Source organism: Solanum verrucosum, unplaced genomic scaffold, assembly GCF_900185275.1.
Source record: "Solanum verrucosum unplaced genomic scaffold, falcon-dt-bn FXZP01000115.1, whole genome shotgun sequence".
Lineage (NCBI taxonomy): Eukaryota > Viridiplantae > Streptophyta > Magnoliopsida > Solanales > Solanaceae > Solanum > Solanum verrucosum.
This window is the reverse complement of record NW_026020680.1, coordinates 1477552-1621730: the sequence shown is the minus strand read 5'-3', so window position 1 is coordinate 1621730 and position 144179 is coordinate 1477552. Positions and strand designations below refer to the sequence as shown.

Below are 144179 nucleotides of genomic sequence, written 5' to 3'. Positions count from 1 at the left end.
TCCATCAAAATCAAAATATGAAAATATAAAATTGAAGATGAACTAAAGCGAAACTTTAACAATAGTGAAGAGATGGGTTAATGGTGAAAGAAATGAAGATGGACAGAAGGAAAGGAGAAGGGTGTAATTTCTAGAAAATATAAACTACATAGGGAATAACTAAAGAGCAAATTGTTGGAAACATAAAAAGTTTTACTTTACATGGATTGCGTGAAAAAGGAAAAAAATAAAATATGATATGATAAGCACAGTAATCGCGGAAGAGGAGAGAAGAGAATCACAGTAATGCGTGTATTAGAAACTTTAATGGGAGAGATAAAAACTGACAAAATTTAATATCATAATTATCATCTCCAAAAATTAGGCACATATGTAATCCCAAAAGTAGGAGAAAATAAAATTAATTATTCTGTTACGTCTGTAATTTCAAAAACTACGTTTGTAACTAAATAGAAGTATATGGATATATTGTTAATTAAAGTCTTAAGTAATATATTATATAGTTGTTTCTAATAGCTATATTTTCTTGCAGCATAGTTCGAAATATTATTCATTGTAGAAGGTATGAATTCTGCAAGGAATCATTATTCATAATTATTAGACTTTTCGGTATTGCTTTTTCTCTATTATTTTGTAATTAGGTAAAAACTTTTCTTAAAGAGAATAATTCACTTTTTATATGGTAGTTGATTTTACGGATATTTTATACTTATTCAAAAAAATAATATTATTGTCTTGCATCTTATTTCTATACTTGAAATGATGTTTATTGTTTTGGTTACTTCTTATCGGCACATGAATTTGAATAGACAGAATGATCTGAGAGACTCTTATACTTGGCTCAAATTGTAACCTGGATCCTCGTACTTCATCAAGTTTCATCCAAGCACTTGAACTTGTTAACTCATACTATTTTAAACCCCGTTGACTAATCCTATATGGCAACTTGTTGGTTGAGTTGGAAAAACACGTTAATTTCACGCATATAATGCACGTAAACATACAATTTTTATCCAAAATAATTAACATAAATAAAAAAATAAATAAGAAAACAAAAAAAAAATTCTCCATTAGACACCTCTTTCTTCTTGCCCACCCCCACCTTCCTTTCTTAACCCCACTCACCCCTTCTTCTTCTCCCACATTTTTACCACCTTCAAAAAGCAATAACTCCACAAAATTCAGTTCATACAAAATCCTAACTTTCAATACAATCAATTTCTTTGACACATTATTAACATCAAATCGAAAAAACCCAAAAGTCAAGGAACTAGAAAAACACTAAAAATTCTCGCCCCTTTCTTTATTACTGGGGAATATTATGAACACCATAAAATTCTCTTAATATGCTTCACAATTCATCAAATCAGTGAAATCTTATGTTGTTTTTATGCTTTTCTTAGTTATATAATTTTTTTATCTCTTTGTTCACTTTATCAATTTGCTTATATCTACGAATTGAGTGGAGAAAAAAAAAGGAATAGCATAGAAAGAGATCTGAAGAAGAGGTGAGAAGGGAGAGGGAATCTGAAGAGGAAGGAAGAAAAGAGGGGGTGGAGAAGCGAAAAGGGAGTGGGAGGGACTAGGGAGAAATCTGATGAAGAAGAAAGAGAGGGAGGAACATGGATTGGACCTTGGAGGGTGTGAAGAAGAGAAGAGAAGAGATAAATGATATTTGATTTAATTAATTTTTTAATATTTTATATCTTATGTGTCATTAAAAAATGACGTGGAACTCCGTACATAGATGTGTGCCATTAAAAAATGACGTGGAATTTCATGTGTAGATGTTTGTATTACACACACATTTATCAAACTAGAAAATGGTTAAAATATCAAATTTTATTGAGTTTAAGTGTTCATTTGGCAAAATCGTGAGTAGAAGGGTCTAGGTGACAATCCAAGCCAAGTATAAGGGTTTCCTAGGTCATTCTGCCATTTGAATATAGTAAGTTTTGTTATAAATGCATTAATGTGGATGTCATTAGAAACTCTCTTTGAAGTTCATGTACGAAATAAATGAACACTATTTAATTCATGTAACTTTGAAGAGACATTTTTGTACTATAAATAGGCGATGATTATTTTATATAAGATACAATCGAAAAGTACAGAAGAAAGAAATAAGAAAGCATTCTCTCCCATATATCTTGTTCATATATTTATTGTCTTATATTATTTTATATTGCTAAAATTTCACAACACGTTATTAGCACGAGTCTTTAACCAATTAAGACCTACTTAATTCGAAATTATCTTTTTTTCCTAAAAGTTAATCAATTTTCTTTCTGAGTCAGGTATACATTTATATGTTTATAACATCTCAAATAGGACTTACATAAGTCTTTGATTTGTAATTTAATTACTGTATACATAACTTACTTTAGCTATTATTATGGTACTTTACTAGGCATAATAATCAATATGTTTCAGGTTTATATTATTATGCAATTTATATGCTACTAACTTATAACTCTAAATTAATTACTAAGTAATATGATAGCATGCTAGTTAAAATAACTCGTATGTATTTTCATACATTATGATACGTATATTGGTGTGTCATAAAAAAGAATATTATTGTATTAAATATGACTTGAAGATCTTACAAAAAAATTAGCGTTAATATCTATTGAAACTAATAATAAATATTGTAGAACAATTAAAATTACATATTAAATCTACTGTTTCAATACTTCATGAGTTTACATGCTTTTGAGACATTCAATGTGCATCATATAACATATAATATATTTTATAATCATATTATACTTTATTATTTGAACATTAATTTACCATTTATTATATAAAAAAAATCAACATCATAATATTAACTCAATTATTTTGTGATAGTTATCATCATGTCGAATTTGTCAAAACTTGAATTTGTGGCACTCAATATTTCTGGAAAGAACTATTTTTCATGGGTACTTGATGTTGAAATTCACTTTACCGCTAAGGGTCTTGGTGATAGTATAATAGAAGGGAATAAGGCATCAAGTCAGGATAAAGCGAAGGCTATGATTTTCCTTCGTCATCATCTTGATGAAAGCCTGAAGGTTGAATACTTGACGGTAAAAGATCCACTTGAATTGTGGATAGGTTTGAAAGGGAGGTATGACCACCTCAAGGCAGCTGTATTGCAAGGGCTTGTTATGAGTGGATGCACTTACAGTTTCAAGATTATAAAATCGTAATTGAGTATAACTCTGTTGTATTTTGAATCACTTCTCAATAGAAATTATGTGGACAAACTATAAAAGATGAGGACATGTTGGAAAATACACTAACTACTTTCCATGCTTTAATATGATATTACAACAGCTATACCATGAAAAGGGTTTTAAAAAATATTCTGAATTGATCTCATGCCTTCTGGTGGCTGAGCTGCATAATGACCTTTTAATGAGAAATCATGAATTCCGTCCCACTGGAAGTTCTCCATTATCGGAAGCACATGAGGTAGAAGCACATGGCCAGTCTGAAATAAGACAAAATTTGGGGCCATAAAAATGTGTGTGGGAGTGGCAAAGGTAAAAGACGAGATAATAATCGTCGAGGTGGTGGTCATAACAAAAGAGAGAACAATATGTGTTCTCAAAATAATCCTTCAAAAGGCAAGGGTGATCACTGTCATTGTTGTGGCCATAAAGGTCACTGGAAAAATGAATGTCGGGCACCTGAGCATTTTGTTAGGCTGTATCAAAATTACTTCAAAAGAAAAGGAAATAAAGGCGGTGCCTTCTCTTCTAATGCCCAGGTGAAGTCACATTTTGTAAGGACCTGATTCTGTCGTTAGGAAAAAGCCAATAGAGAAAGAATTGCGGTCAAAAATCTTTTTCGTAGTAACTTGAAATTTCTCATCCTAGTTTAGATTTGGACGAAATCAGAGTCATTAAGGTGTAGGGAAATCTGGTAACAACCGGGTGACTTATTTATGATTTTGGTTACATGAGTAGTTAGATAAGTCGTTAAGGAATCCGTACGACTTTACGGAATTTAATTCGGGTGAGTAGAACTCTCGAAATCGATCTTAGTGTGAATGGTATTTTCTGAGCGTCGTTGGTTAAAGGTGTATGGTGAAATGGGGGTCTTGCAATTATTAAAATAGCTCACTGATTCCGTGCAAGCCGCTGGGGCGGGATTTCTGCCGCCAGGGCGAGGACGTTGTAGAGGGGTGAGGGCCGCTGTGGCGGGCTAGCCGCGACTTAAGGTCGTAAATAAACTCCAAAATGACTTTATTTTACACTTTCGACTTTGAGAGCTAAGAAACGACCCTAGACGAGTTCTTAACCATTTGTCACCATTCTTGAGGCTAAAGGTAAGGTTTTCACTCCCCGAATTTGTATTTCGATCTGTAGAACGTAGTTTCTTGGGTAATTATCATTGGGGAAATGTTTTGATCTGAAGTTAAAAACGCCCTAATTTGGGTATTTTTCACGCCCCGAGCCTACACCCTGGGCGGGACCGGCACCCGGAGACCATTACTGGCCCCAAGCGAAACCTTGGCCAGGCTTTCTTAACTCAGCGGAAACCTAACTCAACAGAATAACTCAATGCAAATGCAAGGTTACAAAATAACTTAACTTATAAAATTCTGGCCACAAAGGCAACTCAAATATCAAAATAGGATATTTACATATATACATAGATGAGAGACTCAAAACTAACTAACTGACTGTCTATGAAGCCTCTAAAATACTGAGATGGATGTTGGGACATACCCCGCAACACCCTAATAAAACAAAACTAATAACACAAAATAATTGAGTCCTCCAGAATGCAAGGAGGCTCACCACTGACTCTGGAGTGCTCAGCTTGATCAACGACGTGCTGGATGCTGAACCTGGGTACTTGTGTCTGCATCATAATAACATGCAGGCCAACTCGCATCAGTACATGGAATGTACGAGTATGTGAGCTAGAAAGATAAGCAACAAAGGCTAGAAAGAATTCTGGAAGAAACTGAATATCTTACCTGGCTCAACTCAACTCAACCTGACTGACTTCTTTCAATATAAGGCAATTTAAAAACAAGTGCGATATAAAGAAAGATTGTTTAAAAACCTGCTATAAACTCTGTGTGTATACATAGATACAATAAGCCTGAGATGTATATAGAAATACAAATGAACTGATGTATACAAAAATACAATAATTTCTGTGTATGAAAATACAATAACTGTTGTGGGAGTTTCTCTAACCAACAACCATCATGTAAGAGCTATAGTGATGATACAACGATCGACCTCACGCTGCCAAAGCATCCTATACCCGGCCAAAGGTATAAGACCTGAACTGCCTAATGGATCCACTAGTCTATCTGGAAAAGGATTCATCTAAAAAGTATGATCATTTTCTACCCATGGTGGCTAATATGGTTCTATGGGGGCTAGGGGTTCTTTGAACGCTCCCTCAATTCGGTGCTCGATACTACTCCCAAAAAAAAGTACTGGCTCTTATGTTTTTAAAACATATATCTTCCTGCTGATTTGAGATAATTACTCAAAAACTAGCCCGAAGGCTCTTTGGAAATCTCAGTTTCCAACCTTGTTTAAATATAAAAACATTTCTTTAAAACTTATTTGGGAATACATAGTTCCCTAAAAACTTTGAGAAATGAACTCAACTTTATGTTCTTGACTTAACTTGAAACTCTATACTCATTGCTTGACTTGCAACTTGAGCCTTAGAATGAAGTTAAAACGTTCAATAGAGACTCTTGAACAACTTTAAAAACTTGCATTGACTCACTTCTTTAACTTCTAGACTTTACTTTTAATTTCACTTGACTTGGAAACTAACTCTCCTTGAATTGGAATTTGGATTCAAGGTATATGATCACACGTTTATGGATGATTCCTTGATGTTTTGAAGTACTTTGGAGTGTTGGAAACAACTAGGAAACATAGGTACAACACCAAGGAACATGCACGAGAAAGGATGAAAAGAATGGGGGAACTTGGCGTCCTTGGCGCTCTGCAAGGCGCGGAGCGCCATCCCTTGAAGCTCAGAAGACCACTGAGGCGCTCTGTAGGGCGCGGCGCCCCAAAGGGTGAAGTTCAGAACACTTCTTGGGGCGCTCTGCAAGGCGCGACGCGCCACCCCTTTTCCCCGACAACTTCGACTTTTCTCCTTCCTTTCTCCAACTCTAAACCTTCTAAACTCCAAGGTTTCCAACCCCAAACATTTAGAATCATAAATACCTCAACATACAATAGATTTTAACCCAAAACATAACCGGAAACATGCCCAAATCAACAAGGGACTTCAACAACACAATCAAAAACATCAACAACACAACCAAACAACTTCAACAACATATCCAATATTTTGTCAATAATAAAAATGAGTTTGGTGTGTGGGGGAAAGGATCAACCCAACACTAAGACTCACATACCTATTGGGGATCACCCCCCACGATATCCACGACGGAAACTTGCTTGATCTCCTCTTTCTCCTATTCTTCTCTTCTTCACTCTCAAGCCCTAGATCTCACTCTTTAAAATGGGACCAAATGATCCAAAAATCAGCCTAACACAACAATATAACCCCAAAAGAAATAGCTAAGGAAAAGACCAAAATGCCCTTAAAATTTCCGGACGGATTCCCTGCCAACTGCCCAACTTTCAAAGGGAATAACTCGCTCATACAAACTCGGAATCAAGCAAACTCGGTGGCGTTGGAAAGATCATTCCACAAGCTTCATAATCATAACTGGAACTACTCCTAACTCATCCTGAGCTAGGAGTTATGACTGCTCAAAGTTGGCCAAAACTCACTGATTTCGCACCCTTAATCAAATTTCCAGATTTTGAATTTTTATTCCAAAAATGACTATTTCCGATTTTTAAGCCTCTTCATAGTTATTTCAACTTACCGGATGTTACAATATCTCCCCCTTGGGAACATTCGTCCTCTAATGAGGTTACTCTTACAAGGCTAAGGGTGCAACATCAACTCAAACACCCAATAAGCAACTATGCAAACGCAACAACAACAACAACATGCTCATGATGATTAAATGAGCACTAAGAAGGAAATTAATACCTTAATTTGCATTTCCTCCGGATTCAAAGAGATGTGGATATCTCTTCTTCATATCCTCTTCGGCTTCCCAAGTAGCTTCTTCAACAAATTGGTTCCTTCATAGGACCTTGACTGAGGCTACATTTTTCGTTCTCAACTTACGAACTTGACGATCTAAAATCTGAACAGGAACCTCCTCATAAGATAAGTTATCCTTGATCCTAATACTTTCAGTTGGTAGGATAAATGAAGGATCGCCTATGCACTTCTTCAACATAGAGATATGAAAAACCGGATGAACCGCTTCTAGTTCATGTGGTAACTCCAACTCATAAGCAACATTGCTAATTCTCTTGGCTATGCGGTAAGGTCCAATATACCGGGTACTAAGTTTCCCCTTCTTACCAAACCTCATAACCCCTTTCATGGGTGAAACTTTCAAATATACCCAATCGTCTACTTTGAACTCTAACGCCCTTCTCCTAACATTAGTGTAGGATTTCTGACGACTCTGTGCCGTTTTCAACCTCTCTTGAATTACTTTCACCTTCTCCATAGCCTGGTGAACTAAGTCTGGTCCTATCAACCCTGCTTCACCAACTTCGAACCATCCAATAGGAGATCTACATCTTCTCCCATAAAGAATTTGTAAGGAGCCATCTGGATGCTAGAGTGATAACTGTTGTTGTAGGCAAACTCAATGAGAGGTAGGTGATCATCCCAATTATCTTTGAAATCGATTACACAAACCCTCAACATATATTCTAAAGTCTGAATAGTACGCTCTGTTTGCCCATCAGTCTGAGGATGAAAGTTATACTTAAGTTCACCTTCGAACCCAAGCCTTTCTGAAAAGATTTCCAGAACTGTGCAGTAAACTGTGCACCTCTATCTGATATAATGGAGATTGGGACTCCATGAAGTCTCACTATCTCTTGACTATATAACTTGGCATAATCTTCTGCTGAAAGGGTAGTCTTTTCCGGTAGAAAATGAGCTGACTTTGTCATTCGATCGACAATTACCCAAACAGAATCATGTTGTCTGCGAGACCTTGGCAACCCTGTGATGAAATCTATATTGATCATCTCCCACTTCCATTCGAGAAGTTCTATTCTCTGAGCCAAACCAACGGGCCTTTGGTGTTCAACTTTCACTTGTTGGCAATTTGGACACTTAGCAACAAACTCTGCAATGCCCTTCTTCATGCCATTCCACCAATACACTTCTCTCAAGTCACGATACATCTTCGTGGAACCCGGATGAATGGAATATCTAGAGCTACGAGCTTCCTCCATAATCCTTTCTTGGAGTCCATCTACCATAGGTACGCACAATCTACCTTGATACCTCAAAACACCATCTCCCCCTTGTTCAAAAGCTAATACTCTTTGCTTTTGAACATTTGCCTTCAACTCAAGTAAAATGGGATCTTGATCTTGTTTCTCTTTCACTTCTGACACTAGTGATGACTCGGCCCCATTCACCACCGCTATTCCTCCTTCTGCGGAATCTATAAGTCTAACTCCCAGGCATGCCAGTCTGTGAACATCTTTTGCTAACTCTCTCCTTCCTTCTTCAATATGGGCGGTGCTACCCATAGACAACCTGCTCAAAGAATCAGCAACAACATTAGCCTTACTTGGGTGGTAAAGAATACTCAAGTCATAGTCCTTGAGTAATTCTAACCACCTCCTCTGTCTGAGATTAAGCTCTTTCTGAGTAAGCACATATTGAAGGCTCTTATGATCAGTAAATATGTCGACATGCACACCATACAAGTAGTGACGCCATATTTTCAAAGCAAATACTACAACAGCCAACTCTAAGTCATGGGTTGGGTAGTTCTTCTCATGAACCTTTAACTGTCTGGAGGCATAAGCTATAACATTGCCATTCTGCATTAAGACACAACCCAAACCAACTATAGATGCATCGCAATACACCACAAAACCTTGAGTACCATCTGGTCAGGTCAAAACTGGAGCAGTAATCAACCTCTTTTTCAATTCCTGAAGCTCTTCTCACAAGCTTCCGACCATTGAAATTTCACTGCCTTCTGAGTCAACTTAGTCAAAGGAGATGCAATAGATGAGAAACCCTCTACAAACTTTCTATAATAGCCAGCTAATCCCAAGAAACTCCTAATTTTGGTTGGAGATGTGGGTCTAGGCCAATTCTGCACTGCCTCTATTTTTCGAGTATCAACTTTAATTCCATCACCGGACACAATGTGGCCTAGGAATGCAACAGACTTAAGCCAAAACTCACACTTAGAGAACTTGGCATACAACTCCTTATCTTTTAGAGTCTGAAGAACTATTCTGAGATGGCGAGCATGATCTTTTTCATTCCTTGAATAGATTAGTATGTAATCAATAAAGACAATAACAAACATATCTAAATAAGGTTTGAAGACTCTATTCATCAAGTCCATGAAAGTTTTCGGTGCATTGGTCAAACCAAAAGACATGACCAAAAACTCGTAATGACCATATCTGGTCCTGAAAGCTGTCTTTGGAATATCACATTCCCTTACTCTTAACTGATGATAGCCTGATCTGAGGTCAATCTTTGAAAAACAAGTGGCACCTTGAAGCTGATCGAAAAGATCATCAATCCTCGGAAGAGAGTACTTATTCTTGATAGTAACCTTATTCAACTGACGGTAGTCTATACACATCATAAAGGAACCATCTTTCTTTCTCACAAACAAGACCGGAGCACCCCAAGGTGAGACACTCGATCGAATGAAACTCTTATCTAGTAGATCTTTCAACTGCTTTTTCAACTCTGCTGGTGCCATTCTGTAAGGCGGAATAGAGATAGAACGAGTATTTGGAATGAGATCTATACCGAACTCTATTTCTCTCTCAGTGGGAATTTCGGGTAGATCATCAGGAAAAACTTCTGGAAACTCTCTTACTATAGGAACTGACTGAAAATGAGGTATCTCAATACTAGAGTTATGAACTCGGACTAAGTGATAGATACAACCCTTTGAAACTAACTTTCTCGCCTTAAGGTACGAAATGAAACGACCCTTAGGCACTGCTAAACTACTACTCCACTCTATGACTGGTTCACTCGGAAACTGAAACTTGAGAGCTCGAGTTATACAATCTATCGATGCATAATAAGCATGAAGTCAATCCATACCTAGAATGACATCAAAATCTACCATGTCTAACTCAACCAAATCAACCATGGTGCTCTTGTGATTGATAGAAACAGGACAATCACAATAAACTCTTTCTGCTAAAATAGACTCCCCAACAGGTGTAGAAACACAAAAGGGTTCACAAAGTCTTTCAGGAAGAACATCAAACTTATTTGCAACATAAGGAGTTACAAAAGATAAACTTTCTCCTGGATCTAGCAAAGCATACACATCAAAAGCAAAGATTTTAACCATACCAGTAACTACATTTGGAGAGTTCTCTTGCTCATGGCGATTGGTAATTGCATAGAGGCGGTTTCTTCCTCCGTCGGTACTAGAAATAGCTCCTCTAGGTGTCGTCCTGTCTGGTGGAACAACTGAAGAAGACTGTGCTCTATTGCCCCCATTATCCTGTCTATTCTTTGGACACTCTCGCATGAAATGTCCATTCTGATCACACTTGAAACAACCAATGGAGCCCTCTCGACACATACCTGAGTGGTTCCTACCACACTTGGCGCAGGCAGGGGGCTTAATACTCTCTTGCGCCACACTACCCGAAGATTGTGCTGGTCTAGCCTTGAAGTCCTTCGAATTCTGGCCATTAAATTCACCTTTGTATCTGGGTGCAGGTGCTCTAGCAGATGATGGAGCAGGTCCCTTTTGCTAGGGGTGTGCAAAAACTGAACCGACCGATAAACCGAACCGAAAAAAGTGTTATTGGTTTATTGTTACCGGGTTATTGGGTTAACGGTTATTTAATGGTTTTACAAAAAAAAATTATTGGGTTATCGGTTTGTTATTGGTTTTTTAATATTGGTTATTGGGTTAACCGATAACCCATTAAGAATATAATAATAATTTTTAGTTATATATATATAATATTAAACAAAAAATATTAATATAATTAGTAGTATATTAGACTAAAAATATAAAATTCCTACGCAATAAATAATAATTGACATTACTTAATACTTAACACTAGCAGAATCCCCTCTCTACTATTTAACCTTTAGGTTTTACATTTTAGGACTACTTATTTACTTTAGGTAGGTCAAAACTCAAAACCTAAAGAACGGCGACGACAAGGATTTGTGAGTTGCGACGACGACAACAACGACAAGTATTAGGTGACGACTAAGGTTGTGAAACTGAATTGTGAATATTTGCTCTGTCTTGAAACCATTTCATGATTTGTTGCCTTCATTATTGTCTAATTCATAGTTTTCTTAAGAAACTCTTTTTTTGTTTTCCAGTGATGATCTTTTTAATTTCTCTTTAGTTAAATTGGTTTACCTTGAAACTATTTCATGATTTGCTGCCTTAATTATTGTCTGATTCATTTTGTAACAAAGACATATACATGACTGAAAATATTATAACTGATGAGGTGGTTGTCCTGGTCGATGAAAGTATTAATTCAAATGCTACACGTCAAACAAAATCTGTTCAGTTAAAGGTAAAGAAAGAAAGAAAGAAAAGATCTCGGGCATGGGATCATTTCGGATCTTTTGTTGATGAAGAAGGGAATAAGAAATCCATGTGTAAGCATTGTGGTGCAGATTATTTTGCTGATTCAGGTAAAAATGGTACTACGTCAATGCTTACTCATATGTTAACATGTCCAAAGATGCCTCGAATTGTTGATAAAAATCAAACCTAAATAGGCTTTAAAACAGTTCAAGGGGGTGATACGGATGATGTGGTTGTTGTTTCCTGGAAATTTGAGCAAGCGCAATGTAGGAGAGCTTTATGTCGCATGGTGATTGTGGATGAACTCCCTTTCAAATTTGTCGAGAAGGAAGGTTTTAGAAACTTTATGAAAGTAACGCAACCTCATTTTAAGATTCCTTGTTGTACCACTGTGACGCGTGACTGTTTTAAACTTTTTGATGCGGAGTAACAGAAGTTGAGGAGATCTTTTGGAGAAGCACAACAAAGAGTTAGTCTTACTACTGATACTTGGACCTCTTTGCAGCGAATTAATTATATGTGTATCACTACACATTGGATCGATAAAGAATGGATGATGCATAAGAGGATAATTAGCTTCTGTCAAGTTTCTAGCCATAGGGGTGAAGATATGGCTAATGAGATAAGTAAGTGTTTACGTGATTGGGGGTTGGATAAAAATTTTACCATCACAGTTGATAATGCTAGTTCGAATGATGTGACTGTGAAAGAGTTGTCGAAGATATTCACCAAACGGGGTACCAATTTTATGAATGTAGAACACCTTCATGTGAGGTGTATGGCACATATTCTAAATCTTGTTGTTCAAGATGGTTTGAAAGTGTCGGCTGCTTCTATTGGACGGGTTAGAAAAGCAGTTAAATACATTAGGTTGTCTCCTACAAGGTGTAAGAGGTTCCATGAATGTGCTAAAGATGTTGATATCAATTGTAAGAAATCTTTATGTTTGGATGTTTGTACGAGGTGGAACTCCACATACTTGATGTTGAACAGGGCTATTGAGTTTGAAAATGTGTTTTCCAGTTATGTTGATCGTGATATTGGTTTGTTGCATTACCTTCAATTTGTTGAGGATGAAGATGAAACTGCTGCCGGTGCACTTTCGAGTGATGACTGGAACAATGTAAAGAAAGTTGTTGATTTCCTTCAAATCTTCTATGATCTTACTAGAGAAGTATCTGGATCACAGTACGTTACATCAAATTTACACTTTCTTAAGATTTGTGAAGTTTCTTGTTATTTGAAAAAAATGATAGTGAGTGAAGATGACATTGATGATCTTTTGGGTAAAATTGCTAAAAATATGAGAGAAAAATTTGATAAGTATTGGGGTACTCCTAACAAAATGAATAAGATGATTTTTATTTCTTGTGTTTTGGATCCTCGACACAAGTTTGTTTCGGTTGGCTTTGCACTTCAAATGATGTTTAGAAAAGAAAAAGGACTAGTTCTAGAGCATGAAGTTAGAGGCTACATGGATTTAATGTTTGGTGAATATGTAAAGTCTCTTTCAAAAGATAAAGATAGTCATCACTCTTCATCTTTATCTAGCTCTTCATTTGAAAAGTTCAGTTCACTGCCTTCAAGTTCAGATAGTACTGTCCAATCAATTGGATCTTTGGGGTCATTCATGGTTGATCGAATGAAACATAAAGCTGGAAATGCTACAATTGTTAAAACAGAATTGCAAAAATATCTTGGTGAAGAAAATGAAGTTGAAACCAAGAACTTTAACATCCTGTCTTGGTGGAAAATAAACTCACCTAGATTTCCAATTCTTGCCGAGATGGCTCGAAATGTGTTAGCTATTCCTATTTCAAGTGTGGCATCCGAGTGTGCATTTAGCACTGGTGGACGTATTTTGGATTCATTTAGGAGTTCATTAACTCCTAAATTGGTGCAAACTCTAGTGTGCCTTCAAGATTGGATTCAAAGTGAATCACGACATGTTAGTGTTGAGGAAGATATAGATGTCCTTGAACAACTTGAACAAGGTAAGCATATTTTTATTGTATTCGTTTCTTATTGGTATTATAATCAGTCGTTAATATTTTTCTAAATGATTAACATTAATTCTTTATAGATTTGGCTAATACTAGCATTCTTGATAATTAACATGGAGTTGAAGCTCTTCTTTGTTGCATTTGGATGTGGACATTTGGTAAGTTATTCTTAATTCTAGATACAAGTTATTTTAACTTGTGTATTTTCTTAAAATAAGTTATGACGATCTGGACATTTAGTACTTTTATTTGATGTTGATTTCAACTGTAGAGATGGTATTAATTTTAGTTTGTGTTTTGGTTGCCCATTATGTTAGTATTAAATGTTGAAATACTTCACAACTCTTTTCCACTTTTTCTTCCAGGCTTGAGATTATCTTGGTTAGGAAATTAATGAAGATTTTGTTGATTATCTGATGGATTTGGTAGCTGTTAAAGATAGTTCAAGATAAACTGCCGATTTACAACTGGGCTTGGTTCTAATTAGTTTTAGTTTATAATTGACTAATATTAGCTTTTGCACGATTGTAAATATTAAAAATTGACCAAAGACTTTGTTGTGATGACCCCCGTTTAGTATGATTATTTTGATGTATGCGTATCGTCAAATTATTGGATAAGTCATACATTTATTTTGAAAGCATTTTCTTATTGGTTAAACCGAAAATCGAACCGTTAAAGACCTAAAACCGATAAACCAAAAATCGATAACAAATATCTTATTGGTTTGGTTATCGGTTTAGCATATTTAAAAACTGAAAATCGATAAACCGAATCGATAATGCTTAAAACCGAACCGAACCGACCGATACACACCCCAACCTTTTGCCTTTGCTGGAAGGACGGACGATTCACATTACCTTTCTACTGCCCGGACTCATTACCGGTCTTGGCTCTCTTACTTCTGAACTCTTTTCTGTCCCTTAGCTTCTCTTCCTCAACCTGTTGTACATAGACCATTAACCTGGATATGTCCATGTCCCCGATAAGCATTGCAGCCCTACCTTCCTTACTTAACAACCGAGATAGCCCAGCAACAAACAAACTCATTATATTCCTCATGTCCGCAACCATCTCCGGAGTATAGCGGGATAGTTGTGTGAACTTCAAACTGTACTCATGAACACTCAAGGACTCCTGCTTAAGTGTGAGGAACTCACGTACTTTGGCCTCTCTCAATTCTCGAGGAAAGAAATGCCCCAATAAAGCTTCCTCAAAACAGACCCAACTCACAGGTGGTGTATTCTCAGCTCTGCCCCCTTTCCACTAGTCGAACCACGTTTTAGCAACATCCTTTAATTGATACGCAGCTAGTTCAACCCGCTCAATATCTGCCACATGCATCACATCAAAAATCTTCTTCAACTCCTCAATGAAGTTCTCTGGATCCTCAGTAGTGCTTGAACCCATGAAACTCGGAGGATTCATCCCCAAGAACTCACGAATCCTTGAAGTGTCAGCTCCCTCATGTCGAGCTCCCATTTGCTGACCAATCTGATTGATTACAACTTGACTCGGATTTCTAATTGCCTCTCTGAACTCATCATTAGAAACTTCCCCTTGATCTTGCACTCCCGGGGCATAAGGTAACTCTTGCTCATCCACATAACGTCTAGGAAGACGCCCTCTGCAAACTCTTCATGGAGGCATGATTATCTGAAACACGCGCAAGCATGAATTAAAAGAAACTCTTTAGAGATAAACTCTAACGCACGAGATGAGTGTGAAAGAAGTGAGAAATCTTCCTAAATGTTGTAGCCTCCCAATTATAGATATGGCACGCTTCACACCGATAACTAGGACTCTGCAGACACGACTTCATAGACTCCCTAGGACTCTTGAACTCTGGATCTGATACCAAGTTTGTCACGCCCCGAGCCTACACCCTGGGCGGGACCGGCACCCGGAGACCATTACTGGCCCCAAGCGAACCCTTGGCCCGGCTTTCCAAACTCAGCGGAAACCTAACTCAACAGAATAACTCAATGCAAATGCAGGGTTACAAAACAACTTAACTTATAAAATTCTAGCCACAAAGGCAACTCGAATTTCAAAATAGGATATTTACATATATACATAGATGAGAGACTCAAAACTAACTAACTGACTATCTATGAAGCCTCTAAAATACTGAGATGGATGTTGGGACAGAACCCACAACACCCTAATAAAACAAAACTAATAACACAAAATAATTGAGTCCTCCGGAATGCAAGGAGGCTCACCACTGACTCTGGAGTGCTCAGCTGGATCAACGACATGCTGGATGCTGATCTTGGGTACTTGTGTCTGCATCATAATAAGATGCAGGCCAACTAGCATCAGTACATGGAATGTACGAGTATGCGAGCTGGAAATATAAGCAACAAAGGCTAGAAAGAATTCTGGAAGAAACTGAATATCTTACTTGGCTCAACTCAACTCAACCTGACTGACTTCTTTCAATATAAGGCAATTTAAAAACAAGTGCGATATAAAGAAAGACTGTTTAAAAACCTGCTATAAACTCTGTGTGTATACAAAGATACAATAAGCCTGAGATGTATATAGAAATACAAATGAACTGATGTATACAAAAATACAATAATTTCTGTGTATGAAAATACAATAACTGCTGTGGGAGTTTCTCTAACCGACAACCATCACATAAGAGCTATAGTGATGATACAACGATCGACCTCATGCTGCCAGAGCATTCTATACTCGGCCAAAGGTATAAGGCTTGAACTGCCTAATGTATCCACTAGTCTATCTGGAAAAGGTTTCATCTAAAAAGTATGATCATTTTCTACCCATGGTGGCTAACATGGTTCTATGGGGGCTAGGGGTTCTTTGAACTCTCCCCCAATTCGGTGCTAGATACTACTCCCAAAAAAAAGTACTGGCTCTTATGTTTTTAAAACATATATCTTTCTGCTTATTTGAGATAATTACTCAAAAACTAGCCCGAAGGCTCTTTGGAAATCTCAGTTTCCAACCTTGTTTAAATATAAAAACATTTCTTTAAAACTTATTTGGGAATACATAGTTCCCTAAAAACTTTGAGAAATGAACTCAACTTTATGTTCTTGACTTAACTTGAAACTCTATACTCATTGCTTGACTTGCAACTTGAGCCTTAGAATGAAGTTAAAACGTTCAATAGAGACTCTTGAACAACTTTAAAAACTTGCATTGACTCACTTCTTTAACTTCTAGACTTTACTTTTAATTTCACTTGACTTGGAAACTAACTCTCCTTGAATTGGAATTTGGATTCAAGGTATATGATCACACGTTTATGGATGATTCCTTGATGTTTTGAAGTACTTTGGAGTGTTGGAAACAACTAGGAAACATAGGTACAACACCAAGGAACATGCACGAGAAAGGATGAAAAGAATGGGGGAACTTGGCGTCCTTGGCGCTCTGCAAGGCGCGGAGCGCCATCCCTTGAAGCTCAGAAGACCACTGAGGCGCTCTGTAGGGCGCGGCGCCCCAAAGGGTGAAGTTCAGAACACTTCTTGGGGCGCTCTGCAAGGCGCGACGCGCCACCCCTTTTCCCCGACAACTTCGACTTTTCTCCTTCCTTTCTCCAACTCTAAACCTTCTAAACTCCAAGGTTTCCAACCCCAAAAATTTAGAATCATAAATACCTCAACATACAGTAGATTTTAACCCAAAACTCAACCGGAAACATGCCCAAATCAACAAGGGACTTCAACAACACAATCAAAAACATCAACAACACAACCAAACAACTTCAACAACATATCCAATATTTTCTCAATAATAAAAATGAGTTTGGTGTATGGGGGAAAGGATCAACCCAACACTAAGACTCACATACCTAGTGGGGATCACCCCCAACGATATCCACGACGGAAACTTGCTTGATCTCCTCTTTCTCATCTTCTTCTCTTCTTCACTCTCAAGCCTTAGCTCTCACTCTTTAAAATGGGACCAAATGATCCAAAAATCAGCCTAACACAACAATATAACCCCAAAAGAAATAGCTAGGGAAAAGACCAAAATGCCCTTAAAATTTCCGGACGGATTCCCTGCCAACTGCCCAACTTTCAAAGGGAATAACTCGCTCATACAAACTCGGAATCAAGCAAACTCGGTGGTATTGGAAAGATCATTCCACAAGCTTCACAATCATAACTAGAAATACTCCTAACTCATCCTGAGCTAGGAGTTATGACTGCTCAAAGTTGGTCATACCTCATTGATTTCCCACACTTAACCAAATTTCCAGATTTTGAATTTTTATTCCAAAAATGACTATTTCTGATATTTAAGCCTCTTCATAGTTATTTCAACTTACCTGATGTTACAGTATTGGGATCTTAGGTTGGTCTAGGGTTAATAATGTTGATTATAATCCGGGTAATTACGCCTCGTTTATTGATCCTTGCATTAATTGTATATTTTTAGACCACGAACTAGCGGGAAGAATCCGAAAAGGGAAGATTCAAGTGTCTTAGGGGATTCGAGCTTGGATTCGAGGTAGGTGATGATTGTGATTTCATATTTGTGTGATATATGTTTGTAATTGCTCATTATAATGCATGTAAAGCTGTCAAAAAGGGACGGCCCTGCCTCACTCGGCCCAAGCCTCGCGGGCCAAAGAATTTGAAGGGCTAGGGCGGGCTGACCCTTCATTTGGTAGGGCCTGAAAATGCTCAACCCAACCCAACCCTAGAAGGGCCGAGGGGTGGAGCGGGCTAGCCCTTATTTTTTTTTTTTTCTTCAAATTTGTAATTCTATAACATCAAGAAAATGAGATGATTTTCACATCAAATATGACAAACAATGGTGTTTTTTCAATAACACTAGCAAAAATTTAGTGTAATTACACATGTATCTCGCATACCAGTTATGCAAGTGAGATAAGAGAGTGACAAGCAAGATGGGAAAGATGCGAGGGAATTAAAGAGATTTGTATATGTATCCTAGATACATGCGAATCTACTTTGATAGAGTGTATCTAGAATAAATTAACCTAATTTTGAGTCCATATATTCTGAGATACATGTATCTGGATATGAAGATTCATAATATTACAACATAGAATGTATTCAAATTATTAGATTAAGTACTAGTGAGATTATAGTAAATTACTCTTGAATAAAAAGTTTTGGCCCATGGGCAGACCCTGGCACAGCCCTGATTAAGCCTCAAGGGCCAAAAGCTTATATGGGCCGGGTTTATAAGCCCTAATTTTAAATGGGCTTGAAAAATCCAATCCCAACCCTACCCCAATAACGGGTAGGATTGGGTCGGCCCCATAGGCTAATTCCAATTGGTATCTGGCCTTAGGGGTCGTATAAGGCATGTATTATCAGTAATGGTCGTCTATGGAATGAACTAATTAAAGAATTTGGACTTATCTGCAAGTTGTAAATGCTTGAGTGTCGTGAAACTTGTTGCGAAAAGAAAGTCATCACGAGATTACATGCAAGGGTCTAGATAAATTACGATGTGATTTGTAAGAGAGAAATCTGGACGTGCGTTGAGACTAACTGATAACCGTGTGAGAGTCTGGGGATATGTGTGTGGTAGTGTTGAAACGATGTAAAAGGATTCTAAAGTGCGTACTTCATTAGGTTGACTGGGGGGTAGACAATGATTGTCCTAGCTAAATGGATTTTTCTTAAATGCCTAGTTATAACTGGGAAATCTAGGAAAAATGTAGAAAAGAGAGGAACCCCAGAAATTGTTGGTAGAGGTTATGTTTTCATCACGGTCACTGGGGCTGGATTTTCCTCGCCACGGCGAGACCGCCAGTGCGGGATTTCTCTTACTAGAGCGAGACAGGGCGAGACAGAATCTCAGCCCTGTCTCCTCTGTTTTTCCCAGATCTCTTATGAAACCCGAATCAAATCTGAACTAACCCCTGCAATCCAATCAGTGTTCAGCAAATTGAGGTTAGAAGCTATACTGCGAGTTCATGGATTGATTGTATATCAAGAACGGTAAGGATACGACTGCTACAATAACAACGAGGCTTATTTGGTTACATTAAGTTATCAAATGTGTTAAAATTGTGGAGAACCTGAGCATATGAGGAGGAAATCAGCAAGACCATGGAGGCTGGGGAAATGGTAATGCAGGTAGAGGAGTAGTGCATCCAGTCAAGGAGATTGCCCGTCAAGATGACATGGCTCAGTTTCATGTTTTTCTGGGCAAGACCTAGTTTGAGGGTGTGATGCAGTGGTCACAAGTGCTACTCTTGTATGTGCCCAGATGGTTATTGTTTTGTTTGATCCGGATTCTACTTATACGTAGGTGTTAGTTCAATTGCCTGAGATTCGATGTGGTTTGTGATATACTTGATGCCCCCATCCATGTTTCTACCCCAGTTAAAGAGTTAGTCATAGTCACCCATGTGTATTGTGTTGTCCTGTTGTGGTTATGGATTTTCAGATTAGGGTTGATTTGGTTATGTTGGATATGACTGACTTGATATAATCTTAGGCATGACTTAATTGTCCCCATATTATAACGTGCTTAATTGTAATATTAAGTCGGTAACTCTAGAGATCCCCGGTAGGGAAAGATTAGAATGGGAATGGGTGTACAAGCTTAAGCTAGCTAAGATCATATCCTCCATTCGAACTAGGAAACTGATAGGGCAGAGTTGTTTAGCTTATTTGGCTCATGTTTAGGATGTTGAGGTTGAGTCTCCATCTATTGAGTCTGTTCTTGTGGTGTCTGAGTTAAAGAAAGTGTTTCCTATGGATTTGCCTGGTATGCCTCCGAATAGAGATATAGATTTCTGCATTGACTTGGAAACTGACACTCGCCCTATTTCCATCCCTCAGTATCGTATAGCTCCAGCAGAATTGAGAGAGCTTAAGACTCAAATCCAAGAGCTTCTTGATAAGGTTCATCCATCATAGTGCTTCCCCGTGGGGTGCTCCTATCTTGTTGTTAAGAAGCGAGAGGGCAGTATGAGGACTAGTGATTTTATATTGAACCATAAAGGAGTGGATTAATACTGGAATGGCAAGCTTATGGATAAAGAAAGTCTCATTGAGTATACTTGGGTGGAGGAAATTGAAGATGTTAGTAAGAAGGTGCGTATAAAAATTGGGTTAGTCCTTTGAATTTAATGAGTATACCTAAGTTTGAGGTGTCGTGTTGATGGAAATGTTGACTTCATAGTTATAGCCAGGGCTAACAGAGCATAATAGTAATAAGAGTTCGTGGTGGATTGTGACGGGATGCAAATATATAATGAGATTATTGGTTAACCGAAATTTGTACTGTAATTACGACTTACGAGTATCTAAGGTTGTGGTTTTCTAATACTTGGTGAGTAACGTGGGTGTATGGAAAATTATAAGAGATGGTAGGCAACCACTCAAATAGAATGTTAAATGGCTAGAGTTATAATGAATGAAAATATAGTAGAATGTAGTATAGCCTTTAGAGAGAGGCGAGAGTTAGAATATTTTTATTGGATTCTTAAGGCTAAAGAGGTATCTTCAGAGGGGTAGATAATTGGGTTCAGAGACGCGTGATTTCATTGTTTTGATGTGGCTATGGTAATAGTGTCACGGGTCCATCAGATGGGTTAAAAACTATTGAAAAGGACTTGAGAAAGAATTGTGCAGACATTAGCTTGAGCGTGATGATAAGTGCTTATTTTTGTTTTTGAGTTTAGTAATGAGTATGATTGAATTTTTATCGAAGGATAATTTAAGATCGATGGAGATACGATCAATGATAAGCGAAGAACAATGAATTCATAAGAATCTTCAAGGTACAAGCTAATGTTGATAGATAATGGGATTGTGTTATACGATTGAATTTACAATTCATACTTTTCATTGTAAGTCTACATTCGTGGTAATATATTTTGTCAAGGGATGAATTAGCAAGGTGAAGAATGGTCAATTGTATCAGGTATTGAACCTTTGAAAAGACTTACACCTGGATTGAGTCGTAAAGTTTATTACTATTGATTGTTAAGTACCTAAGAAAGGTTTCATTTAAAAAGTGTTGGTTTGTAATAAGGTAAAAGGTTGAAGTGTTTATGATGGTAGGTAGTATTTTGATGGTATGTAGTATTGTGAGTATGATTCACTAGTTATGCTCTCGTGCGTTTTCACTTTTTTGGGTGGATCCCTAGTGGTGGATCAGGGGTACCAAATCTTGCGATGTTCTCTTGGTTGAGTGAGAAGATTAGGAAGATTTGGTTATTTCGAATAACATAATTGGTGTTGTATTGGAGTTTTTAAGGTATGTCAGTGGTTTTACATGTACCACCTTGCTTATGAAAGTTTATAGAAGAGCTACCATGCGTATTTATGATTGTCCGACAATCTAATATTTCATCTTGTCGTTGAGGTCATGTATTTATTGTGTGTGGATGAATGCGGGGATCATAAGGTCCAATTCTACTGTTCTTAAGGGTAATCTACAATCATAATTGCTAAATCTAGCATTTGATAGTATGGTTAGAGGGTTGTTTGCTTGGACATATCCCTCGATGAGTATCTGATGTCTAAAGATCAATTTTTGTAACTTAAGATCATGGAAATTTATGTTGTGAGAAGGAGATGTTGATAAGAACTATGATTGGTTGAGTATTATGAGTGTGTTGGTTGGTTCAGGTTCACTTCTAATTGTAGCGAGTATTGATTTAGAATGTTATCATGCTTATGTGAGAAAGGATTAGTCTTGATGATTGTGTCAAGATCCTTGATAACAAGTGGCAGAGGTGTGTACGACAACTTTGGTGGTTGTTGGGAATCGTTTTGTTGTTAGTTAACTTTACATACAACAATATTTATCATTCGAGTGTTGAGATGACTTCATTGAGGCATTGTAAGAGAGGATGTGTAGGTATTGAATTGGTTGGTTTAAGGTTGGAGATGTGAAACCCTTGGGGGGTAATGAGATTCAGTAAGAAGGGCATGCGAGACAAGTATCCCTAGTAATTCGATAATTCAGATACTACTCTACCCTTACTTTAGCCAGTCTTTCCTAGTTGATCACTCGGGGACGAGTGATGGGTAAATTGGTATCTATTGTAACGACCTGATTCCGTCGTTAGGGAAAAGCTAATTGAAAAAGAATTGGGGTCAGAAAACTTTTACGTAGTAACTTGAAATTTCCCAACCTAGTCTAGATTTAGACGAAATCGGAGTCATTAAGGTGTAGGGAAATCTGGTAACAACCGAGTGACTTATTTATGATTTTTATTACGTGAGTAGTTAGATAAGGAACCCGTACGACTTTACGGAATCGAATTCGAGTGAGTAGAACTCCCGAAATTGATCTTAGCATGAACGATATTTTTTTAGCGTTGTTGGTTACAGATGTGTGGTGAAATGGGGGTCTTGGAATTATTAAAATAGCTCATTGATTCTGTGCAAGCAGTTGGGGATGGATTTTTGCCGCCAGGGCGCGGCCGCTATAGCGGGGTGAGGGTTGATGTGGAGGGCCAGATGCGACTTAAGGTCGTAAATAAACTACAAAATGACTTATTCTGCACCTTTCGACTTTGAGAGCTAAGGAACGACCCCAGACGAGTTCTTGACCGTTTTTCACCATTCTTGAGGCTAAAGGTAAGGTTTTCACTCCCCGAATTCGTATTTCGATCCATAGAACGTAGTTTCTTAGGTAATTATCATTGGGGAAAGGTTTTGATATGAAGATAATGGTGGAAAAAGTTTTAATTTGGGTATTGGGATCTTGGGTTGGCCTAGGGTTGATAATGTTGATTATAATCCGGGTAATTAGGCCTCGTTTATTGATCCTTGCGTTAATTGTATGTTTTTTACCACGAATAAGTGGGAAGAATCCGAAAAGGGAAGATTCAAGTGCCTTAGGGGATTCAATCTTGGATTCGAGGTAGGTGATGGTTGTGATTTCATGTTGGTATGATATATGTTTGTAATTGCTCATTATAATGCATGTATGTATGCGAATGTTGAATTATTGATCATCCTAATCGTAAATAAGGATGATTGAATAATTGTATGCCATGAATCACCTCTTGTTGTATGATTGTGAGAATATACATTGTGATTTGTTGATTGGATCGGTTGTCACGTTCCGGCATAAACATTGGATCGGTTGCCACGTTCCAACATAAATATGAGATCGGTTGCCACGTTTCGGCATAAATATGGGATTGGTTGCCATGTTCCGGCATAAACATTGGATCGGGTACCACGTTCTGATATGCTAACAGTTTGGGTGTGGATTCCATGAGAGGACAATTGAATTGGGTTCCGTGAGAGGACCATTGAATTGTGTTGTTTATCTACTTGTGATGATTACGTTCATATCTAGTGATGATTACGTTCATATCTAATAATGATTGATATTGGAAGACTGTATGTTGCTCTAAATTGATAACTAATGTGTATTATTGAGAATGTGGGATGCTATACATCGATCCTGAAAAGATGACTAATATTGTATATGTTCGATATATGTCTATTTTATAATGTTGTGGTTACTTGCATGTGTTTCACTTGTTGGGATAGCCGTGTGATCCTACCAGTACATTGTGGTTGTGTACTGATACCGCACTTGCTTGTTCTTTGTTAAGTACAGGGCATCTTCAGGTGGCTATTGATAGACCTTAGCTAAGTGACTATTGATTGTGACAGGATTCAAGGGTGAGCCAATTCTTTCTAGCTGCCATGGATCTCGCTCGTTTAAGTTCATTCTTTTCGAACTCAGACTATTTGTTTAAGGTGTTTGTTTAGTTTCGAAGTTGTACCCCTTGTTCTTAGACTTGTCGTTAGTAGAGTTTTGGTACAATGATCAGGTTCTAGGGATTGTTCTTTCGTATTAGTTTGGTTAGTTGTTTGTTAAAACCTTGGAGTTTATAGGGACTCCATTTTTATAGCCATTTAAATCTGCTTTCATATTTTTAAATGTCTTAGTTTTCATAAAGTTTTCATCAGGGGGAGTAAATGTGTCGTCTCCAAGATATCAAATAAAGTTTTCATCAGGGGGAGTAAAATACGCGTTATACTCTTTTTCCCTTAACCAAGGTTTTGTCCCATTAGGTTTTTCTGGAAAGGTTTTTAATGAGGCAGCACTCAAGGATTTTTTCCACTAGATTTTTCCTAGTAAGGTTTAACGAGACACATTATCTATAGACATCCAAGGGGGAGTACTATAAATGCATTAATGCGGATGTCTTCTGTAACTCTCTTTGAAGTTCATGTACGAAATAAATGAACTTCAAGTAACTTTGAAGAGACATTTTGTACTATAAATAGGCGATGATTATTTTATAAAAGATATAGTCGAAAAGTACATAAGAAAGAAATAAGAAAGCATTCTCTCCCATATATCTTGTTCATATATTTATTGTCTTATATTATTTTATATTGCTAATATTTCACAACATTTTTTTATTTTTTAATTATTATCCTCATTTTTATAAGTTTAAGAATGTTATTATGTTGTTATTAAAGGTGTAGAGTTTGTTTTGCATGCTATACTTATTGTGCCAAAAAGCACATGGATAATTATAGATAATAAGCATCCATTTTATTTTGAATAAGTCCATGATAAATTTACTATCACGATACATATATATAACTTTACTCATGCTAAATAAATAACATTTAAAAACCCATACTATGTTACTATATCTTAGTTGAGACTTTTATTTGTTGTTATACTGAATGGACTCCATAGAAAGAGTCACAACCAAATTGTAACTTCAAAAATTAATTTAACATCTAATAATCGTTCTACCTATTCATTTCAAGTTCAACTACGATATTGCTTTGACATATATGAACACCTATTATCTTTTGAGTTCTATTCTTTTCAATTTAATTTTGCATATCACACACATATTTTAATAATATTTACATTTTAAATGTATGTATTGATTGTCAGAGATATACATGCAATGCACGTGTCTAGAACTAGTCTTCTGTCACGCCCCGAGCCTACACCCTGGGCGGAACTTGCACTCGAGAACCATTGATATTTTGTAAGTTTCCGTTTTAAGAATTTTCATTTGGATAGTTGGTTAATTTGATATTGAACAAGTAAAGAGTATGAACAACTTGGAGCACTATGTAGAAATCAATAATTAAGGTATGACTATTTTGTAACCAATCTTTATAATCTGATCAACAAGGTTTATTTTTTTACTTGTCCTAAAGTATGAACACCCTTGACGAAAATCCTGGCTCCGTCACTGGCGGGAAGGGTAGAGGGTGGCGTAAAAATGATTTTTTTAAAAAAAATTGAAATATTTTACAAAAACAATTTTCTTTTTTTAAAAAAAATTGATTGGGAAGGCCTGGGTGGGGGGTGGCGTGGGGGGAGGGGGTAGAGGTGGGGTGGCGTAAAACATGAAAAGTTTTTTTATTTTATTTTTAAAAAAAAAATTGACGGGGTGGCCTGGGTGGAGGTGGGGGGGGGGGAGTGGTGTGAAAATAAAAAATAAAATTGAAACATTTTTCAAAAACAATTTTTTTTCCGGGGAAGGGGGGAGGGTAGGGATTAGGGGTGGTAGGGGTTGGGTGAGGTAAAAGAAATCTTAAAATATGAAACATTTTTCAAATATAATTTTAAAATTTTCATTTTTTTTGTTTGACCGGGGTAGTTTTGTGGTAGGATAAAAATATATTTGAAATTTAAAAAATAAGAAAATTTATAAATAAAACAAAAATTGAATGAGGAGGGTCGGGTGCAGGTTATGGGTAGGGTAAGAAAAAAAAATTAAGGATGAAGTTAGAAAATATTTTCCTTAGTTTTGGAAGATGAGTCATTTTTCTTAAATTTGATGAAAATAAGTTGATTTGAAAAAGATTTTCAAAACATTTAAGCCAACCAAACATGAAAAAATTGGAAAACAGTTTCCCTCTATACCAAACACACTCTTAAATAATTGACACTTTATTTGATTTCTGTACCAAATAGGATTTATGTTCAAAGTTACAATTCTTGAAGATATAATCTTCTTGCTTGAATAACTAATTTTCAATCTTTTATTCGTTTAGTTTCAGATTTTTTCATTTTCACGTCAATTTAATTCTTCAAAATAAAATACATTATTAAGCATAATTTATAAAATTAATGCTCAAAAAGTACAAATAAAAATACTAAATATGAAAAAAATAATAACTAAAAATATATATTTTTGGCCTCACATCGATAACCAACAAATTGAATTGAGATTTCAAGCTTTGAACAACAATTTACAAAAGAATTGGACACTTGCAATAATTCAAATATTTTTACTTTTTCAGACACGAAAAAAAAATAAAACTCCTGAACTAAAAAAAAGTTGAAAGTGTGATGGAAACTAAATATATTGTAACAAATTTAGCACCATAATAATCCATATATTTTTTTCTCTTTTACCACACACTTTAGAACTTTTTCACATTAGTGTTCCATATTTTATATCATTATTACTTTCTTAATGGTGCATTAAATTAAATTGTGACAAGTAAAAGTGAAGAGAAAGAGTAATTGAAATCTCAAACAAATACTATTAAAGAGTATTGAATGTCACTGTAATAAACTATTTTTCTTTTCTTTTTTTCTTTCTTTTTATATTAGCTCACTAATGTGTTTTTTCGCTGCAAATCGATTGCATATATACAGCTGCTTGCATTCCATCAAATTTGTCTCCCATTGGCTTCTTCTACCAATGGAAAACTGAGCTCAAGTCCCATATAACAGTAACTTTTTTCTGATAATTATATATCGAAAAAAGATATAAAGTCACCACTGAAATAGTTCAGAGTTTTCAAAAAGACACCTTAACTTTACAATTGTTCTATTACCCCACTAAACAATATTGAATTGTTATTATTATATCATTTTTTTATCAGCCCCAAATTTTAAGAAGCAAGGTTGTTCACATACCAATCATTACATGACACGTGTTAATTTAATTAATTTTTTTATTATTCTTAGTTTTTTCTTTATCTTTTATTTCTCTATTTCTCTCACTCTCTTACTTTTTGACTTATTTTAATTTGATTTCATCTTCCACCCCCTCCCCCCTTTCAAGTTGATTCATCCCTCCATTTTCTTTCTTTTTCTTCACCTTTCACCCTCACCCCATCCTTGACATCAAGTTGAACCTCTCTCCTATTTTTTTCTTTTCTTTTTCTTCTTCATCTCCAATCAAATTCTTTATTTCAATGATTTTTTTATATACATACTATTTTCTAGACTTTATTAAATTATTGATAACAAAATTAATTATTTTTCTAAGAAAATTTAACTTTTTGAAGGTATCATCAATTACTCGTTTTCATATAACTTCAAAATTAGAAATGATAATTTTAAAAGAATCAATGAATTCCCCAAAAATTGAAAGAACTTGATTGAAATCGGATAAAAAAAAATTATATGATACCTCCTAGTCATCTTGAAATCTAATGGGTTTATCAAATTGTTCGAAATGTAAGAAAATATTTAGATAAAATTTTAAAATTAAAGAGAGTAAAATTAATAGTAGTAAAAAAGGGAAGGTGAAGTTGTGGTAAAAATGGTGACATTGTGAGGGTGAGAAGCTTCAATGGAGATAACAATAAATTTTTGAAGAAGAAAGAAAGAGAAAAAATAATAAGGAAAAAAAGTTAAAATAATAATAAAAAATATTTTATAATAAAATTATATTAGTTATTTTAGATTGCTCACTCTCTCAACACACACTCTCTATGTCAGGTGGACAAAAAATGATGTTATAATATCCGTTCAAGATTGTTTAGTGGGGTAATAGGACGCCCGCATAGTTAAGATGTCTTTTTGAAAATTCGGGACAAGTTCAGGTGTCACTTTATGTCTTTTCTCTTATATATAATATGAGTAATAAATACTCTCTCTATTTCAAAAAGTATGACCTACTTTTCTTTTTAGTCTGTTTAAAAAAGAATGACCTCTTTTCTTTTTTGGTAACATTTTAATTTCAACTTTCCACGTGGCATGTTTAAGGCCACAAGATTAAAGGGCAATTTTGTACATTTGACATAACTTTAATTTAGTAATACAAGATTCAAAAGTCTTTTTTTTTTAAACGGAGGAAATAATATATTAGGCATCTAACAATATAATTTTTTAGTCTTTTTGTGAGAGCTCATTTTGTTTGGTTATCCAGAAACTATCGAGAACCATTTTTTATCATAATATTTTAGATATTCATGCAATCTACTCTTTCTCTTCGTATACAATAGTTCTTCAATAATATCATATAATGTTTAGGTCTTGTTTCAAATATATTTTGTGTATTGAATAGTTTTTAATAGGATTTTGGCCAACATTTGAGCTGGTGTTAGTCGGAGCAGGTTGAAGCTGAACAAGTCTTCATTGGTGTCGAATTCATGGCGTTTGTGAGAGGTTAAAACTTAAACATTCAAGTGTATATCACACGACCATTCTTCGATTTCTCTGACCACCGACAAGGCCATCGAAGCTCTGGACGATGTTGAAGAGATAAAAAGTTCTTTCTTTCCAGAGGATTCTGTCTGTCTTTGTTCTTAATTTGTTAACTATTTTGTTATTTCTACATATCAGAGGCTTGATTCGAGGTAGGTAATAGTTGGTATGTTTCTCGGGTTTTGTATGCATGTATGTGCCTGTGGGATAAGGAGCCTCAAATTTACCAAGAAAGTGTTGCAAAAAGTTACTTGCATACTATTTAAGTGAAAATTTTGACTTTTTATTACGAATACTTTTAGTCTATATAACTTAAACTCATCAAAACTATGAACGTCCAAGAATGAATTAGCTTAACTATGGTAATTAACGAGTTATCCTTATGGTTGTAACATGATTTATGCCTTTTTTTCTACTTTACGTGCTCGTTTTGGCAAGGGTATTAGGCTAAGTTGATTGAATGGTTAACTACATTGCAGGATAGCAGTTTCGTGATATCCAGTACGACTACATCAATGACAGAAACATGTTGGATACTGAAGGTTGAGAAATCTCTTATGACCATTTATCTTATTGAACGATTTTCGCCTTCTAAGTCCTTGGAGGTATCTTACTGGACTCTATTTCAGAGTCCATACTTAATTTGGATGTTTTGACCTTCAAATGTGACCATGTTCATGTGCTGTTAGATCTTCTAATTCATGGTCTGCACCGGGATATCGATATTCATCTTGAGATTAAATCCAATGAGAATAAACTACTGGAATTTCAAGAGTACTAATATCATGAACTTCATCTTAAAATGGATCATTTCTTTCACCATATGACATCAACTCTATCAAACATGATGAATAATATTCATGAATCAAACAATAATGTCCTTAAACACCTATTAGGGGTATTGGACTTTAAACGAAAAAATGTTGCGATTAATAATTCAGGCCCCGGCCTTTTGCTCATCTAGCTTTGTTAGATGAAGCAGAAGAAGGTGGGGAGGGAAAAGCTATTTAAGCTGATGTACATTTACTTGTAGCCCGAAGGCCGAATTCATTCATGAAAACAGACTAGGTGTACTCTCTTACTATTGATGACTCCGTCGTTGCTTCAGTTTGTAAATAATTGACTCCCTAGAGTAACAGTGGAAGTACCTTCTCCCATAACAGTTGTGTGGATCATCTCCCTCTCAAGAATCTTTTCAAGATCCAACACGACCGTTTCCATGGTTGGTCTATATCTACCAGGGAAACTCATGCATCTCAACGCTATCTTGACGAAATCCCTCATAACCTCTGCAGTGAAGCTTCCTAGCAGCCTATGATCCACTAACTGCTCTGAACTCAGCTGTTTTTCAACCTTTTTGCCAAGTTTACATAAACATATTCAGTAATAAACATGATGAATGATGCAAATGAAGATATTGAATTGGTTCTTTTAACTTACCCAATCAAGTACACTTTGGTTTGATCCAAATTCATCTATATGTGAAGCATCCCTACCAGTTACAAGCTCTAACAGGAATACTCCGAAACTGTAAACATCACTTGTCTCACAGTGAATTCCGATTTGGCTTATCCTAAACACGGAACAGAAAACGAATCAAAAAGTAATTCAAAGTCAAGTTTCTACAACTTCAAATGAGGTAAAGTGCTATTTACTCTGGATCTTTAAAAGCATTGAAAGAACTCAAGCCAGAAGGACCTGCATCATCAATTTTCTCGAGTAGCTTTAGAATCCCCGCGTCTGCAACTTTGGCAATGAAGTCCTCATCAACCAAAACATTAGCTGTTTTAAAGTTCCCATGGATTATTGAAGGGTGTTGGCTATGTAAATGACTTAAACCTGTTACATTTAAGATCAAATTTAGTGTCATTCTTCGATAAATCAGGACACTTTAACTCGAACGAATCTTTATGATATACCTTTAGCTGCTCCAATAGCAATAGATAACCTTTGCTTGAATTCTAGCTTTGTTGCAGATTCCTTTCCTGTGTCTGACAAAAGAACCAATATTCAGCTTTGGCATATAATCGCGGGTAATGTCTACTCAATAGAGCCCTACCATACAAGTGATTGTGCATGCTTCCATTAGGCAAATACTCGAAAACCAGCATGGAGTATCCACTGTCTTGACAGTAGCCTAAAAGACTGACCAAATTGCGGTGCTGAATCCTTGATAAACGAGCAACCTATTATTCGAAATGCAAAGTTAGAAAATAGCTAGCTAGCTAGCTTTAGAATCATATGTGTAGTGATCAGTACTAGAGACATAAAATTGAATTAGATGGTTTCCACTTCTAAAACAGGAATATGAATTGTATCGATTCCTTAAGAAGGGAATGAATGAAGTGAAAACATGAGTAGGACTAATCCACTCCTTGTTGTCTTGCCCTTTTCTTGTAATTCAATTAAACAATCAACCCACCCCCTTTAAATAGCTAAACATACCTCTTCAGTAAATTCCTGTTTTGGAGTCCCTAAACGCCTTTTTATAGCAACAACAGTTCCATCACAAAGCAATCCTTTGAAAACCAGACCAAAACTCCCACAGCCAATGAGACTGTTCTCATCAAAATGCTTTGTAGATTTCTCCAATTCTTCCATTCTGAACAGCCTTGGTGGACCAAAAGATCCTCCCCTTTTCAGCTCCACTGAAACACTTAGAGTTAGCATCGCGTAAATTTCCATACTTAGATAGTGATGATTGCTACATTACCTACTGCAGCTGGATCTGAAGAAGCTGAGTCTGAATTCCTATTTGAATACTTCCTTCCGCGAAAACTCCGAAAACATACAAAGAAAATCACTCCCAAGAACACTACTACAACCCCTCCAATTCCTCCTGCTATAGCTGCAAATGAACTTGCCATTCAAGAAAATCATTCAATTTGAACATTGACAGTTTGTGGTTCAAATTACTGTTGAAAAAGTCTCATGTCCTTCTTCTTCATGAATGAATAAAGGTAGCAACTTACTCCATCAGTACTAAAGTTCAGATCAAGAAATGGTGGTCCTCTTGATTTATTATGTACTACTTCAAAAAAATATAATTACTGAGAAATGTTGATTTTCAAGAATGGTAAGGAAGCAATGCAGCCAATTTCCTTCCATAAGACAACTCATTGGGCTAAAGTTTCATAGTACCCCACTTTCTTGTCCATGCATTCACACAAACATATGTCATTCAAGAAAGTAGCTCTACCATAGTTGAAGAGCCCCTCTTTTACCTGCTCAGTAAAACTAAAGAAAAAGGAATTAATATGAGTAGCTTTCTTCAGATCCTGTCTCTCTTTACACCAATTCAGTTAAGATTACATACCTTGTCAGTTGTACAAGTACTTTTTGATTCCTCTGTGTAGAAAGATAGTTGGCATTAAAGGTGTATGTCTTAACAATTTCCACACACAAAGAATAATATTATCTTAATAAGATAAAATCTTGATATAAGGGGATGTTACAAACCTCAAATTTTCACATGAAATTACTAATAAAATGTGTTTTTGTAAAGTCTTGGGGTACCTTTCATAATGGAGAGAGGTTGTCATCCAATCTCAGTAGCTTTTTAACTCCGACAACAACGATATATTCAATGTAATGAGTAGTTGTAACTATAACAAATAACATATTCGGTGTAATGAGTAATTGTAACTACAACAAAAATATATATCCAGTGTAATGAGTAGTTATAACTACAATAACAAACAATATATTCAATGTAATTTCACAAGTAGTATTTAGGAAGGCTAGGATATACTATGTACACAGACAGTGGGGTAGCCACATATAGCTTAGGGTAGCTAGTCGGACACTTGACCACCCTTCGTCGAAAAATTATATGAAGTACTCCCTCTGTCCATTTTTTTAATTGTCATGTTACGCTTTTCGAAAGTCAATTTTTACTAATTTTCAAAGTTAAATTAGATTACATTAATTCGATATTTTAAACAAAAAATTTAGTTATTCAAAAATTATACGAAAAGTACTATAAATTGCATTCATATCAATATGATAAGGAAAAAATACATCGTAAAATGTTAGACAAAGTACTTATCATTTAACTCTAAAAAAGAAAACCACGACAATTAAAAGTGGACGGAGTGAGTATATAGGTCAAAAATTATTTTTCATATATATATATATTAAATCATTAACACTTTTAACAAAAATTTTGTCTTTACCACTATACAGAAACCTTATCCCTCCTGCCTTTATAGGCAGAGATTGTTTTCGAAAGACTTAGGATCAAAAGAGGAGATGTAAATGATACTCCCTCCGTCCCTATTTACTTGTCCATATTTCCTTTTTTGGTTGTCCCTATTTAGTTGTCCATTTTGACAAATCAAGAAAGGACAACAAATTTTTTCCTATTATACCCTTATTTACACTTCTTGAAAATTGTAAAAGTGTATGTTGTTTCCCTCCAATTTATTTCACTTTAATTCAAATAAGTGGTTGTAATTTTGAAGTGAAAAGTTGTCATAAGGGTAAAATTGTAACTTCACTGTGCTAATCATTGTTGCCTTAATCTGTGTGCCATTTCTAAAGTGGACAACTAAAAAGGGACGGAGGGAGTAGTAAAAAAGTTTTTGTCTTTACTAGGTTAGGAACAGTGAAAAAGAAAGAGTAGTAACTTTTACTGGAGAGACATAATAATTGAAAGGAATCAAAAGAAAAGGTGAGAAAACCCATATATCAAATTTAAATGTTTTCCTTGTATCCACACTATTGAGCCTTTTTGGTTTCTTTTTCTTTGTATGACCTGGAAAGAAGAAGAGTCTCTCTTATTATTATTTTTGTTGGTAGAGTGAGACATCACCTCATTACAGATCATGACAGCTGAGCAAATAAGACATTCCCTACACCAAAATCCATACACACAAATGTTGCTGGACTTACTTGTTACACCCTGGGCCGTCTTAACCCCTATGCCACTAAAGCAATCGTTTGGAATCCTATTTTTTGGAGGGCTCCATTTTAAAAAATTAAAATTACTTATGAATGCTATTTTAAAAATAAATAAATTATATGTACTATGTGTGTTATGATTTCTACTAAGGAAATTGCATATGAAATGAATATAGAACTCGAATTTCGTAAGAAACAATTTGATGAAAATATTGATAACGAAATCACATAGTCCCTTGAATCTAGAGTTGATTACTTTATATTTTTGATAACGAAATCACAAAATATTGAATCTATTTTTTTTTCAGTTCAAAATAGATTTGAACCAATTGAATCATATGAAAATGTTTTTTTGTTTCTTGTTTAGTGGTAAATTGATATCACTAGATGTTGAGAATTTTAAAAATATTGTCTTAACCTTGAACTTTAACACATAATAGTTATTCTATTATTGATAGTTTAGATTTATTTTTTGAATTGAAGGTGTTAAGAGAAATAATACACGTAGAAGATAATGATCTAACGAAAATATACAATCAAATAAAAGACTTGATTCTTTTTCAAATACACATATTGCTTATAGAATAATGTTAACAGTTTCTCTAATTGTTGCCTCAGCCGAAAGAAGTTTTTCAAAACTAAAATTGATTAAATCTTATTTAAGATCAACGATGTCTCAAGAGAGATTGAATGGATTAGCTATATTATCAATTGAAAAGGAATTATTAAAACAAATCGATTATAAAACAATAACTAATGATTTCGCATCTAAAAAGGCTAGAAAAATAGATTTTAAATAAAAGTATATATGATGAAAAAATAAAAAGGAAAAACTACAGAATATGGCAAACATCAATATATATTTAAAATAAATAGCTATAGTTTATTTATTTTTTTATGTTATATGGATATAACTACACAATAAATAGCAAAGTTAATTATATACAAATAATAGAAAAGTTATTAAATATTAAATAGGAAAATTATTAATACAAGGATAATTAATTATGTCTAGGCACATTTTATGTGATCAGTTTTTCATTTTTATCCTCATTAATATATACTTTCTCTTTCATCAATATTACAATATCACATATTCTCAAATTTTCCTACCATATTCCTTCCAATTTATGATCTTTTTGATGATTCTAGGAGCAATTTTTGTGATTTGAAAAGTATCTTTGAATTGATTTTTCTTTCTCTTTTTATGAAGATTATATTTGTATTCATCTATATTTTCATCTATTTTTTTAGGGGTTCGATTGAAGAATTATTTTGTTTTCTCCATTGCAATGGTTATAGTTATAAAAAAAAGTAGTAAAGGAAGAACATGAGCAAAAAGAGATTGAGGTTTGTGTGATTGTGATTTAAATTCATCAGGTATTTTTTACGTAATTGATTTTTTCTCTCTTTTTTATGAAGATTATATTTGTATCCATCTACATTTTCATCTATTTTTATAGGGGTTCGATTGAAGAATTGTTTTGTTTTGTCCATTACAATGGTTATAGTTATACAAAAAAAAATAGTAAAGGAAGAACATGAGCAAAAAGAGATTGAGGTTTGCGTGATTATCAAATTTGTATATAGTAGAATACTTATATATATAGATACTTGTATTGTAATATTAACACAAGTTGAAATGGTGATTTGTGCATACAAGTATATCTGGATACATAAGTAATCTATCCAATTTAAAAGATTGATTAGGCAATACAAGTATAATTGAATACATTAATACTATATTTTTATAAACAAATACATGAGTTAACACCAAACCTCAAGTATTACAGAAAAAACTTGACCAAAGAGAGATTGACGTTTGTTATATTTATCAATTTGTATACAAGCGAATACTTACACACTTTTAGATACCTACACATTCTATTATTTTCCATTTTTCTTGTTTCTTTGTTGTCCAATGTATCTATCTTTTGTTTAACAACAATGTATTCATATATATACTATATTGTATTCATTTTTTGAATAACAACAATGTGTATTCATTTTTCAAATTGTCGTGTTCATATGTTAATTGTCATACTTTACCTTGTTTGATATATTTACATTACGTTTTTATAAATACTTGTATTCTTGATATATTAATACTTTAAGTCTTATAAATAGATATACCAATTTGAATTCAATGTATTCATATGCTACACAATTAATACATGCTCCTTATTTAGTTCATTGTAATTAAAATTGTATTAGTGTATAAATAGAAAAGTAAAAACATATAAAGAAATACAGCTAGAAAAAGATATAAATTGTAGTTATTTTTTATAAATAACATACTTATAGCTATTGAACTTTAATAACCCTATAAATATAGTCATTTTTGTAAGTTGCTCAAAATAAAATATTAGGGCCCCTCCCTTAAATTTAGCTACAGGCCCCCAATCTTGTTAAGTCGGCCCTGGTTAAACCTCAATATTTAGAGGTCAATTTGGTCGGTGATTATAGTTATGCAGGTATTAATAATGAAGAGATTAGTTATGTAAATATTAGTAATGAAAATATTGGTTATGCATTAAGTATTAGTTATTTCATCTTCTATCATGTATAAAATAATATACATAGATCATGATTCTTTCATAACTTATATATATATTAGTTGTGTAGAAAAGAAAAAACATAAATCAAACACAATGTTATGTTTTAAGTGGAAAAAATGAAAAAAATAATAGAGCATTGTATAACTTATGCTAGATTCTATATAGAGATTAATTTTTTTCCAATTTTCGCAACCAAACAATATATAATTAAAGTTTATGCAAATTTTAATAAATGGATAATTTTAGTGTTTCATGTAACTATTAGGGGTCACTTGAATGTTTGTTAGAGTCATATAGGTATTTGGTAATGTAAGGATTATAGTCATGCATGTATTAGTAATGAAAGTATAAGTTATGCAACGTTTAATTATTCCATCTTTTATCCTATATAAAATAATTAATCATAAATTTCTTCAGTATTAGTTATGTGGAATTATAGATAGATAACCAATTAAGCACCATATATAGTACACTAAAATTTATATAGAGCAATTAAATTATGGAGAAATTACGTGGTTAAGCAAACATATATTAGTTAATTAGCTAACATAACTACGATTTGCATTAATTACAAGTCAGAACTTACTTCTAGCTATAATTACATTTCTCTCTCGCCTCTCTCTGAAATCTCGTTCGCTTCTCTGCTCTTTTTCAGTCATCTATCCTTCGCCTCTCTCTCGATTCTCTTCTGTCAGTTTCTCTCTCACTTTATACAAACACAAATTATACAAATACAAATGTATAATTTGTGTTTGTGTTTGTATAAAGCGAGGAGAGATTGGATATACAAATACAATGCATATATATCTCTTCGCCTTAAACACATATAATTATACACATACAAATATATCCCTGCCCAATTATCTTCTGCACGTCTCTCTCTCTCTTTATACAAACACAAATTTTACAAATACAAATGGATAATTTATGTTTGTATAAAGCGAGAGAGACTGGATATACAAATGTTTGAACTCGATTCAATTGTATACTATATGATACAAATTGTATGCAGATATACAAATGCAATTATTGATACATATACATATATACTAGTTACATATATACAATCATCTAACCGATATATGAATATAATATACCTCTCTCCACTCTCTGCCCTCTCTCACTCGCCTCTCTCCTCCCTCTCTTAATCTCGCTCGTCTATCTTCTCCCTCTCTTAATCTCGCTCGTCTATCTTCTCCCTCTAACATGCAGCTATGAATTGTAACTAACAAACTATAGTTATGGAGGCTAATTAAGTTATTTTGAAGCAAAAAATTGTCAATTATTACTAAACATAATTATATTAATTATTATATTGATTTTTTTAATATATAAATAATACTCCAAACGATCCTTTAGTATTTAATATAATGCACATTGATGTTAAGTCTTTATCGTCCACTTTTTGGGTGCTAATATAATGGTAGGGGACAGAGTACTAATATAGTGGTCGGGGTCCGCCGGTCATTGAGACTCTCAATTTTAAAGGAAAAAAAGTCTTCCACATGTACAAAAATATATCATTATGAGATATTGTTTGACAGATTGTATCAAAGAAAATAATATATGTAGTACTAATTTTGATATTATTGGTAAAATTTTATAATTTACTAGTTATAATTAACTTTATTTGTATTTTTTATATGTGTATTGTATTAATTAATAATAAATGTATATTTAAAAATAAATTATTGTGTATATGTTATATTATTAAGTGTAAAATTTAAAAAAATAAAATAATATTTTTAAGATAAAAAGTGTACTGTAAAATTTTGTCATTGATATCAAAACTCAAAATTGTAATGATACACAAACACTCCAAACAAATAAGATTAAAGAAAAACAAACTACTTTATATATGAGCATAATAATATAGGACAACTATTTGTAGCAAATTAATAATAACATGAAGGAATATGATAAAATTAAAATATAACAATCTGAAAACTACGATAGAAGAAAACTGAAAGTCATATCTACCAAGAGGCTAATAACACGATACTTGTAACCACTAAATTATGAAATAATAACTTCTTTTGTAGAACTGTTTGTCTATGTAAGTTGGGAAAGAAACGAATTTTTCAATTCACCAAGGAAATTTGAAGTGCATGAAATATGAGAAAACATAAAATTATCTGCCATATTGTGTTAAATAGGGATGTTAATGGGACGGTTTGATCGGCTATTTTTAAAAAAATTATGCTATCTCATTTTTTCGGGTATTTTATAATGTATAACCAAAATTAGATTTTTTAAAACAATCATATCGGTTTTTCTTTGGTATCGGTAAGATTCGGTTAATTTTCGGTTCTTTTTTTTACTTTTAAAATACACCTCAAAATATACTATTATTAAAATATTTCTTTCGCAAATATGTTCGTGAAGAAGCATTTTAATTCTTCACCAAGAAGTCAATAATGTAAAAATTTGTTATCATATTATTTGATCTTAAACATTTAATATGAGCGTTTTCATATGTTTTGTTGTATTGTTTGATAGGGTATCTATTATAGTATCATTTAATTTTAAACATAATTACTTCATTAAGACTATAATAATTTACTATTATACTTCTACATAAATATTAAATATTAATCTCAATACCTTACCGGTTAATGCATTTACCCTTTAGCTTTCAATTCACACTTCACAGTAACTTCGAGTCAGAACTTCACATTACACAAAATGCTAAAACCTTAAGTAAGAACTATATTCCTCTTAATTTCTCTTTTTGTGTAGCACTTGTATAGTTCTTTTACTTTCATGTTAGTTATTACTATTTCTATTTTATAAGCATTATGTAAAGTTATATTATTGTCTTGTCGCATTAAATTATTGGAGAAGTCATATATTCATTTTATGAGTTATTGATATTTGAATGGAAGATTCTTGAGATGTAAGATATTCCCTGTGTACATCCTCTATTTGTCTTTCTCTGTCTCCTTTATAGGTTTTGTTATTTTGTAATGAGTCTTTTGTCCTTTTTTTGGGAGCTACAATACATTGTACACCAAAGAAGGGATTGGTGTAAACGAAGAGCATGGTCCATCGCAAGATATGATATTTGAGCTCCATATCGATTAGTATGGTAATATATTAATATTGTAAAATTGAAGTAGACACACGTATCCTACGTGGCATAATACACTTATGTACTGTTAGTAGTGGCGGAGCCACATGAAGTTGAGGGGTGTCGATCGACACCCCTTCGTCGGAAAATTACATTGTGTAGCTAAACTAAAAATATTTTTTTATGTATATATATTACATATTGACACTCCTTGACTTCTACGCGATTTTACTTCTTTATATTTTGACACCCCTTTGTCAAAGTTCTGGCTCCGCCATTGACTGTTGGGTTTTGAGTTTTTTTTCCTTTATATGTGAATAAATAAAAGTCCAAGATTTTGGGTATTCCTTCCTTTTCTTTGTGGATAAATTTAGCCCATTCTTGACTAGCCCACTTTTGCCCATAAGCTCAATATTATGGTGCATATGTAAGATTTTCTTTTAGGTCTTATTTAAAGAATCACAAGAGATTGAGAGCAGTCATATAGAGAGAAAAGTGAGAAAGTGCAGATTTTCGCACAAGCCCTAGCAACCAATTTCAAATCGCGATTCCCGCTTCGTTTATTATCTGATTGAGCTGATTTTTGGACAGCTTGTTTCTTTCAACTTAATCTTTCGTTGGGAACTGAGAGAGGGTGATTTGGAGTCCTGTAGCTCCAGATTTTTTCTCGTGAACATCAGCTGCGGTTTGACCTTTTTGCTTCTCTTTTTTCTCTAGTTTTTTGTGCTATCTTGTAGTTGTGTTGCTCATTGTTTGACACTTTGTTAGTGGTTATTTTGGAGAACATTTTTGTAACTCTTGTTGATTATAGTGGAGCTTTGGCTTTGTGGTTTTTACTCTTCACACCGAAGAGGTTTTTCACGTTAAATTTGGTGTCTCATGTGTTGATTTAATTCTCTTGCTTGGTTGATTTGTTTGCTGCTCAAACATTGTTTATTCTTGCATTATTTTGTCTTCTCTTGGTTCAAATAGAAGGGAAAGTTTTGACTTGAGTTTGCTTCCGCTATTGCTCTGTCATGCACATTTATTTTGTGCTTGCCTTTCCCAACAAAGTGGTATTAGAGCATTTGGTTGTTATGATTATCTATTTGAATGATGGAGTCAAATATGAGCAAGATGGTTTGTGTTGCTTCCAATTGCACACGCAAGTGTACACGGTCGCACAAGTAATATAGTGACTCTTAAAAGAATCGGATTATCGAACCCAAAGGACTTGTCAATTAATTATTCTTACTAAATTATATTAATTTTAATTATTTATTTAAGGGGAGGATTTCAAAAGATGAATATATTAACTAAACTAAAAATAAAGATAAAATAACTAAAAAACAATTAACTAAGAAAAGATAGATGTTTACAGAATCAATGAATGAATCGATCTAGGATTATAATTTAACTAACAATCATGTTTAGCATCAATTTCATCAACTTATTTGATTATCTAGTTATTGATTCACAGGGTTAAATGTATGATCATGGTCTCCCAACCTCTAATCGCCTACAATAAATAATAACCTAACTACATCGTTGAGCGGGGATAGGCTGGATTAAGTACCGAACATTACGATTTCTTCCTGTATAGTGATCAAACATGGTTTCTAGGTATATCCCTATCCTAGATACAAATTAACCCTAATTATTAAGAGAAAACCATGCTCATTATATTCCACGTTCTATCCTCTTATTCCTCTCCCGAGTTCAATTTGGACAATATGTTTATTTCAATGGTGATCAAGCATCAAAATAGTAATCACAAGAATATAAGAACAACTAATATGATAAAGAAATCATGCCGAATCAAAATCACTAAATAATCATATTGTAAGTAAATATAATCCAAGAACGAGAAGGTTAACTCCACATAGACATAGAGAAATTACAACCCATCATTCAAAGAAAAGATGTAAAATAAATAAAAGAGAAAGAAAAGATAAAATCCTAAATCAAAAGTGATTTTCTACATTCATCCCTCTCTCTCAATAATTATTTTTATGAGCTATTTATAGATGTAGTAAATCCTGAATAAAATAATTGAGTCCGAAACAAATTAGAAACTCAAAACCTAAAAGGATTCCGCGTGAAACTGTAGCCGACTCCAACTCTTCGTGGTCTTCCCTTGGATATTTGCCACGTGGCACATATTTATTTCCTTCAAAATTCGCATTCTGTTCTTTGCCATATATATAAAATATTATTATTATATAAAAGTTAATCTATTAGGCTATCTTCTTGATTTTCTTCTTCAATAATTCATCTTTAATTCATTTTAGCTCCAAACTTCTTTATTTTTCCATCAATTTAATCCTACAAATAAAATACACTACTAAGCACAATTCATAAAATCTATGTTCGACGAGAGGGAGTTGCTCGGATGGAAAGCACCCCTTACTTCTAACCCAAAGATTGCGAGTTCGAGTCACCAAGGGATCAAAAGAGGTGGGAGTTCCTAGGGGAGGGTAAAAAAAAAAAAAAAAAAGAATATAAAATCTATGCTCAAAAAGGACAAATATAAATAATAAATGTGAGGCAAATAATGATTAAAAATATGTATTTTGGCCTCACATCAGTTTGTTTGAATGATAGTAATTATCATACTTGGAAAGACAAGATAAAAGATCTTCTATTTGTCAAGAAAATGCATCTATCTGTGTTTGCTTCTAACAAACCCGAATTTATGAATGATGAGGATTGGGAATTTGAGCATTTAAAGGTTTGTGGCTATATCATACAATGGGTTGAAGATAATGTGAGAAATCACATTGTTAATGAGATATATGCGAGAAGTTTATGGGATAAGCTTGAGACACTTTATGCTTCGAAGACTGGCAACAATAAATTGTTTCTGTTGAAATAATTTATGAACATCAGGTATAAATAGGGCACTCATATTTCTTATCGTATTAATGATTTTCAGGGTGTTCTTGACTAACTGTCCGGAATTGGTGTAAAATTCGATGAAGAAATACAGGGACTATGACTTCTTAATACTCTGCCAGACTCTTTTGAAACTCTTTGAGTTTCTTTGACTAATTCTGCTTCCAGTGGTGTTGTGACCATGGAATACGCTAAGAGTGGTGTCTTGAATGAAGATATGAGAAGAAGATCTCAAGGCTCATCTTTTTCTACTTCACACTCCGATGTTTTAGTTACTGAAGACAGGGGGAGAAGCAAGTTTAGAGGTCATAATGACAGAGATAAAAGTAGAGGAAAGTCAAAGTCTAGATTCAAGAATGTTACATGTGACTATTGCCACAAGAATGGGCATATCAAGAAATATTGTTTCAGATATAAGAGTAATATGAAACAACAAAATAAAAAGGCGATAATGAAAATCGTGTTGTTGTTGTTGCTAACGATGACCTTTGTAACACCCCGTATCCGAAACTAGAGATTTCAGATTTCTGGTGTTACAAGTGGCACTCACGGACACCATCCACGGACCGTAGATGGACTCACGGTCCATCATGTAGGTCCGTGGTTCGTGACAGAAAACTTCCCCAGAACTCAGCCAAAAATTCGGCTAAGTGTTGACCCACGGCCGAACTTACAGTCCGAAGGTCAGGTCACGGACCGTAGTTTGTGTCCGTGGATTGATGCCCCAAAAAGCCCAGCTTCAGTCCCGATTAACGGTTGACCATCACGGACCATCAATCGATACACGGTCCGTAGGTCTGACCGTAGATGAGGATCAACAGCCAGTTAGCTGAAAATTGTTGATGGATCAAATTCAGATGGTCATAACTTTTAGCACAAAAAGAATTGTGTGTTCCATAACCTATGATATGATAGATAATTGAATTATCTTTCCAACACCACCGAGTTTGCTAAATTCCAACCTCCGAGTAAAAAGTTATGCTCGTTTTAGTGAAGCCTTGTCGGGCAGACTCGACCTACGGATCCAATCGACGAACCATCGATTGAATAACGGCCCGTCAGTCCCGTCCATCAGTCACTCCGACAGCAGCTAAGTCAGGGGTCTTTTAGTCTTATCCTATTTTGTTTAACCCCTAAGATATGCCGTTTAGACCCTAAATCATGAGGTTTTAATCAGTTTAAGCCTAGAAACATAACTAAAACTTTCCTAAGTCAAATTCATTAATCAAAACTTAGAAAATTAAAATCAAGAGAGGAGAAAAAGGTCAAGAACCCTAGTTCAAGAACGCAACGAAGTTTCTTCAGTTCCAGCCCCGAAATCGAAAGATTTCTCCGTGGAATTCGTCACCAGGTATGTGGGATTTCACTAGTGGGTTCCTTTCACCCATTAGGTCCCTAGAATTCAGTCAGATTCTTGATTCCATGATTATGAACAGACCTAGGGTTTCTAGAATTTCAACAGATCATCATGAATTAGTTATTTAAATGTTCCAAATCAGATTATCATGTTATTTCTCAGTTTATTGCATGAATTTCAGAACCCTAGCTATGTATTTCTTTAGTTCTTGAATTACACATGCTAGGTCAGATATTTCAGTATTCAGTTATACATGCCTTAGTTTATGAATGTATCATTATCAGTTTAATTGTTGCATTCTCAGTTTGCATGTTCAGTTCGAGCTATCCAGTATTTACAGAAATTCAGTCATAACCAGTTAACTACTTAATTCATTTGGAGTAGTATAATACTGAGTTGGACTAGGGTTCAGCGTACCCATATAGTCCCAGAACTACGAGCCACGTAGGTGTAAGTCCCATCTATGGGCAACATTAGTTTAGTGATCACGCCAGCATGCCTCTATACCTCTGGTATGGTATATTGGGTCCTCTTGATGGGGCGTATACATCGGACTCCACATTTAGCTCATGTGGTTTTATGTCGGTTATTAGTAGCTCCCACAGTTCAGTCAGACTCTTTTGCATTGAACATATTTCAGTACAGTCAGTATTCAGTCTTAGCATGTTATAAATTTGGTCATTGCATCAGTTAGCTCAGTATTCAATATTTTTAGTATCTATATCATGTTCAAATTATTTCATTGCTTTATTGCTTTGTTCAGTTATATGTTCTTTCAGCTTTACTCTATCTTGCATGCTCAGTACCTTTCAAGTACTGACGCATATGTGCGCTACATCTTCTCGTGATGTAGGTTCAGGTTCTCAGCATCCAGATCACGCTTAGATCAGTTCCCGATCTCCAGTTCAGCAGCATCAGTGGTGAGTCATCATTCTTCGAGGACTAGTGACATGTTTATCTTTATCGCTTTTAGTCTTTAGTTTCAGTTTTGCTAAACCTAGTTGGGGCATGTCCTAACATTTCTAGTCTGTTTAGAGGCTTATTTCAGACATAGTTAGATTAAGCTTAGTATTTTGAGTTTGATATTCCTTTTATATTAAACTCTCAGATTTGATATATTCAGTTATAGTATATGGATATTCCCCATCTTTTCAGATTTATTTATGAATTAGATTTCGCATCAGTTCATTATCTTTAGTATGCTCATGATCATGTCATCAAGGTTAGCTTGGGGTCACTTGTGGTCCTAGGTCCCGTGTCCGCGTCTCGGGGGTAGCTCGAGGCGTGACAACCTTCTTGTTTCTTGTGATGGAAATGTCGTCAATCTTTTTTGCGATGAGTCTAGCTGGTTTGTGGATTCTGGTGCTACTTCTCATGTCACGCCCAGAAAGGAATTATTTTCTTCTTATACTCGAGGTAATTTTGGGATGTTGAAAATGGGCAATAATCATAAAATTGTGGTTCTTGGTATTGAGACTGTTTGTTTGGAAAGTAATAATGGTTCCAAACTAGTTCTCAATATTGTCAAGCATGCTCCAGATGTTCGCTTGAATTTAATTTATGTTGGATACCTTGATGATGAGGGTTATGTTAATACCATTAGTGCTGGCCAGTGGAAGCTTACAAGAGGTTCGATGGTGGTAGCTCATGGTGACAAGTTGTCTAACGTGTATGTTTTTCAGGGCTCCCTTCTCAGAGGCTCAGTAAATGTGGTGGAGAATGATACTTCATCATTGTTATGGCATAGAATACTGAGTCATATGAGCGAGAAGGGGATGGACAATTTGGCTAAGAAGAATTTGCTTTCTGGAGTGAAACAAGTAAAGTTGAACAAGTGTGTTCATTGCTTAGCCGGTAAACAGAAAATGGCTTCTTTTCAGAGTCATCCGCCTTCAAGAAAGCTTGATTTGCTGGAGTTAGTACATTCTGATTTGTGTGGTCCTTTTAAGGTAAAGTCTCATGGCGGTGCATTTTATTTTGTGACTTTTATTGATGATCATTCGCACAAACTCTGGGTATTCTCTTTGAAGTCCAAGGATCAGGTACTTGATGTGTTCAAGAATTTTCAGGCCTTGGTTAAGAGACAGACAATAAATAAATTGATATGCATCCGTTCTGATAATGGTGGTGAGTATATTGGTCATTTTGATAGATATTGCAGAGAGCAGGGTATATATTCGACATCAGAAAACTCCTCTGAAGACTCCTCAGCTAAATGGTTTAGCGGAGAGGATGAACAAAACTCTTGTTGAGAGGGTTAGATGCATGCTTTCATATGCTAAGCTTCTAGATTCCTTTTGGGCAGAAGCACTTAATACTGCTGCATATGTTATCAATTTATCTCCTGTTTGTTGCTTTGAATAGTGATGTTCCTGACAGAGTTTGGTCTGGTAAGAATGTTTCTTATGATCATCTTATCATCTTAAAGTTTTTGGGTGTAAAGCCTTTGTGCATGTTCCTAAGGATGAGAGGTCAAAGTTGGATGTTAAAATTAGGCAATGTATCTTTGTTGGTTATGGTCAAGATGAATTTGGCTATCGTTTCTTTGATCCAGTTGAGAAGAAAGTTGTTAGAAGTCGTGATGTTGTGTTCTTTGAAGACTAAACAATTGAAGATTTTGAAAAAGCTGAGAAAGTTGATTCTCAAAACAGTGAGAGTCTAGTTGATGTTGATCCAGTGCCTTTGACTATTCCACCAAGTGAAAATCTTCAAGATGATGAAAATCAAATTGATATTGAAGATGGCGATCATACTCAGAATGACCAGTATGTCGTTGATGCTCCAGTGCAAGATGATGTAGTTGGTAAGCAACCAACTACTATTGATACTCCAGAGAGCTCTCTTAGAAGATCTACTAGAGAGAAAATACCTTCATCTCGTTATTCTCCCAATGAATATGTACTCTTGAGTGATGGGGGAGAACCAGAGAGTCTTGATGAGGCCATGGAAAGTGAAGAAAAAGAAATATGGTTTGATGCTATGGAGGATGAAATGAAGTCTCTACATGATAATCATACCTTTGATTTGGTTATGTTACCTAAAGACAGAAAAGCATTGAAAAACATGTGGGGTTTTTGGATGAAACATGAAGATGGTAACCCAGTTCCATGGTACAAGGCTAGATTAGTTGTGAAGGGTTTTAACCAGAAAAAGGGGATTGGTTTTGATGAGATATTCTCTCCAGTTGTGAAGATGTCATACATCTGTGTGGTTATAGGCTTGGCTGTAAGTCTGGACTTGGAGGTTGAACAAATGGATGTTAAAACTGCTTTTCTCTATTATGACTTGGATGAAGAAATTTATATGGAGCAGCCGGAAGGCTTTGAAGTCAAGGAAAAAGAGACTTATGTTTGCAAATTGAAGAAGAGCTTGTATGGTTTAAAACAAGCTCCCAGGCAATGGTACAGGAAGTTTGGTTCTTTTATGAGTCAGCAAGGCCTCAAGAAGACTTCTTCAGACCATTGTGTTTTTGTGCAAAAATTCTCTGATGGTGACTTTATTATCATTTTGCTTTATGTTGATGACATGTTTGTTGTTGGTCATAATACTTACAGGATTAAAAAATTGAAGCAAGAGTTGAATAAGTTTTTTGCTATGAAAGACTTGGGATGAGCAATGCAGATTCTTGACATGCAGATTATCTGTGATAGAGATGCCAAGAAGTTGTGGTTGTCATAAGAGAAGTACATTCAGAAAGTATTTCGTAGATTTAACATGGACAAAGCTAAGATTGTCAGTACACCTTTAGATATGCACTTCAAATTGAGTACTAAGCATTGTCCTTCCAGCGATGGTGAGAATGAAGATATGAAGAAAGTTCCTTATGCTTCAGTTGTTGGTAATTTGATGTATGCAATGGTGTGTACAAGACCAGATGTTGCTCATGTTGTTGGTATTGTTAGCCATTTTCTTTCTAATCCGGGAAGAGAGCATTGGAATGTTGTAAAGTGGATTATGAGATATCTTTGTGGCACTTCTAGTTTGAGTCTGTGTTTTGGTACAGGGAAGCCTATTCTCTGTGGTTACACTGATTCAGCATGGCCGGTGATGTTGATACTCGTAAGTCTACGTCAAGCTACTTGATTACTTTTGCAGGGGCAGCTGTGTCTTGGCAATCTAGGTTGCAAAAATGTGTTGTTTTATCTACTACAGAGGTTGAGCTTATTACAGTTGTTGAAGCATGCAAAAAATTGATATGGATGAAAAGATTTTTGGGGGAACTTGATTGTGCTCAAGAGAGGTATGTGCTTTATTGCGACAGTCAAAGTGCTATTCATCTTGGTAATAATTCTACATTTCATGGTCGATCTAAACACATTGATGTGAGGTATCATTGGATTCGAGATGTGTTGGATTCTAAGTTGCTTGAACTTGAAAAGATTCATACCAATGATAATGGTTCCGACATGATGACTAAAGCTTTTCCAAGAGGGAAGTTTGAAGAATGTTGCATGATCGCCGGGATGGCGGTTTCCTCTACATAGTCGGTAGGGGGAGAATTGTTGGGTTTTGGGCCTTTTTCCCTTCCTATGTGGATAAATAAAGTGCAAGGTTTTGGGTCTTCCTTCCTTTCCTTTGTGGATAAATTTAGCCCATTCTTGACTAGCTCACTTTTGCCCATAAGCCCAATATTATGGTGCATATGTAAGACTTTCTTTTAGGTCTTATTTAAAGAAGGCCAAAGTCATCTGCGGCCCCCTAAAGTTGTCCGCATAATTCATTTAGACACCTCAACTAGGACTAGTACCTATTGAACACTTTAACCTTAAGAAATTTATATCTATTGGACACAAAATGAAAATAAGTTGAAAAGCAAAATCGCGTGTAGCTCAAACGCAAATACATAGCAGGTGTACCAATAAAACAATGACACGTGGCAGTTGAATTCAATTTTAAAAAAATTCTATTTAAATAATCCAAGAAGAATTTTAAGTAAATAAAAATAGTTTTTTTTAATTAACTCCCCTACCCTGTCGTCTTCTTCTTCAATTGGTTTCCCTTCCCATCGGCGTTGGCATACAAATAATCTTCTCCTCACTCTTTCATCGGCATCGGCATCGGCAACACCTCCTATCTATTGCCTTCATCTTCTTTCGATTAATAAATATTATCACAGTTACAAGAAACAATTAAATTTTGATCGGAAAAAAATTGATTCAATTTACTTTCATCAGAATAAATGGAGCTTCACCAAAATATTAGAAATCTGAAAAAAGAGGAAAAAACAGAAAAATAATTGAAGAGGATGAGAGAAAGAGAGAGTTGGAGGGGTGGGTGGCATGGGAGGTAAGTACAAACATCCTAGGAAGAAGACGTTTTTTTTAATTGTTAGTTTTTTTTTATTTCTTTATTAATTAATGTCAATGATAATAAAGCTAATAAGTGTACTTTTTCAGGAAAAAAAGAGAGGAAAATATCATTTGTTGGTATCTATACGCGCTCATGGAAGGTGAAGAACACGTTTTTTGCCACATCAGTATTTTGTGCTTAATAGATACACAATTTAAATACTTTAGGTGTTCAATAGGTACTGGCTCTAGTTGAGGTGTTTAAATGAATTATGCGGACAACTTTAAGGGGCCGCAGATGACTTTGGCCTTTAAAGAATCACAAGAGATTGAGAGCAGCAATATAAAGAGAAAAGTGAAAAAAATTCAAATTTTCGCAGAATCCCTAGCAGTCAATTTCAAATCGCGACTTCCGCTTCGTTTCTTATCCGATTGAGCTGATTTTTGGACAGCTTATTCCTTTCAACTTAATCTTTGATTGGGAACTGAGAGAGGGTGATTTGGAGTCCTGTAGCTCCAGATTTTTGCTTGTGCACAGCAACTGCGGTTTAGTGTTTTTGCTTCTCTTATTTCTCTAGTTTTTGGTGCTATCTTGTAGTTGTGTGTTGCTCATTGTTTGGCACTTTGTTGGTGGCCATTTTGGAGAACACTTTTTGTAACTCTTGTTGATTATAGTGGAGCTTTTGGCCTTGTTGATTTTTACTCTTCACACTGAAGAGGTTTTTCACGTTAAATTTAGTGTCTCGTGTGTTGATTTAATTTGCTTGATTGGTTGATTTGCTTGCTGCCCAAAGAGTGTTTATTCTTGCATTATTTTGTCTTCTCTTGGTTCAAATAGAAGGGAAAGTTTTGACTTGGGTTTTCTTCCGCTATTGCCCTGTCGTGCACATTTATTTTGTGCTTGCCTTTTCCAACATGTACGACGTCACATGAGACACAAAATTGTTGTGTAAGATGTCACGTAAGACGAATGTGTTTATTTGTTCAATTTTGTACAAGTTTAAGTGTCCACTTATGCACACCTAAAATTAAAGGACATAGATATCAGTTGAAACCAAGTTAAAGGGCACATGTATGTATTATGTCTATATTTTATACTTACAAAAAAATACTTCCGGTGTTACATAAGTCGTTTAACTATATCCTCTTTCATTAGGGTCGTCCATTATGGATGCCCAATCTCCCTTACTTCTTCTTCCACACTTGTACCTTCTCCCCTACTATCATCAAATATCAGTGTTATGTGAAAGCGATGTTTACTTTAGACAGTCGTAATAAAAGAGGTTATATTTGAACCGCTTAAGTAACACAAAAATATTTTCATAAGAATACATAGTATATTGAACGGCAGTAATCGAGGAAGTTATATTTGAACCACTTAAATAACACGAAAAAAAAAAAAAATTATTAAGAAAAGTAGTATAGAGAACAATAAAATTGAACCTTTTTACAATTTTCAAAATATCAAACGCACAGTCGGATGTATGTTGTCGGCAGCAAGTGCATCACACCCACTTTCATTAGCTTAAATTCTTATAATATATAGTTGAATGATTGGAAAATGTACATTATTTACATGTTGTTTCCACTGAATTGACATAAGAATAATATATAAGTCGTTAAAATGGTATTGATTTAGAATCCTCAATTTGTCTCTAATCGAGCCAATCAATAATTGTTTAAAATAAGTGACAATAATTTTTTATATTACTTTATGTACGTACGTACAAATACTTTATTTTTTAATACTAATAGCAGAATATATAAACATGTTATTTAACTTGATTTTAGTTGATATTCATACGCTTTGACTTTTGGTGTGCACAAATACACTTAAATTTGTATAAAGTTGAACAAGTAAATACATGTGTCTTACATTGCATAATACACGTAAAACATCACATAGGACGAGAATTGTCATTTAGGACGCATGTGTCTATTTTGTTCAACTTTATATAAGTTTAAGTCATGTTTATTTGTACACACTCAAAATTAGAAGACATATATATCAGCTAAGATCAAATTAAAAGACACGTTATGTATTACGTCTTTAATGAGTTGTGGTGTAGTATATATATTTGGACACACATTTCATGTAAATAAGTTGCATATATTTTCTCTTATATTATAGAAGTGGCAGTTAGGTATAAGCACTCAGGACACCGTCGACATGTCTGCTGAGGAGAATTACAGTTAAGTTTGAGGGTAGTTTGGTTATTTAGGTGATATTTCATGCAGATGATGGTTGTACTTAATGCTATTGAAGTTGAATGTGCATATCATTTGGACAAAAAGACCACTATTAAATATTTTATTTCCACTTTGTGCAGAATGGTATTTCTAGAGTAAATATTTTGCCCATGATTTTTCAGTTTATTTCATGATTTGTTCTCATACATTTTTGTAAATACATCCAACTTTAAGGACCTTAAAAATTCCCAAAAAAGGCTATAATGTCATGTCATATGGGAATGTGTTCTTCTTAACAATTTCCTCCATTTAATCATTCTCCATTAATACTTATGTTACATTTAGCAATGCACTTTCCATTAGTTATCTAAATTATTCTTATGAAGCGCCTATTAAAATTTTTAAAATTTTTATCGGTATTAGTTAATTGTCATTAAATTTAATATCACTGTAGACTTTAATGACATTTAAAAAGAATATTAATTGCCACTAAAAATGTATATTTGACGAAAATTAAGTTATTCTTGTTAATTAATTGTCGTTAAAGATCATTTCTATTATAGCGGGAGTTTTAGAAGACCCGCACCAATTTATTTTACTATCATACAAACATATATCAATTCCGCTTAAAATTTTCAATGTTAATAATATTTGTGTGTATTCATTTTACACATAATGGGATAATTTATTATACACATAATTTATTTTATAAAAATTTAAAATTATTTCATCAACAATACTTAAAGATGTGTTCTACTTCTTTGCTTAATAGTCTGGTTCTAGATTAGGCTACCATGTTTCATTATGTTTTCTTCTTTAAATTTTTATGTTTTATTACTTTATAAATAAATAGAAAATTATGATAAAAATATTATAAGTCATAATAAATAATAGTTTAAAATATTTGAAAACATATATTAAAAAATTGTTAACTCTCAAAATTCCATCTATACCACATAAATTGGGATAAAAGTATTATAAGTCATGATAATGAATAGCTTAAAATATTTGAAAACATATATATATATATATATATATATATATATATATATATATATATATATATATATAATGTTAACTCTCAAAATCCATCTATACCACATAAATTGGGATAACAGTATTATAAGTCATAATAATTAATGGCTTAAAATATTTTAAAATATATATATAAAAAAAATTGTTAACTCTCAAAATTCCATCTATACCACATAAATTGGGATAAACGGAAAAATATACATTATGTAAAATACATTTTATTTAAAAAAAAAATAAAAAATAAAAAATAAAAAAAAAAAATAAAAAAAAAAAAGTTATATATATATATATTATAAATCACAATAATATATATATATATATATTATAAATCACAATAATTAACAAGTTATATATCAAAAAGAACTTATTAAAAATCGGCTAACTTTTGAAATTTTATTTGTATCACATAAATCAAGACGAATGAAGTGATATATATTATATAAAAAATACATTAAAAAAAAGTATTATAAATCACAATATTGGGATAAAAGTATTTTAAAAATTGGTTGACTCTCAAATTCATTTGTGTCACTTAAATTGGGATAAAAAAAGTAACATATATCATATGAAAAATGCGTAAAACATATTATAAATGGTAATAATTAGTAATAACTTAAAATATTTAAAAACATACTAAAAATTGGTTGACTTCAAATTTCAGATGTATCACATAAATTGAAACAGAAAAAGTAACATATATTGGGCCCGTGCTGACACGGATCCCGTATCTAGTATGTGTATAGAGTATAGATGATTGATTATTTATTACATAAGCTATCTATTCAACTGGTCAACCTAATGCAAATACAAAAAGTAAGTTGTGTTGTGTGTGTCACTGGCTAAGAAACTAGGTAGAGAGTCATAAAGAGGAGAAACAGTTAGGTGCGTCTCTGGTGAAGAGGATAGGCCAGCTATATATAAAAATAATCTGAAAGAGAGGTGCTGTTGTTTTCATTTATTTTTTCGATTTCTCATTCGGTGTTCAGACAGGATCGTCTTAATTTCTAGGCCACTGAAGCTATCGCTTGGGGCCCCATATTTTTTGGGGCCTCCATTTTAAAAAAGCATTTACTTATATATGTTATTTTAAAAAAAATATATATATATATATATATGTACTATGAGTGTTATGATTTCTACTAAGGAAATTGCATATGAGATGAATATAAACCTGAATTTCGTAAGAAACAACTTAATGAAAATATGGATTACAAAATCACAAAGTCACTTAAGAATCTTTTAGAATTGATTACTTTATATATGTAGAGTAGATCAAACTATTTTTTCACTTCAAATAGATTTGAACCAATTGAAGCATATGAAAATATTTTTGATTTCTTATTTAGTGGTAAAATAATGAGATCACTAGATAATGAGAATTTTTAAAAAATATTGTGTTAACCTTGAACTTTCTTTAACACGTAATAGTTATTCTGATATTGATGATTTAGATTTATTTTTTGAATTAAAAGTGTTAAGAAAATAATACAAGTAGAAGATAGTGATCTTATGAAAATACTCAATCAAATAAAAAGACTTGATTCTTTTCCAAATACACATATTGCTTATAGAATAATGTTAACAGTTCTTGTAACCGTTACCTCAGCCGGAGGAAGTTTTTTTCGAAATTAAAATTGATTAAATCTTCTTTAAGATCAACAATGTCTCAAGAGAGTTTGAATGAATTAGCTATATTAACATTAAAAAAGAAATTATTAAAACAAATTGATTATAAAATAGTACTTAATGAATTCGCATCTAAAATAGCTAGAAAAGTAGATTTTAAATGAAAATATATATGATGAAAAACAAAATATTAGGACCCCTCTCTTTAAGTTTCACTTTAGGCCCCTAATATTGTTAAGTCGGCTCTGTGTTCAGAGCCCATATTGAAGTCTCGATTGAATTCAATCGTGCACCGCAGGACCTATTCGAGGGTGACACTCCTAACAAGATTTTCTTCATTCTTAAAGCTCAAATTCAAAATATTTGATTAAGGATAAAGTAGACTCATCACTGCACATGATGCAGTTGCTTTCAATATGCTGTAGTTGGTGTAGTTGCTTTCAATATGCTGTCAGTGTCTAGTATGGATTCTCCATTGTTCAATATGTAAATGTAGGTACTTTATAAAAAAACAATTATGTTGTGCCATGTACAATCGAATGCAATTGGTTACCAACTCTAGTGGTCCTAGTTCCCATTTGCTTCTTTCACTCTCAAGAAAATAGTACTCCCCTTATTCCACTTCAATTTGTTTATCTGATTTTATCGTAACATAAAGATTAAAAACATTAGAAACTTTGTTGTTTTAAACTAACAAATACATAAAAATGTACCAAAAATATCTTTTTATTTCATTGTTTTAAACATGTCACGTGAAAAGTTGGAATCAGAAAGCTGCAAAAAGAAAAGAGATTTATTTTAAAAACAGAGTCAAAAGAAAGATACGACAAACAAATTTGAACGAGGGAGTACTATTTTGGTGTTTGTTATGGGTCGTTGTTTACTTCTTTATTTCTTTCTTTTTTCTATTTCGTCTCTTCTTCATTACAATAGATTTGTTTTTTCCTTTTTAATTATTGTGGGTATCTAATACCTCTCTTATTTATCTATAAACAAACTAAACGTTAATCTTAAAGTAGTGAGAGGAAATATCTCCTTATATTCCATTTTAATCATCTCAATATTGCTAAATAATTTGTCTTTAAAGGCAGTGAGTGTACCATGTGCTATGCAGGACAAAGTTATATACATCACTACCATTCAGTGTGGATTAATAAATTCTTTTGTTTTACTATGAATTTTATTTAGAAGAATTCATTTAAGAAATGAAAACTGAGAAGGGGTCAGCAAGTACTGCTATGATAACAATGATGGTGAAGCCAGTAAGTAAATTTCTTAGGGAAAAAAAAATTATTCAATAGAGAAGAATGAAGATATGAACACAAGATTTTTAAATAGGAGAACGAGATGAACGGAGATTGGTGTCCGAGCCAGCTTACATATACCTCAACTAATTCCACAAGATACCCTTTACGTAACTATGTCCACTAAGACTAGAACAGATAGGGAAAAATCACCTAGTTTTTCGTCTCTATTGAAATTTGAATCAAGGGAAAAGGGCCTGATATACCCCTCAAATTTGTCATTTGGAGCTGATATGCCCCTTGTTATCAAAATGACTCATATATACCCTTACCGTTATACAAACGGCTCACATATACCCCTACCATTACAAAATGAGCTCACATATACCCTTCATTTAACGGAAGTGAAAAAGTTAGTTTTAAATTTATATTTTTGACTTTTAATTTTCTTAAAAATTATTGAGGGGTATATATGATTCTTCTAGCAAAGTTCAAGGTATATTTTAATCTTTTTCATACATAATTTTTTTTTTTGACTTCTTTGATTATAATTATTTGAGTTTCTTATTCTTATTTTATTTTTTTCTTTCATTCCTTAGTGTAAAGAAAAAAAAATTAAAAACTATTCTTTTTAGTTATATTATAATTTAAAACTATTTTTTTTTGTCTATATTGTAATTTAATTTTTTGTATTTGAAGAAAAAAATTGGTCATCTATAATAAGTTTTACAAGTGAAACATAAATAAATTTGACCATTAAAATAATAAATCTAAATTAGTCATTGAAATAAAAAAAAGTCAAAAGAAATATGTTTGAGGAGGATTAAATATACTCATATGGAATTATATTTTATTTTTTTAAAATAATAAAAAATTAAACTAATTTTTTTTTTCATTTCCGTTAGAGGAAAAGGGTATATGTGAGTCATTTGTATATAAGTAGAGGTATATATGAGCCACTTTCATAACAAGGGGTATATCAACTCTAAATGACAAAATTGAAGGATATATCAAACCCTTTTCCCTTGAATCAAAGACATGATGATGTTCAACTCACTTCATTGACCACTAAGTCACACCTGCTTCTTTTTTTCTGTTCTGCTAGCATAACATCATCTCTTGCACACTTGAAAGATTTTTCTATGGTTTCGACTTCAGTTTCTCACAGTAAAACAGTTTTATACTGATAAAACTCAACAAGTATATGGAAAGGATAATTTACTTGGCCAAAGGTAGAGATGATACAAGAACAGGAAAACCTGACATAGCTTTTTCATTACAAGACTTGTAAAACATGCTCAAATTTGTTGGGGTATCCCAGTTAACCAAGCAGCATGCACCTTTGATTCGATTTCAGGAATCTCTCAGCTACACAAGATTTCAAACATACAACTTCTGGAGGTTTGTTCAGATCCAAGAAGACTACCTTAAATGACAGCATCGTTAGCCACATCCCATTCACACGACTAAGAAAAGCCAAATACTCTACATACATAGGATAATCTATTCTGCAAACTAGGATCTGATGTTAGTGCAATTACAGATGATTGGCTTTTAAATCATTCACCCTTCTTCTTGGGGTTCTTCCTCTTCCTGTAGAAGATTTTCTCTGTTGTCATGGGCCCAAAAACCACGCACATCTATAAGCATGCTTGCAACAGTGCCACCTTGTTTGCATGAAAGCAAATCAGCCAGTGATATCCTCAAAGAGTCAGACGGCTTCACCATATCCCATATTTCATCCCTTACATCCTCGATGCATAGTTCATAGTTCCCTCCTTCAATCCATTTTTGATGGACATCTCTGTTTTTAAAATAAAGGACATTTCATATCAGAAACGAATCACTATAGTGGAATGCTCAGCGATAAAAGAATAAATCTGACTTTGGATATTAATACTAATCCCTATCTGAGATGATGTATAATGTTTAATGGACTGGTAAAATGTGAACCTAAATCATTTTTGGTGTTTGGTTGGACATAAGTTGTTGCAATAAGGCGGGGAATGTTTCCATTTTACCAAAATGTATTCTTCAGTTCTGAACAACCAAATACAAAAATATATCATTAAAAGGAAAACATGTTGCATCCTACCAATAGGCCTTAATCTAGACACTGGAAGAAATTCTGGAGCAAATTATGGTGACCAACACCTAGATGGTCAACTCAAAACCCTCAACCTTTCATGAACTTTTGTTCTCTTTTCCACATTCTATTTGGCGTACAAGGGAGAGATAAATGGTACAGTTAGTGTATAGAATCAAATAGTGCAATTAAGCCTATTGAATGTATGGTAATTCAATAAACTGATGTATCTGGTTATTTGAGACTTGCAGCACTATCTCACGAACCACAAGCAGGAAACCCCAGAAACTCTTTCTAGGAAGTCTGAATCAGGATACATCTCAACTTCTGTGTGATCCCTTCTTTCACTTCCATATTTCAAGTTTTCTTTTGTCAATATGGAATACAAATACAAAACAGCAATGCACCACTAAATAGACAGGTGGGGAAAATTTCCTCAAAGCAAGAAAATACAACTTCGTGTTCCTTTTACCTGAATAGTGTGTGAATATCCGCTGTAGTTAGGAAACCCCTTCCTTGGAGATCAAGACACCTAAACAAATAAGTTAGACCCTCCGGGGCATCCTTGTTTTCCAGGGCTAGAACGAAGTCAAGAAAACTTTCAAAATCCATTTCACGGGCATTGCCACCTCCAATTTTTCCACGTCGAACATGCTCATCAAAAACTAATAAGAACAAACCAAAAGAAGTTCACAACAAACATATGGATTCAATTCTTGTAATATATAAAAGTAATAGGAGGTTCAAACATAAAAACACCAGAGGACTTCTGACTGTACAGATGAGCAATGCAAATTGGAATGAGATAACAGTAAGGAGCAAACATTATGAGAGAAGTAATGTTACTAACAGCAAGGCCAAGAGCTTTCTCTGGTAGTCCACTGCATCATGTTACTAACAGCAAGGCAAGGTTGAAAAGTAACATGATGTGGCTGAAGTTCATTTAGAATGATCACATTATTTCCTCGAGAGGAAGGCAAGATAATTTTAGGTGCATTCAAATGGAACACTTCAGGACAATCTATCTTAAAAAGTGCCAGAATCATTTAATATTCAGAAGATGAGTGGTGGTGCAGGTCTGTTTTGTCTAGAGTCTAGGCTGTAGATATTGTAAACATGACCTATAGAGGGATAGATTGCCGCAGTAAAGTGGGCAACTATATTGATGATGAAGGTAATGTTGGTAGTGTTTAGATTACATATGATCTCTTTTTTAAAAAGATAGAACACTTCCAAATGTTATTTTTAATCCTTATAATGAGGCAATCGCAGAACTTCGATGATGGCAGCAAAACAAGATCTACCAGTAGTGCCCATGGGGTATATGAGAACACCATCAATTTGTTGACCAGTGCTAATACTGTCTCTTAATATTGAGAATATTTTGGAGAAATGTACTCAATATCCAGCAAAAAGACCCTTGACGATGGTGCCAGATTGGAGTGCCATGACGGTAGCAACTGGCAAGGAACTCCCTTGGTGAGATAGATCATCCATTCAGGAACCTTTGCCCACTTCCCCATGATGGTGATGCCAGATTGGACTACCATGTAATGCTGGCAAAATGGATAAAATATCCAAGTATCCCTCTGTCCCATCCAATTAAATGTGGGTTGGACAATTTATTTATTTGATTTATTTTATATCGGATCAAATATGAGTAAGCCCATAATATCCGCTTTAAAAATGGGATAAACCATGAGTCAAAAATGGATAATAACCTATCAGAACACTTCAAGTCTCCTTAGAAATCCTTGTCGCAAGATGCCCAAAGTAACAGAAAATTGGCAGAAGTTCTTCAATGTCTGAAGTCCTTGTTTCGTTCAATGAGTTCATTCCCATTTTCCATGTTTCTATGCAGTTACATCATATATCTTCTTCTTCTTTTTTAAACTGAAGTTACATCATACATGTTTTCTTCATATTGATTGTCTTCACTCTATTTTTCATTCAAATTATCTACAAAGACATTTAGATCCCTTTATATGACATAGACAACCAATTTTCTATTCAAAGGAAGATGATAAATTAAGTTGCGAACAACTGCTAATTTCTACAGAATATTACTCTCAACCTCCTCTAATAGTTACTTCTATATTATTTCACAGATCACAATAAATAAGAAACAAAACATGTTTAGAAATGAGATTAATTTGGCAGTTTCAATTTACGGCTAGTTTCCTATTTGTCAGCTTCTTTTTTTCTGTGTAAGAGTTTATTGGGTAGCACACCATATTGTTCCAGTTTCATGTTTGGTTATTTTATCAGCTCTATTTTAGTTTATCTCAAATTGGAGACAATCAAGCTCTCTTTACTTTAGGAGTCCCGTTTGGATAGGCATATTTTAAGTGCTTTTAAGCCAAAATACCTTTTAAGTACTTTTGGAGTGTTTGGATAAATTTAACAAGTGCTTGGCTAAAATGATAAAAATAAGTCAAAAGCCATAAGCTAGAAATTCTAACTTATGACTTTTGGTTTATAAGTCAAAAACCAAAAGCCAATCCAAATAGGCTCTAACTACTGAAATTTTACATTCAGTATTATCTACAGAAGATCAGTATTTGGTTGAATCATTCAATTGATGGTGCTATAATGTCTGTAGTTGGATAAGTACGTGTGGAAGGGAGATCTATATGAACAAAGCAAGAAAGAAAACAATGGTGAAGATACAACAACATATAATGGGAGGCTAGGAGCTCCCCGAATAACCACAATATGTAAAAAGACGTGGATAATATGGACCATATTTAATATGGACGGGTCGGATATTTTATTCATTTTTATTTAACCAGTTTCAATCCGCCCAATTAGATCTGACCGCTCATTTGCCAGCACTATTACCGTCGATAAGAAATTGGTAAGGAAATCCCTTAATGAGACAGCTCACCATCCTGGAACCAATGCCCACCAGTGAGGACTGAGGCCCCAGTATCAAAAGAAGTGACGTGGCTAAATCCCTACCTAGTTTAGACTGGAGAGCAATTATAAAGCAAATTCCTAAGTTCAGTGTCAGATAGGTGAATAGACACACTGTCTATCTTGGACAGCAAAGTTTCAATGTGAACTGCAGAAGTGACTACTATAGGACAGCTTCGAGCAATAATTGCAGAAACGAAAGAAATGATGAGGAAAAGAGATCACAGCTGCAGTGGACCACACATCTGAAACATCCCATAGATCCTCAAGAAAGATACATTAAATGGTACATAAGCAGACTCTCAGTTTTACCTCTTTCAATGAAGATATCTGTTAGTGTACCATCCGCATATTCCCTTAGCTCCTGCTTGCTCAATGTTCCATTCATATCTTTATCAAGAGCAAGAAACATGTCTGCATAATTCATATAAGCATATTGATCGTAAATCAAGGACGGAAGAAGAGGACCAGTACCCAGAAAAATAAAAAAATAAAACCAAGAAAACAGCAGAGAGAGAGAGAGAAAGTGGAGGAAAAGGAGAATAAGAAGAAAAAGAAGGGAAAGGAGGAAACTGTAGAGAAAAGCGAGGGGTAACAAGAAAGACGTGTGAGCGTAACCACAATAGAAATTGGGATATTGTGCTTTCCACAACAAGCACATAACCAAATTAGTGGACATATAACTACCTACTGTCTCTGCTGTATGCCGTTTGTATTAGAATTTTACTAGCTCATGTATGACAGCTACAACCAATCTTGTAATGTATGACCAAGTATTGAGAAAATTGGAAGCACTAGACTGGCAACCTTTGTTTCCTATCACTGAAGTACATAAGAAAACATATTTTTTGTAGCCAGGATAACCACTTATACACCTTACAATTCTGTACTTACTAGACATACTATGTGGAACTATACTCATTCAAAGGGGAAACAATGTAACAGAGCTGGTAAACTAGCAGATAAAATGGTCTGGGAATCGGGAAACCTTGAAACTAAAACAAAATAATACTGCAACCAAGGCTTACGGTACAACTGGTAAGAGTACCAATAGGTGTGGGTTTGATTCTCGCTATCCCCTTCCCCTCCCCGTTCCCAAATCCCCAAGCTAATAACACACTGCAAGCTCAATTCCCAATGATTGAGCGGAAACTCAAAGACAGCTCCAACAAAAGCTGGGTAGAAGGAAAGCAGTAAACAAAGCATGACATGGATCTGCTTCTAAGTTAAGATATTCAAAGCACTGACCACAAATCCGCTGTGCAGAAGTCAAGGAAAACCAGTTTTCTGCTTGCTCAGTGTCAGTAACTTCTTCCTCAGTTTCCTAGTAGAACAAAAAATATGAACATGTCAACCTCAAAGTAAAAGGAAACTAATGCAGCGGCAGATTCTTAGTTATAAAATAAATATGGAAACTATAATAGTATAGATATATGCTTCTCCAATCGAATCTAATGAATGTTTTCTGGGTGATAGTTTGTAAAAGTTGGTTACCACTATGCATATAACTTTGATAAGATTATGCAAAATAATAACCTAGGATCATTTCTTTTATGTGTTTCAAAGTTCTGGGAACAGCTGAATAACCAGATTTTACTTGTCAGCCCACAACAAATAACTTTGATAAGATTATGCAAAAAAATAACCTGGGATCATTTCTTTTATGTGTTTCAAAGTTCTGGGAACAGCTGAATAACCAGATTTTACTTGTCAACCCACAATTTTAAAGCAATAATATTTAGCAAAATACTAGGGTTACAAAAGATATCGGAAGTTGATAAAACTACTTTGAGATATAAAAGTTCCTTCAAGTATTTCACCTAGTCCCAAAATATAGCTAAAATAATGATAATCTGACAATAGCTCCTGGAAAAACATTTCTGAACTTCAATTGGATTGTTTAGGCAGAGAATAAGCAATTTGACAGGTCTGAATCTCCCATTCTGTCAGCTTTAAGTCCATCCTTTTACATTCTAATTCTGAAGGTCCACGAATTCAAATTACGTTATCACATTATTGCATTCCTCCAGTGAGTCAAATTACTCAACTGAAGCTAAAAACATGGCATCTGGAATACTAAAGCCTTCTTCATCCCCACCCCCTCAAATTCCCCTATTAGGTGCCTTCTAACAGAAAAGGAAACTGCAGAAAATGAGGGAAGAAAGTTTGATTATAAGTAATCCACACCTTAACTTTTGCTGAAGGAGGTGCTACATGTAAGAAGTTAAATCAAGGATCATTTAAATGAAGGGCTATGAGCATTTCCTTTAGGATTGAGAATAAGGCGGCAATAAATAAAGGCGCAACTAAAACTGTCGCACAAAAAAATGACAGGTAAATTGTCATACACTTGAGAGGACTTGTGCAATATTTATCTATAGCTCTTAAAGCAAGCTTAATTCCATAACGTAGCAGTAGACAACAACAAGAAGTTACCTGGTGAAGTTCCATCAACTCTTGGAGACAGTTGCTAAGTAATATCTTTTTTATGCATGCCTTACCTGTTGGGGTCAACATTGCACTTTTCAAGCTAAATTCAGGTAATAACTGTATAAAAAGAGTTCGTCTAGCAGCCCAACATAAAGGCAACGAACATCTAATGGGTTGGGGAAGTAAAGCAAGAACATATGTTATTAGAAAAATATCAATTTGCTGGATTACAAAACAGCAGGAGTACCACATACGACAGCTGGCAACACAAACCTCGTCTATGGGGATCACAAAAGAAGAAAAATTTGTGTGCAGCTATACGGCAATACATTTGGACAAAAGCTGCTGGCATGTCACGAAGCTGTGCAAGGTTAGGAATCAGGCCCCGTATATAGGCTTCCATTTCCTGTTTGACCCCCAAAAAAGTGCATATGTCAATTCAATTAGTCTAAGTGAGCTGATTATACAAAGATAATAACTGTACAAGGCAAAAAAAGTAATTAAGTGTAAAACTTTGGAGTTGAGAATAGTGAAGAACCATACATGGGGTTGAAGGAAACCATCAGAGTCTTCATCAAGCTCACTCATGTCAATTCGGGCTTGAGTAAGTGAAACCTAAAAAGCAGAGAAATCATATTACATAGGCAAAAAATCTCACACAGAAAGCTTAATACTTTCTCCTAATTTATTTTTAGCTGAGATAAACTCTCCATTTAGAGTAAGCCAAGAAGATGCATCAATTCTTCCAGAGAACGAGGATTACTAATCATCAAGCTCCAAAATAAAACAAGTACCAAATGACCAACTTTCTCAAAATTGAAATAATGGAAGGAACAACAGAACTTTTGGCCATCAACATCACAGTGACCATTACATCTAGCAAGATAAACCTTCATTAGAAAATCATGGCCAAGTAGATTGCCTGCAGGAAGCTTTCAGAATCTCTCTTTTAACTACGAAAACTTCCAGTAATTTACGCATCACAAAATTCTAACAGAAACAGAACGCCATACTATTGGATGAGCTTTTTGTTGCCTGCAGGAAGCTTTCAGAATCTCTCTTTTAACTACGAAAACTTCCAATAATTTACGCATCACAAAATTCTTAACAGAAATAGAACGCCATATTATTGGATGAGCTTTTTGTTCAAACAGAAGTTCCTGTTCAAAATAAGTCTAAGTAGAAATACAGTAAGATCTGCAAATAACTTATTAACTCAATTATAGAATTCGAGGAAGGCTAATTCATGGTGCCTCCAGTTTTTTTTCCCAAATAAAATAGAATTCATTTATGCAGTTCAGAGGGGTGCAATCCTGTAAGGAAAAATTCATGATCTCTTCTCAAGAGCTGAATCATATTTAAATTTTCCCTTCCTTTAGTTCCTTCACATTTTCTTTAGGAAGATCCATGACAAAGACAATGAATGCACACGATGTGATTTGATCATTCCAACAAGTTCATGTCAGGAACAGGGAAGGAAATCTGAATGCATCAAACACTGTTGAGGGAAGAAAAATAGAACTAAAAGGACTTTGCAGGTAAGGGTTGATTATACTCACTGTACGCATCACATAAAGGTAAAATGGCAGGATGGCAATCCTCCCTGATTCATCCTTCTCAAACTTCATGAAATTTGAAGGACTGAAAAAGCGGCGACATTTAGGCCCTATTTGTTCTGTACAGACAGAGGCAATGTGGCAAAAGTCTTCATAATTCATCTAAACAACACAATGAATAACTTCCTCAGCATTTCATGCTTACAAGTGTAACAAGAAACCAAAGAATTGTTACATGTAATAATGATATAACAACAATAATAAATCAAGAAACTATTTGTCTGCTTTTCTCAGGTGGCACAAAACAATGTATATGGTTAATTGCTCAAATACACAAATAACAAAGGAAGTGCAACCGACATAAATGAGAAGCAATTGAAGAAGTTGAAGATATAGTCGAGCAATTAGATATCTTTAAAAGAACATCAACAAGGAGCAAATTAAACAAACATCTAAAGAATGAGGAATGCACCCATAAGCACTTAATACCTGTTTCATCCACATTTTCAGGTAACTATTAGCTGATCCCAAAGTAGATGGGATGTAGGATTCAAGCGACTGGAGTGATTAGGTATGTCATCCATTCGGCCGAAAAACAAAATGATGACTCTAAAATTGCCCATTCTACCACTTGCCGAATTATAGGCTCAAACTCTATGTTTACCAAACAAAATCTGCTGACAGTACTCTGAATAATGCACCTATGTGCCCGTGTAGGTGCCTTTTGGCAACCCCAGTTTAGACATTTGCAAATAAAGGAGACTGTATGGAGAACCTGAATATGCTGCAATTTTTATCAACACATTACTCCATTATGAACCTAAGATTAACACAAGGAAACTATGATTGAGGCTAACCAAATTCATTAAAACTATGGCAGTTTACCAATCACTTGTACAAAAAGAAAGGAAAGGGAAGACAACACATAGCTGGAGCGAGTGCAAAATATCTCTGTCCTTATGTATGCAAGTGTTAGTGTGTGTGCACACACAAGACAAGAGAGGAGAGCCTCCCAAAGAGTATCTCACTTGAAGCTGGCTATTGAAATTGAAACTGCAGGAAAATAAAGTAAGGTCTAACCTTTTCTGCACCAGTTGCATCATCTATCACACAGTTCTCTCTTAAGCAGACCCACATAGCATCCAAATCATCAGCATTCAGCAAAAGGTCAGATTGTTTCTGAACAAATAAAAGTAGTTGATTAACCTGGTCTTTTTTCACAAAAATGAGCTATAACAATAGCAACAATCCCAGTGACATTGTTTTCGAAAAATAGGTAAAAATACTGATCATCAATAATTCAATATCAACATGAGGGCCATCAACCAGAACCCCCTGGAAATGATGGAGAGAAGCTCCTTGGCCATGAGCACTGGAAGACTGGACCTCAATGCTCAAGGCTTTTCAACTAGTAACCATATGCAAACCAGGAAAAGGGTATTAATACCTTTAAAAATCGGTATTTTGCCAGCCTCTGAACCCTATGACTGATAGATCCCTCTTCAGGCTTCTATAAGAAAGAAAAAATGATAGAAGTAGTAAGGATGAGAATAGGAATGAGGTAGGAACAACATAACTTACACAATCTTATAAGAATGAAGTGTGATACCTTCTTATAAAAGCTGGGAATTGTGCCAGCTTCAGCACTCTTTTGTTGCTTCTCCTTAAAAATATCTAGCAATATTCTTTTTGTTTCAAGCTCTGCATGAAAACAAGGACATAGTCAAACGACGCAGACTGCACATAGATTCATTATTTACAAATGCATCAACAGACTTGCATATAAATAGAACTTCTAAACCAAACCAAACCAAAACATAAAAAAGAAAGTTTTGACTCAGAAAACGTTTGAATAGCTCATCTAAGCTAATGCAAGAGGGGGAACTAAAGAAACAAATTAGCTTAGAAAACCCAGCTATGCAAATGGAAAACCAAAATATCAATTTGAAACCATTGGACAAAGGAGTGCAGAACAGTCTCCCAGTTGAATTCTAGATTGACTTATTGATCAATAGGAAGCAAGTAAAATATAAAACAGTGTTCTTTGCCACAAACAGCACGAAATGCATGATAATATGGAAGAAGCTCATCCACAGTTGTATACACCAACAATAAGACACATCTTGATCCCAAACTATTTAAGCTGTACAAATTCTCTACACCCAACTTTATCCCATTTCTTCAGCTCTTTATAGGCTAATTTCAACAAAAATAAAGGAAAAAAAATTGGAAAACAGATAACAAGTTCTGGTACACCACACGAATCTATGCAAACGGAGACTACTTAAAAGAGTAAATTCCGTCAGGAAATATACTGACCCATTAGGGCTTCAGACCCGAGACCCGCACCGGATCCGATGTATCTTCGGAGGTTTCGAACCCAAAGCATTGAGGATGGCGGGGGAATCTTTCGTTGCGCCGGAGCGTCAGTACCTTCTCCATCGCTTGAGCCACTGTACATTGCTTGAGCTGCTTATTCTTGAGAACCCACCAAATTCCCAAAAGAAAACGAAAAAAAGATGATCTTTAACTGGAGAAATTTCTGAAATGAGGTTTGATTTGGATGAGTTTCAAGCCCTAGAAATGTACATCACAACAGTAAACAAACCAGAACCCTTCTAGATTCGTTGCTCTGTGGAGCTCGATCCGTTGAGTCCACAGGGAGCGTGGCTATGCAGAAGAACACAAGTCGGAGGAGAACAAACGGAAAACTATAGAGTGGTATGTTTGGATATTCAGAAAAAATAATCCTCTTGTATTTTTGTTCTCAACTAGTAATTTTTATTTGTATTTGTGTTGTTTTGTCATGAAAATTCTGTTTATTAAGGATACAACTTTGGTGAAAATTACTTATATACACATATTTACTTATCTTAATATCATTTATTTTTATCTTTTTTAAAAAAAAAAATCCCTTAATTCCCCCAATTCATAAAATCTTCCCGGTACATAAATATTTCACTCATATTTTCAGCCTACACCCACGTTTCCCACTCCCCATTTCACTCCTCCATTTTATCCCTGAATTTTCTCCTCTTCTTTAGCAGTTACAAATTTCAAATTCATTTTGATTTTCAGAAGGTGTCTCTTTCAAGTTTATCAATTAATCTATTTTTGAATTTCAAATCTTTTCTATTTCCAATTAATGATTTCAAATTATTCAAGAGGTAGATTTCTTTCCATCACTTCAATTTTTTATTTCTTTTATTATTATTTTTTTATTTTTTCATCTTAAAAAATAAAAATAAAATTACCTCCGTCCCCTACCCTCATTGAAATCTTATTGAACCTTTGCAATTTTAGTTAATCATATTGTCGTTGAAAATTTTTCTTGAAAAATTATTTTTCTTTTAATGTTTCTACTATTGAAAAACGTCCAAAAAAAAAGATGAAAAAAGTTGGATCTGTCATAGCACGGCCATCACTATCAAAGATACAAATTTTTAATGTATCTCGTTTATTTTGAGTCTTAAATTAGTCTTTGTTAGTGTTATCATTGATCTGATACATCACTGCTACAATAACATTTGTTTTATGCAATGTATATTGTTCATATTTAAGGTATTGATACATAACCCTAATGTTGTTGAATCTTTGATTAGTGTTTATCATGTTCAATAGAAATGTACTTGATACATAAACTTTGTGTTATTTATCACACACACAAAAAAGAAGCTATTTTGAAACAATTACATGTATAATGTATTTTTATTATTTTAAAATATAGTATTTCTCAAACAAAATAAGATACATAAATAATAATGTATCATACACTAATTTTTTAGTTATGATACGTAAATTCAAATTTATACTAAATGTATCTGATACATAACAATTATCAAACAATAATGTATCGATTTCAAACTTAAAATCTTATGGGCATCACTTTCTTAATTAATGTATCTAGTAGAAGTACAACACTTATCAATTTAAAATAAAAGGATCTTTATGATCCCAAACAAAATAAGATCCATAAATAATAATGTATCATGCACTAATTTTTTAGTGATGATACGTAAATTTGAATTTATACTAAATATATCTGATACATAACAATTACCAAATAATAATGTATCGATCTCAAACCTAAAATCCTATGGGCAACACTTTCTTATTTAATGCATCTAGTAGAAATACAACACTTATCAATTTAAATTGAAAGGATCTTCATGATGTATCTTCTCAAAATTTTTGATAATTTTGAATCAAAATTGAAAGAATCTTCAATGAACTAGGAGAATAATTTTGAAACTCAAAATTTTCAACAATTTTGAATCAAAACGGAAAGGATCTTCAATGAACTGAAGAAGAATTTTGAATCTCAAATTTTTCGACAATCTTGAATCAAAATCGAAAGGATATTCGATTAACTTGAAGATTCACAAAACAAATCGTTTGTCCAACAACAATTTCATCACTTTTGTATCCTTCATAACTCAACTCGCTTATCCAAAATTTCGACAAAAGTTTTTATGAAACAGAGAGAACGATGAACAAGAAGAAGAAATTTAATTTTTGAATTTTTTGGTTTGTTACACTATAGGATTTAATTTTTGACAATAATTTGGAATGGAATAACCTAATATATGGGATCTTAATTTGATTTTCAGCTTTTTTTTCCCTTAATTAGTGCAACAAATGGATACTATGATATCTTAATTTGATTTTTCAGCTTTTTTTCCCTTAATAAGTGCAACAGATTGATACATAATGTATCAACAATAATGTATCCGGATCCTTAATTATGTGTGCGACGTCGTCCTTATGGACGTATTACATATCCTACTCGTACTACCAAGGTCTTCTGAGTAGAGTTCTACCTGCGTAGAGAGAACACCGCCTTATTTTTAACGGGAAACGCGGTTATTGCCATCAGAAGACTTTGGTTGGCTAAGGAGAAAGGGTGTTTGTTGGCATACCATTTCTGGACGTGGGAAAGAGTCCATAGAATGCTATGCCTTTATAGCAACAAAGCCAACTAGCAGAGCCGATTCGGGGATCAGTGGGATGCCGTAGCTTTAAGAGATAGAGGCGGAGGTGCCTAAAAAATATGGGATTTATGTAATTACAAAAATAATGGGGATAAAAGGCAATTTAGATTTTACACTATGGTATTTATGTAAGTTATACTAAAACTTTACTATATTAAAATAATATATAGTACATATTATATTTGAAGTTCTATTTATGTGATTACTGAGGTTAAAAGTTTAAACTTATACACTTTTAATGTTATTTTCGTAAATCATACATATATTTGTTTAGATTTTGTAAATCGTGTTTAAATATTGGATCACTTTTACAATTTCTTTTAGTGGACTAATATGTGGCATTCAATGTGTGAGAAAATGTCATAAATAGTCTCTTAATTATAGGAGTAGGTCTAAAATGGTACCTTAACAATAGTTTTTTTATCAAATTTAGTCATTTAACTATTCAAAAAATTATCAATTTTGGTTCCTTAACTATACACTTATCGATGAATAAAGAATTGATTTACAGGAAGCTCTCTATAAATTTGAGAAAAAATGTGTTGTTGTTGTGTTGAGTGTTGGTTAGTGGAAAGTGTTGTTGTGTTGGGTCTGATTAGACTAGGAAAAGAAATGTTGTGTAATTTTCTTTCTACTTTCTAGTCATATGGTGACAGGTGATTGAAAATTTGGAAAAGAAATGTTTTTGCCTTTATGTTTGGTGTTTTCAGCTTTCTGCAATGTACATAAAGTTAATGAGTTTAATTACATTGTATTCAATTCTTCATGTGATTTTTTCTTAAAAAAAGTTGTGTGATATGTTAATGGTTAACCCGATAACAGAATCGATAAGAGTCAATAACCAATTAACTGATAACTTAATGGTTATTTGATGGTTTAGCACGTCTACAAATCGATAACCAACAAGCAAAACCGATAATGTTCAAAACCGAATCGAATCGACCGATATGCAGCCCTAATTGACAATCATTTTTTAAAAAAATTCAACCTTCATAACATCCAATTTACCTTTAGGTCTTTTATGATTGTTATCGCTCTTGACAAAAAATATTGTTTGTTTTACCATTTTCAATATCTACATGAAGTGACCTATATTTAGCATAGAAATTCGACCATCATATTTACATAATAATTTATAAAAAAAAAACATACTTGTCATGACCCAAACTACAGGGTCGTGTGAGCATCTACTTCAACACCTAGATAGGAGAATCCCTACGTCAAATTTATAAATATGCAATGGGAAAGTGAACAATTAGAAATTAATCACCCTATTAAAATATAGGCATTCTCTTAACTAAAATTTTAAACACAATTCTTTGTAAAGAAATACACTAAAAACCTCCCAAGAAACTAGTATAAATAGGTACAAGATCTTCTAAGAGTACAATTTTATAAAATAAACAAGACACAACTCCTATCATAAGGAAAGATGAGTAGAAACTGTCGGAGATCATCATCGTCTTCACCGCCGAAACATTACTAGACTCTGCAACCAAATTATGTCAAGTGACATAGCAAGAGTAGTATTAGTGCAAACAACACATACTGGTAGACACCATCAGTCGACCTGAATCAACCACATAACATCATGCAAATAATCAAGGAAACATGAAACTTAAAGATATAATTAGAACCTCGATCTACTTAGTCCCAACTTTTACTATCGGTAGTATTACCTTGAAACTTATACACTCTATCCCATGTCATCCCACCTTCTTCCGCCACTAACTCCACCATCTAGGCCATTCCATCCTTATATTTGATCATAACCTAATTTGAACCACTCATCTAGCAACACCGGAATCCCTTTACTATTTCCATTCATGAATTCAAGTTCATTACCAACTTTGTTAACCGGTCTAATACTCTCCCTTAAGATCTCATGACAACACCCTGATCCTTGGCTAATTTAGTAAACCACATGCAAGACTTTTACTAAACCATCTTGACTCAAATCGCCTTTATCAAATATGTCCCAAACAACCTAGACTGACAAATACAGTGCAAACTAGTGAACGTAAAACTCCAGTCAACATCCTAACTTAACAACCACCCGAGAAATGTCCAAACTATAACAATCACTCATACCTGATTCTTCACACCTTTCAAGCAACCCAGACTACCATGGATCACTAAGACACCATCTATCGTATTTAACATATAACCCCAATCTACACAAGAACCATTCCAATATTTAAATATAATTTTGTCCACTCATGGACCAACATGTAACAATCACATTACAAAGAAGTAAATCAGATTTACTTATGGAACCCACACACAAACAATCACATGTACCACGTGTGGTACCCGAGCCAATCGTTTAGTAATTTGTACCGTCGTAGTATCTGAGTCAACTATATAGATATCATTTACCAAGCGTGGTACCCTAGCTAATCGAATATGTATCATGTATCTGACGTGGTACCCGAGCCAACCAAAAGTTATCATGTAACCCAAGGCAACCAAAATATATTCTCTATTAGGTGTGATACCCGAGCCAATCGATAGTCATACAATCACAATCACAATGAAATACAAACACGCTTGTAAATAGAAGTAAACAACATATCCATTGCATGAGAAATGTCAATAAGTTATCATTTCACATTGAACCTTTATATTTTTCCCCCAACATGCATTGTGCGAGTTTTACTGTAGAAACAGTTAACATGTACACATTAGATAACTTAAAAAGCAATAGCCATCACTTACACCAAATGACTTTTCCCAGACAATTTTTCATCTTGGAACCTGATTACTCATATATTAACACCCCTATGATAACACCCAAGAACAACCACAAGGTCAACATCAACAATCAAATACTTTACTATCCTAAACAACCATAAACACACGATCATTCACCCAAACTCCGTGCCTGAAGGCCTATATATGCAATCTCTCGATAATTTACAATATATTATATAATTAAAGACAAATCTAACTTCTAAGTTTAGCCTATCCTATCGGGACACCAAAGCAACTGCTGAAAAATCTAAACATGAACTTTTGGCTCCATTGTGAAGCTTTAACTTGTTCTTAGTCTAAAATAATAACATCGGTACAAAATAAATCACAATTAACCTAAATATTTTCGGATTATAGTTTAATCTTAAATCCTCGACCAACCTCATGATTTTCCCACCCAATCTAGGGCTTTCACACCATTAATTCACCTAGAACTACCAATCTCATGGTTACACTAGTGAATTATGGTAAATAAATCAAGAACAACATCTTTACAACAACCCAAGGTCTTACACCCCAAAAATTTTATCAATCCGGATTTTTCCCACCTTAGGATGAACTCAAACTCTCCCCTAACACTACAAATATCGCCTCTAAGGCCTAGGAATCAAAGTACCAATTTAGGGGAGCCATAAGCCATTTACTTACCTTTGCGAATGATTCAAATGGAAAACTGATGAAATTCGTCCCGTGTCACCGTTACTCTTCCCCAAAATGCACTTGCAAAATAATGGGCGGTTTTGAATTTTTCTACAATAACTGTGACTAACCACACTAGTGGCCCACAACGAAAATTAATTTGGTTGTCGTAGCGGCATGCCTCTGCCGTGCGGTTTGCACGGGATGGAAAAATTGCCTATTTCGCAATATAGATATGAACCTTGACGTTCCAAACCAACTCCTTCGTACCAAGTTTGATATCGAGATTTCTATTCACCCAAAATCACTTACGAAAACTCATACGGACTCCTTAACGTCTTAGCTAAAAGGAAAATCAATTTTGCTTAGGCATTTTATATAATTTTTTCCGCATATTGCCCTAGACTTTCCCTAGCTTAAATTTTGTCCAGTCTAACCTAACATGAAATTTCTAAACTTCCCAATCCAGAAGTTTTCTGACCCACATTGTTTTACAATAAACTTTCCCTTAACGACCGAAAGGGTCATTACAATACCAAAGCATTGATGATATGTCGCCTCTCTTGGTATAAAATAGAAATTTCAAAAAAGTTGTCAAGATGGATGAGGTCAAGCTCCAGTCTCCGATGAAGAAACATTTGTTGGAGATCATCCACTTAATTTGGAGTATGAGATTACAAACCTTAGAGGAGTTTTAAGATAAAGGCACAGGGAGCCTCAACGGCCTCATTATTGAGTTTAGGGATCTGACGAAAGCTACTTGGGACAACTTACCTTGGGTGCACTGCTTAAAAAAAACACCTTTAAGAGTAATTATTAGTAACAATAAGAAAGTATTCACTAATAAATTCTTAAAGCTAAAGCATTAGCCAATAAAGAATATCCTTTTGCTGGCCATAAAATAATTTGCCACTAAAAATTACTAATTGAGACCATTTTTAAAATTATTTTGTCTCTCCCTCCCAAAAAAAATTCCATGACAAGTAATAATTTCCTCCAATTATTTAAAAGAAAATAAGATAAAACCTATTCTCGTAGTGAATGTAATGACCTTCCAGGTCATTTCCTTCATTTTTCAGTATTTTCAACATTTGTATAGTTGTCCTAAATCATTTATGACTTGTTGGTACTGATATTTTTATCACCTGGTTGTTCGTTTGATTTTTATGCAAGTTTTTCTAATTTGAAGCTTTTGAAGTTTGAACGGTTGACTTCAATCAAAACATCAGGTAAATTCGATTAAACAGGATAGTAACACTCCTCCCTCCCTTAAATGTCAACAAATCAAAAGGTTGTTGATTCAAGGGATTAATAATAATCATATATATATATATGAAAGAGAACTCTAGGCTCGCCTACGTGGCGCCACCACAAATAAGGAATCCTTTTTAATTTATTTATTTTCAGAATTAGTCTTCTCTTTCATGAAAAGTTGTGACTTTTATGAAGAGTTGTGACTTTTATTAAGAGTTGCGACTTTTATGAAAGGTTCTGACTTTTCCAAAGAGTTGTGACCTTTCCGATAAGGAACAATAATCATTTGTTCACAGTACCCTTTGTTGTCTATAAATAGAGGGATTTCCTCTCATTTTAAAACAACGAAAATTTTGAACTCCTTCTTCTTCTTTTGCACAATTAAATATTCGTTTATTGTGCTCCTGTTGAGTGGCTCACTGAAACCATTGTTTTTGTATCAATACATTGGTGAATAGAATCGTTCTATCCTGAGAGGATTTATTCCTTTAAACCTCGAGCACTAGAGGGGAATAATTTCCTTAAGAGGACAATGTGCATTCAGTGGGATCGATTTTTTCCTTTCTATTTCATTCTATTGTTCGGTATGTTTTTAACAGTAATTACTCTATGCTTAAGTTATTAATTGTTGGTTTTGAGTACATGTTTGAAACTTTGTTGTTTATGTTTATGCTTTTGATCATTATGTTGAAGTAAATATATGTTAATCAAGAGTTTGATGTAATCATTAGATTAATGGTGTCATGTAGATTCAAATTCTTAAACTTGTGAAATAAATGACTTTAATCTTTATAGAGTTTTCAGTGGCTAAAAGATTCATGAGATGTTCAAGAAGGGACTTTTGAGTGTTCCGAAGTTATGGTGGTTCCACATTACCTTGGGGTTTTAGTTATTCAACTTTCTATGTTATCGAAGTATTCAATCGATTAGTGACATCGAAAAAAAGCATGAATATAGTGGGATGGTAATTATTGTACTCAACATTTTCAAATTTCGGATTGGAATGAATTACCCCTCAAAGTAGGATGAATCCATATTAATCAATTCTTGAAGAAATAATTATCTCCATATAAACATTAGATTAAAAGACAAAAAAAAAAAAACTAAAGTTTTAACCATATTGGTCGAAACATAAACAACAAAATATGTCTTTTGGCTATCAAAGTAGTGCCATCATGTAATCCAAATTATTTGTGTGACATACGTTATTCATTGAATTCAAGACATATGTTTTTAAATTTTAATTAACTTATCAAGTACACAACTAATTACATATGATGTATAACATTTGGATTATGTATGTAGAGGCTTTGAATAGGAGAAAAACTCTTGCAGTTGATGAATAAAATGTTTGTACACTTTTTGAAAATACAAATATAGACAATGAAACAATTACATATCTTTTCTAAAGATTTTGGTGATGAATAACTAGAGTAAAATGCAGAATTAATAACAAAATGCATAAATACTTAGAATCAAATCTTTTTGGTTTTAAGATTAAAAAAATATTTCATTTCATCTCTGGATAAAATATTCTTGACAATTTATCATAGGGTTTTACCCACTCAAAAACACTTATATTATCAGATGTTCAGAAGTAGATTATTAACGTAGTTCACCACATAATTTACCTAGTCATCTTATTAAATAAAAAATTTAAGATGCATCAAATTTCAAGATATATAATCTTACTCATGTTATGTCAGAAAGTACTTTTTACATTATCTCTGAAAAGCAAGTTGCACATTCTTTCTTAAATCACCAATGTGTCAATTGTAGAAATTACTTGTGAAAGTTGAGGACATGAGTAGACACTAGACACCAATATTTCATTTAAAATCCAACGGGTCCCTGAATTTTTATTGCACATTTTGCAAATGACATAAATTTCTTAGACCTTGAGTTTAACAAGATTACCTGAGATAGTTCTTGAAAATAATGCGCAAAAAGTAACATAACGAAATAGTCGAGAACTGCTAAAACTGTTGTATATATAAGTCACATTCCCTCTCTAAGATGAACAAACGTCACATAATCATTGACGATAGAAAAGCATACTCGTTATGGGTCAGGGGGTCCCAAAATGCCAAGGAATGTACATCAACTTTTAGTAAGTGATACTGTTTTCCTCATATGGCTTCTAACGCTTGCCCAACTTTGCCTTTACGATCACACATCATCACACAAGGAGTGATATCCTTATAGTTGACAACTTCAATTCAGTATTTGAGCACAAAAGAAAAAGGTAGTCACTTGCATTCGTAAAAGCAACTATCTACTTGGTTGATATATCAGAAGATGGAGGCGCCTTACTGGTGGCAGCAGATGAGGAACTTACTGACTCTTCAGCTTCAACAAGTTTCCGGAGTCTTTCTTGAAGGACTCGAACTCGATTCTCAGTTCTACGGAGCTTTCTCCATCTATAAGTAAACCAAAGCCCAAGTCCTCCATACACAACTATATAAGAACCCCAAACATAGGGGTAAGTTTCTGCATTCTCTTTGATCTTCTGGTACTGTTCTTGTATCTTGTCTGCCCAATTAGTATATGGGTAGCTTCCCAACTGCTTTTCTGCTTCAGCTGATTGTGGACTACTTTCACTTTTTTCCTGAGAAGTCATCACTGGTCCCTTGATTTATCAAGAGAAAACCACCTCGTAGCGTTTGTTGCTTGGCTGCAGGAAAAAGGAGCAATACTTGGTTACTTGGAGGAAGAACATTATCCAATACTACAAATGCTTGAGATTATATTGTCTAGACCCTCCATGAGAGGCACACAATACAACAACAACAACAACATACCCAGTGAAATTTCACTAAGTGGGGACTGGGGAGGGTAGAGTGTACGCACACCTTACCACTATCTCGTGGAAGTAGTTAAGAAAGACTCTTAGCTCAAGTGCATCAAAACCAAGTAATGATAGAAGAAAACATACCCATTAATACAGGGTGCTTGGAAAGAACTATATAATGCAAAATACCAACTGATATGGTCACTAGTTGTGTGATTGAAAATTAAATACAGGGCTCAAGTTTATATTGTAAACCAAGATATCAAACTCAAACCAACTAGCAGAAAAGTTCCAAAAGTTAAAAGTGGTTACAGATTACTAACTTCAGAAAAGGATCACGTAAACTCTTTACAATGCTCCCATGGAGAGCTAGAAGAGCAATATTGACTTCTACAGAACACCAAAGAAATCCATGTGTAGACTTTCTCAACCCAACAAATTTCAATTAGAAGGGAAAACAAAGACACAAAACAACATCTATTTAGCTTCAAAATGTGAGTACGCAATTCTGGATCAGTTTGGTGCTCCGAGACAATTAAACTAAAAATCCCAACAAAGCTAACCTTTTTTTTAAAAATCATGATAACAACTTAGAACAGGAGAGAAATGGACCATTAAAGGATCATTCCCCAACAGAGCCTTATCTAAATTACATATCCCATTATCGAATTCTCCCATCTAAGCAAAAATGATTTGACACATCTCTTTCCGATAGTTCAACAAAATGAACTTTGACTAACATTTTTGAAATTTAATCACTTTTCATTTTGATATGATAAAATTGTGGCTTATATCACTTCCCGTATAATCTGAATTTTAAGTATCAAGAAATTCCACTCTAATTAGCTTCAATTACTGGTTAAAATGTCTATGTATATGTAAAAAAACACCAAATAGATCGGTAAGAGGGCATTAGCTCCATCAAATTGGAACTTCGATTCGTCAAATACCACCTTAACTCTAGCTCTAGCTACTAAACAGTAAAAGCAACACGATGTGAATCTACAAAACTGCGTACCTTTAGCTGGAGTTATTTCTCTGCATAGAAATGGTGATATTTCATGTAGAATTCCTCTTTCTAGCACAGATGCAAATCAGAAAGAAGTTAACCGCAGAGAGAAAATCGTCTTAAGGTGAACAAGGGTTTATGGAAGGGAGAAGAATTGAAGCTACCATCTTTCAACTATTTTGCCTTTTAACCCTCCAAAGTATTGGATTGGTAAACTTTGGTGCCATTTTTTTTCTTTGGTAAATTGCTTTTTATAAAAATACTACTCTCCTTATTTCATATTAACTGAATCTGTAAATTAATACTACACACTTTGAAAAAAATATTCAAAGACATAATATTTTTCATTAATACCCTTTATGAAATCATACATATTCAAATAAATAAATTTTTAGTAATTTAGATATACATTCATATTGAAACATCTTAATTAATCTTGATAAAAACAAATAAGGTCTCAGAGTAAATATAATTTTCGTTTTTAATATTAAAAAGTAAAGTGAAGTTGCAAATAAAAGAAGTAAAAAGGAAGTGAATAATCAAAAAGGTCAGTTATGTAATTCCAACCTTCTCCCCAAACAGTTTTCCCCTTACAACTTTAAAGCTGTATAAGGGAATTCAAAAAAGCGAGCGGCTTCGAATTCAGCTACTCTTCACTCACTTTCACAGTTTCAGACTCCATTAACGAGCTCCCCTCTCTCTGTCTCTTCTTCACCAAACTGAATTCTCATCATCAATCAATGGACGTACCGAAAGACTACATGACCACTCTGTTGGATCATGGCTTGTTCGCTTCTGCTCAAATGCTCGTAAGTTTCTATAACCCTTAGGGTTTTTGTTTCACTGTTTTATCTAATCATTCCTTCTTCTTTTTTTGAGTTTATGAATTGAATCATTCGCTTTGCTGTATGGATTTCATTGTTTTAATTTGCTGCAGAGATGATCTTCATTTTGTTTCTCTGCTGATTGAAATTTACGTCTGCTCAAACGCCTGTTAACTTACCGACTTACTTTCATTGTCTTAGCTATACTTGTATTGATTTTGTTTCTTTGGTGATTGAAATGTACCTACCTCTTCTCGAATGTTAATTTTAATAGCCAATATCTGTTTTAGGTATCAATTCTGTTTATGATTTATGGATGTAATTTAATGCTTAAGTAATCTTGATTCTGTTTCTTTGGTGATTGAAATATAGGCGTCTTCTATAAGTCTTGAAACAAGTCCACATCTCAAGGCTGAGAATTTGGTTTGTTTCTTTGGTGATTGAAATTTACGTCTTTCTCAAATGCCTCTAACTTACTGACGTTGAAGTCTTGCTTTTGTTGTCTTAGATATCGTTATATTGATTTTGTTTCTTTGGTGATTGAAATGTACCTACCTCTGCTCAAATGTTAATTTTACTAGCGAATTTCTGTTTCGATTTCACCATTTTAGGTATCGACTCTGTTTATAATTTATTGATGTTATTTAATGTGTTAGTAATCTTGATTCTGTTTCTTTGGTGATTGCAATCTAGGGAAGTTTTCTTGTTTCGTCGTCTTCCGTAAATCTTGAAACAAGTCCGCACCTCAAGGCTGAGAATTTGGTTTGTTTCTCTTCTCTCTTCTATTCATCTTTAGAACAGATTTGGAATTAGAAAAAAAAACGATGTTAAGTTCAGCTAGACCATGATTTTGTATGTTAATGATTGGTTTGTTGATTGGGCTTGAGTAGAGCAGAATGGATACAAAAGATTTATATAGCAAACCCTGACTAGTTGATTTGTTTGTCACTGTACTTTGTTATTCAGGTGCTTCTTGGCGATGCTTTATTTCGGGAGAAAGAGTACAGGAGAGCTATTGTAAGATAATTTGGTTTAATATGGATGAATTAAAATGTTCTTATTGGCGTTATATATTGTTACGCCATATCAGATTTTATATTGTCTGTGCATTCGACGATTTAATTATTAATAGTGGGCACATTTTTATATGTGTGGTACTAAAATTGATTAGATAGTGTTAATTAAACTATTTGGTTTACTAATTTGCCAGCACACATACAAGCAAGCATTGCACTGCCACAGAATAATTCCGAAGCAAAATGCATCAGCAATTAGAAGTTCATTGTCTGCATCAACCAGGTCATCATCGCCAAATTCTTTCAACATTTCAACGATCAATGAGAATGAGGTATCTTGACTTATAACTTATTGTTGGAAAATGTTGAACTGGTCAAGGCACTACTGATGGTCTTTTGCTCCTTCTATTTTTTTCATCCTCATATAGGTGAAGTTCAAAATTGCATCATCGCATTGTACACTCAATGAGAATAGAGCAGCTCTTCTTGAGGTTAGTCATCTTTGTGACTATCTGGTGTAGACAGTTTTAGAATGTTGGCTAGATATCAATTTGTGATGAAAATGCCAAAAAGGAATTTTGTTTTTTTTCTTGGTAATTTTTTAATGTTGCTGTGTAGTTTTGTAATATTGTTTCTCTGTATAGCTGAATATAGACATTTAGCTCCACCTATATGTATAAATCTGCCTTGGAGAAAATTTTCAGTCGAAGTCTTTTTTCCATAATATGTCACAGATGGAGGGAATTCCAAGCAAAGCAAGAAATTTGCAGATGAATCTCATGATGGGAAAACTGTACCGAAATTCAAGACATACTCGTGCAGCCATTACATGCTATAAAGAGTGTTTAAGGTCTTTTGTCTTTTCATTTTTCTAGTAAAGCTTATTTACCTGTGATAGTGTATATGCATTTTCTTATTTATTTTTCCTTCTCTGGATGTTCTTCTTAATTTCTTGCCTTCTATTTTTTTAGTCTTTGATATTTCATGTAAAGAAAAGAATACGCTGAACAGTTTTGTTGCTCTTTCTCTTTGTAGTAATTTTACTTTTAGCCTTCTTATTCCTTCTTGCATCTGTCCTTGTTTAGTACCCCACCATTTTTTGATCAGCCTGCAGAAGGAGTGAGCAATATGAAGTGTCACAAGTTATTGGTTGCATTAGTTCGTCATCTCAGTCTTATCCATTTCACTGTTGTTGCTTTCCTGTTATTCACAGGCATTGCCCTTGCATCATTGAGGCCATCATTGCTTTGGCAGAATTGGGTGTTGCAGCTAAGGATATTATTTCATTGTTTCCACAGGTTTGTTTTACTAGATTTTCAGTATTTATATCTTCACTCTCCTTTTTGTAAAAGAGATGTTCGTTAAACACTTTGCTTATAAACATTAGACAGTTTTACTGTTAAGGCTTGGTCATAATAAAAATATGTTCAATAAGAATGCCTAGCGATGCATTTCATTTTAGTTTCAATTTCTTAATGCCTAAAGTTGTGCATCTGAATTCCCTCCCCCCCTCCCCCTCTTATATCCAAATCCAAATGTGTAGGTGATTAGTATTCATTTTTTTTTGTCCAACTTCTATGTTTGGCTTCAAATATGAAGATTCAAATGTTGATCTTCCCATGCGGTTGACAAAGCTATAGGTTGTGGTATCACATGGTTAAATTAGTGAATGGACAACAATATGTCTCTTCTTTGATCATAAGTTTCTTTTAATGTAGTTGTCATAACATCAAGGGTATCAATGCTAAGTTGAACAACCATTGGAGCTAGAGTTGTCTACACATCTTTGCTATGCCATGCCCCTGCTGCAGTGTGTTATGGACAATTACTTTTGTGCTTTAGGTGAATAGGGGATAATCTTCTGATAAAATATGAACACCTTTCTACTTTGGAAGAAAAAACAGGTCTAAGTTGTATTGAAGGGAAAAGTACATTTAACACCTGAATGATAGATAATTTCTTATACCCTGCCCCCATAGTGTCAGGAATTAAAATAACTTTGGTGCAACTTAGAAGATGTATATGAGGAGCGTAGATGGTAGATATCATCATTTATTATAACAGGGATATACCTCTGTTTTTTGAATCTTGTTTTTGGATGGGTTGAGGAATCTTACTTGGACGGTATTATCCCTCTGCTTTTATTTCACCTCCTCTCTTGTTAACTGTCCAAGGAGGAGTAAAATTCACTTGTAGCTCTCCATTTTTGTTTTCACGTTCCAACCCCTGCATTCCCTTTCGAGAGTCAGAGACCACGGGAGCTAATGATAAATAATAACATGAACGATATACTGATTCTATTATCTTGCTTGAAACTGTCATTTCATGAGTGTAATTAATAAGATGGACTTTTGTGCAGAATTCATAACATGTTTCAGAGCAATAATAGTACACCATTTTGCTTACTTTTGGTATCATTGCAGACCCCAACTCGAGGTGCAAGGTCTACTTTTGATCATTTTGATTCAAGTCGTTGGTTACAGGTGAGTGAACAATTTATATGGTTTAGCTTTCACTAAATAGACTGAGCTGTCTTTGTTAATCCGATTTTAATTTTTTACTTTTGTGCTGCTTATGTGTTTTACCTAAATTAAATTTGGATATGCTCATGCGATTTCGATATTCACATATTGACAACTTGTTATTGGGTTGTTCAGTTTCTTGAACGTAGAGTTTCTTTTTTTTGTTTCTTACCAATCCCATTGCTGGTTACTTTCTCGTTGTGCTACTGTTCATGTAGGGACACTGGAGGAGTTTCTTGTTTTGTTTCCATATTTACAAAGCCAAAGCTAAACTAGCCCATGTTGTTTTTAGTCTAACCCCACATAAGAGTGAGGAGACTAATGAGGATCTTAGGTTTCTATATCTCGTGTTTGCTATGTGGGGTCGAAACCCAGTGCTACGATGAGTAGGTGACAACTTTATATAGGAGAATGACATGGATAATCACGAAAGAGCTATCTCACAAAATATTTTCTCAATGAATGGGATGCCATTCTGATGTGAAGTTTTACTATCTTGGAAGATATCCTTAGATTACTTACCCATGAGTTGATAGATCAAGTGGTGCCAAACTTGCTATGGTGGCAACACATGAAAGCCACAAACACAGGCTCTCTATGTGGTAAAAAATGAGTGAATTTGCAATCAAGGGTGTAACGTGGTTAATGAAGTAGAACAATTCTTGTAGACCAGGGTTCAAATCCCAGTAGAGACCAAAAAATACTACTCCTCCGTTAATAATTTATGTGAACCTATTTTACTGGCACAGAGTGTAAGAAATAATTAGAACTTTTGAAACCTGTGGTTTTAAACATGTCGTAACATTTTGGTGGCTATAAAAGTGTCATTAAGGGTAAAATGGAAAGTTTAAGTTAAATTATTTCTAAATTTATAAATAGGTCATTCTTTTTGAAACAAATTAAAAAGGAAATAGAGTTTCTCATCTGTGTAAGCCTTGGTGGATTGAGTTGCTAATACGTGTGCTGGTGTAAGGTAGCAAGTACCTAGTGAAATAGTCGATATGCATGTAAGTTGGCATGAATACCACTATTATTAAAAAAAAAAGAAAAAAAAAGAAATGTAAGTTGAGTTGGATATGGAATTGTTTGTATACAATTGTAAGGCTCCCAATCAATGTGCGATCCAAGAAAGTATTGTGCTTAAGATGTTCGATCTTTGCATATCTCCATATATTGGCACGATGTACATAGAACACTATAATAGCAAGTTAAATAGAGGCAGACTGTGTTTACTTCTTCAGCAAAAATTCTCTTATCACATATGTATAGAAACATATAAAATTAATTAAGAAATGGTTGACACACAAAAAGTTAACAACTTGTAAAGGGACTCTTTCACACCAATTGATGCATAGAAATAGGTAAATATCAAATTAAAGAATTACTTACTCTGTTTCAATCTGTTTGCCTTACTTTCCTTTTAAGTACATTCAAAAAAGAATGCCTCTTTTCGACTAGTGTAAAAAAAAAAGAATACCTCTTTCCATTTTTGACAACTTTTTAATTCTAACTTTCCACACAATATGTTTAGGACCACAAGAATAAAGACATTTTGGTACATTCTACATACCTTTAGTTTAAGACCACAAGATTCAAAAGTTTTCTTTATTTTCTTAAACTCCGTGCCAAGTCAAAACCAAACAAACAAATTGAAATGGAGGGAGTAAATGACTTCAGTTGGAAAGTTTAAGGAAAATAACCATTTTTCAGTTAGGAGAGTACAAGGCCTAATGGTGAGGGATGGTTGGGGGAAGGAGAGAAATGGGGAAAGAGGTAGAATCTGAGATCCCTTATTCTGTTGGCTTTGGTTTCCATTTCCTTATCATTTTGATTCCAACTTGGTTCAAATTCCTCGTATGCGTCTTTTAGTATTTGAACTTGTCAACTATAAGTGCCAACTCTTATGCACCTAAACAGTTAACTGTTTAAGATCTTGTCCGAAGCTTATCAGTGAATGTTCACTTTGTTCCAGTTTTTTAAGTATTTAAATTGAATACAATGTATATCTGATGTTCAATTACTCTCTTCCTCTTGTGCAGCGTTATGTTGAAGCGCAATGCTGTATTGCTTCAAATGATTATAAAGGTGACAAGCTTCTACTGATTTGGAATGTGCCAGTTTGACTATTTTAGCTTATGCCTTGTTGTTGCCTGTGTTGCTCCGGCTCTCCAAATATATGCCGTAGCAATGTCGGATTCTCCAAAAACACAATACTTTTGGAGAATTCGACAGGCACCTGTCAATATTTTTGAAGAGTCCGAGAAACATTGAATTTGTTGCAGTCTTGCCGTGTCCTTTGATACTATTTCTTTCAATTGCTTTGGTTTGACTAGATGGAGATGCCATTTGAAAATTTATCCTGCTTTTTCATTCTAATTTTCATGGCTATGCACCGGAAGGAAGTGAGATATTGCTTTCCTAACATGTCTCAGAAGGATTTTCAGCGCAGGAAAAATATATTCATGACAGCGTCACTTTTGATGGTGAAATTTTGTAAAATGGTTTATCTGAATGTAAATGAGATGTGCAAAAGCTAAAACAAGCAGATTCAAAAGTGTTGTGTTGACAATAGTAATGCATCTATAAAGCCACATTAAACTAGTTTCATTAGGTAGTACTCCCTTTGTCCCAAATTATGCATCCTTTCTATTAACTTGTCCCATCACTATCCACTTTTATAGGAGGAACAATTTTCCTCTACTCTTCAATACTACTAAAATTTTCTTCTTTTAATAAGGGCAGTATAGAACTCGTACTATGTTGAAAAACTTCCAGATATTTGAAATGTTACAAAAGGAAAACTTTCCATTCTTAATTAGTAGGGAGGGAATGCTAAGATTACATGCTAATTTGTAAAAATCAAATATATAACTGAGAGCTTTCAGATTCAGTAAAATTAGTTGGATTGTTGCACTATTTTCATAGTTGAATTTCCAAATGAATTCTGACAAGATAATCAATTATGACTTAGAAAGTAGATTGTGGAAAAACTGAAGCTATACTAAAACGAGGAATTGTTAAAATGCTGGAAAATAGCTAACCATAATTTATTGGTTTTGTTGGCTTGAACCCCTTATTGGTCTTGTTTAGTTTAATGTTATACCTCTGTGTATCTCCTTATACCTGTTTATACAAGTTTGTATCCTATCTTTACTAACTTTAACTAATACTAGTAATATCCATTTATATCTCATACAACACTCATGGTCTACTTTGGGCATACTTGGCGGAATGTTCTCAATGTTTTTGTGCGTTGTAAAATTTTCTCACAAAAGAATCTTGATTGATTTTGTTATTAAAATAGATAGATATACTACAAGCTAAATATATTAATTAATGTTTGTAGTAAGATTAGTAAATATCAAATTTGTAGGGTAACTTAAAATTTCTGATATCAGCTAATGCAAAATATTTATGAATATAATTCTTTACATGATATGCTAGGAAAAGAAATTAAATAAATTAACAAAAATCCAAGGCTGTCCATGACCTGATCATAGAATAATCAGTATTTGAAAATTAACTTTTTCCTTTTCTTTTGATACAGAAGTTGGTTAGATTTATCAGAAAATAATTTGGGAAACTTGATATTTTTGAAAAATGTGAAAATATATAAAAAGTTATATATTCCTTTATACATTACGCTAATTTTTGTTTGATTTTCCTAATCACAGTCTGCTGTTCTTTTTTTGCAGGTGGTTTGGAATTCTTTGCAGAGCTTCTGCGACGATTTCCCAATAACATACATATTCTGCTTGAAATGGCTAAGGTTAGGCATAATGAATATATGAATTTTAAAAAAATATGCAACACATACCATGCCACTCCTTTTATTCATATGGCCAAATACGTTGATAGCCCCTTAAAATTGACATGAGCTGCTAGTTATACATTTTTTAACTTTGCCACTGACCACAAATATGTCTCATGGATATCCGAGTCTAGCATACCTCAAGTGTTAGTTGTAATCTTGAATGACATGTCAAATAGGCGAAACAACGAATGACACGTGTATATTTTAAAAAAATAATTCTAATGTTTTATACAAAAAGTACTGTACACCCACTGGGGCGGACCCACATAGAGTCCTCCGGGTGCTCGAGCACCCATTAACCTAGTCTCGGATTATATATATTTATGGAGAAATTAAGAAGCATTGGTATGAATTAGCATAGTTCACCCATTGATCAAATGGTTTGTTGGTCCAATGAGCACCCATTAACCTAGTATCGGATTATATATATCTATTTAGAAATTAAGAAGCATTGGTATAAAATTAGCATAGTTCACCAGTGAACAAATGGTGGGTTGGTCCAATGGCTCATGGTGGGTGCTTAAGGTTGTCTTAGTGCTACTCAGCGTCTGAGTTCGAATCTCACTCTCAATGCGTTTTCTTTTTAATTTTCAAAACCCACTCTTCTTTCCTTATTTATAGTACTACTGCCCTTTTGCTACTTTTCCTAAAAAAGAGGGTATACAAATAAATACTTTTCCTTTCTTCTTTATTTATTCAAGATAATAAATACTACTCCTTTCATTCCTAAATAATTGTCATGTTTCATTTTGCAAAAGTTAAATTTATAATTTTCAAAGCTGAATTAAATTAAAATAATTTAATATTTTAAAATTAAAATTTTGATATTAAAAAACTATACTAAAAGTACAATAAATTGCAAATTTTTTTATATCGATATGATAAAAAATATATCTTAAAATGTTGTTCAAGATTGATATTGTTTGACTCTAGAAAAAAGAAACTATGACAAGTGAAAAGGAACAGAGTGAGTATTGTTTTTGCTATTGATTTCAAATATGATTGCTTTTTTATGACAATTGTTAAATTTATGCACTTATATTTTGTGATTGGTAGCTAAGTGAGCTTCTGGCAAGGTAGGCCCAAGGGATTCATTTAAACCCTCTTCGGCGAAAAATATAATATTTATACATAGTTAAAATTATATTTTGTGTATATATAGTAGATGTTGAACACTCTTTGGTTTCTTGTGTATTTACCTTTTATATTATTGAACTCCCTTAGTGAAAATTTTGGCTTGCCACACTTAAGCTAAGAGAGCACCCACAACTTTTAAATCTTAGATCCGCCACTGCACCCACCCTCGCCCCCGCTTCTTTGATTCCCAAATCTGAAAAAACCTTCCCACCGTTCCAACCAATGAAGTCGTTACATCGTATGCAGTACTTGAAAGGAAGATTTATTTCCCTTGGTTGAAGAAGGCATTATGATGATCCTAACCTTCTTCAATAGTGGAAAAGATTCGCTTTTCATTCCATGTCTCTTCCGAAAGATTTCAACAAGTTTAAGTCCTTGCACATGTACGATAGAGACATGCGAAAAGAGAACCAAATAATTTTTTAAAAGATAGAGGGATCGATTTGAAGTCATTCTCCAACATGTTTCTTTGACTTTTTCTAGATCGGGTTGATATTTCAGTGTTGCTGCTGGCTAAGTTGCTCGGACTATTCACTTTCGGTGTTGCACCTGTGTCGACTGGGTGTGGGTGTAGGATCTGTACCCAATCTGGTCAACTGGTTTTGGGTACTTTGACCAAATTCGAGGGAGAAATTCTGGACAGAGTCAATGATTTTTGTAATCAAAACAAAAACTAATGTGAAATTGAAGAAATGGAATACCTTGTATATATAAATTTCTGTTGTCACTCCCTTTCCTTTTATCTCCTTTTAGGATTCTCCTCTTGAACAATATTTTTTCCTTAAGTTTTCCACATAGTATCTCATAATTTAGGTTTTATAACTCTATTTTTAGATATTTGAATTATCTTTAGCCGAGTCCCTGCATCCGTATCCACACATGGATCCGTTATTCGTATCCTCGAATCTTATAAATTTAGATCATAGAGGATCTGACCTCTAGATTTGCACCCGTATCGGCCACCCGCACCTGAGTCCGAGCAACTCAGGCTGCTGGAAACAGAGATGGGTGAGTGAAATTAGAGTGGAGGATGGTGAAAAATGTTGAGTTGCATGGTGATCTTTTGGTTTCGGATGAAGCTGATTAGAAAAGTTTTTATGGGGGTTGATGAGTCACGTAGTAGAGCTTTTTGTTATTTGGATTCCATTGTTGAATGATCACCAGAAAAGAGTCCATATTTTCCAGTGAGAACGAGTGTAGGCCAAAATTCTTTTCATCTTTTTCTCCTTTGAAAGGAAGGAGTCTGATGGTTAAGGTGGCATTGGGTGGATTTAATGGTAATTGAGAGTGTTTCAGGTGTTGTTGTAAATGTGAAATGGTGCAGAGATGGTGAAGGTCTGAAGGATATGAACATCAGCTATGAAAGCTGGCAGAGAGAAAAGAGAAGTGTTCTAAGCCAACCTAAAAAAATGTCTCGCGCTCAAAAATTAGGCACGGGTATTCCTAAGACACATGTGCCAAGTAGAGGTGTCTTACTGGTCACAAGGCCAGATTAGGTGTCTAACTGGCAGTTCGTGCCAGCTTTATGGTTTATCCGAGTACTTGGCCTTCCTTTTACAGTTTTCCTCTGTGTAGCATGTCAGAGGCATGAATATATTAATTGAAATATAAACAAATTACTAAAAATAAAGCCAAATTATTTGAAAGTAATTGTGCTTTTTCTTTCTCGTGGATCAAATATTTTCTACACTGGCTTTCTCCTTTACTAGTGTCACATGCGTAGACAGTAGAAGTAGTGAACTATAACATGCCTTGAATTTTCTTTCCATGTTCTAGATTTGTCTGGTCTTGTCATTGAACATCCAACTCCAACCATGCACATTTGAACTGTTCATCAAGGAAATGCCTTATTTTAATGATTGTTCTAAATCACCCAGAAAAAATCCCACATGAAAACTATATTTTTTCTTCACTTTACAGCTTTTGGACTATAGAGAACTACTGTTGGTATGTGTTTATTTTCGCAGATGATTGAATGCTCGTTGACACAATAAATTGAATAACACTCTCTTTTGATGATAATTGTTTTTATCCTGAACTCTTAAAGGAGATGGTATCTTAAGTTTCCTCTGTAATTTTTATTCTGAAAATGAGAAAATAAGTTATTGTTATCTCTTATCTCATGTTTGCACTTCTGAAGGTTGAAGCCATCATTGGAAAAACTGAAGAAGCTATAACAGATTTTGAGAAGGTAAAACAACTGCTACGTGCTGATGTGATATATTATCGTTTCTAAATATACACTACATATTGATATTGCATCGTCTCTGCAGGTTCGGTCCATTGATCCATATGTTATTACTTATATGGACGAGTATGCCATGCTCTTAAAGCTGAAATCTGATTATTCGAAGTTGAATAAATTAGTACATGATCTCCTGAACATAGACCCAACCAGACCTGAAGTTTTTGTGGCCTTGTCTGTCTTATGGGAAAGGAAAGATGAGAGAGGGGCTCTATCTTATATTGATAAGGTTAGTTTTGTTGAGTTTTAGTTTTGAAATTGTTATTCACTAAGCAAGCGTAGACTGATAATATTTCGTTTTTTCAACCAGAGCATCCGCATTGATGAGAGGCATATACCAGGCTATATAATGAAGGTGTGCTTAAGATTTTTTCTGCCTAGTGGAATGCTTTTCAATAGCACATAGTTTGGTTATTCTTTTTCTTTTTTAACCAACATCTAGGGAAATTTATACTTGTCAATGAATCGACCTGAAGCTGCTGTGGTTGCCTTCAGAGGAGCTCAAGAATTGAGACCTGATCTTCGTTCTTATCAAGGTTTGTTTTCAAGAAGGGTGAAGTTTCATTGTTTGGATTGCCAGCATTCTGCTTCTTTGAATGATGCCATTGTGTTGCTCCATTCCTTTTCTGAATTGAGTTTCTTACAAATACAATTCTAGGTTTAGTACGCTCTTATTTAGCGATTTCAAAGATTAAGGAGGCACTGCATGCTGCAAGGGAGGCGATGAAGGCCATGCCACAGTCAGCAAAAGCTCTAAAATTGGTGGGTGATGTACATGCTAGTAACACTAGTGGGAGGGAAAAGGTATAATTGACTTTCCTTCTTCTGTATCTTTTGATATTTGAACCGAGTTCCCAGATCTAGCTGGTTTATTTGGTATTTCTTATTAGCACTGTGTAAGAGAATCATAAAGGTTTAGTAAAATTTAAAACTAAAAGAGGTAACAACACTAGGGTTCCCATTCACATATTATTGGTTACAATATCATAAAGATGTATTTAGAACTATTTCAAATTGAATCCTTAATATGATTTGGCAAGATTGTTAACGTGAGAGCTGGAAACACACATTTTCTAGTGCACTTGAACTATTGACCTAACTAGTTTACACACAGCTGCTTGCACTTGGCTGTAATGGAGAATTAAAAAAATATATTATTTCTTATAAATTCTGTAAAAAAATGTTTGATTATGGAAATGTATGGGATAGTGCTCTAAAGTTACTTGTATAGTATTCAAAATTGTTAAGAATTACTTCCTTTGCCCATAATCAGTTACGTTTATGCTTAGAAACTATAAAAAGCAGTATAGGTCAAACATTGAAAAATTAATAATTTATCAAAATCTTTCAGAATGTCAATCTGAAAGTAAAAAAATGGTTTAGCTATGCAAATAATAATCGTGTGTCACATCTTTTGGGACACTTTAATCCTCTTTGACCAATGATTTCGTTTTGTTTTTCACCTTTTTAATGTCCAATTTAGAGAACTAAAAGTTGAAATAGGTAAATCTATTATACATAATAAGGAAAATGATGATTTTACAACACATTTTTAATACGAAAAAGGGTAAAAGAATGCCCTAAACTATGAAAATTGTACAAAAATACCTGTTGATAGTTTGATCCAAAAATGCTTTATTGTTACTTTACTGGGTAAAAATGTCCTTTTATTGATAAACATATTGTTTCTTTTCTTTTTAAACATTCTTTTATAATATTTTCTTTTTTAAAGAACCGTCTTCTTTTTTTTTTCCTTTCAAAATCTATTTAACTAATAAAAAAAGTGAGAAATCTTTTCGTTTTCTTCATGTCATTTTATTAATTATAATAGAATAATCTCATGTACTTTTTAAACTATATATATATATATATATAGAGGCATCAATAGTTTAAAAAGTACATAAGGTTATTCTATTTTAATTGATTTAAATAGATTAAGATAGAAAAGGAAACTAATTCCTACTTTTTTATTAGTTAAAGGGATTTTAAAATAAAGAAAAATATTCTTTGACAAATTATATCTTTATTAGGAAAAGAATGTGTTTTTTAAAGTAACAATATGTTAATTAGGAAAAAAGACATTTTTGACCCAATTAAGTTACAATAGAGATATTTTTTAACCAAATTGTTAAAGGAGGACAGTTTTACTTAATTTCACATAGTTTAAGGGCAACTTTGACCAACAATAACATACTCATTGTAATCTCACAAAGTGGGGTCTGAGGAGGGTAGAGTGTACGGCTGTACGCAGACCAGACCTCTACCTCAGAGGTGAAGTAGAGAGATTGTTTCCAATAGACCCTCGTCTCAAGAAAAGAATAATCTAGAAAAAAGACGTGATGGAAGTACAAGAGGCAATAGATAGTAACAAAAACAATAGATAGTAGCAGAACAATGCTACAACAAAATATTCCTATTATTGAACTACATGAAACCATAGATAGCAATAGAAACCGAAGAACAAGAAATCATATATAGCATTTTTGACCATTTTCCATTTTTTAATATAATGATTACTTAATTTTTTTTCTTTTTGTGTCAACTATATATAGGTATATACTTTTTATTTGACATTTTCACTTTTACTTGTAAAGAAAATCCAATTTTGTAAGACTTGTGATGTGTTTGGTATGATGGAAAATGTTTTCCTCAAATAGTACTTTCTAGAAAGCACTCTCGGTGCTTCTTTTCCGGTGTTTGATTGGTGAATAAAATATATATGTCAAAAAGTATTTCCTAGTAATTTAAGTCTCTTTTTATTGTTTAATCTAGTAAATTTACATAAAGTCCCCCCTTACCTCAGACAAATTTTTTTTTTGAAGCAAACACCTAAAGTTGGCGAGGGTCCTATTACCCCCACAGAATCATTTAAATTCACAATAAATAGACCCTTTTGATACATTTCCTCAACTGCCGTGTTGTCACGAAACATGGGCACATGAAGGAGTATATATACTGCCCCAAACCAATGTAAAAATGCCACAGGACACTCTCAATTTGAACTATATGTTTTTGAACTTTATTTCTTTTTCTTTTTCAACTTTCTCTCTCTCCTCTTTTATTCTTCTTCCCCAATTTCATACCCTTAATTTGCTCCACGTCGGAGGCTCCTTCCCTCTTGCTCTCCACCACCGATCAATCTCCAATGAAGCCATCACTATTTTATTTTATTTAACTGTAACCCTAACCATACCCAAAATCAAATTATCATCAGATTCAAATTTGAAAATCAAAATCACTATACTAATGATGGGATTGAAACTCCATTGAAATGGAGATTTATAGATCTTCTTATCCAAAAAGGATAGATAGTAACTCCAAGAAAAATAGAAAAAGGATAATCACCATCAGAAATAGAATCAGGGAGAAAAGAGTTTAAAAAATAGGGAGAAAGAAAATAAGAAGCAAAAAAAAGAACCAGCACCCAACGTTGTGGTCTAGTGGTCAATGAAGTGGTTGAGAACCTCTTATGGTAGTACCGAAGCAAAAAAATTCTTTCAGCTATCTTCTAATTTACATATTTCTGAAGATCTGAAAGATTCATGTATGTATAGATGATTGGGTGGCTTTGTTGATAACCACTTTTTTATGTAGGTTCTCTACTTTTTGGCATGCATCTTATATATGAGACTTTTTCCCACAACATTAATAAAATGTTACCTTATAAATTTTAAAAACAACTTTAACATTATAGCTGTACGCCTGAGTAGCACTTTATTTGTTTCATTTTCTTGAAATTCAAGTACCAACTCTTTTTACAGGCGAAGAGGTTCTATGAATCTGCACTAAGGCTGGAACCTGGTTATCTTGGAGCAGCGCTAGCCTTGGCAGAATTGCATGTCATTGAAGGTCGAAATGGAGATGCTGTTTCTCTCCTTGAGCGATATCTCAAGGATTGGGCTGATGACTCGTTACATGTTAAGCTTGCCCAAGTGTTTGCTGCTACAAATATGCTGCAAGATGCCTTGTCACACTATCAGGCAGCACTGAGGTTGTACCTTCTCTTTGAATGCTATTGCAATCTTTTCCTGCCCAATTTTAAGGAATTAGAAGTGTCGGATAATCAATCTCACAAAATCAGCCCTTTATCTAATCTATTATGCTTTAAATCAGAGAAAGTAAAAAAAAAATGGAGCAGTTTGCATGAAAATAGCATAATTCTTGATACTTACACCAATGCTCTGCCTGTCAGGATAAATCCTCAAAATGAAGCTGCAAAGAAAGGATTGGATCGCCTGGAGAAGCAACTCAAGGTTCTGTTTCCTGTTCAACGTGAAAGCAATCTCTAAATATGCTTGTTTAAAATCTAATCATGCAACATAGTTTCTCTGCTAAATATTGTAGCTAGTTGTTCTTGAACTTCTCTATTCATGTATACATTGGAAAATTGACTGTGGGACACCAAATTCACTTGGCTGTACCTCTGGTTTACATTGCTTTGCTCCTGTTGTCATGCATACATTGAGTTTTGTAACTTGAATGAACTTACACCAGCACTTCATTTGACAGTTTTTTTGTTCCCACTGTTTTCTTAAATGAACCTATCCATTTTTGGCAGGGAGTAGACCCTGATGCTCCAGAAGAAGACGAGGAGAATGATGTCGAGGATGCTGATGCAGACCAGGAAGAAGCCGAGCTCTTATGATGTGGAATGAAAACAACACATCTTAAGATCTTCTCCTGTTCTGCTGCATGCACTTATATGAGAATTTGATTCAGTAGGCAGACATCTGATATAAAAGCAGCAGAAATCGTTTTCACCAGGAGTAGATTCTTTGTTGCCTTATAAATAAGGTGCTTGTTGCGGCTGCCTCGTGCTTTATGCTGGAAATTCTTTGCCATCAGACTTCCAGCATGATAGGCCCCTGTTCCTTTCAGAGTATAATATGGCTCCCCCACATGTTGTAATTTATTGTAGTCTCTTTTCCTGTCAATGTAAATTTACAACTGTACCAAAAATTTTGAACAAATTGATTGACATAAAACTTAGCTTACATGAGCTTTGGAAAGCATATTTGCTCCCATCCTCAAATAAATGAGGAAGGTTGTATTAGATTAACTGCAAACGAAAGATGGTTATATTATGATGATATGAGTTGAATCAGGCAATTTTATTTAGTACTAGCTGATATCAACTAATTTGTGATTGCGAGTTGATCTAGAAACATTATCTGTTTGTGTAAAATGTAGATGCAGTTCACCTAGTAATAAGTAAAGACTTATAGAAGAGTGATTTACAATTCCCTCATAAAGGTCATTTTCAATCACATTACATTCCTTTATTGGTTTTAATTTGTCATTCTATTGATTAACATCCACTACACCAAAAATGATCTATAACAACAACTTCATTGCCGCTAAATATGTATTTTTAGCAAGCAATTAGCACTTTTTGTAAATATACTAAAGACTATAGCGACATTGAATTAAATGATAATTAACTAATGCCGATAAAGACTTTACCATTTTTTAATGTAGACATTTATTGCTGCTAAAAGTTGTTTGTGTTGTTGTATAGTTCAATTTTAGTTATTCAGTCGCCTTACACACTCAATGCATAATTTCATATTGACGCCCCACTATCGAAGAATGTTGCATCAAGTTTTGACAGACAAATAGACATGCCTCCTCATTAGGCATTGCTGAGTTCGACAGTTGGAATTAGTAATCTCCATTCCTTCTGGGGTTGCTGAGTCAGAAGTCTTATTATGTTATATGTAGTTGAAGGGTAGGTCTAGATCCTCTCTTGACCATATGTTAGAACTTAGAAGTAATGTTCCTAAAGGCTTGTAAATTTATGTTGTACGTCTAGTGAGTAAGGTGTGGCCTTGCCAATCTTGCGATTGATTGATGTCTTAGATGATGACCTTAATGTTGGCTCCTTTGTATGTATATATATAGTTTGAGTTGTTTGCATGTACAAGTTTTTATATGACTTGGCCTTGTCGGTCCATGTGTTTAGTAGAGCTGAGGTTGAATGGTTTATGTGGTTTGCTCGGTCAAGTGAGACACCGAGTGCTAGTCTCACCTCCCTAGATTTGAGGCGTGATACAAAACCTTTTTTTGTTTTGTTTCCCATCCAATGTTCCGAGCTCACATTGGAGCTGCGATTAAATCCGGATCGCGCACTGTAGGGCCCATTCGGGGGTGACGCTCCCAACAAGATTTTCTCCATACCCAAGACCTCTGGTTAAGAGTGAAACACTTCAACCAGTGCACCACAACCCATGTTGGTTGACACAATATCTTAAGATTCATCATTATTCCCAATAATTCTTTGTGGCCAAATTGTAATTTATTTTTTGTATGTGTCGAGATTTATTTATTTTGGGATATCTATGATAGATTTAAGAAGATAAAGTGAAAGAAATTTGATCACCAAAAGAAATAAATTCAAATTAATCATTGAATTAAATAAGGCAAATAATTCATATGTGAAAAAGGATTAAATATATTCCAAAACTTTGCGAGAAGAATCAAATATATCCCTACTACATGACTTTTATTTAAATTTAAATCAATTTTTTCACCTCACAAGTCGAATTGAAAGAGGTATGTCTGAACCATTTGTATCACGACAAAAATATAATTATGTCACTTTTTAATATGGAGGATATATTTGCTCTAAATTATATAGTACCAGGGATATTTGTACCTTTTCCCATTTCAAAGTTGTGAATTCAAAATCCAACTTAGAATTGTGTTGTTGTTTTATACGTATCTATTCAAATGGTAGTTCTGTTGAACTATCGGATTAAGCTAATGACTTAACCCAACAAGTACTGGAATAGTAGTGACTGACTCTTTAGGTTCACAATTTTTCTGCAAACATTCGCTCGTAGACTTGATATGGAAATATTACAATACAATAGAAATTGCAGCTAATGTACAACATTGTAGTTGATATTCTAACAAAATTTGAACTTTGCCAGGTGAACTACTTTGCAGGCTTAAGCAATCTGGATAGTTGGTGTTTGATTCTTCCTAAAACGAGTCAATGACAATTCAAGTCTAACATATATGTACATAATCTTGTCGCAACTAATATACAAAATGTCATGCTATATATTCTAAACGTGGAAAGGTTTCCGAGGTGTTGGAGATCGATTCTCCAGTGATTGCAATCTTTGTTTTAAATGGAAAACTTCAACCTGCAAAACCAAAGGATATTCCCTGAATAAGTACAATGCCAAGGTCTGAAAAGCAACCTCGTGGAGCAATACAAAGAACCATAAAAACAATTAAACCTCTTATGATGTGTATTCGTGCAAGTTACATAATCATAAGAGAGCTAATAAATTTCTATCAAAGATGGTCAAGTGGCCAAAATGTGCATTAAGCAATTATATATTTCGATAATTGTATAACTTTTGAGTGGTATCCTAAGCATCTGTTGATCTCATCAGGTTCTTCCCCATACGGTTTTTCCCTTACCCAAGCATCCCATCCCAACCCCAGAATAAGAATTAAAAGATGAATAATGTAAAATAATATGTTGCTTATGATTTCCTTTATCATTCTTATGATTATGATCATACCTGCAACTGGAAAGCTCTTGCCCTTTCTCCAGCAAGGACTCCTCTTGTTGTATGCAGTTCCTGCATTGGATATTGTAGACATAAACTTAATAAGAGTGGGCTGAAAAGTTGGCTCGGACATTTTAGGAATAGATAAAACAATAAAACCTCTCTTTACCTTCTGTGTATCATCCATAACTGCCTTGAGGAAAGCCACGTCATGCTCAAGCCTGACATTATCAGAGTGGACAATGTTGGATAAACTGTTAGCCTCTTCCTGGGCCATTTCGACACTAGCTAGCTTTTCTTTAAGCAACTCCATCTCCTTTACAGCATCAGCCATCTTTTTCTCCATGTCCTGTTTACTCTTCACTGCTGCTTCACGGCCAGCCAATGCAGTTGTCAGCTGTCCTTCTAGAATTCCATTCTTTCTCATTAAGGAAGATAGTTTTGCTTCATACTGCTGACAAGCACCTGATGAAGCTGGCAATCCAGCTTTATAATCACCTTCTTGGAAGACAAAATCATCAGTGTCTTGAAAAAAGTTTGCACTTGCTTGTCTGTAATGAGTAGGCAAATGTCCAGATTCAGAGATAGTAGACATCTCCTCAGACATAATTTTACCTCCATTGCTGCTTGTTTTGGGTCCTATGTCTAGTTGTTTTGCTCCTTGTTCCTTAGAATGAAGATGAATGAAACATCAGTTTGACTAGAAAAACAAATAAACTTCAGAACATACAATCACTTAATTGTAAATTAAAATCAATCTAATTGTTGTATCTTCGAGCCCAGTATATAAAGAAATCACTAGCAGCAAAAACAGCAACAATTAAATAGAAAAAAACAAGCTATAAAAACCTCCGGAATAAAACACACCTAACACATGAAATTACAATGTTCAACAGACAACATATAGCCATCAAGAAAGAACTAGAATCTTCAAGAACTTCAAACCAAATTAATCAAAGGACAGCCCGGTGCTCGAATCACGTGTTCACGCATGGTCCAGGGAAGGCCACACTTCAAGGGAGTGTAAATTGTAATGGAGGCAGCCTACCTTAACACAAGCATCAGTGGCTAATTCCACGGCTCGAACCCCTAACCTATTGATCCTATTCCAAATTCTGTTCCTATCTAATTCAACCAACATATTATCTTAATCTTAACCCGTATGCTATTTCATAACCCCGTCCATCAAAAATGCAAATTCAAAACTTCGTTTGATAGGTCATATGTACTCATCCATCTACTCAGGGACCTGAGATTGTGAAGAGTGAAATACTAGAATAGTTGCTATAGTTTACCTGTGAAGGACTTTCATCTCCTGAGGTCTTGGTCATCTTTGCACTGGCGTCTTCATCATTGGAAAATTGCTTGCGAAGTGAGACATTACCAGACACAGAACTAGGATCAATGAGTAAAGACTCTGACAATGATTTTCTACCAGAGCCATGATGCTCAACCGCAGAGGCTAGATTCTGTCTCGCTATGGAATCCACATGAGAGGTAGTAGTACCATTAACTGGCTGAGAAGCAGGCCCAGTGGATGTCAAACGATTCCCAGATAGCAAGTTCCCAGCAGCTTTACTTAAGCTTGATCTGCGGCCCATTGACAATTCATTTTTTTCCATAATAAGTACCTCAACCTGTAAAAGAAAGATGAAATGAGGCAAAGCAAATACTTTGTACATGAGAATTTGACTTTAAGAAGACAATATGTCAGCGCTAGCTAATAGATGATTATATAGCAAAAGTTCTGGTTTTCATGTTACCTCATTTGATGGATCTTTCTTGAAACCACCAAAACCCACAAGAAAATCCCTTTCCTTATGCTGCACAAGGACGAGGCTGAATCCCTGGCATTCATTAAAATGTTGAAAAATACTACATGATCCACTAAATTGTCAACTTTATGTGATGCAATCTAGAGCAAGAGCATGTAATTTTGTTGAAGTACAGGTTCAAACATCAGATCATAGGTGCACTTTATAATAGACCACACGACTAAGTCCTTAACAACCCTTTTGCTTTAGAGAAATTTTTCATAAACAATAAAAATTGACGCTTAGATTAAAATATTTATTTTTACTTTTGAAAGCTAACTGTTTATTTTTGCCATAAAATAATTTAACAAAAACCAAAATATTCAACTATCTTTTTCAAACACTAACCCTAAGTTCAATACTTCTTTTTGATCACCAAAATCCCCAATGGCCGGCCACATGGTTTGAAACTCGGTGGATAATGTCCCCCATTCTTCTCCACTTAATTACCAGCTTTTCTCTACAGTGTGGTTGAAACCCATGATATGCACCTATAACCCACACATCATGCATTGACTTTTACAACTAGACCAAAGCCTTGGGGGCAAGTCCAAACACAACAACAACATATCCAATGAAATCCCACAAGTGGGGTATGGGGTAGAATGTACGCAGACCTTACCACTACCTCGTGGAGGTAGAGAGGCTGTTTCCGAAATAGGTCCAATTCCATTCATAAAGTTGAATGGAATTGTATTGCATCTTTTTATTATTGGTGTAAAAAGATAGAAATAGATGAATTAGAACTACTAGATTTGTTGGGATCTCTGTAAGTAGCTTCCTCCATTCTCTTTTTGCTTCTTTTTGAAGGTCTCCAGCATATCCTTAATGCCGAGGAATACAACATTACCAATTTCAATATAAAAAAAAGGGGAAGAGGCATTCTTTTTGATACGAACTAAAAAGGAAAGAGGCATTCTTTTTGATACGAACTAAAAAGGAAAGTAGGACAAACAAATTGAAATAAAGGGAGTAATATTTAACATAAATTATAATAGTCATACTTTCACATGCAAAACAAAGCATGGCAAATCTTTGCTAGGTCTGGACCATATCAGATACTGGAGAATAAAAAATTTGAGTTGACTGACGTAAAAATTCAAAGATAGCACCAGCACAAGAGCATATACTGTGAGTTGACTCACACAAAAGTCGATTGACATAATGTCAAAAGGCAGAAGCATGTATCATAATTGTGAGAAAGTGAAAAGAAAAACTGAACTGAACCTTGTTGGTTGTGATAGAAGAAGCTGGTGAAGCAACAGCAACAGACCATTCAAGTTTTAGAACATCAAATATTAAAGTCTCAGCATGTCCTGAAGGAAAAAAGTATGGTTAAGTACTAAGAATGGAAACAAAGGGAAGAAGGAGAAGAATAAATTCAAAAATCAGAAAGCTTAAGTAGCAAATAGGTTCCTATTAAATGCATTTCTTTGTTGAGTTGTGTATCGATGATGATGAAGTAGAAGGCTGCAGTTATTAGCTATTTAGACATACTTCTTTTCCTGCTACCACCCCCAGCAATATACCATTTAGTTCCACAAAGCACTCCACAACAACCAGCTCTAGGTGAAGGATGGAATCCACGTATTTTAATTCTTGACCATGCCATCTGAGGTGAACATGAACATCTGGCATTAGAATGTTGCATATAGAAGAAATTTGCATTCATTCGGGGAAAGGAGAGCTTAAGATTTTATTCCACAAACCGTCTCGAAGTCAAGCGTGTACAAGTCATTTAACGTCCTGGACTTTGATGATCCACCAAAAATCAGGAGTAATTTATCATCATAGAGGGCAGACACATGGTTTGATCTTGGTGAAGGACCTGTTCCCCTGCATGCATGTGCTACTAATCAAGAAACAAACCTGATAATGCCACCATCGGGTAAAGTTAATGGCCCAAGGAGCAGGAACATTAGCAATCATATAAATGATATATCCTTTAGCAACTCACGTGCAATGAAGTGGCAGCCATGTCAAGGATTTAAGATCAAACATATGCAGATCGTTTAGCTTCCTCCTCTTTACGTCTTCACCCCCAAATAAAATCAAAACTGAGCTTGCTCTAAGGACAGTATGACCACTACGCGCAACCTGTCGATTGAATTGGCGAGTTAAAAAGAAAGCAAAAAAATTGACGAATAGCACCGAAGGTATCAGACATCATGCTGAAGTTAAGTCTTTAATACTTTCCTTCTGTTTCCCTTTTATCAAAAAGAATAAGATAATACCTCATGTAAAGGAGAAAGTTTATAGAAGTTTACTTCACCAAACTTAGTGAGACGTGGTGCAGAAAACAAGATATTAACTACTCCCTCTGTCCCAATTTATGTGACTTACTTTCCTTTTAAGTCGGTCCCAAAAAGAATGAGATTACCCTCAATGAAATGATTTACGGCCACACAAATTTCTATCATTCATTTTGGACCACAAGTTTTAAAAGTCTTCATTTCTTTCTTAAACTCCGTGCCGAGTCAAACTACCTCACATAAAATGGGACGAAGAGAGTATTACTTTTTCGATAATAGATACACTCGAGTCTACTTTATATCGTGTTAAACTGAGCGATCACTTCTATGAAGTGAATACCACAAAGGCAGAAAAGGGTATGCACAATCAGATTGCACAGGAGGACTAGAAGCTTTTACCGGAACGTCTCCCTTTGCTTCCAGAAGTGACCAGCATTCAGTTTCAGTGTCAAACGCCCAGACTGCAACAGACAATTTAGGAAGAAGTATATAGTGGAAAGCACAGTTGGACTAGATATAAATACAGTAAAATTAGCAGAAAGTTAACCTGAGACTTTTTCACTTGAAGGGTCTGTTTTCCCTCCAACCATAAGAATCTTTTTACCCCATTGAACCTGGGAAGTAACAGATAAATTTTCTGATGAATAGTACTCCAACACGACACACTTAACACCACAAAAGGATACGCTAATCAGATTAACAAATTGGATTAACAGCATTGCTACCATAGAAGTACCACAAGTAGTAGACTTGTACAAAAACATTTATTTCTCTTCTTCATCTGAAATCAAGTACTGATAACAAATATCCTTGTGATTGGGAGTTAGAATGTTCAGGTAATATTCATGTAGATGTTCTCCAAACATTCAGTACAGTCCCTTCTTTCCATTTTGTTTGCTCTTCCAGCTATTTTAATCCGTTCCAGAAAAAATAATTTCTTTCCTTAAATAGAAAGTCAACAATTTACACACCCTCCACATCTTCCAATTGTAACAATTATTTTTTTCAAAAAGGGGTTTCCCAGCCAACTTAGGCTCCACAACTAAACTATCAGGCAGTCTTATTGATTTTTTAGAAGACGGTACAACTCAGTTGGTTGACTACCTGGATGTTCATCTTATTGGCAAGGATTCTATTCCCTGCACTGTAATTCCCTCTCCCCTCCCCAACCCCCAATTTTGTACTTTTTTCTAAAAAATTGTCTCACAGTTTAGTTAAGCATAGGATTCTCAATTTTATAAGCATAGGAGAACTTTAAACAGCCAACTTCAAATTCACAGTTGAACCTTCATGGGAAATCATAGATTCCTGACAGGAAAGAAAAAGCTCAAAAACATAATCTACAAAAAATCTGCATCAAAAAAATTTAAAAAGCTAAAATATCTCAAAAAACTAAAACAACCTAATAGATTACCCTATAACTAAGCAACTTATTATGCTAGAAAAATCACTTCAGTAACTGAAAACAAATTTTAACACTCCTCCTATGAAGCAATCTAAAAAAATTGTTCCTCAATTTCTGTTTCTACTATTTGTGCTTGAGGATTGTTTTTAAACTTGCACACTTTTGTAACATGGCTTATTTGTTTGCAATTTTCACATATTGCATCAGGTCTCCACCAACAAAAAATTTCCAAGTGTATTTTCTTCTTGACATACTTGCAAGGAGGATAATTAACTTTTTCTTTCTGGTTTGTGCATAAAAAGCACCCTCAATAATATTGTCTTGTGCTTGAAGAACACTAATTTTTTTTTTGAAACTTGGTAACTTTGCTTGAAGAACACTAATTAATTATGCAACAAAGAGGTAGATATCCTTAGACTCTTCTAAGGAGGAAATTTTAGACTTGAATCTCTTTGGAATTGTAAGAATTTTTATGGATGTTATGGATGCTTCCTCTAGTACTTGTTATATTTCTTTTTTTCTGTATGTTCTTTGATATGCGTAACCTGAGCCAGGAATCTTTTGGAAACAGTCTCTCTACCTCCCGGGGGTAGGGCAAGGGCTGCATACATTTTACCCTCTCTAGACCCCACCTTATGGAATTACACCGGGTATGTTGTTGTTGTTGTTGTTGTTCTACCTCAAACTCACGCATAATAACCTATCCAGACTTTCTGCTGTTAATCTCGGTGACACATCAACCAATATCAACTAAAATAGGATAGAGGAAATATCGTACAGAAACATTTTTGGGAAAGTGACCTTCAGTTTTTCTACCTTTTGTGGAATTCAAAGATAAATAACATCTTCAGGTAGGAAGCTTTTCAAATTTCTTTAAATGGATGTTAGCTAGGTCATTGCATGTTTCAATTAGCAGGCTCTCAAAATCTACAAACTTTTACTTGAAAGAGACAAATCACCAAGACATGGTGCATCTCTATATCCATAACAGTATCTTGACAAGTAAAATCCAAAAGTAAAGCAACAAAGTATACTAGAAAAATTAGAGTAAAGGTTACCAAAGCATGACCCTTGCATGCTGGGATCTTTAGAGGAAGACTGGTGGGCGAGAGGTAGAGCTTTGATGAAGCTGTTGTCCAGGAAAAGCTATCAAAATTTAGCACCTGAAATGAAAATGAACGCATGCCACTGGTATCAAGTATGCCACCTACAAAGCAATTTCCTCGACACTAATGATTGAAACTCGTCTCAGTTACTATCTAATCATTTCCCATTTTTCAAAGATCAACACAACTGCAGATTGGAGCGTTGATAACAGATCTAAAAGAGATGACAAACAGGGGAGATAGTTTAGTCCAGCATATCTTCTCGAAGTTGGATAAACAAGGCATAACTAATTTTAGAATTAGACCTAGATCAGATACTTTTTTTTTTGATAAGATAAGTGGTATTAATAACAGCATCAAGAAGATGCTAAATTTACGAGATATGGCATTTGAGCTTACAAAAAAATCTTTGGCTAACTATACAAACTATCTAAGCCAGAGCTAATGAGTTAGTAAATAGATCAGATACTTTACTTGGAAAGATTTTGTAAACTGATTGTATAGCTCAACTGGTAAGTGGTAACAAAGCTCACACTAACTCTTTGCATATTTTTCTTTACAAAGTGCCCTGACAAGAGTCAGCTCCTCTCCTTTTGTGTCTACATTAAGGTCGGGCCTAGTCCCCCTCTATGTAACAGTCTCTTCTTTATAAGATATACCCAATGCTAGGCAATTGGCCATTGGGTCCTTTGGAGGAACAAAAGTACAACTGCAGAAATTCTCTTGTGACTTAAAAGGTCAGAAGAAAAGAAAAGGTTTCATGGTTCTGAAAATCCCTCCACAAACCAAGATGAAGAAGCTTCTTACTGTTGGGCACAGACATTTAAATCATATTTCTGTCTATTCACGTGTTTATTCTACACACGCCATCCATGTACATCTGTTTCCTTTAGAATCTAACTGCTAAAATCAGCAAATCACCTTTAATATTATAATTTCTTCTTACTTATCAAATGTTTGATGTTAATCTTTGGTGATACTCCCTCCGTCCCTATTTAGTTGTCCACTTTAGAAATGACACACAGATTAAGGCAACAATAATTAGATTAAGGCAACAATAATTAGCATAGTGAAGTTACAATTTTATCCTTATAATACAATTTACAATTCCAAAATAAATTCACTCAAGATAACTAATCAATGCTAGGAAGTTCATAAGTTTATTACTTTATTTATGACAACTTTATTTAAATAAGGGTATAATAGGAAAAAAATTGTTGTCCTTTCTTGATTTGTCAAAATGGACAACTAAATAGGGACAACTAAAAGAGGAAATATGGACAACTAAATAGGGACGGAGGGAGTAATTATCCTTCGCATTCCACAGTGAAATCAAACACTATCCCATTTGAAGCGCAAAAAAGATCAATATTTCTGTTTATATATTAAGGCAGGAGTCATCAAACATGAGATAATGTTACTTAAGGAACAATCACCAGTTTACCTGCACATCCTCTAACATACGGCTACCAGTTTCTCCACCGACAACCACCATCTTGTTCCCAACAACAGCTGCTGCATGCTACTCAGTAAAAGCAAGATGTTAAGTTTTTAAAGCATCACAAATTTAATAACATGTGATATCTTTGAACAGTAGTCAGTTACATTGAAGCGAGGTGTAGGTTTCTCTCCAGCTATAGAAAGAAGCATCCAATTTTCTGAGCCACCTGAAGCACAATCGTTAAACTCAGGTGCACCTGATGAGCATTGGCAGCTCTTTTCTTCAGAATCATTATTACTGGGAGGAACAGCTTCACCCTGTGATGCAGAAAGAGCTTAAACTTTATGCTTCTTGTATGCAACACAAGGAAAAGTTGCAATAGAGGTCTTACACTGGAATTGCTAGAACGCTTGGGGTGCCTCATAGGACTTCTAGTTCCTTGAGCTGAGTTCAATCTGAGTAAATAGTGATGAGCTCAGACTGATATAAATAGCATATGGTTCAGAAGACCTAGCTATAGTGAGGAAATCCATATCCTTAGCAAATGCACGTGAGAGATCAAAAAGCCATGAGTATCAAATATCAATAGAAGGATTTTAGCAACTTAGGTAAGCAAGGACTTCATATCACTGTTTATATAAGGTATATAAGGCATGCCAAAAATTGTACTAGCGATCGCAATTGCATCTTTCACATGAGGATCTGAAATGGGAGTGCAATTGATTCAGGGGATTCATCTTATACAACCCTAACTAGTTTGGGATTAAGGCGTAATGATTAATTGAGTGAAATTGCATCTTACACATGGAAAGGATTGCAAGGAAAGCAAAGCCATATCTGACATAAGGGAAAATCTTTCAGTAATGCTCTCTTACCTAACGTAAAGTCAGTTTCCCCTTCCACAAGTGCTCCATGGATAGAGATAATAAAACTTTACTAATGAGTCAAATACAAGCCAATGAGCAAAGTTGTAGCTCACCAATGTCAATTGCAATAATGCATTTAGTACCTGACCTCTTACAAATGCAATTTATAGTTTTTGAAGAGGGGCAAAAGCTATACCTCCTAGAAAAGGCATGAGGGAAAGGCAACATCCAGTTGCTAAATTCTAATGTTTAATAAAGAACCTAATTGAGACTCCAAAACAGTAGAGCTCTGCTATATGTCTCCAAACTCCACAACTTTGAGGAGAAAATCCTAAGTTCTTCTGCCATTAGCAACCAAATCTAGCAAAGAAGAATACTTCTGTCTAGACCATAGTGAATTTGCCAGTAACAGCAACCCAGTTAAATGGTTAAATGACAACATGATTAGGTCTTGGAACCAAATTGACTAATTTAGCATGTTGTCATGTTGATAGTTTCTTAAACTAAGATATACATACAAGAACTCTTTTTTGAAATGGAAATATGCACAATCTCCAGAGACATAACCAATAAGCTCCAGCTTCTCAATCCTAAACACTATAAAGCACAATCATTCATAGAAAACTAAGCACACCAGCACAACACATAAACATGGCTACTTATATGTAGTTTCTAGGCATGAATAAGTATGTCATTACCTCCCGAGTTTCATTCGCCTTTTCGAGAACCCAAACATCTCGTCAAGTAACATATACCGCAACACTCAAACCTTCAAAAAAACAGAAAACAAAGCCGCATTATCATCCAAAAACAACCACATCACATTTCCATCAAAGAAAAGCTCAGACTTCGTAATCGGAAACCCACTTACGAATTAGAGAAAAAACTAGGTTTTGCCAGTTCGCATTGAAGCACACTCTTGGATCATCATCCACACTGAAAGCGACAGAAAGTATCTCCAAAAACTTGATTAAACTTGGGAGTTTCTTCCTCCACAAATGTACATTGAACCTCACTCTATAGTTTTGTGATGATTTTTACAGTGAGCTGAAAATGACTGTAGGTATGTATAGATACAAAAATAGTGTATGTAAGGGTTATTATTGATATGACTGAGCAAAATGAGTTGAATTTGACTAATGAGAAGTGCGTATTTTAGCATATCTACTCCATAAACGTACATGTAATGGCAATGCGGTCGCGGATTGAGCTTAACCACAAAAATTTTAATCTGCTTTACATAGACCTGCTCCGTATGAATCTGCATCGCTTCGTATAGATCTGCTCCGCATGAATCCGCACCACTTCGTATAGATCTGCTCCGCATGAATCCGCACCACTTCGTATAGACCTGCTCCCATGAACCCGCATCACATAATTTTTAATATTTTATTTTTCTAGTTAAGTTTGATACTAAAAATAAAATTCATAAAAATAAGTTCATTTTTTCATTAAGTTATATTAATTTAATAGATCTTTTAATTTTTAGAGGTTAATTGGAAAAAAACATGTAAGAAATTAATTATTTTTTATTAAACCATTTTCATTTACTATCTTACATATTTTAGTAGCTTTAAAGAAATTATTTTAATAAATAATGTTCTATCACTTTTATAACATGTAAAAAGTTAAAATAAAATTTAAACCGATATAAAATCACATATTCCCACAATTCGTCATACCCCAAATTAGTTTTTAAACAAACACACTCCAATCCCTCCCACCCTGCACAACTTTAAACCCGGGGCCCAGCCCTATTACCATCCTACATGTACGCAAATAAAAAAAAAATTACTGAGAGAGATGGAGTGAAAATGACTGAGGAGAAATGAGGTGCGCATTTTAGCATTTCGTTTGTTTTTTGTGTAATTATGTCATTACGTAAAGCATTGGGGGGGTGTGGATGCTAAGATGCGCTGTGGGTGTTTGTTTGTATGTGGTTTTTGGGTAAGAGTGAGTCGAGGAGCATTTATTGCGAAGTGGGTCCATTGGGCCCACTATTGTTGTTGGAACTTGTGGAAAGGGAAAGTTTTCGAATCCTTCTCAACTTTATGCTAATGTCAGAAACCATATTATTTTAGTTGGGCTGAATATTGTGGCCCAGCCCAGTATAATGAGTTTTCGAATCAATGGAACTTGGATGAGTATTTTCTCATGTTTGGGCCTTACTTAATGACCACGCTTGACCTATTATTTACCAAAGGATAGAAAACATATATATATGAAAAAATTACATAAATATACAACTTAAGATATCATAATTTTTAAAATTTAAAAATATAACAAAACTCTCTCTCAAATACGAATTATGCCCTCTCGGATACATTTCTATCACCTCTCGAATCCATCTCTATCTCCTCTCAGATACATTCCTCCCATTCAGTAATATAACATTTTTACAATGTATCAGACCGCCAAAAAATGTACCCGAGAACAATGAAAAAATATTTAGAATCTTTGTAATTGAAAAAACTTTCGAGATAGAATGTAATTAGCCCACAAATTTATGTACTCTATACCATAAATATACCGCACCGTGTAAGAGTCAATATGATAAGTTGTTTTAAGTTTGGGGTATTATAGTAATTTAACATTCAAGTTAGGGAGTTCATGCTTTTAAGATAGTAAAGAATATATATATAATGCTTTTTAATCTTGTGGTCTTAAACATGTCCGGTGAAAGTTAAATTTAAGAATTGACAAAAAAAAAAAAAAAACATTATTTAATGTTTGGAAATGAACTAAAAGAAAGACACAATATAGTTTTTTGTTAATTTTTTCATAATAATTCTATTATTACTTTTAAAAAAATGAATCCCTCAAATTTGATAAGACGGATACCTCATTTTTAAAGTCATTAAGCCACTCCTGCCATACTTTTTGTGCAATCGTGTGTAGAGTGAGGCCTTTTCGGAGAGTCGGGGTGAGCTGTGTGATGGGTCCGCAACATTTTGTGAACCTATCTTTTATCTTTACTTTTTTTTGTCTAATTCCATTAAGACAGAGTATTTTTTTGAGACATCTGTGTTATTTCTTCATTTAGATGTTCTTGACTCATATAGCCGGTTCAATGTATTTCCACACTCATAACATTCGGTTTATGCTATATCATGAATTTAATTTCTATTGATCCAGTGTTTTAATTTATTACTATTTTTAATGATGAAAAATGTTTTATATGAATTAGTTTGCCTGGCTAGTTTGGATGCAATAGTTATCGCGACCTAAGTAAATTGGTTCGTGATAATCTAGGTGAGAGCATCAATTTGCATGAACTATAGCAGGAAAAGGAAAGATGGAATATAATCTAATTCATATAAATTTCATTCTCTATATGGAGCACATAACATCATTATATCGATGCAATTGTCACAAGGAGGAAAGTGACATAAAATATATTCGAATTTTGACCGAAATTGTTGTAACAATACCAAACTTGAAAAAGACCTTTTACCTCCCTACACTATTTAATAGTGTATTTTAAAGATATATATGTGTCCACGTGGACATCATAAATATTGCATCATCATAAATAGTAATGTGTCTACGTGAGCACACATATATCTTTAAAATACACTATTAAATAGTGCAGGGGTAAAAGGTCTTCCATAAAGTTTGGTATCGTAACAACAATTTCGGCCAAAGTTGAAGTATTTTTCAGTCTCTTTTCCCTATAAATTACTAAGTTGTCACTATACCTTTGCCAGTGATTAATTTTCATGGATATAATCAAAAATATTTTTATTATTTGGTTGACCTAATGATTTTCTATGATTCTATATGTTAATGTTGTATCATTCTAGACGTTAATATTTTGTATGGTAATAGCTTGCATGCATGCAACCATTCACACAACACATGTTAGATGCTCTTTTATCATAGTAGAGCTATTATTGGTGGCAAATAATATGTACTTCCCTTTAATTTAGATTCTGCAATTTTGCATGAACAAGCTAAGGTTTATTATTGCTCAATTTTATTTGAACTCGATTGATTATTTCATGTATAACTATGAATTTAAATTGTAAACCTTGACAATATAAATAATTTTTACGTCATTTTTAAATTAATGAGCGCAAAAGAAAACAAAAAAAAAATCATCAATGTACAAATATATGAAATGAGACAAATCAAACAACAACTGAATTCAAAATTAATTAGACAGAAAAAAAGTAGAAGCCACTATTTTATATATTCGCTAAAAAAGATCACAGCTTACAATACAAAAAAAGAAAAGAGAAGCTGGGGTTACTAGAAGTGAACACATTAATTATTTATAAGTACACCATATTTATATAAAATAAAATATTTAGTTAGCTCATGAAGAAATCACTAGGCTACTACTCACTCTTTATACATAATAATTACATACACATGCTTTTTTTTATATGCTAAAAGTAACTTATTAATGTTCACCTCTAGCTTATATTATTATTCTTCCACGCTAGCTCATCGCGTTATTATTATTATTATTGTTATTGTAGTTGAATATATATAGTAATTAAACCCATAGAGCTCCCGCCCTTTTAAGCATTGGCTTTAAGGAGCGTTGAAGATGAAGACTCATGACTTCATTTTCACCGCCAACGAGTTCACCACCGATGAACACTGCTGGAACTGTAGGATTACAGCCGAGCCTAGAGAGGGCAGCTTCGATCTCTCGGCCTCTCTGCATCTCATCAAGCTCATGAACTGATGGATGTACGCCGAGATCACAGAAGAGAGATTTAATGGTGTGGCTCATGCAACAAGAATTCTTGCTGAAGATCACCACAGGCTTTTCAGCAACCATTCTGCTTACTCTCTCCATATTTGATGAGTAATTGCAAGAATATTATAATGTAGTGGAAAGTTAAAAGATAGTGGATATTGTTGTTCGAGGTTTAGTAGTGATGACTTGTGGTTTATGTGTAGGGACGTTAGTTGATGAGTTTTGAGGTGAGGCAAAACGAAGCACAAACAAGACATATTTATAGGTGGAATTGTGTAGATTTGGTGAGGATGTAAAGAGAATCCAAAATATGTAAGGTGATCGATCGATCCCATGTGTAGCTTAATTTGATTCTCAAACCAAGCAAAAAATGACAACTCCCAATTCATGTGTAGGCAAGACATTTGTCGATAAATGTTAAAGGTAACAAGGAAAAAAAAACACTATATATGTTTTCGAGAGTTAATTTGACTAATCATTTATATTTAAAAAGGGAAAACTGTATATAATAGCAAACTATTAATTCAAATTAAATGCTATAAATATAGTTTGATTTAATTGTACCTCATAGCAAACTGTTGCTATTTCACCTCTCTCCTGGTGAATCTCGCTCGCCACTCTCGTTCTCTCCCTCGCCTCTCTCGTTTTTTATACAAACGTGCGTTTGTGTTTGTATAAAACGAGAGAAAATTGTATATATACATATATTTTCGTTCCCCTCTCCCAGATCTCGCTCGCCACTCTCCCAGATCTCGCTCTCTCACTCACCTCTCTCACTTTATACAAAAAATGCAAATTGTATAAAATGTGTTTGTGTTTGTATAAAGCGAAAGAAAATTGTATATATACATATATTTTCGTTCCCCACTCCCAGATCTCGCTCGCCTCTCTCACTTTATATAATTGATCTTTTTGTATATGTATACCAAAACAGATTATACAATTGCTTTCTTTTGTATATGTATAGTGAAATATACATATTTATGTTTGTTATGGAGCGCAATTATGCAAACTTTGCTATAACATACAAATATGAATTTTGTGTTTGCTATATGTGAAAGTTGCTCATTTAAAAATAAACTTTTAGATATTCAAAAACTATATGGAAAGTATTATACATTGCAACTTTTTTCATATCATGATATGATGAAAAAATACATTTTAAAATGTTTAATCAAAATTATTATCATTTGACTCTAAAAAAATATACTATGACAACTAAAAAGGAACAAAGGGAGCAAAATATATTGATAATATATGATTTTAACAAATGACACTAATATTCATTCTTAAGGTTGACCTAATGATATATAAATTCCTTGTACTAATGGGGCATTTTTTTTTTTTTTGGTTTCCCATTCGGTGTCCGGAGCCCACATTGGAGCTCTGACTAAATTCGGATCGCGCTTTGCAGGGCCCATTCGGGGGTGGCGCTCCCAACAGGATTTTCTCCATATCCAGTGCTTGAACCCGAGACCTCTAGTTAAGGGTGAAGCACTCCCACCAGTGCACCACAACCCATTTTGATACTAATGGGTATGTATGTAACTCCCAGTTTTTTTGTTTTTTTTTTTATATAAAGTGACTTAGGAAAATGCGATATTGATTATTGTTAGATTAGGTCTTAGGCCTAACTCACACCCCAAAAGCTAGCTCAAAGGGAGGAGGATTGCCTAAGCCTTATAAGGAGTCCACCCATCTCATTAACCACTGATGTGGAACTTTTGTCATTCTTTAACAATTATAGCGCAAAACTTTTTATGCTTATAAATATATAATACTTTCTTTCTTTTCACTTTTATTTGTTCGTTATATTAAAAAAAAATCTTTATATTTTTCTCTCTAACATTAATTATTTATTTCAAAATTATTTCCTAAGACTTAAAATTATTCAATATTCGTATTAATTATTGTTTCTTAAAGAGCGTATAAAATTTAAAGTGAACGGAGAGAGTATTCTTTAACACGATTTCTTTTTCTTTCTAAAAAGAAGTATTGTTAATTATATATGTTTTTTTTTATCAAACGCTTATGAAAAAGAAAACCTTAGGTGACATCCTCATTCCATATATTTATCAAAGTAACTTTCAAACAATTGGCAAAGATATTTGGATAGGTTCCAAAATTTACATGAGATCACAAATTTGATAGTGATGTATACATATGTTGGCACTACATAAAAATAATAATAAAAATAAAATCATGTTACACGATAACGATTCTTTGCATACAGAAATAGAGACGTGTCAATGTTGTGCCTTTTTCTCTTTACTTGATACGATAAACCATTAATTTAATCACTTTACCCCTTTTTTCTAATTAATTATTCTTATTTAACAAAATATATAATTAGTAAATAAAACAATTGGTCGGTGCCCTATTAATACTATTTATAAAAAAAAAATTCCATTATCTTTTTGTAGTGGCACAGAAAGTGGATTTCATGAATATGTTTTTCTTTCCTTTTTAGGTATATTATTATGATTTTTGATTATGGGTTGTTTAGAAAGGGATTATTAGGGGAAGAATTAAGATAATGTTGTTTAAGTTTTTGATTAGTGTTTATGATGCATCTTTTTCTATGAAAGAATCTGCTGAGTTGGAGAGAGGAAGTTGGATTTATCCAATGGGAAACTTTTTTGTGGTCCGACAATAAAAGATACGCATCCAATTCACCAACAAATATTGCAAAAAAGCAAAAGGATAGAATTTTCGTAAATGACATTGATGACCACATACTTAAAAACTTTTTTTATTTATGTATATATATGATTTATGTGGTTGTGTCTAATTTATATAATATTGAAGTCAATGCCATCATCAAACGAGTCCTGAGTATGAATAAGATTCTTGGTAGGGAGCGTTTCCCTTCAAATGAGGTTTTACGTGGCACGAATCTAAAATAATCGAGCTCCAATACAGATATCGAACACTAGATGAGACATTAAAAAAAGTCAAATATGCATAATCATCAAGCTTGTACATTCTAATTACTCGCGTCGTTGTGCCTGGGCGGTGAGGGCTCTCAGCCACATGGATACGAGAAATAGATGCTCAGCCTGCAATGTCTGATAACGGTGTTGAAGTAGTGAATCTATCGGCACCATAGCAGTGGTATACAACTTTGAACCTAACGGCTGGCCTAGTAACCTTTCGAAATGGGAGATCCCCGTTGGCAGTTCTACGTGGCACAAATCCGAAATAATCAAACTCTAATATAGGGAAATAAAAAAGTCAATACCTAAACAAACATGCCTAACCATCAAGTTCGTACATTCCAATTAGAAAAATAAGCCATTCCTTCCCTGTGTTTTAATTTGTTTGACTTGATATGTAATTTAAGAAAATAATAAAGATTTTTGAATATTACTATTTTAAATTTTAGATATGTCAAATGTATCAAAATATCTATTAATCTAGTGATTTTAAACATGTCATATGGAAAATGAAATTAAGAAGTTGCTAAGAGAGGAAATAGTCAATCGTTTTCAAACTGACTAAAAAAAAAAGTAAATCAAATAAATTCAAACGGAGGGAATACTTTTTAGCTCTTAGTAAACTATATTAAGTAAATTATGGATTGCTTATTTCTTTTCTCTAATAAATGAAATGAAATTCAGTATCAATAAGGAAAAGGACCGTACATAACAATGAGACAAATTAAAGCCTTGAGGTCCAGGATATTATCTTCATGATTTCCTTTTCACACGTTGCTAATAGTTTAGCTGATTAATCCGACATTTCTGGCCCACCAAAGAGATCTATAAATGGTTTTAACTTTTAATTGTTGAATTAGTTGCTAATTTCCTATTTTTGTGCATATAATAATTTTAAAAAAAAACATGGAACGTTCACATTATTTAGGAACATATATAGAAACACAACTCGACACTAGCGAAATTTATTTAATAATTTGTCGATTATTCTTTTACTTGACATCCTGAAAAGTACAGTACAATATTTAATAATATTATTCTAATAATTTAATTGGCTAATTAGGGTTTTTCCTTAATACTACACAAGTAATTAAATATTTTATAACCAGACAAATATTTATCACTTATTTTAGAATTTAGATCAAAAGTTTTGAAAAAATAATTTCTTAAATTTCGTGTCAAGTCAAACTAACTCATATAAAATGAAACGGAGGCAGTAATAAAAAAAAGGCATTAATGAGGTTTGTGGATAACTTTATACGTACTAGCTAGCCAAGGTCATTACTTTTACTATTATTAACTACTTTATGAGATTTTCCAAGATCAAATACTTGTAAAGCTGTCTCTGGAGAAATCTCGACGTATAGTTCAAAAGTTGATTCACTTTTTGATCATGCATGCATATATAGGAATCTTGGACATGTTGATCATAAAACTTAAAAATAAAATGGTGTCCAGCTTGTTCATGTGATAGAATGGAATTTAAATTTGTTAGTGCTTTGATGATTTCATGTCCTATACAAGGGAAGGGACTGGTGACCAAAAGTTGTGCCCATAATTGGCTCTACCTGGATCCCAAAGGCCAGGGTTTAAGGTTACTTTTTTTTTTTTTTTGGTTTCCCATCCGGTCCGGAGTCCACATTGGAGCTCCGACTAAATTCGGATTGCACTCTGCAAGGCCCATTCGGGAGTGGCGCTCCCAACAGGATTTTCTCCATACCCAGGGATCGAACCCGAGACCTCTGGTTAAGGGTGAAACACTCTCATCAGTACACCACAACCATGTTGGTCAGATTTAAGGTTTAAGAGTACAGATTTAAAGTTATTCCCTCAAATTGATGAGTAGATCCATTGGGCTAATAATTCAACTTGTGACAGCTCAATTCTTTCACTAGTTATATATGTGATACGTAGTTGGGCTATTATATTATATTATATATATATATATATATATATATTCCTGATCTGAATAGCCTTGGACAAAGTAAAGCATATTGGGGAAGATCTTAAAATGTTTAGTGGATTATTGATTCGTTAAAAGATATATTAAGAATCTATTTGAACGTTTTGGGTGCCATATCGTTAGATTGATGGAACCTATTTTGACCTTGTAAATAGCATTTTTGGATCACTTTGATTTGGTTATTCATCCTTTTACTTTATGATGACAAATAGATCAAACAAGAAATATTATGATAATAACCTATAGTGCAAACAATTTTTTTTCCAACAATTATTATTCATTTTAATCCCATCTATCAAAGTAAGAGAAAACATTGTAGTTGTTTCCACCACAAATTTGGTATGGGCTTGCATGCCTTTTTCCTTGCCTATACCTCTAGCAAACGAACCTTATATTTTATAGACTTGAGAATTCATGGCTTGATCGACATCATTCTTCATAACAATCCTCAAGATTTTATATTTATTTCAAGACCTTTAGAAAAATTTATAATCTTGCTTTCTTCATATGTATCTATGGCAAATTTCTTGAATTCTTTTATATATTTATTTATCTACAGATTTTGACCCCATCTTGATAGTCTGAATTTATTATTTTAATTGTTGCTAGCTTATAGGTGGTTATCCTCAAGACTTTGCACTTCTAGAAACTAACTGTAATTCCTAATTTTCAACAATATCCTAGCTAGATTGTTGAAGTTTACACAACTCAATATTGTTTCCTAAACACAATTTTTAGAAAAGAAATAAATTCTAACTCGATTGAATTTTCTAGTATATATATGACTATGGATCAAGTTCTTCAAGATATATAATTCTTTGTATCAGTTGCGCTTCAATCTTCAGTCAGAACCCTCCCAAATATTTTTATTTTGTTCTCATTTTTCTCTCAATGTACGAGTGTGAATATATCTCGTTCGTTAAAGACTTAGAAATCTTGCGTAACAAAGACTCATATATATCCAGGATGTGCTTTGTGTGAACTTACGATTTTTTAGTCCTAACTCGAGTTGGACTCTTGGTGCTGGAATGATAATACATCCCTGTTGCCTGTTGCATGAACAACGTTTCATCTCCTTGACAATTATCAAAACAATTCAAACTAATCAATACGTTATCTTCATATATTATTTTCATTTACCACAATCTTAATTAGAGGATCGATATTGTTCCTTCATAATAATGTCATCAATCTGTAGGATTTGCATCAACTCATGACTTATTTGGGTCCTCCAACAAGATAGACGTTTGAGAATTTCAATTTTATGAAATATATAACTATGAATTGATAGAAAGATTTTAGTAAAAGAAAGAAAGTAGAGGAAGATGAACGGATCATTAAAAAATGTGGAACAAGATTTAAAGATACAAAATATCTTAGGTTAGAACCAAAATCTGAGCGAGCCAGGGTCTAGAGAGATCCAACAAAAGATTGGGTGAAACGTCTTAGTAGAGTTTGTTTATCTTTTTGATAAGACGTTAAGGAGTCCATAAGAATTTTAAGAATTGGATTATTGGGTGAATAAAACTCTCGATATCGAATTTAGAGTGAAACAGGTTGGTTTCAAATGTCAAGATTTGAAGGTGCGTTGTAAAATGAGAAATTTTGAAAGGATTTTTGAGGTTCTATCCCATGTTAGCCCCTATAGTGGGTGACACACCTCTACAACGATCGAATTAATTCATGATATAGCGGGAAGTTCTTCTATGGTGACACCGTTATAGCGGGATGGATCGCTATGATGCGGTAAATCGCTAATAATTAAAAAAAAATCAAAAGCGCACATTCTTACTCAAGAACATTTTGGGAAAGTGATGTGTCGTGAACTCATAACGCCCAAAAAAAAAGATTAGTACAAGAAGTCGAGCATGTTTTTATGGATATGATGGTTCTTTTGCCAATGTGCAGGTAAAAATACTTTGAATCAATGATGGAAGGAAAGGAGTAAAAGTGAAGTGTGAAAGTGAGAGAGATTATACGGTTGGCTATACAAGCCGCGATGCTTTGTACGGACCGTGAAGATGCTCATGGAAGTGATCTGGAAGGAATGAAGTTTAAGTGTAACAAGATGAGACCCTAGACGGGCCGTGATGCACTATACATGTCGTACAGTGGCTCGTGAAGAAGCTACAGTTGAAGATTGACAACTTTTTATCTAAGTGTGGGTTCACGAGGGATTTTGACGGGCCATGAACAACTTCACGGACTGTTACCTTGCTCGTGAGTTGAGTCGACTGTTATGTTTCCTACTTCGTGTATGACTCTTTTCTAAGACTATTTTAATTCCTTAGGGTTTATTTTTATATGATTATCGAAACTCTGAGACAAGTTCTGTGGGAGAAACAATAGTTTTCTTTTTGACACACTTTTGGTCGAACACTTTAGATCAATTTTGTGATCTTGATTAAGTTCTCATAATCAAGAAGCTTTTGGTTTTGCAATTATTTTAAGTCTATTTCATTATGCTTTCAGTAATCTCTAATGTTTGTTTCATTGATAATATGAGCGGCTAAACACCATAACTAGGGTTGTGGGAACCATGACTAAATCCCAAAGTTGAATTCAAACATGAGTAACTTTTGATTGATAACCGCATATGTCGTTTCTATATTCATAGTGAATGTCTTCTAATGAGTGCACACATTATAACATGCAAGTTTCATCACTTGTTTGAGAGAAAAGTAATGATTAGGAAAATCTAGAAATGAATTCTATTAACTTGTTTTAAAGATTCGAGCTCGAGAGAGGATAGTTTTCTTAACAAGTATGCAAGCTTAAGATTTCAAAACACTCCAAGACCGAGAGGAGAAGAGTGAAAGTCATCTAATAGGGCTGAAAGACGTTTAGATGTACATAACTTGCTATGAACGTATGAGGTTGACAATAAATCGTTATTCGTGTAGAATTTGAGTTGTAAGTTAAAGGTCATGGGAACACAATCCTATTCTATCTAAATCAAACATCAAATCTTGAAACTATTGTTTGTTGTTAACATTCAACTTTAACAGAAATTGGTTACTTGAATACAAAACAACCCAATATTTACTTTTCGCAATTTATTTCTTTCGGAAATATTAACCACAACTCAATTTAAGCGTTAGTTTTACTGTAAATTCCATGTGGGATTGACCTCAATTGCAATTGAGTTCTATAATTGACTTCGACCATTTGTACTTCTTAATTGAGGTGTAAGTTTGGACGTATCAAAAGTGTAGAGGCGACCTAGGGTGATTTTCATTAATTTTTCATCTTAAGTCATTGTAAATGTAAGTACATTATGTAGAAAGCTCACGTCTAGGATTAGAGAAATTAAGGATTGTATCGATAAAAATAATGTTGAGTTACAACCTCCTTATATAGGAGAGCATTGTAGAGTCCTAAGTTAACTATACTTAGGGCCCGTTTGGCCATGCGAATCATGATATGATATCATGATATGGAATCATGATATGGTATCATGATATGGAATCATGAGATGAAATTGAAGGTTTGTTTGGACATGCGATATGAAATTTTTGTGTTGTATATTTTCTCATAAACATAAAAATCCCATAAGTTGTAAAACTATTAAAATAGCCCCAATTGTTTATTCAATCTGATCAAATAAACAAAAAAATATAAAATCGCATAATAAATTATTACAAAGTTATTTGTTCTCCACTTAAGTAATTGTTTCATCTAACTATCATTTAATAAAAAAGTAGAACATAAATTGTAGTGTACTAGTCTTTAATATAATCCTCCCACATAGTACAGACGATTTCTCACGTTGAACTTGCATTTCTCGATCATGTGACCGAGAAGACGAACCAACATTGTTACTTTGAGCCATTTGTTGGTCAATATCCTCCGCAACTATATCTTCATGATCATAGACCATAAATATTTCATCACTAGTTTGGTATTCTCGCAAATAATTATGTAACACTACACAAGCTATAACAATTTTCACTTGTGTATCAATATCATAATGGTTCATGCCTTGTTTCAGTAGTCTAAATCTATTTTTCCAAGCTCCAAAAGTTCGTTCAATCACATTGCGCAGAGATGAATGCCTATAATTAAATAGTTCTTTGGTATTTTGAGGCTCTCTTTCACTTCCTCGATAATCTTGCAAAGGATAGCGTAGTCCTTTGTATGGAGCTGAAAATCCTTTTGTGTTTCGAAAACCAGCATCAACAACATAATATTTATCTACCAAAAAATATTTTATAAAGAATTACTAAAAGCATATGTGACGTAAATGAGACAGCTTTGTGTAAATAAATAATATTTATTCTAAGGATGTAATTTAAAGTTACCATGTGGCGGAAATGGAAATTGTGACGTTGGTTCAACAAGTGCATTCTCAAGTACTTTACTATCATGTGCAGTACCTTCCCAACCAGCAATAACAAAGGTAAATCGCATATCAAAATCATAAGCACATAAGACATTTTGTGATGTTCTTCCTTTGCGATTACGATATGCTTGTTGCACCGCTTTAGGAACCTCCCATTCTATATATGTTCCATCAATCGCAACACAATCCTACCAAATAAAAAATACATCAATATTAGTTTAGTGAATATAAAATAAATTGGAAGCATTATAGAATGCACTTCATAAAATTAATGTTTGTAAGAGTAATAAAAATAGTGCTTCCAAGACAATGCAAAGTCATAAAATAAATGTTATCTCTTTAAACAAAGTTGATAGGAAATATGTAACTAAATACTAATAACTTACACATAAAATATAAATGTGCACTTATTAAGGCCATAAAATAAATTTATTAATGTGATTGAAATTTTACCTTAAACCAAGGCCAAAATCGAGTATTATGTCAAATTTTGGAATGTACACCAGTCATATTTTTTGGTTGTATAAATGTTGGTGCCATCTTGCTAATTGCCTCGGCAATTATTTTAACATGCCAGTTAATTGTTTCAAGTGAATGTTGAAAAGTTTCACAATCGTGAGGTGTGAGTTAAAGTGACTATATGTTGGTGAGAATAATAAATTTTATGTCGGTGAGAATAATAAATTTTAAAAAGTAATGATGTGATTATAAATTTTATTTACATATGAAACAAATGGTTAGTAGATATAAATGTGGGGTTGTTTTAACAAAATATAAACTCATGGATCAATTATTGTATTAAAATATCACCATATAATTCCATATCATAATTTTTGGAGAATATGGTATCACCTCTCATGATATGGAATCATGAGATGGAATTAGCGTAAAATCGCATGTCCAAACGCTGATTCCATCTCACGATACCATATCGTGATATGGTATCGCATGGCCAAATGCCTACTTAGAGTCTTACTACAATACCTATTACTACTATATAATAATAATAATGCAAATATAAATAATCTAATCCTAGTTGTACTATAATCCAAATCATAATCTAATCTTAGTTGTAATATAATCCTAATTAATATAAATAGTCTAATCCTAGTGCGACTCTAATTCTAGAGCAGTGTTGTAAACTCGTCAGTCAACTTCGTTGGACATGTTCCTTTGACATGTTCCAATCGTCAGCTTCCTTCTTCATCAACACTTGATGTAGACACGTCAGTCAGCTGCGTTGGACCTGTTCCTTTGACATGTTCCAATTGCCAGCTTCCTTCTTCTTCAACACATTACTCCCCTAACCTGGCATTTTTCAATTCTCAGGCCTTAAAATTGGTAGTTGAGACTCTGGGGAAGGATTTGGATTGACTTAGGGTGAAAACCATGTATATTAAAGATTGTGGAATATAAAATCCCTTAAAATTGGTTATAAAACGCTTGTTCATGATTATGTACCCATGATTTACTAGGGTAACTGTAAAATTGGTAGTTCTAGGTGAAATAATGATGAAAAAAACCTTGAATTGGGTGGAATAATCATGAGACTGACGTTGGGTTGGGATTAGGATATAATTCATTTATATTTAAGCCATTTTGGGTTGATATTGTGTTGTATTGTATTGTTGTCTAAAGATCAAGAACAAGTTAAACTTCATAACATGGGGAAGACTCAGGTTCAGTAGAGCATTTAGACTTGGTTTGAAGTAGGTGATGGTTGAAATATTTCCATTTTGCATTATGTGTGCATGTTATCTGTTTTGCTAGTATTACTTGTACAATACGTGGTTAGGTAATTAAAAAGGGATGTAAGTGAATTGATATCTTGTTGTTAATCTTATGCAATGACCTTGTCTTATTTGCTTGTGAATCTTACAAGTAGGGTTGTATTCATTGTGATTGTGTGATGTTTTTATTATCGGGTACCACGCATGGTACATATTATTGGTTGACTTGGGTACCATGCCTAATATAGATTATCGGTTAAGGGTACCATGCCTCGTATGAAATATTTATTGATTGGCTCGAATACCACACCTGATACATGTACTATATTTGTTGGATCGAGTACCATGCCTAGTACATGTTGATTATTTTATGTGTGTTGATTCCATGAATGAATCGAGTTTATTTGTTGTAGTATTGTTAGATATATTTGTCGTAATTTTTAAGTCAGGAGGACTTGGATTCATGTTTATATTTTCATACTTGAGTTATGTATGTGTGTTGCCCTATTTTACTAACTTACGATGCTTTTTCATATTTTGTATAATTGGAGCTGACCGATTATCCTACTATTACACTGTGAGTTTTGTGTATTGATACTGCATTTGCTCTTTCTTTGTTGAGTACTAAGCATATTCCGATGACTGCTACGCGACCTCAGTTGTGAATCCTACGTTCTCTGAATTCAATGGTGAGCTGCTTCTTCTAGTTGTCGTGAATTTATCTTTTCATTCTGATCTATTATTCAGACTTGACTCCTTTTATTTTGGGGTTGCATCCCCGCATTCTAGACTATGATAGATGTTTTGGTAACCGACTTTAAGGTTCTAGGGGAATTAATACATGTTTTCTTTTATTTATAATGAATGTTGTTTTAATTAATGAAAATGTTACCTTAATGACTTAAGTTGAGTATGTATTGGGTTGACGATTGGTTCTCCCACCGGGGGTTTAATTTAGTGTGGATACCTCTCACGATGATTTAGATTGTGACAATCCACCCCTGATTAGTGTCATCCACCACCAAAGCATTAAAAAGTAAGATCTAAAATAGGAAAAAGACTTAGAATATGTGTGAAAGAAAAACTATACACTTATATAAATAAATATATATCAATTCTTCTCATTACATATATTCTAAATCTAATATATGAATTTCATGTATGTATTATGCACTATATACACTTTATATACATAATGTATATGTGCACCAAATATTTATAAAAAAAGTGTATTATGCATATATACAACGTAGATATACTTTTCATAATATATATATACACACACACCTCTGGTACATAGTTATATAACATATATATACACACAATTATACACTATTTATACCATGTCAATATATTACATCACTATTTATACAGTATCAATATAATACATATACACAAAATCATTTTAGTTGAATTATTTTTTATGAGAAAATTTCAGAAATAGCAAACATAATAGGCATAATAAGGCTCTATAGCTATAGTTTTGATAATTGTGTTCCATAACTATAGTTTCGTTTGTTATGGAGCTTGCGGTTTGTATATTTCTGTTTATTTGTATATTTCACTTGTGAATATACAAATAGGGTAAGTATATATAAATTTTGTATTTATACATTTAAGAATTTTTTAGAACTCTGTTTGTATATTTCGCTTGCCAATATGCAAACAGGGTAATTTATTAGGAATTGTACATAAATAGTTAGGGTAAACATATACAAAATTCTGGATTTATACAATCAAGAACCGAGTTATTCAAATTCAAGACTTATACAAACCAGGTGAATTATACAAATCGACGAATTATACAAATCAAGTGAATAGCAAGAATTGGGAAAACTGTAGTCACGAATTACAATTTTCTTAAACGGTAGGTACTAGGTATAGTACTTAATATTAGCAAAAATTTTGCTATTAATTTTTTCATTTTTTATTACGTGTACAATTACATAGGAAGCCTTAAAAGGTTTCCATTATGATATCTTAAAAAATGAAGTCTCAACCTTTTGAATATTATAAACATTAAAAAAGAAATAAAAAGAAGCCCATTTTGTAGACTTTGAACATTTGTATATAGATTTTCAAAAGATTTGTCAGCCCAATGCTATTGTATAAACTGACATTTCTCTATATTAATAAAAAATAAGATTCCAATTTGTTTCTTTTCTTGTAAATGTAAAATATTGTTCTTGAATATTTTCCAAACGAAAAAAAAGATAACAAGCTTGTGTAAATTATTAATATAAATAAATTAGTAAAAATATCTTGGAGTGATTGTCATTCTGCTTTTAGAGCTGTCTATTCACAAATATAAATTAATATAAACAAATTTTATGATAATAAATTTCCCTTCTTTATTTTTAAAGAACATTATGAAAATTGAATATGGGTGGGGGGTAATTACAGAGATCAAGCAACAGTTAATTAGAGCATGTGTGTGATATATATGATACACATCATTGTGTGATTCCAAAAAAGAGAATCATATTCTCCAAAAAAAATTGGTCCATCTTATCATGCAACAAATCATGACTCACTACCAATAGAGTTTTAAAAAAAGAAGAAGTTGAAATTGCAGGATTATTTGCACATGTTAATATTTATTTTGTCACTTGATTAACTCACCAGTTTTTTTTTCCCACCTGGTGTTTGGAGCCCATATTGGAGCTCCGACTAAATCCGAATCATGCACAGGTCCCACATTTGGAGGTGGCGCTCCCAACAAAATTTTCTCCATACCCAGGGCTCGAACCCAAGACCTCTAATTAAGGGTGAAGCACTCCCACCAGTGCACCACAATGTGGACATATTGTTTTCTATATATCTTCATGTTAACTTTTGCAAAACCAATCAACATTACTCGGGAAAATTTGATTTTTCATTAAAATCTTATGCCTTTGGGATCATGAATAATTTGTGGAAGAAGTTTAGTCTATTTCAATAATTCAATATGTCAGTTTGAATTTTAAATTCATTTTTTTTCTATTTGAGATTTTTTATAGATTCATTTGATAATTATCACTTGTAGATATGAATGGCACGAATTATATTTGATACTTTTTTTTAATTCATTTGATAATTATCTAATTAGGGGGATTAAGAGTAAAGGTGGTTTAGTAAAAGTCTTGCAGGTGGATTACTAAATTTTTCAAGGGTCAGAATGCTGGCATGAAATCTTGAGGGAGAATAGTAGACTGGTTAACATTGTTAGTAGTGATCTTGTATTTGAGAAATCTCTATGTGATAGAAGGGTTAAGTTATGATCTGATATGAGGGTGGAATGACCTAAATGGTGGAGTTGACAACGAAAAGGGGTACGGGTGACCGAAGATTGTGTATGGATTCCAAGGTAATGCTACTTGTAGTTGGAGTGGTGAATGAGTGGATCAGGTCCAAGTTGTATATTCCAATTATATATTCAAGTTGTAGGTTCTTTGATTATTTGCATGATATTATATAGTGAGTATGAGTCGGACGATGATGTCTATCAATATGTGTTGTTTTTACTGATACTATTCTTGCTATGCCACTTGACATAGTCTGATTACGGTCAGTGGCATTTCCTAGATGAATGCAAATATGATCTTCAACAACTTTTACTCCTCCTTCCTTACGGTGGTCGGGACCTGTATTGTATTTCCTTTCATAAATTGTACTCTCTTAGAAGCTCTTGTACCTGTTTAGACTAGTTTCTAGAAAGGAATATTGACAATTGATTTCATAATTAAATGAGTTAATAAATTGCAAAAATCTCTATTGTCTTGTATTTTATTGATTATTAATTATAACATGTACAGACTTATTTCTCCTAGCTAGTACCATTCTCATGCTACTGACAACTCCTTAACATATAAACTTTCATAACATTTTTATAATAAATACTATCTTTTTCTTTTCCAACACCTACCCTATAAAAATGCATACTTATATTATCTTAATTTTTTTTAGATATGCATATATATTTTGAGCCAGATGCATGTTTGTAGATATATGCCCTGTACTTTTACTATTAATATGTCTCTTAGGGAATCAATTGGCTACCACAGAATTGAAATTAAACATTACTACCTCCATTCTCTTATAATTGTCCTGATGCGCTTTTTGAAAGTCTATTTGACTAATTTTCAAAATTAAATTAGATTACATTAATTCAATATTTCAAATTAAAAATATGAATATGAAAAGAACTATAAATTGTAATTATTTAAATATTAATATAATAAAAAAATATATTGTGAAATATTAGTCAAAGTTCTTTAATAGAAACTGTAACTAAAAAAACCAAAGGATACTTAAAATTGTGATAAGCCATATGTATTAAAATCCTTTTTTTTTGGGAATCCATAATTGAGACATATATCTCTTTTTATAACCAATAAACCAAAGCCAGGTTTAGGATATAAAAAATGCTATGAATTATTCTTCAAAACTTTATTGTGATATATATGTTCACGTAACTGTATCCATACCCCCCTATGCTTTGATGCTTATCATCTTTAATAATTGCACCTCTTTTTCAATTACGTATCTTCAGTTGACATTCTATCTGGGATGGCAATGGGGCGAAAAATTTAAAAGTTATAAACATAGAAAGCATGGTTATGATTATTATTAGGTGTTTGACTATATAATTCATATATTTTTTAACTGTATTGAAATATATGTCTTAGAGTTAAAAATAGAGTTATGTTTTAGTTTTGAAAAAAAAATATTCAAAATAATGTTCATATTATATATAAATACAATTTCAAAAGTGAAAGTGAGTTGAAAAAACACATTATACGGACATGTTTTCCAAATTTAAAATATACCTTCAAAAAGAAAAGGTTGTGTTTTAAATTTTCATGGTCAAAAATCAATTTTTAAATAAAGTAAAAAATTATTTTATAAATAATTTTTTATGCTTAAATGGGTGCTAAAAGTAGAAGTTAAAAAAGACACGAAATATGAAGGCGAAATTTTTTAAAGTACAATAAATGAAAAATGAGAGAAAAAGAAATAAAAATAATTTTAGTGATCGATTTTCATGACATGAGTGACCATTCAAATAATTAACTTGAATTTTTTTATGTTCATAGCCTTTAAGTATAGGGACCTTAATTATATAATACTGAGAATTATAATTTGGAAAATATATTCTATAAAACAAATAATTATAAGAATAATAATTATTTTCATTCATATAAACTGAAGGAGAAGTTGAACTGATTTTAAAATAAAATTAAATAAAAAAAAACATAAAACGAGAGAAATGAAGAAAGAGAAGAGTAAAAAAGAGAAACAAAAGGGCAGGAAGGAAAATAAAGTATGGGCCCATGAATCAGAATATAATATTAATATAATAATTCCTCATACAACTAGTACTAGTTGTACCTCATTCATCATAAAATTTTTCGCAATGGGGGTGGATGTGGGGCGGGTGGGTTTAAGGTTATACGAGGCGGGTGGGTTTAAGATTGTGCGGGGTGGGTGGAATGCGGAGCGAGTTGAAGCGATTTTTTTTAAAATTAATGCGGAAGGGAGTGAATTGTGGGTATATGTAATTTTATGTGGGTTCAAAATTAATTTTAACTTTTTACATGTTATAAGAGTGATAGAACATTATTTATTAAGATAATTTTTTTTAAACTACTAAAATGAAAATGGTTCAGTAAAAAATAATACAATTTCTTACATGTTTCCTAATTGACCTCTAAAAATAAAATTTTAAGTCACTATCCTATTAAATTAATACAACTTAATGAAAAATAAATTTATTTGTATGAATTTTATTTTTAGTATCAAACTTAACTAGAAAAAAAGTTGTTATGTGGAGCAAAACGAATAAAAAAATTTACGGGTTAAGCTCAACCCGTCCCGCCCCGCATCGCCCCATTATCATCCCTAATTCTATCATATTTTTTTGTATCATCACTAGCAATCTCAAAAATAAATCAACATTCTCTAGAAGTAAAAAAATAATAGTAGTAAATAAAGAATTTTTTAAAAAGTGCTTAAAAGCTATTTTGACATAAAAACACTTAGGGTGTGTTTGGTATGAAGGAAAATGTTTTTCTGGAAAACAAGTTGATTTTTGACTTATTTTCTCATGTTTGGTTGGTGAGTAGAAAATATTTTCCGAAAAATATTTTTAGTGTTTGATTTATGAATGATTTTTTTTTTGAGAAATATCTTTTATTTTTACTAGGGTAGAAAATAATTTTTGAAATTGAAAATATTTTTTAAAAACAAACTTAAATTTTTTCTTTTGGGGGTGCTGGTAGGGGGTGGGGGGGTGGGGGGGCTGGATAGGCGTGAAAAAAATGAAATTTTGAAATTGAAAATATTTTTGAAAAACAAACTTAAAATTATTTTTGGGGTGGTGGTGATGGTGGTGGGGGCTGGTAAGGGGTGGGTGGTTGGGGGGTCGAGGGTAGGGGTTAAAAAATGAAATTTTGAAATTGAAAATATTTTTTTAAAAACAAACTTAAATTATTATTTTTTTTTGGGGGGGGGGGGGCTGGTAGGGGGTGGGTGGGTGGGGGGTTGAGGGTAGGGGTGAAAAAATGAAATTTTGAAATTGAAAATATTTTTTAAAAACAAACTTAAATTATTATTTTTGGGGGGGGGGGGGTGGTAGGGGGTGGGTGGGTGGGGGGTTGAGGGTAGGGGTGAAAAAATGAAATTTTGAAATTGAAAATATTTTTAAAAACAAATTTAATTTTTTTTTTTGGGGTGGGGGTGGGGGGTGGGGGCTGGTAGGGGGGCTGGGTAGGAGGTCCGTGGGGGGGGGGGGGGGTCAAGGGTAAGGTGAAAAAATGAAATTTTGAAGTTGAAAATATTTTTTAAAAACAAACTTAAATTATTTTTTTTGGGGGGGAGGGGGCTGGGTAGGAGGTGCGTGAGGGGGGGGTCAAGGTAGGGTGAAAAAATGAAATTTTGAAATTGAAAATATTTTTTAAAAACAAACTTAAATTATTATTTTTGGGGTAGGGGTGGCGAGTAGGGGATGGGTGGGTTGGGGGGGGGGATCGAGTGTAGAGGTGAAAAAATAAAATTTTGAAGTTGAAAATATTTTTTAAAAACAAACTCAATCTTTTTTTATTTGGGGGGGGTGGGGGGGCAGGCCGGGGAGGGGGCGTGGGTGATCGAGGATCGGGATGAAAATATAAAAAATTGAAGTTGAAAATATTTTTTAAAACCAATAAAAAAAATGAGGGGGGGGGGGGGCAAGGGTAGTGGGTGGGGGTAAAAAATAAAAAATTGAAATTAGAAATATTTTTTAAAAATAATTTTTAATATATTTTTGGGAGGGGGTGGGGTAGGGGTGTGATGTAGATCAAAGTGACACTACTTCAAGGAGGCCTTTCACAAGGAGTCAAGCTAAGGATCTTCAAGCATTGCAAGCTTTATGGATGAAGATGGAACCTTTGGAAGGCACCAACATGGAAGACTTGAAGATATTTAATATATTAAGTGCCCTACCATTTTAATTACCTTGTAATTTTAATGAAGGGCAATTGAGTCTTTCTTCAATATTTTAGTTTTAGTATAAATAGTAGATATTAGGGTTTCATAAGTAGTTTTTGACATGTTATGCCTCTTGTGAGAGTTTGGAAGCCCTTTGTTGAACTTCAACATTTTGTCCTAGAATTTGCAAGTAAGATTATTACTTTCTTGAGGATTCTAATAGATTAGGTGCTTTTATTTCCCAATTAAGTGGTGTTTTTGGTTAGTTTCACCATTACATCTCTTAGTTGTTTGAATTTAATTGTGTCTATCTCTTTTATCTAGCTTTTTCTATTTCTATTTTATTTTTATCTTCTTGTTTCACATCAGGGTGAGGGTGGGTAAAAAAATTGAATTTAAAAACAAGCTTTAAATTTTTATTTTATTTTTTGGGGGTTGGTTGGGGGGCTGGTTTGAGGGTAGGGACAAAATAAATTGATTTTTTCAACAAAAAAGTAATTGTAGTTTGAAGTTGGAAGAGAGTTTTGGAAAATGTTTTCCTTAAGTTTTGAAGGGAAGTCATTTTCCTTAAATTTGAGGAAAATGAGTTGATTTGGAAAACATTTTCCAAAATATTTAACTCAACCAAACATGAGAAAATTGGAAAACATTTTCCGGAAAATGTTTTCCTTCCTACCAAACACACCATTAAAATAAGACAATCTGCTCTTATAATTTTACAACTTATTAAGCACTTTTAATTTGACCAGATCTTTTATAATGTAATTCGTTATATCTTTTATAATCTTCAAATACTCTTTCTAAAACATAATAATTTTTATTTACTTTTGAGAGAAGTATTGAAAACACACTCCTAAACTTGACGCAAATTATTAGTTTCGTCTTTGAACTATTGTCAACTTTAAAAATACCCCTCTACTTGAATAACTAAACTTAGATATACCCTCGATCTGCCACATGATATATCAAGTAATCTCAAATTCTCGTAGAAGCATGATGCTCTTAATAAAAAGCCGATAGATTTGAATATACCTCTAAACTTGGCGAGAATTTAGGGTTGTATTTCACTCATGGATCGGTGGTGTATTATTAAATTAAGTTTAATTAGTCAAGTAAATAAGTGTTTTTAAGACTGTCTATAATTCAGGAATGAAACTAATAGTTCACGTCGAGTTTAGGGGTGTTTTCAATACTTCTCTCTTTATTTTTCTATTCTGTTTCCGTTATTCATATTTTCTTCAAATGTAAAGATACTTATAAATTTACAATTTTATAAATAATTTCAAGAACATTTCAATAATTTTAATGGTGAGATATGTATCATCACCTTTTAACAATATATATATATATATATATATATATATATATATATATATATATATATATATATTAACCGTTAATTATCAGTTTCAGTATTTTTATTAAAATATAATTACTTATTTAAAATTGGCATCAAACACAGAAAAATAATTTTCTATATTGGATGTTATAAATTATTTTTAATCAATCTAGAAGTATGAAAAAGTTTGAAATTTATTACTAGTGAAAAAAAATCGTTTTCATTTCATTTTACAAGCATGTGCTCATCTCTTTAGAAAAAGTCGACTACTACTTGTGATGATGTCAGAAAAACTCCTCTCCTTAAGGGACAACCCAATGGTTAAGAGACCACTTATTAATTATGTAAAAGCTTTAAGTAATTTAAAGCCATTTTCTTTAATTTTATTTGATTTTTTTTTTCTTTTTTCACTTTTGTTCGTTATATATGAAAAGGCTAACTAACGTTCTTCTATTAGCTAGATCAACTTGACTCTTGAATATGCATCTTATGTTTTAATATTAGATGGTCTTTCGAGTCTTTCAAGTACTGATGATGTTTTAATTCAAGATTTTTCAGTGCCATTTCGTTTGGATCAACAAGTTAACTAACTACTGACTCTTGAATATATGAATCTTATGTTTTAGTATTTATGCTTACTCTCCCAATTACAATTTCAAGAAATAGTGTTTTTTGTGCAGTCTCTACTGAAAAGTGACCTACGTTACGTTGTCTCCCTCTTGTGTATTTTTTTGTGCACTTAAATATATCTTCTCATGTACGTACCATGACTAAAATACTATCAAAAGAAAAGGGAAAAAACACATTTCAGAACTGTGACATTCAAAAGTCATGATAGATTAGAATGATTTCACATTATATTTAATTTAGCTATAAATTAATAGGATTAATCATAAATCTTGTCAAATCGTTTACCTATCAATGCAATGAGAGGGTATAGCATAAAAGAAGAAGATAGTAAGAAGAATCATGTTAATCAAGTCATGACTTTTCAAGTCCGTAAAATATAAGTTTGGTTTGGTAGAGAGAGAGGCCAAATTTGTGGAGAAAATATAATGATCTCTTACTATAATAGGTGGGAAATCTCAATAGAAAATATTACACGAATTCTTTATATTAATAATTAATGAATCATCAGACAACAATCTTTACAGGGAGTAAGTTTGGAGTTCCATGATTGTCAACCTAGGGGGGATGATAGATAGCAACATAGTTTAAAATTAGGATGTAGAATTCTAACGTTCAGATATTTACACTAAATTAATTTAATATAATTTATGATTATAAATTTATAATGTAGTATCCTAATACTATAATACAATAGATAATCAAAGGGCTATATAAGCACCATCTATATACATGAGTTAGCAAGAGAAAACATAAAAAGTTAATTAGCATATTTTTATACTCTTTAAGTGTGCCACTAGCATTCTACAAACAACGTGGCAGGATGTAAGTGGACATAATATTAAATCCTAAAACTAGAAAAGTATAATATTGGTTATAGTTAGGATATGGGAGGAATAAATTCTACCACTAAGTCAGCGTCGTAGGGATCAGACGTATTTATATAAAGTAATATTGACCTTTTGATTATTATTTTTCTCGCCTGAGGTACGAAATTCACGAGCTCTGATTAAATTTGACTCGCGTACTGTTCATTCGAAGGTGATGCATGATTTTCTTCATATTAATTAAGGATGAAACAGTCCCACTCCACCACAACCCAAACCCATGTTGATGGACTTTTGATTCTTGCCACACAACTAAGTAAAGGCATGACGTAGGTAAGTGGGATAGGTGTCATTTTCAAAATTAGGGCAAAGAGGAGAAGGTGGTCCATATATATAGTTCTTGGCTCTTGCAAATCTAAACCTACCGGCCATCAAATAGCAAAGAAATATAGATTTTTGCATATTATTGTACCATGGCACAATCAAGAATCTAGAATCTATCCAAATATCTCAAAGAATTTTCACTTTTCCCCATCTCCTTTTTAATTTCTTAAAATACAATAAACTATTAAGATTATCCAAATCCCACCACCTTCAACGATATCATCATGATCATTTCCCCCCTATATAAATATCCCTTCATAACATCTCCATTACCATCTCAAAACCAACTCTCTAGTCTCTAGCAAATCCAACTTCAAGAAAACAACTTATAAACCCTATATATTTTCATAAATATAAACAAAAAATTCAAATCAAATTAAATAATAATCGATATGGATCGTGTAGTGAAAATTGCATCACAAAAGGCAGTTGTGATATTTAGCAAGAGTTCATGTTGCATGTGTCATGCAATTAAGAGGTTATTTTACGAGCAAGGTGTTAGCCCTATGATTTATGAACTTGATGAAGATATGAATGGACGCGATATGGAGAGATCTCTCCTCAGGTTAGGCTGTAGCCCGGCTGTACCAGCCGTGTTTATTGGTGGTCGATTTGTGGGATCAGCTAACACTGTTATGACACTTCATATCAATGGTTCACTCAAGAAGATGCTTAAAGATGCGGGAGCTCTATGGCTTTAGTGATGAGACACCCTTTGCTTATATATATATACATATAAAGACAACAACAAGGCCTTTCTTTTTTTGGGCCTCTTTTTTTCCTTTTTAAATTTTGTACTTTCTGTCAAACTTCTTCCTTCATGGCTTTTTATTTTTATATAATAGGCCATGATCTTTATGAGAAGTGCTAAATGCTGAATGCAATTTCTCTTTAAAAAATAGAAATGCAACAATGTTTATAAGTGTGTAACACTATCTCTTCTTTATGAATTTCTGTCTTCTTCAATTTGGTTTTCTTAGTTCAATCTGAAACAAAACTTAAAGAAAATAGGGGTGTAGATGATCGGGTGGTTCGGATTTTTCAAATATCAAACCAAACCATTTGTGTCGGATTTTTAAATCTATAAACCAAACCAAACCAATAAAACTCGGATCTTTCAACCTCGGGTTTTTTCGGATTTTTTCGGATTTTTGCGTTTTTTCGGGTTTTTCCAGTAAAGTATTCATACAAACATATAATTTACTTGTACTTCAAATGTTTCTTTAGTCCTACCAAAATACAATTATCTAAGGTGTTTCTTAAGAAAATAACACAAAATATGATATGAGTAATGACACTAGAATATCCAACAAAAAAATAATAATAATGAAATCGCGTTAAGACAAATATTGCAAATTAACAAGTCATAATGAAAATGATCATAATTTAAAAGTACTAAATCATGCTAAAGTAGGTTTAATAAGTATTGGTTACATGACTAAATATTAAAGGAAATTAAAATTAGATTATGTATTTGAATTGTCTAAACCAAAGAACAAATATTCAATATTATTGTCATTATTAGTGTTGAATTGATTTTCTTTTTGCATTAGTATTAATTTGATTTTGATTTAAGCTTTATTATAATTACCAACATTTGTGGACTATAATCTTTATTGAACCATTCAGAATCTAAGTTTCAAACTTGAAATAATATATTAAAAGATAAAAACTATGAAAAAGTATAAGAAATATTTAAAAATTATATCAAAGTAAATATTTTTATGTATAAAATAAATTTTAAAATTATATATATAATGTCGGGTTGGTTTGGTCTCGGGTTGGTTTTTTTAATTAGTTAAAACCAAATCAACCCAAATATAGTCGGGTTTTTTTTTCAATATCATATCAAGTCAAACCAACCACTAGTCAGGTTTTTTTTCTCGATTTGCGGTTTGGTTCGATTTTCGGTTCGATTTTGTACACCCCTATAAGAATATATTAAAAAAATTAAATTTTGTAGTATTTAGTGTACCAAAATGTCTTTTGAATCTTGCGGTCTGAAATATAATGATGTTGAATGTAAAGAGTTACTAATTATAAAAGTGATATTATTTGTTAAGCAAACTAACAAGAAAAGTAAGACAAACAAATCGAAACGAAGAGAGTACAAAATTTTAGTCATGAAAAAAAGAAGAAATTCGAGTGCCTAACAAACTTTGCATGCATGAATTAATCATAATGGTTAGTTTACTCCACGATGTATATAATATAAAGTTATAAACAACACTGTTAGACCATATTTAAAAAGCTACACCACATAGGTTATTATTTTGGTATGTACAAATGATTAGACGAAAAGTTAACCACTTAAACAATGCGTTAATTAACTAATAATTTTTGTAATGATATATCAAGACAGTAATGTGAAGATTCGAAAGTGTGTAAAAACTTGAAGTGACATCTCTCAATATGTATGGCCATCAAAAAATGAACCATTGTAACGTCATTCTGGTGAATGCACATATATTCTCCATGATAACTAAAATAAAGGCCACTTTTAAGTTTATATTCTCACTGTCGTCCCATTAACATATTTAGAACCTTTTTTTTTTCTTTCCTTTTGATTATTTTCTTTGGATAGCATAAAAAGACGTAAAAGGATCACAAATGTCCTTAGCTTAAACTATGAGAAATTGAATTAAAATGTGCTTAGTTAATAGATTGGTCTAAAATTTTCATGTGAGTTTCATTATTAAGCTATGGATTATATGAAAATCCAATTATCTAGGAGCTATTTTAGTGACAGATTAGCTGGGGATTACCGATAAATTTTGTAGCTAATTCTATATCTGCTAGTATTGTTAATGGATGACATTTTTGTTCAATTTCACATAGTTTAAAGACATTTTTTTTTTATCTTTTTCTGGAAAAAATATATATGGAGGGACACTATATTAATTTTCGGCAAGCCATCTAAGTTGTTACCCTAAGTTTATTTTCAACTTTGAAGATCAAACAGATAATTGTTATTTATATAGACAAGAATCAGATGTTTGTCTAAACCTCACCATTAATCCTAAAAAATAAAAAATTTAAAAAGAAATCCTAAGTCAATATTATTAGCCTTGAAAATCAATTTTCCATTAATGTTTCCTAACATCTAATAGATTCTTGACAAAATCATTGTGTTCCTCTTTAGGTCCTTGGCCGGTCAGAGTCCTCTACGATAGCGGAGCAACTCCTATAGGATACAATATACACTAAAAAAGACATCAAATTTGTAATACTATAGATATATATATATATATATTGACAAACAATTTGATGAGTTGGAAAGAAGACTCAAAGATCATTATTTTGTGGGTAATGAAGTACATAACTTTTCATATTATGAGAGATATGATCGTGGATCTAACATTTCCATTAAGGGTTACATTTAGAGGTTCAAAATCAATATATAAACATAAAAATTCTTAAAAGTACCTTAAATATACAACATATTTTTTTGTCGAGGAGGTTCGGGTGAACCCCTCGGCAACCTCTAAGTCCGCCCTTGAATATGATCGATTGAAGTTGATCCTCACCTAATTTTATGCAAAAACTTAATAGATAGAAAAAATTTAAACTCGACTTCACTACAACAAATTTGATTATCAGGGACAAATAATTTCGTCATTTATAAATCATATTTCGTCACTAAAAATCTTGTGAGATGAAAAATAATTCGTCAATCATTTGTCACTAAATGTGTGTCGCTAAAAGTATACAAATACGATTTAGTGCTTTGTCGCTAAAAGTATTATTTAACTACAAAAAGAAAAATCGTCCCCAAATGCTTAAATATTTGTGACAAATTTATTTGTCGTAAAAAGTATATATTTTTGTAGTTAATAGTATGCTATGTCACTAGAAAGGTTATTACTACCGACAAAATTATATCGTCCCTAATTATTTTACTTCAATCAGTGACGACATCAATTGTCTCTAAAGTTATATGTATTTCGTAGTTGAACAAAATCTAGTTTCATCACTAATGACTATATTTTATATAAAAAAATTATTTTGTTCTTAAATGTATTAATTAGGGATAAATTTATTATTATAAAAAAAAGGTCAATGTTCCTATTATCTCCCCATCTCAATTTTTTTTAACCCCTCCCCAAGAGGGGCTCCCACATTATGCTTTCTTGGGGAATCGAACTCACAACCTTAAGGTTGGAAGTGAGGAGTGTTTACCATCCGATCAGCTCTCTCTTGTCTCTCATTTTTATGAGAATTTTAACTTCATTCACTTCTTTCAAATTTAACTTATGTAGAAATAATATACTATATGATTATTTATATACATACACAAATGCATGAAATTCACCACCCACAAATCATTCAAATGTAGATTATATTTTAATTAAACTGTATATTTTTTAAAATATCTTAAAATATATTCAGTACAATTCTTTCATTTTATTTATTTATTTTTATAAATTTTATAAATTATTCAGTACAATTATAAATTTATATAAAATTAAACTTTTGATTTTATTTTAAAAAATTGAATAATTGGTTTAATTCGATCAGTAAATCAATTGTTTTGAAAAAAAACATCGATACCCATAACCATAGTACTTCATCATAATATATTTGAAATCCTAGTTGGTTCATTTCTTTCATTTTTGCTTTCATTTTTTAGTTTATTTCAATTTTCACACTGATAAAAAAATTAATAGAAATTAATGATATATTTCGACCTTTGCAAAGTCTGAATTTAATTTTTAAGTCGGTGTTATCTCTATATAGTTGCTCTACACGTATGTGAAATTACTATTAAATATGTACATATTTCTAGGCAAAAGCAAATAGATCGACTTAGTCTATCCAGTTTACCAATCACAAATCAATAGACACACTCAAAAATTAGCAAAAAGACTTGAGAAATTATTTTTTCTATCGTCTTTATTGATGAAGGTATATCAAATAAAAAACAAAAGTGTTAAACCAACAAGTATTAGCAATATAGGGGTAGAATCGTACCCCACTCACGATACTTATAACATGGAATGTATTTTTCAAAATGATGCATTTTATAATTGCATAATTTAAGAAAATTGATGAATTGAACTTTTTCATTTTTACAAAATCGATCGAATTCGTAAGTTTTAATATTTTTCCTCGCCAATTAACAAATGAACTCTGTCTATATCTTATGAAGCACTTGTATTATTCATTTTGTAGTTGTCACTTGTAATTATGAACAATTGTAGCCAAACAAATTGTATTTAGCTATGAATTTTTTTTGTAGCAAATAGTTGAATTATTTACTACAAATTTTAAGTCGTCGCTATTTAACACCTTACACATATTTTGTGACAATTTTGTTTGTCACTAAATCACAGATTGATTAGAGACAATAAAATCTTTGTCACCAATTATTTATATTATTAGTGACGAAAATAAATGTCATAATTAAATCTAATTTTTTATAACTAAAACTTATAATATTTAACTACGAACTCAAATTTGTCGATATTGTAACAATATATTTTTTTAGATGAAAATTTTTGTGTCCAAAACTTGATAAATTTCAAGACAATTTTTTTTTTGTCATGACATTATTAGTGACAAAATAATGTGTCATTGATAAATTTAAATTCGTGACTAGCACTACTTAACAAATGGCGCCAATTAATTTTTTGGTGGGAAACATTAGTGGACAAAACTTTGCTACGGATTTTTGTGTTTCGTCACTAAAAGTATGTGTCTCATATATTTAAGCACGAAAAGTAATTTTTGTCACTAAAAGCGAACAATTAGTGACGAATTTGATGTCGTAGCTAATAATTTCGTAGCTATTTATCATATTTGTTGTATACAACATAAAATTTTGCCGAGTAGGTTCGGAAGTCCACCCCTGAATATGATCGATTGAAGTTGATCCTCACATAATTTTATGCAAAAACTTAATAGATAGAAAAAAATTAAACTCGACTTAGTGCTAGATCACTCTAATAAGTTAAAGATTCTAGGTCCTAAAATCCTTTATCTTCCCATCTTGTGATGACATTGATTATTTACTCGTTTTCTAGTTTAAAAAGTAATAACATGTCAAAGTTAAAAAGTGTTTAGCATTACATAGGAGATATTAATTTAATCACCCTTATATTACTTTCTTTTCTTGTGAGATTCGACTCCAACTCAGACTTAGGTTCAAAATTATATTTAACAATTATCACCTTATCTTTCTACTTAGAATGCCTAATTGAGTGTGTTCTACAAGTCCTCGTGAAGGATATATAAAGTTGGGAGTAGTGATCTCATTGTTAAGCATATACAATTACAGTAAATTACATTGTTGTCATTTTCACCTAAGGATAATCGATTTTATCGGTTTTAGGTATATATTATGCTCCAATCTTCATATTATACCTCATGTTCATATATAGAGGTGTGGTTGATAATAGAGTATATTTTTAGCAATGATAGATTAGATTTTTATTCTTTAGAACATATTTGTGTAATGGGAGGATTACATTTGATTCTATGGAATAAGTTTATACAATTAGATATGATTTATTAATGCATCTCTTGTAAATATGTACGGATAGATGTTAGAAATGCAGAATAATTAGACAATTTATTCAAATATATATATAGACACTAATTAATTTTGCAAAATGGTGTTAGAGAAGATATGTGTCCCTTCTTGATCATTGTAAAAAAAATGTGTGCACAATATCTTGTGCCACCATACTTTTTTTTTAAAAAAAACAAGACGATGTATCATAACTTAATATGCATCAATACATGTAAGTGGCAGAGCATGACTCTTGTTAATAACGTTTGGGGAAGGGGTTGGGGTTACATTATACACACTACATTCTATTTGAGTACTCAAATGCTTTATTTCATGCAAAAATAAGAGAGTCCATATATATCTATTATTTGAATACGCTTATAACTTGTGATATAAGCTCAAAAAAATAATTTAAAAATTATTTTAATTGAAAAATATTTAAAATAAGCTATCCAAACAAGATCTTAGTACTCAAATCTTGTCTAAGAAAATGGATGGTTTGAGTGGAAGAATGAATTCATAACTTTAATTAGGAATCTATAAAGGATAGGATTTCGGCGACAGCACATTATGTATATATGAATATAAAACTATATAATATAATATAGCTAAGGCTAATAAAAGAACTTGAGGTTCTTGAAACATTATTGTTCTTTTATTCTCTCAAATCAAAGATTACATTGTATTCTCAGTAATTATTATTCAGCATTTTACTTCTCTTTTAATATTCCTAACTTTGATGTTTTCTTATATACCTTCCAGTTTTAGAATAGATCTTAATCAACTTTGATATGGAATTAAAAGCCTAATCTTACAAATTTTATCTTTTATTCAACTTTATATGATTTTAAATTGAATGTAAAAGATATATATCGAGAGAATTTCAAATTAGCTATTGTTATAGTGGTAAATCCAAAATTTAGATGTTATGTATTAGAAATCCTTCTCTACCTCTATTTATACTTATATTTTGTTCATATATACGGAGAGACGTATTCAGGATTTCGAAATGATGGGTGCATTATTACAAAAAAAGGTTGATTTAAGATATAAATTTGATCGGTTCGACATTTAGATTTTTATTACTGAAAACCATTCAAATTAATATTGTAGGTCCAAAATTAATTAAAATGTCAAAATGTTACCAATAACCATTTAGAGAGGTGTTATCTAATTTTAGAAAGAAAAATAAAACAAGATGAATATAAAATTCAAATTTATAACCTCACATAGAGAGGTGCACCCAGTCATCATAACATTATATGATACTCCGAGTATGGGTTCATACATCTATATTTTAATATTTTTAAAAAATATAACACTACTATATATGATCTCGAGAGGGGAACATGGGTTCACGTGAACCCGGTGACCCCTCCTTAGATACGCCTACCCAAATTTAGTATTGAATTCTGTCAAATTCACGTAACTTCCTGAAGTTCTTCTACATGCTTTAAGAAAAACAATTAATGTTTAATTTCATCAGATCTATAAATTTTCATTCTAGTGTGGTGTTTGAAGATAAAATTAAATAATTAAAGTAGTGTACCCACGGAAATATAGTTTAAGCTTTCAGATAAGATAGTCGATCACCAGAAAATATTTTGGGATTGTAGTATTAGAGGTACTGTTGGCTACGTATTGTCAGAATATTAGCTCGTAAAAATTTATTTCTCAACAACATTACTTTTGAAAGAAGATAAAGAAAAGTGATGATAAATTACTTATCATGAAAAACATACACATGATCAAACTCAATTTCAACAAGAAACTACCACGTTGTTTAGGCAAATTTTGAGGTGTGTCAAACACTTGTCTATTGCAAAGAATCTATTTTAACTTTAGTTTATTCGTCTTATCAGAATTGCATGATGATGAAATGACAAAAAGAAGAAATAGAACACTACAAAAGTTATTACACACTTGTAACATCAACTAGACATATATATCTAGGGCAGAGATAGGTGAGGGTTCGCGGATTTGGATGAATCCATCAGTCTTTTCGTAGATCATGTATTGTGTTAGAAAATTAAATAAATGTATATGTATATTAACTTGTGAACCCCTTGACAAAATTGATGACAACTTAGTGCTAAGGAAGGGGCGGTGAAAATGTTTTCCACACTAGTGTTGTGGCCTGTGGATTTTTAAACCCCACTATCAACAAAAGTTTCTCTTTTCTTTTTAAGGAAGCATGTTTTGCGATATTTTTCTCTTCTATCCTGAAATTTAAAACTCTTAAACTCTGAATCTTGACTTTGCCTCCGTATATTAGATAAATAAAAATGAGAGAGAATATTAATGTGTGTGTTACAATATACAAAAATATTCTTTTTGAGTATTTTTCGCCGCATGCAATTCTAACAGTGACACAAATTTGATATTTGAGCATAGCGTAGAGGTCCTAATATTTTTCAGATTCTAATGCTTTTCTTAATAAAAAAAAAACCTTTCTAAAAAGTTGGCATGCCCCACTACTCTTATTTTAGAAAGAAAGAGGGAAAAAAAAATTCCTTTTCTTGCTAGGGATCAAATTAGTGTTTACAATTGATCCACGATTACTAGTGATTCCAACTTTGTGCACTAATTTGTACCGTGCACAACCTACTTATTTTTTTAATAATGCTATCTAGTCATGTCGGATTTATTTGGAATAGGTATGTAGTTTGATTGACTAATGATATTTTAATAATTCACTCTCTCTGCTCTTTTTCTCCATTATATATATTTTGTATATTAAGTTGACTTTGTTCATTTTTTTTAATATTACTCTTGATTTTCTACTCATACACTTGGTAAATTAAGTCAACACAACCTTGTTCAATATTTTCATCTGTAACGAAGTTTGTAACACTACTAATCATTAATTATATGGAAGCATTACTCAAATGCATATCTTATTTTATCGTAATCTCTAAAATTCTCTGTCATTTTAAAAAAATTCAAAAATCTCCTCTCAAATACACCACACTCTCCTCTCGTTGATACATCCCTATCTGCCTCTCGGATACATCCCTCCCCTCTCAGATGCATCTCTCCTCCCTCTGATGCATCCCTCCCCTATGTATACGGATGTTGTATCCCCTCTCTAATACATCTCTTCCCTCTCAGATATATCCCTCTCCTATGTATCTGGATGTCTAATGTATCCGGAAGTCCAGTGATGTATTCAGAATCCATAAATTTTAAATGATTTTTGTAATTTGAAAAAATAGTAGGAAAATAATGTAATTAACTTTTAACATTGTGAGATTTATGTAAATTATACAAAAATTAAGTAATTAAATTACATAATTACACAACTTAAGATATTATAATCTCTAAAATTTCCTATCATTTAAAAAAATTACAAAAAAACCTCTCTCGGATTCATCTCTAGCCTATCTCAGATACATTCCTCCCCTTTTAGATATACCACCATCCCCTCTTGAATGCATCCCTCATTACGTAATGTATCATTTGCAATGTATTGAACAACCAATAATGTATCTGAGAGCAATAAAAAATTCAGAACTTTTATAATTGAGGAGACTTCCGAGATAGAATGTAATTAGTAAAAATTAGGCAAATGACATAGTATAAGAAAGAAATTACTTCCTTTCCCTACTCTTTCATTAATTACCAAAAATCCCTTTTTTTTAGTGTTTTTCGGATACATAATATAGTAGTGTGGATACTTAATATAGCAGCGCGGATACTTTAATTAATAACGGGCGGATACTTAAATGATTAAGTTGTTAGCAGCACGGATACTTAATTAACGGGCGGATGCATAATATAGCAGCACAAATACTTAATTAACGGGCGGATGCATAATATAGCAGCACAGATACTTTAATTAATAACGGGCGGATACTTAAATTATTAAGTTGTTAGCAGCATAGATACTTAATTAACGGGCAGATGCATAATATAGCAGCGCAGATACTTTAATTAATAACAGGCGGATACTTAAACTAATAAAGTATCCGGTTAAGTTGAATTGGGAGAAAATAAGGGATTTTTGTATTTTAGTAAAAGAGTAGGGAAATATTGAGAATAGGTAAAAAAGTGTTGTGTATTTAAGTAATATTTCCATATAATTAACCCCCAAATGTATGAGATTTGTACTTTACAATCTCTAATTGGGATTCATATAAGCCCATATTTATTTTAGTTAGGCCTCGTTGTAATTAAGATTCATACAAGCCCATTTTCATTTGGGTAAATTAGACAAAATGTCATTAGGTTATATTTCTTATATAAAAAAGAGCAACTTTCACATATAGCAAACAAAATATCCTATTTGTATGCTATAGCAAAGTTTGCATAATTGCGCTCCATAGCAAACAAATATATGTATAATTTCGCTATACATATACAATTGAAAGTTATGTCTATTTCGCTATACATATATACAAAAAAAAAAGCAATTGTATAATTCGTTGGCTCCTCTTCAGATTTGTATAATTTCCCTGGCTGGCCATTTGTATAAATTGTTGTTAGCCTCTCGTTTGTATAGATCGTTGACAAAAATATTTGTATATCAAAAATCGCTCTCTTTCGCTCTATACAAACATAAATTATACATTATATTTGTATAATCTGTGTTTGTATAAAACGAGAAAGAGAAAAAGGCAAAAGAGAATTGGGCAGTGAAATATTGTATTGTATAATTATAAGTGTATAAGACAAATATATATGTATTTATTTGCATGTGTATATACAATTTTCTTTCGCTTTATACAAATATAAATTATACTTTATACAAACATAAAATTTACATTATATTGTATAATCTGGGTTTGTATAAAACGAGAAAGAGAGAAAGGCAAAAGAGAACTGGGCAGGAGCATATTTTTATTGTATAATTATAAGTGTATAGGACGAATATATATGTATTTGCATGTGTATATACAATTTTCTCTCGCTTTATACAAACAGAAACACAATTTATACAATTCTATTGTATAAAGCGAGAGAGGCGAGCACAGAGGGAGCGAGCGAGAAAGGGAGAGTTTGGAGGGAGAGGCGCGACTGACAAACGTTTGCTACGAGGCGCAATTAAATCAAATAGTAGCTACTCCATTTATTTTAGATTATAAGTTTGTCATTCTGTACAATTATCCCAATAAAAAATAGTCCACTTAAATAAGCCCTTTATTTTTCCCTTTTATTATAACAAATGGTCATTCGGCACTTTTGCTTTACAAAATTTGGCCCGTCTTCTTCTGCATCTTCTTGCTTCTTTTTATTTCTTCTTCTTTTCTTTCTTTAAAAGAAAAAATTATTGTACCATAAATGTGAATTGTTTCAAGGAATTATATATTAAAAGATTTAAAACATCGAAAGGATTTCATAACTAAAATTTGGGACAATTTAGAAGTAATTTTGAATTGATCGAGATTGAATAGTCAATATATACTTCATGTATAGTCAATGTATACTTCATTTATAGTTAAACTATATTCAGTTTTTTGAGTGTATCATAATATACCGTCTGTGTATAGGTCTTGTATAAGTAAACTATATTGTATAACCAGTCTCTACTTTCTATGACTTTTGGCAACCTATAATGTATACTTTCTATGACTTTTGACTATTTTTTATGTAAATAAAACATGACTATATTTATTGTAAGCTAATTACTTTATTATATATATATATATATATATAATATTTGAAAATAGCCCCATTTTATTTTGGTTAGGTCTCATTGTTGACCTAATCTTGGTCCATTCAACACATTCTAATATTAAAGACACAAAAATATGTAAAAGGACCTATAAAACTCAAGTAAAAGACA

At 33.3% G+C, this 144179-nt stretch overlaps 8 protein-coding genes and 1 non-coding gene across 12 annotated transcripts; 3 read left to right on the top strand and 6 right to left on the bottom strand.

Annotated features, from left to right (window-relative positions):
• The first annotated feature begins 12272 nt into the window (after positions 1 to 12272).
• On the top strand, positions 12273 to 14148 carry LOC125812257 (zinc finger BED domain-containing protein RICESLEEPER 2-like). Its single transcript, XM_049491777.1, has 3 exons — positions 12273 to 13656; positions 13762 to 13823; positions 14095 to 14148. Exons 1-3 carry the CDS (start codon positions 12273 to 12275, stop codon positions 14146 to 14148), a joined length of 1500 nt encoding a protein of 499 aa, XP_049347734.1.
• A 15720-nt stretch (positions 14149 to 29868) lies between these two features.
• LOC125812173 (proline-rich receptor-like protein kinase PERK15) lies at positions 29869 to 31977 on the bottom strand. Its single transcript, XM_049491670.1, has 7 exons — positions 31756 to 31977; positions 31486 to 31696; positions 31100 to 31226; positions 30960 to 31031; positions 30696 to 30879; positions 30481 to 30613; positions 29869 to 30393 (listed from the first exon to the last, which is right to left on the bottom strand). Exons 1-7 carry the CDS (start codon positions 31905 to 31907, stop codon positions 30145 to 30147), a joined length of 1128 nt encoding a protein of 375 aa, XP_049347627.1. The 5' UTR covers positions 31908 to 31977; the 3' UTR covers positions 29869 to 30144.
• A 24446-nt stretch (positions 31978 to 56423) lies between these two features.
• On the bottom strand, positions 56424 to 66935 carry LOC125812158 (probable serine/threonine-protein phosphatase 2A regulatory subunit B'' subunit TON2). The gene is made up of 12 exons (XM_049491647.1): positions 66492 to 66935; positions 65782 to 65873; positions 65620 to 65682; positions 65253 to 65351; positions 64176 to 64334; positions 63160 to 63231; positions 62890 to 63022; positions 62623 to 62687; positions 61435 to 61510; positions 60499 to 60600; positions 57743 to 57935; positions 56424 to 56988 (listed from the first exon to the last, which is right to left on the bottom strand). Exons 1-12 carry the CDS (start codon positions 66631 to 66633, stop codon positions 56748 to 56750), a joined length of 1437 nt encoding a protein of 478 aa, XP_049347604.1. The 5' UTR covers positions 66634 to 66935; the 3' UTR covers positions 56424 to 56747.
• On the bottom strand, positions 57493 to 57610 carry LOC125812338 (small nucleolar RNA snoR104). The gene has a single exon (XR_007441991.1). It is a non-coding gene; the product is annotated as a small nucleolar RNA snoR104 (small nucleolar RNA).
• An 8841-nt stretch (positions 66936 to 75776) lies between the features above and the next one.
• LOC125812295 (uncharacterized) lies at positions 75777 to 77766 on the bottom strand. Its single transcript, XM_049491805.1, has 2 exons — positions 77620 to 77766; positions 75777 to 76484 (listed from the first exon to the last, which is right to left on the bottom strand). Exon 2 carries the CDS (start codon positions 76428 to 76430, stop codon positions 76086 to 76088), a length of 345 nt encoding a protein of 114 aa, XP_049347762.1. The 5' UTR covers positions 76431 to 76484; positions 77620 to 77766; the 3' UTR covers positions 75777 to 76085.
• A 477-nt stretch (positions 77767 to 78243) lies between these two features.
• Positions 78244 to 93949, top strand: LOC125812303 (anaphase-promoting complex subunit 7). Of its 2 annotated transcripts, XM_049491814.1 has the most exons (18): positions 78244 to 78419; positions 79128 to 79196; positions 79401 to 79451; positions 79645 to 79782; positions 79879 to 79941; positions 80185 to 80300; positions 80664 to 80748; positions 81874 to 81933; positions 84012 to 84057; positions 85668 to 85741; positions 89064 to 89114; positions 89197 to 89397; positions 89479 to 89523; positions 89611 to 89704; positions 89827 to 89972; positions 92930 to 93159; positions 93361 to 93421; positions 93727 to 93949. In XM_049491814.1, the coding sequence occupies exons 1-18, from the start codon at positions 78351 to 78353 to the stop codon at positions 93811 to 93813; spliced, it is 1686 nt and encodes a 561-aa protein (XP_049347771.1). In that variant the 5' UTR covers positions 78244 to 78350; the 3' UTR covers positions 93814 to 93949. The 2 variants fall into 2 exon arrangements, with proteins under 2 accessions (XP_049347771.1, XP_049347772.1); XM_049491815.1 differs by lacking the exon at positions 79401 to 79451 and having other exon boundaries at positions 78259 to 78419.
• Positions 93950 to 96021: 2072 nt separating this feature from the next.
• LOC125812292 (acyl-CoA-binding domain-containing protein 4) lies at positions 96022 to 106407 on the bottom strand. 3 transcript variants are annotated; one of them, XM_049491802.1, is made up of 17 exons: positions 106277 to 106407; positions 105104 to 105167; positions 104877 to 105029; positions 104716 to 104793; positions 103224 to 103328; positions 101308 to 101374; positions 101160 to 101221; positions 100466 to 100605; positions 100218 to 100344; positions 100006 to 100120; positions 99736 to 99824; positions 98458 to 98541; positions 97990 to 98331; positions 97310 to 97361; positions 96864 to 97192; positions 96707 to 96766; positions 96022 to 96319 (listed from the first exon to the last, which is right to left on the bottom strand). In XM_049491802.1, exons 1-17 carry the CDS (start codon positions 106327 to 106329, stop codon positions 96239 to 96241), a joined length of 2001 nt encoding a protein of 666 aa, XP_049347759.1. In that variant the 5' UTR covers positions 106330 to 106407; the 3' UTR covers positions 96022 to 96238. The 3 variants fall into 3 exon arrangements, with proteins under 3 accessions (XP_049347759.1, XP_049347760.1, XP_049347758.1); XM_049491803.1 differs by having other exon boundaries at positions 96864 to 97361; positions 103224 to 103372; XM_049491801.1 differs by having other exon boundaries at positions 96864 to 97361.
• A 3340-nt stretch (positions 106408 to 109747) lies between these two features.
• On the bottom strand, positions 109748 to 110498 carry LOC125812297 (monothiol glutaredoxin-S3-like). The gene has a single exon (XM_049491808.1). It carries the CDS (start codon positions 110386 to 110388, stop codon positions 110080 to 110082), a length of 309 nt encoding a protein of 102 aa, XP_049347765.1. The 5' UTR covers positions 110389 to 110498; the 3' UTR covers positions 109748 to 110079.
• Positions 110499 to 132236: 21738 nt separating this feature from the next.
• On the top strand, positions 132237 to 132816 carry LOC125812294 (monothiol glutaredoxin-S10-like). The gene has a single exon (XM_049491804.1). It carries the CDS (start codon positions 132276 to 132278, stop codon positions 132582 to 132584), a length of 309 nt encoding a protein of 102 aa, XP_049347761.1. The 5' UTR covers positions 132237 to 132275; the 3' UTR covers positions 132585 to 132816.
• Positions 132817 to 144179: the final 11363 nt, after the last annotated feature.

What these genes read in the sequence shown, in the direction of transcription:
- LOC125812257 (XM_049491777.1), top strand. Translation starts at nt 12,273, where the DNA reads ATGGCTAATGAGATAAGTAAGTGTTTACGTGATTGGGGGTTGGATAAA. An exon ending in CCTTGAACAACTTGAACAAG is followed by an intron (nt 13,657 to 13,761) that starts GTAAGCATATTT and finishes GGCTAATACTAG; the next exon opens with CATTCTTGATAATTAACATG. An exon ending in CATTTGGATGTGGACATTTG is followed by an intron (nt 13,824 to 14,094) that starts GTAAGTTATTCT and finishes TGGATTTGGTAG; the next exon opens with CTGTTAAAGATAGTTCAAGA.
- LOC125812173 (XM_049491670.1), bottom strand. Translation starts at nt 31,907, where the DNA reads ATGGCAAGTTCATTTGCAGCTATAGCAGGAGGAATTGGAGGGGTTGTA. An exon ending in TCTTCAGATCCAGCTGCAGT is followed by an intron (nt 31,697 to 31,755) that starts AGGTAATGTAGC and finishes GCTAACTCTAAG; the next exon opens with TGTTTCAGTGGAGCTGAAAA. An exon ending in CATGCACAATCACTTGTATG is followed by an intron (nt 31,032 to 31,099) that starts GTAGGGCTCTAT and finishes TTCTTTTGTCAG; the next exon opens with ACACAGGAAAGGAATCTGCA.
- LOC125812158 (XM_049491647.1), bottom strand. Translation starts at nt 66,633, where the DNA reads ATGTACAGTGGCTCAAGCGATGGAGAAGGTACTGACGCTCCGGCGCAA. An exon ending in ACCTTTATGTGATGCGTACA is followed by an intron (nt 63,232 to 64,175) that starts GTGAGTATAATC and finishes TCTGCTTTTTAG; the next exon opens with GTTTCACTTACTCAAGCCCG. An exon ending in AGTTGATGGAACTTCACCAG is followed by an intron (nt 61,511 to 62,622) that starts GTAACTTCTTGT and finishes TTGTTCTACTAG; the next exon opens with GAAACTGAGGAAGAAGTTAC.
- LOC125812295 (XM_049491805.1), bottom strand. Translation starts at nt 76,430, where the DNA reads ATGACTTCTCAGGAAAAAAGTGAAAGTAGTCCACAATCAGCTGAAGCA.
- LOC125812303 (XM_049491814.1), top strand. Translation starts at nt 78,351, where the DNA reads ATGGACGTACCGAAAGACTACATGACCACTCTGTTGGATCATGGCTTG. An exon ending in ATTCAAGTCGTTGGTTACAG is followed by an intron (nt 81,934 to 84,011) that starts GTGAGTGAACAA and finishes CCTCTTGTGCAG; the next exon opens with CGTTATGTTGAAGCGCAATG. An exon ending in CTCTATCTTATATTGATAAG is followed by an intron (nt 89,398 to 89,478) that starts GTTAGTTTTGTT and finishes TTTTTCAACCAG; the next exon opens with AGCATCCGCATTGATGAGAG.
- LOC125812292 (XM_049491801.1), bottom strand. Translation starts at nt 106,329, where the DNA reads ATGTTACTTGACGAGATGTTTGGGTTCTCGAAAAGGCGAATGAAACTC. An exon ending in GTATGTTAGAGGATGTGCAG is followed by an intron (nt 103,329 to 104,715) that starts GTAAACTGGTGA and finishes TTTTCATTTCAG; the next exon opens with GTGCTAAATTTTGATAGCTT. An exon ending in AGAAAGATCCATCAAATGAG is followed by an intron (nt 98,332 to 98,457) that starts GTAACATGAAAA and finishes TTTCTTTTACAG; the next exon opens with GTTGAGGTACTTATTATGGA.
- LOC125812297 (XM_049491808.1), bottom strand. Translation starts at nt 110,388, where the DNA reads ATGGAGAGAGTAAGCAGAATGGTTGCTGAAAAGCCTGTGGTGATCTTC.
- LOC125812294 (XM_049491804.1), top strand. Translation starts at nt 132,276, where the DNA reads ATGGATCGTGTAGTGAAAATTGCATCACAAAAGGCAGTTGTGATATTT.